At 42.4% G+C, this 111,091-nt stretch overlaps 5 protein-coding genes across 10 annotated transcripts; 4 read left to right on the plus strand and 1 right to left on the minus strand.

Moving 5' to 3' along the window:
- Positions 1 to 14,332: 14,332 nt before the first annotated feature.
- On the plus strand, positions 14,333 to 38,232 carry RAD54L (RAD54 like). Its single transcript, XM_061632867.1, has 18 exons — positions 14,333 to 14,778; positions 15,050 to 15,139; positions 19,497 to 19,616; positions 20,761 to 20,821; positions 22,183 to 22,318; positions 23,002 to 23,071; positions 24,020 to 24,308; positions 25,535 to 25,659; positions 27,309 to 27,459; positions 28,167 to 28,293; positions 28,803 to 28,877; positions 30,212 to 30,342; positions 32,477 to 32,587; positions 32,698 to 32,821; positions 33,056 to 33,134; positions 34,016 to 34,195; positions 35,057 to 35,220; positions 36,207 to 38,232. The coding sequence occupies exons 1-18, from the start codon at positions 14,776 to 14,778 to the stop codon at positions 36,406 to 36,408; spliced, it is 2,238 nt and encodes a 745-aa protein (XP_061488851.1). The 5' UTR covers positions 14,333 to 14,775; the 3' UTR covers positions 36,409 to 38,232.
- Positions 36,609 to 60,250, minus strand: LRRC41 (leucine rich repeat containing 41). Of its 4 annotated transcripts, none has more exons than XM_061632863.1 (10): positions 59,895 to 60,189; positions 59,593 to 59,679; positions 57,169 to 57,239; positions 54,546 to 55,731; positions 52,874 to 53,125; positions 51,601 to 51,765; positions 48,873 to 48,971; positions 48,242 to 48,364; positions 38,655 to 38,730; positions 36,609 to 37,573 (listed from the first exon to the last, which is right to left on the minus strand). In XM_061632863.1, the coding sequence occupies exons 1-10, from the start codon at positions 60,004 to 60,006 to the stop codon at positions 37,339 to 37,341; spliced, it is 2,406 nt and encodes an 801-aa protein (XP_061488847.1). In that variant the 5' UTR covers positions 60,007 to 60,189; the 3' UTR covers positions 36,609 to 37,338. The 4 variants fall into 4 exon arrangements, with proteins under 4 accessions (XP_061488847.1, XP_061488850.1, XP_061488848.1 ...); XM_061632866.1 differs by having other exon boundaries at positions 59,829 to 59,988; XM_061632865.1 differs by having other exon boundaries at positions 37,488 to 37,573; positions 48,145 to 48,364; positions 59,895 to 60,250.
- A 44-nt stretch (positions 60,251 to 60,294) lies between these two features.
- Positions 60,295 to 64,565, plus strand: LOC133387650 (cytochrome b-c1 complex subunit 6, mitochondrial). Its single transcript, XM_061632868.1, has 4 exons — positions 60,295 to 60,424; positions 62,046 to 62,072; positions 63,266 to 63,427; positions 64,328 to 64,565. The coding sequence occupies exons 1-4, from the start codon at positions 60,374 to 60,376 to the stop codon at positions 64,358 to 64,360; spliced, it is 273 nt and encodes a 90-aa protein (XP_061488852.1). The 5' UTR covers positions 60,295 to 60,373; the 3' UTR covers positions 64,361 to 64,565.
- A 6,821-nt stretch (positions 64,566 to 71,386) lies between these two features.
- Positions 71,387 to 79,750, plus strand: NSUN4 (NOP2/Sun RNA methyltransferase 4). 2 transcript variants are annotated; one of them, XM_061632871.1, is made up of 6 exons: positions 71,387 to 71,628; positions 73,487 to 73,890; positions 74,459 to 74,613; positions 76,718 to 76,872; positions 77,851 to 77,975; positions 78,977 to 79,750. In XM_061632871.1, the coding sequence occupies exons 1-6, from the start codon at positions 71,503 to 71,505 to the stop codon at positions 79,251 to 79,253; spliced, it is 1,242 nt and encodes a 413-aa protein (XP_061488855.1). In that variant the 5' UTR covers positions 71,387 to 71,502; the 3' UTR covers positions 79,254 to 79,750. The 2 variants fall into 2 exon arrangements, with proteins under 2 accessions (XP_061488855.1, XP_061488856.1); XM_061632872.1 differs by lacking the exon at positions 71,387 to 71,628 and adding an exon at positions 71,657 to 72,307.
- A 1,732-nt stretch (positions 79,751 to 81,482) lies between these two features.
- Positions 81,483 to 108,038, plus strand: LOC133387651 (fatty-acid amide hydrolase 1-like). 2 transcript variants are annotated; one of them, XM_061632869.1, is made up of 15 exons: positions 81,483 to 81,988; positions 86,824 to 86,937; positions 88,584 to 88,727; positions 89,908 to 90,041; positions 92,058 to 92,264; positions 93,392 to 93,432; positions 94,100 to 94,224; positions 95,409 to 95,534; positions 98,172 to 98,269; positions 99,492 to 99,591; positions 102,049 to 102,089; positions 104,095 to 104,134; positions 105,384 to 105,492; positions 107,556 to 107,701; positions 107,798 to 108,038. In XM_061632869.1, exons 1-15 carry the CDS (start codon positions 81,815 to 81,817, stop codon positions 107,924 to 107,926), a joined length of 1,728 nt encoding a protein of 575 aa, XP_061488853.1. In that variant the 5' UTR covers positions 81,483 to 81,814; the 3' UTR covers positions 107,927 to 108,038. The 2 variants fall into 2 exon arrangements, with proteins under 2 accessions (XP_061488853.1, XP_061488854.1); XM_061632870.1 differs by lacking the exon at positions 81,483 to 81,988 and adding an exon at positions 84,258 to 84,487.
- Positions 108,039 to 111,091: the final 3,053 nt, after the last annotated feature.

Consider the following 111,091-nt stretch of genomic DNA (forward strand, 5'->3'; position numbering starts at 1 on the left):
TGATTGTTAAAGCATGGGTCATAAAACTGGTGTCCATGGGCACCAGTGCACTCACCAGTACTTCCTGTGGTGCCCATGAAAGGTCTTAGTAAATATCCCCTCAAAAATCCACAATGCACAAGAGACAGTTTGCTCTTCCTGCTCAGTTCCTGTATGCACTAGTTCTGCCATTTCTGCATTGAGCAATGACTACATTTCACTGGATACCAGTACTGGAAACTTGACTGATTTCAACTCGACAGAGAAGAGATGTAAAGAGCTTCTCTCTGTGAGTGAGCACAGTGGTGAAAGATGTAGGTGCCTTTTTCCATTGATGGGGGAGCACATCCACCCCATTTTGTATTCCTGGTTCTTCTGTTCTTTTAAAGGTGGCAGCTATTTTGTGTTACTCCACATACCCAACAACTATCATGTTGTGACTAGTGCGCATATCACTTTCTCAAAACTCCAAATATGCCCATTGGCCAAAAAAGATTGGTGACCCCCTGAGTTATGCCAGACTAGGATGCCCAGATTCAAGTCCCCAGTTAGCCACAAAGCTCACTGGTGACCTTGGGCCAGTCACTATCTCTCAGCCATTCACAGGAATGTTGTGAGGATAAAAATTGGGCATAGATTGGTGTATGTGAGCCCTAGAGCTCCTTGCAGGAAAGGTGGGATAGATATATAATAAACATTTCATAAGTATGAACGACTGAGCCAGTGTGGTGTAGTGGTTAAGGTGTTGGACTACGACTTGGGAGACCAGGGTTCAAATCCCCACACAGCCATGAAGCTCACTGGATGACTTTGGGCCAGTCACTACGTCTCAGCCTCAGAGGAAGGCAATGGTAAACCCTCTCTGAATACTGCTTACCATGAAAACCCTATTCATAGGGTCGCCATAAGTCGGGATTGACTTGAAGGCAGTCCATAACATAAGTATGAATGAGGCCACTTTGGGATGAAGGCTGCAACCCTATGCCCATTTACTTGTGAGTAAGTTGATTGATTTCAAAAGGACTAACCTCTGAATAAACATGACTAAGATCAGGCTGAGTCATGGGCAGGTTTCTTTTCTTAAGTAAGCTTTTTGGTTTCTTTTAGGAGTCATCATGCCATAGGGCAATGAAAGAGTGGAATCACTTAAATATTAATATTAAATATCTTGGTGAGACCAGGCTGATCAGAAAGTTCCAATCCTCAGTTACGGTTCAAAAGTAGATCATTTGTTAAGAAAGGGACAAGATGCAAGAATATGCTGGTGTGCTATGTACAACCTACAGGTTATAAACTGAACACAGGCCCAGATTAGATCATCAACAGCCCAAGAATGTCCCCAACCTTGATGGACTTTGAATGGCAGATGACTCTGAGAAAAGTAGAGGATCCCCCCATCTAGTTTTAAGATTAACCCTCCCACACACACAACGAATATATTTTTAGCAGCAGCTAATGATTTATCTCTGCCTGCAAGTGGCTTTAGTGGAAGGGCATTTCAGGTGTCTCTGACAGTGATGAAAAGATATTGCCCATCTAACTGAAACTGGTGTAGGGGCATTGCACTTATACTCTTGCTACTTGCAAGGGGATTAGCTGGTAATTACTCCAATACCTGAATATATCCAAGCCTTACTTGTCCATGTCACAATTAGCCTTGATTTTGAAAAAGAGATCTTTGCAGAAGGCTGCTATCTGGATCAAATAACACTACATGAATCTGCTGAGTGTACCTTTAGTTTATCCTAACAAAATGGGGGCAGGATTGAGGTGTTGTAGTTTGCATGTGATGTGTTATTATAAGAAATATATTCAATACATTGTTGATTTATATATATAAGAGTTTTTCCATAGTTTTACTGGTTAGACCCATGATGATCCATAAAAAAACCCCAGTTGATTGTTTCCAATGGTGAATAGCCTGACTGCTGCCAAGGAAGTATCTGTTATAGGATGCGAGCAGAGTTCTACCGTTATTCCCAAATTCTATAGTTTAAAGAATAGCCCAGCTATATCAATGCAACACTGTCTAACAGATTTTTTATGCAATGCAAGAGCCATTTCCATTTCCCCCAAATGCCATCAGAGCAATGCTAAGACATTAACAGAGCATATTTGTGCTGCGTCAAATAGGAACCACTGGTGATGCAGTGCAAATGGCTGTTGTGCCACAGCTGGACTGAGTCCCAGTGCTGGCACAAGGGGATGAGGCAGTTTTCTCCTTCTGAAGGAAGAAAGGACTTTGGGGGATCTGATTGTTATCCAGTGCTCCAGTGTGGTAGAGGTTTTCCTAGATTTATTTAAACTTGTGCCTTTGTAGGATAAAAGCAGCAGCTAGAAAATTCCCTGCATCTAACATGCTAGGGATATATATGCATAGAATTTAGATAGGTATTGTACCATCCTGTATTGATTCCCCCATGTAGTCCACTCCATAGAGTGGGTGAATATCAAGATCAGGTGATAGCTCCTTGTTTCCACGTAGCATAGCATGTTTATATCGCTTACATTCTGACCACGTATTACAACACCTAACTGGAAGTACAATATATTCTCAAGTGGACATATGGGAACAGAGACAAATTCAAAGTTCTGCATGTAGAGAAAAAGAAAATCAAATGCACCGGTATAGGATGAGGGATATTTGGCAAAAGTCCATGTGAAAGGATCTCAGGACAGTAGTCAATCTCAAGCTGAGCACAAATTAACAGTGTGATGTGGCTGCAAAAAATGCTAGTGCAATTTTCTGCAGGACTAAAACTAATGGGTTCTTAAGTTACAGGAGAATAGATTTTGGCTGAACATTAGGATAATTGTTTTGACAGTAACAGCACTTTGACTAAAGGCGTGATGGGCTCTCCCTCACTTGGGACCTTAAATCAATGCGACAGGGATGATCTTGCTCTAGATTTCCTGCATTAAATAGGGGGTTGAACTAGATAGCCTACAAGGCCCCCTCCAATTCTCTGATTCTGTCTGTATCTGAGGACTGAACTCGTACTTGCCCTATCACTGAGCACATATTTTAATTCTGATGATATCATGTTGGTGTGTAAGAAGGAACTAAACCAATTCCTACTCCACACATTTCACTGACCTGTCTTCAGACTGAACAGCATAGAGAGAAATTACTTCTATGCCACAGGGAGATGAACTATTCATGCAATAATTATTCACACCAGGAAAAAAATAGCCAATTATCACCATAAATAACCACTTTCGGCCTACTGAGCCTGCAATAGAAATGGCTAGCAGTCATTAAATCTAGGAAGGAGTTCTAAAGTGGAACGGTGGAAACGGTAACTAAAAATTAAATAAAAGATGGAGGAGGTGAAATACTAGCTCAACTGAATTCTGAGATTAAACACCCTCTGACCAGAACTATCCCTCTTTCAAAGACACAGGGGTGAGGGGAGAGGAGACTGCAAGAACAGAAAGGTGAACAAGCTGTTAGGACTCACCTCACACCTGATCAATAAAAGCTGTGGCTGTTCCAGCCATTCTCTATTCTTTTAATAGGTAGCTAATGCTTCTTCCCCTTCAGTCTTTAGAGCTTATTGTTCCCCTTCAGTGTCTTTAAATAGGGATACAAAATAGGAAGGAGGCAGAGGGGACTCCATCAGGGCTGAGAGTCTGTCTCTAGGCTATGGTTTTGCCACTGGAGTACCTGGAAAGGTCCCAGGCATGGATCCCACAGCTCATGTCCTGTGGGAGGGATGGGAAAATCTGTGGCTCTCCAGATATTGTTTGTTGGACTGGCCTCCAATTCCCATTAGCCCCAGCCAGCATTGGAGATGTAATTCAGCAATATTTGGAGGGCCACAGGTTCCCCACCCCTGACCTATGGGCACTGTTTGTGGGATAAACCCATGGTGACAAGCTGCACCTGCTGAAATTCTCTCTTTTCTGCTACTATGAAAGGTGCAGGAGCCCTGTCCTCTTTTGCATCTGTCCACCATAGATAAACCAGGTGACTGGGCTGCACAAAGTCAATGACTGTTTCCCATTGTATTGTTCTTTCCTGCTATGCTTCCAGGCAACTTACAGCATTGCCTCCTCTATGCTTGCTGTTGTAGTTTCTATTCATTCTTGTCCATGGGTGCCTCCAGACTCAAGATTTTGCATGAGGATTTCAAGCTCATACTGGAACTTTAGGTTTGTGCAACAAATCCACTTTAAAAAAGAACTGGACTTTTTTACTCTTTGGACATTAATGGGAAAAAGCATTAAAAAGGGTTTGATGAACAACTGACTAAGGGAAAGACATATTTAGTAATAATCTCAGTTAACAAAGTATATGTGTTCCTGGACATTACTTCTTTAAGAGAAACTTTGCTACCAGAGGTGGGAATAACATGGAAAGAGTAGGGGTAGGTGCCTACACCACAAAAAAGAAGAGCAGTTCAACATATTTCAGCAAACTTTTTATTCAAAACTAGCAAAATGCATGTCTGAAATGAAACAGCCAGGTCATACATACAGACCACTTGAAGGTTTCTTCCAAAATGCATCCAAGGATGCCAGCCTTGCCTTTTTTCTTTTATCATGTTGTTATGTGCCTTCAAGTCGATTATGACTTATGGCGACCCTATGAATCAGTGACCTCTAAGAGCATCCGTCATTAACCAACCTGTTTAGATCTTGTAAGTTCAGGTCTGTGGCTTTCTTTATGGAATCAATCCATCTCTTGTTTGGCCTTCCGCTTTTTCTACTCCCTTCTGTTTTTCCCAGCATTATTGTCTTTTCCAGTGCATCATGTCTTCTCATGATGTGTCCAAAGTATGATAACCTCAGTTTCATTATTTTAGCTTCTAGTGATAGTTCTGGTTTAATTTGTTCTAACAACCAATTATTTGTCTTTTGGCGGTCCATGGTATGCACAAAGCTCTCCTCCAACACGACATTTCAAATGAGTTGATTTTTCTCTTATCCCCTTTTTTCACTGTCCAACTTTAAAGTTATATATAATAACTTTCACATCCATACATAGAGATCGGGAATACCATGGTCTGAATGATCCTGACTTTAGTGTTCAGTGATACATCTTTGCATTTGAGGACCTTTTCTAGTTCTCTCATAGCTGCCCTCCCCAGTCCTAGCCTTCTTCTGATTTCTTGACTATTGTCTCCATTTTGGTTAAAGACTGTGCCAAGGTACTGATAATCTTTGACAAGTTCAGTGTCCTCATTGTCAACTGTAAAGTTACATAAATCTTCTGTTGTCATTACTTCAGTCTTTTTGATGTTCAGCTGTAGTCCTGCTTTTGTGCTTTCCTCTTTGACTTTCATCAGCATTCTTTTCAAACCATTACTGGTTTCTGCTAGTAGTATGGTATCATCTGCATATCTTAAATTATTGATATTTCTCCCTCCAGTTTTCACACCTCCGTCATCTTGGTCCAATCCTGCTTTCTGTATGATATATTCTGCATATAGATGAAACAAATAGGGTGATAAAATACACACCCCTGTCTCATATTCTTTCCAATGGGGAAACAATCAGTTTCTCCATATTCTGTCCTTACAGTCCAGAATATAGGTTGCGCATCAGGACAATCAGATGCTGTGGCACCCCCATTTCTTTTAAAGCATTCCATAGTTTTTCATGCTCTACGCAATCATAGGCTTTGCTGAAATCTATAAAGCACAGGGTGATTTCATTTTGAAATTCCTTGGTTCGGTCCATTATCCATCGTATGATTGCAATATGATCTCTGATGCCCCTTCCCTTTCTAAATCCACCTTGGAAATCTGGCATTTCTTGCTTGGAAATCTTGCATATATGGTAAGAACCTTTGTTGTAGAATCTTGAGCATTACTTTACTTGCATGGGATACTGAGGCAATAGTTTGATAATTACTGCATTTCCTGAGATCCCCTTTGTTTGGAATTGGGATGTATATCAAACGCTTCCAGTCTGTGGTCCATTGTTTATTTTTCCATTTTTGTTGACAAATTTTTGTGTGATTTGTTTCTTCCGAGTATTTTAAGAACAGCTTTCACCTCACATTCTAAAATTTCTGGTTCTTCATCATACGGTTCCTCCATGAATGAATGTGTCATCCTAGCATCTCTTTTATAGAGTTCTTCAGTGTATTGCTTCCATCTTCCTTTTATTTTATCTTGGTCAGTCAGTGTGTTTCCCTGTTGATTATTCAACATCCCTACTCTTGGTTTAAATTTCCCTTTCATTTCTCTAATCTTTTGGAATAGGGCTCTTGTTCTACCCTTTTTGTTGTCCTCTTCTATTTCTATACAATAACTATTATAATAGTTCTCTTTGTCCCTACGTACTAGTTGCTTTATCATGTAGCATCTTGTTATAGCAATCTAAAGCTTTGAGCACAGTTCTTTTCTCCGTACACTTGAGCAGGTAGGCAAGGGGCAGCCACCACAACCTTGTGTTTGGTCTCTCTCTGTGTGTGTCATCTTCTTGTACACCTGAGCAGACACGTCTGCAGTAAACAATGCTTCCAGGGCACCCAAATCACTGTTTACTGCAGAGACTCCTGCACCAGTTTGCAAGGAGTCCCATTCCAGCCACATGTGAGAGAGCTGCCTGCAGCAGCTGCAATCCAGTAGACAAGGAGCCAGGCACATTATGACTGTTAGAGTGTGCACCCCCCTACCCAAAAAACACTTTGTTAAAAGGAGCTTTTTTCTTGGAGGATTTGTTAATAGAGGTATTACTGTAAACACCCTACAAACAAATCAGGCTGAATGTTCATTGTCATCTAATCTCCCACAAACAAACCAGAACAAGTGCTTAATAAAGACTGGATATAATCTAACCTCCATGTATGCCTTGTGCAAGCAAATCAGGATGAATATTCAATAAACAAGTCATCTGGATGACCCCTTGAGGCCTTGTCCCATGCAAAAATGCAAGTGTTGCTCAGACAGACCATAAACATCATGAGTGCTGTGTTCTGATCATTGCCTGTGTGGGACCACAGTAGAGCTCTTACTTGTTTTCTGGAGGGTCTGTGGGTTCCATGCAAGAGCTTCTTCCAGCTAACTGGGAGACAGAGTTGGCTACCTGTAGTAATTTGAATGGCAGCCTTTTCTTTCCTTTATAGCCCTTGCTTTTTTCCCTTATTTGTAGGCTGCTGTAAGCTGATTCTGACTTACCAGAAGGTGGGAGGTTTGTGTGTTTCCTGTTGTGATTTTTTTTATTTTGGTTTTAGTGTTTTTACTGTGAATTTAATTTTGTGTTTTATTATATATGTAAACCACCCAGAGAACTTGGTTTGACGGGAGTAACATCATCATTGCCGTCATCATGGTGCAGTGGGTAGAGCAGCATCAGATAAAATCATAGAATAATAGGGTTAGAAGGGGCCTATAAGTCCAACCTCCTGCTCAATGCAGGAATGCAACTTAAAGCATACCCAACAGGTGGTTGTCCAGCTGCCTCTTGAATACCTCCAGCGTTGGAGAGCCCACCACCTCCCTAGGTAACTGGTTCCATTGTCACACTGCTCTAACAGTTAAGAAGTTTTTGCTGATGTTCACCAAAATCTGACTTCCTGTAACTTGAGCCCATTATTCCATGTCCTGCACGCTGGGAAGATCGAGAAGAGATCCTGGCCCTCCTTTGTCTGACAACCTTTCAGGTACTTGAAGAGTATTTGTCAATGATAGAGGGAGAAAATAACTCCTCTGAGAGCACACATATGACCTTCAATGAACTTGCAGATGGGTGATAGTGTCCTTTTCTTGCTTGGGCACTATAGAGAAATGCAGATAAAGACACAAGAGCAACAGTAAAAAATAAAAGCATACCTCTTCAGAAAAGACACCTGTGAGTTCTTAACTGTCTAAACAGGGCCCCCAGTGGACACTGTCAGATATAATTATATAGAATTAATGAAATGTAACTGAGCTGCTGTCAGTATTAGGAATCAGGTATGTGCCACATCCGATGCTGAGGTAAAGCTCTTAAAACTACTTCTGTCTGGATGCCAGAGAATTTAATTGGTTACACATTCCATGCACTGTGACTTCCATCCCAGGTATTTTGAAACTAGAACAAAATGTCCTTTTGACATTAAAGATACTAATTTTTTAATCAAAAATTCACAATTCAGTGCTAAAAGAAATCAAATCTGGAAGTAGAAACCCAAAATTCCATAATAAACCTCATTATGCAAAAGAGGCACAGCCATAAACATGAATTTCATGGCATACTTTATGCTGATTTCAAAATTTTAGGGCTCCAGAGGCTGGAAAAACTAAATTTTTGGGGCAGTGGCCAGAGTACCTTAGGGAATTAACCTTGGACAGTGCAATCCAAATGATGGGGAGCCAGTGGAAGAGGGGCTGGCGGAGGAGAAGCCAGCGGATAGCTCTGTGGCATCTACTTCCTGTTCAGAAGCTGCCAGGCCAGCTGTGCTTCCGCTCCATTGGGAGCTGTGCACAGGAGCCAGCAGGGAAGAGCTGGCTCCCATGAACAGGCCTACTGAGGAGTAAGTGGTCCCCGTAGGCTGCCATGGGAATATTTTTACAGTGCCGGCCTATTGCTGGCGGAATTCTTGTAGGGATTGGGACCTGAGGGCATGCTCCAAGAAGGCCTTGGATGTTGCATAAGCCACTCCCCTATGGCTCATCCCCTGCCACGCCCCCGGAATGCCGTTTTCATCTCTCTGTCCACCGAGCTGGCTGTCCCCAGCGGACTCAGGTGGCACTGGCAGGGTCCCGGCGGTGCCACAGCTCAGCTAGTATGGGGGGCTTCTGTGGCAGAGCCCGGCAGTGCCAGGAGCCTGCCAGCTCAGCTGGGAGTCGGCCACACCCACCTCCCCCCAGCCCAGCACAAATAGGACTTGGCTTGAGCCCTTAGAGGAGCAGCTGGATCACAGCATTTGCGAATCTTGAGAGGAACTGAGGATGTATTGACTACTGACCGAGTAACATATTTTTGTGATTTCCACTGAAAGTATAGCCTATACTCTGCCTAGGTTCTTGACTGTTTAGTATAAGTCTGCTTGATCACACTAAGCATCCATCTAGTCCGGTGTCTTGTTTCCAACAGTAGTCAGCCAGATGCTCCTGGGAAGCCCACAAACAGGGAATGAAAGTGAGACATTCCCTGTTGTGTGTTCTTTAAAAGCTGGTATCCAGATGGACACCGACTCTGAACATAGAGGTTAAATTTAGCTATCATAATGGCTATTGATAGACCTATCCACCATGTCTAATCCCTTTAAAAAGTAATCTAACCAGCGGCTATAATTTTGTTGCAGGAAATTTGCAAATTAATTAGGCGTAGTGTTAAGATTTTTTCATGAATTTATTGTCAGTTACTTTCACTGGTAACCATAACTTCTAGTATCATCTTGGTAAATCATTTTGATTGCCCTTTGTCTGCACAGTTCCTGGTTCTACAATATCCTTTTTGATATGAGACAACCAGCCCAAATATCTGAGACAATGCCTTCTTCCATATTAACCTCCCTGTGTATTAAGATCGGTGAACTGGAGGTTTATGGAAGACCATTTCTCATGGTGGCTCTGAGTCTATGGAATGATCTCCTCACTGAGGCAAGTCTTGCCTCAACTCTGTATTCTTTCAAATACCAGGTAAAAACCCTCCTTTTGCCAAGCCTTTAGCAACTGATGGGTTAAGACATTTTTATGCTGATTTTAATTGTGTAATTTGAGAATTTTAAAGTTTTTATTATTTATTAGATTTTTATATTATCTTATTTTTTGTAAACCTTCCTGTGAACACTTCTGGTAAATAAATTTCTTCATAAACAAACTGTTCACAGGATTCCAAAGGTGGCTATATCACAGATTTATATAAAAACATTTACCTTCAACTACTTCCTAATAATCACCGGCATAGTCTTTGCATTTTTTATTGTTCCTGCCAACAGTGGGCTTATTCACATGGGAGTATAATTTCGTGCTAAAGATGTTGTTTTTACCTCCATTTTCTGTTTGCACTGTCCATAATAAGGATTTTATGCCAGCTGCAAACAGTGTTTTCTAGTCACACTTAAGGGGAAGCATCAATCACGCAGTTTCCTAAAGACCACACCCTCTAGTTTAATATTTCCACTCCCTCTGGTTACCTGGCAACCGATCATGCTCAGTTTGTTTTACCAGTAAGTTTCATTTTTAAAAAACAACAACCTGGAAGTGTGATTATTTGTATTTTCAGTGGTACAATACAGCTAAAATACAAATCTTTGAGCAGTGTTATGCTTTTGTGCAACAGGGGAAAAACAAAATAAAGGCAGCGTTTGTAGCAACATAAAAAAGCCTTGCAGAATGGGAGAAAGCAGCTGCAGTTTTTCTTCAGCCCACAGGAAATGAAATGAAAGAAGAGAGGAGGAGGGAGCGGGCATGGAGAGGAGAACGATTGACATACCCACCTAAAAGCATCAGAGCAAAGCCTCTACAAGCCCTAAAGATATGGAGTGAAGACTTTTTTCCTTCCCTTTTCAGATTATCAGAGGGTTAGTATGGTTAGTACGGATTTACAGGGGGAAAACTGTGTGATAGCTTCTGTTTGCCAGTAATGTCATGTGAACCATGCAAATTAAAGGGGGATGCAAGTAGCACCAGACACACAGTAAAACCCTGAAAGATGAGCCCTAAGTTGTTTTAATTAAACTAGCCACCACAACATCAAAATCTTTCCTTATTAGTTACTGCCAGTTCAGACCCCATTTGTGCATATGTGAAGACTTTCTTTTGCACAATGTGTAACACTTTGCATTTACTTGCAATGAGTCTTGCCAGCCATTTTGTTGCCAGTTCACACATCTCAGAGAGATCCTTCTGGAGTGCTTCATAGTTTTCACAGAACAGCAGCAAATTTAAATCAGGATCAGCTCCAACCATGTACTGTATAAAGTGTATGTGTGTGTGTGTGTGTGGGGGTAACAATCCATTTTAAAAAGAGCAAAAAGGGTACATGGGTGAGAGGTTCTAAACCCTTTCCCACTGCAACTTAAGATCTGTCCTGTTATCCCATGGCTATTAAGTTTACTCACAAGCCTTTGTGGAAGACCTTGTCAAAAGTTTTTTGGATAAACATTTATGTAACATCAATTGGACTATTTACATGTTTGTTGACTCTCTCAAGGAATTCTAAAAGGCTGATGAGGCAGGATTTGCTTTTACAGAAGCTATGTTGATTCTACCCCAGCAAGATTTGTTACTCACTTTGAAGCAGTGGTTTTATTTATTTATTTTATTTATTTATTAAATTTATTAGTCGCCCATCTGGCTGGTTGTCCAGCCACTCTGGGCGACGTACAAGATAAAAAAAAATACATTAAAACGTTAAAATTTAAAACCATAACAGTAAAAACCTAACCCACCCCAAAAGCCTGCCTGAAGAGCCAGGTCTTCAAGGCCCGGCGGAAGCTCATCATAGAAGGGGCATGGCGGAGATCATTTGCAAGAGAGTTCCACAGGGTGGGGGCCACTATTGAAAAAGCCCTCTCTCTAGTCCTCACCAGTCTAGCTGTTTTAACCGGTGGGATCGAGAGAAGGTCTTCTGAGGCTGATCTTGTTGAGCGGCATCCCTGACGATGCTGGAGGCGCTCCTTCAGATAGACTGGGCTAAAACCGTATAGGGTTTTAAAGGTCAAAACCAACACCTTGAATTGGGCCCGGTAAACAACCGGTAGCCAGTGCAACTTCTTCAGCACTGGAGTGATGTGATCTTGCCGGCGGCTGCCTTTAATCAGACGAGCTGCCGCATTCTGTACCAGTTGCAGCTTCCGGACCGTTTTCAAGGGTAACCCCACGTAGAGCGCATTACAGTAGTCTAGGTGAGAGGTGAACAGGGCATGTACCACCGGTGGGAGCAGATGGTTGGGAAGGTAGGGGCGCAGCCTCCGTATCAGATGGAGTTGATACAGCGCTGCCCGGCTCACAGCCGAGACTTGAGCCTCCATGGACAGCTGGGAGTCAAGAATGACCCCCAGGCTGCGGACCTGGTCTTTCAGGGGCAATCGTACCCCATTGAGCACCAGGTCCACATCCCCCAGTCTTCCCTTGTCTCCCACAAACAGTACCTCGGTTTTGTCAGGGTTCAGCTTCAGCTTATTCCTTCCCATCCAGCCACTCACCGACTCCAGGCACTTGGACAGGGTTTCTACAGCCAACCTCAGTGAAGATTTAAATGAGAGATAGAGCTGCGTGTCATCTGCATATTGATGACATTGCAGCCCAAATCTCCTGATGATTGCCCCCAGTGGCTTTATATAGATGTTGAACAGCATCGGGGAGAGGATGGAACCCTGTGGCACCCCACAAGTGAGAGGCCAAGGATCCGAGACCTCATCCTCCAATGCCACTTTTTGGTTCATTTCAGTGTTTGTTTATTTGTATCCCACTTTTCCCCTCCAACAGGAAGTCCAAAGTGAGTAAAAACATCATAGAAAAATTACAGTAATGTCAAAAGATAAACAGTATGAAGTATGAAGTTATCTAAGAATAAAAATACCAAACATGTAAGAGAATTGCAATTAAATGTCCAAAGGGAAAAGACAACTCAACAAATAAATAAGAACATAAGGAGAGCCTGCTGGATCAGACCCACCCAGTCTAGCATTGTGTTCTCACAGTGACAAATGAGATGCCTGTGGGAAACCTTCAAGCAAGACCTGAGCACAAGAGCACTCTCCCCACTTTGACAACTGCTATTCAGAAGCATACTGTCTCAGACCACGGAGGCAGAGCATAGCCTCCATGAAATTGACATATTCTCCCATCCTTCATGAATTTGTCTAATCCTCTTTTAAAGCCATCCAAGTTCGTGGTCATCACTGCCTCTTGTGGGAGTTAATTCCTATACACTGCGTGAAAAAGTACTTTCTTTTGGTTGTCCTGAATCTTCCAACATTCAGCTTCATTGGATGTTTATGAGTTCTAGTGTTAAGAAGAAGGGAGAAAAACTTTTATCTACTCTCTCCATGCCACCCATAATTTTATAAACTCCTATCAAGTTATCTCTTACTTGCCTTTCCTCGAAACTAAAAAGCTTCAAACTAAACCTTTCCTGATGGGGGAGTCACTCCATCCCCTTGATCATCTTGGTTGTACTTTTCTGAACCTTTTCCAACTCTACAATATCCTTTTTGAGGTGAGGCAACCAGAACTGTACAGAGTTATTCTATAACATAATATAACGTAAACCTGGGAATAATAAAACACAACACAAAGTTTAGCCAAAGATATACACTTTTACCTCTAGTTCACCAGCCAAAATAACAAACTATATGGACTTACCATTAAAAGGGACAAATCTATCCATGTTAGAGTATCATATTAGGACTGGAGAAAGACAGGTTCAAAAATCTGCACTTGGCCACAAAGCTCATTCGATGATCTTGGGCCAGAAAGGCTGCAATCCAAATCCCCGTTGTGCCAGCCTGGATGTGTGTGGTGCGTGTGTGTATTGGGCGGAGGTGTTCCTTCACCTAGCCCTGCTGGCCTCTGCCCAGAGTGATGCCAGCATCACTCCACTCACTGAACGTGCATGCAGATGGGCGAAAGTGCTGTCACTGTCAGCAGGATCCCTGTTAGCAGCAGCATTTAGAAAGTCCAAAATAGTGTTCTAGGAGTGGGAAGGAGCGGGATTGACTGGAATCCAAGCTAGCCCCACTTCCAGCACTCAGTGACATTGCAGTGCAGTGTGAACTCCTTCATACCATAAATTATTTCACAGATTTGTTGTGAGCATGAAACCAGGAAGGGTGGGGGAGCTTGTATGATGTATTGAGATTGTTGGGTAAAAGGTGGGATATAAACACAATAATAATCTTTAACAATGTTTCCTACCAATCTTATTGGGTCTACCTTCCACTCTTCTGGTAATCCAGCTATTTGTAAGCAAAGTTGTGGTCTATGTGTGACATCATTTTCCCAGCTGGCCACTTCCTTATTTATTATTTTTATTTATTACATTTTTATCCTGCCTTTCCTCCAGGTTCCTCAGACAGACTATTCTTTCCAATTGCACCCAGACAACAACCATATGAGAAAGGTTAGGCTAAGAGAGAAGAGGTGGTCAAGGACAGGTATAGCTCCAATGACTGAGTGGAGATCCGAACCTAAACTCTCCAGCCCCTTAACCTGGGACTCTAATATTGCCTTCGCCAGCGAGCCAATCGCACTACAACGCCCATCAGCTCCAGCGATGTTCATAACCTCTTCAGTGGCTAGTCAGAGGGTACTACTTCCTTCCCGGAGGCTCCGCCTTTCTTTCTTACCTCTCCTCTCTCGTTGGCGAGTCCCTTTCATCTCGACAGGAACCCAGAGCTGAGCGATGGCAGAATCCTCGGTCGGCGCGCGATTGACCGTGCCTCGGCTAAGGGGCGGGGCGAAGCTCTGGGAAATATCCGCGCGGGAAATAGAAAAGAGAGGAAAGAAAGGCGTCGCTGCTTCTTTCCCCGTTTTTCGCTGTGAGCGCGGTCATTGGCGCAGTCCCTCGACCTCCGCAGCCCCAGAGAGCTCGTGCAGCCTTTCCTCCAGCTGCCCCTCCCTTTTCTTTTCCTCAACTGCCCGAAAGATATCGCGAGGGCTCCTCCCTATAGGAAACCCCTTTCCCGCTTTATCACTCTCCAGTTTCAGCAGCAGCCACTTCTTCCTCCTACGCCGTTCCCCATCATCTGTTGCTTTCCACCCCTTTTTATCTATTTCATTTCCCCTCATAATCTCCTGCGGTCCGTAATCCTCTTCTCCTTCTCCCTCACCCTCCCGGGGTGGTTTATCTAAAATCCCGGGAGTGTCTCTGAACTTGTACGCAGATGGAAAATAACTCTCCTGAGGGGAAATGGTAAGCAGTAATAGGTGTGGAAGAATTCCCCATAACCATTGTAGAGATTATGATGATGACGACGACTGCCATTATAATATAGAAATAAAGAACTACATTGTTAATAGTGCAATAATAATATAGAAATAGAATCATAGGAACTTAAATGTACAGAAAATATTTCAAAATTAATAAAATCTATAGTTTATTGAAAATGCCAAGTTCCACATTGTCCTAGTCCTTAATCGGTAGCCCTGGTCCATTGCTCTTACTTTCCCTTCTCTTCTTGCAGAGGAAAAGCCTGGCTCCTAGCCAGCTGGCCAAGAGGAAGCCTAGAGGTGATGGCTCTGAGGAGGAGGAGGATGACTGGCATCCTGAAACTGTGAGCATCCTGCCAATCATTTATTTATTATTTAGTGCACATATATCCTATGCTTCTTGAATCATGAAACTTGCTGGCCAGACCCAGAACTGTTTAGGTTCAGTAATGGTGACTGCTTTGTGTGCCTTCAGACTGTGGCCTTTCCTTTCAATTCTGAATCAAATCTGTTAGCTTTACACATTTATTACTTATTTATTTATATTTATTTAAAAGCATTTCTGTATCACTTAATATTTCAAAAACCTTTAAATGGTGTACAGTCTAAAAAAGCAATATATCATTAAAACATAAAAACAAAAATACAACTTAAAACCCTTATCTGTTGATAAATGTATAAACCAGCTCCCTGGATGGTATGAGATGTGTATTGGGAATTGGAGTTACTGGTACATCCTCATGGTATTTGCTATCTTGCATTCACCAGGTCCAGTTGTTACAGATGCTGCATTTTATCTGGCAGTTGGTATACTGTCACCTGGGAGTATATCCCCTAACTGATCTATATCATGTAGAAAATCTTTATATTCTAATGAAATTCATGTTTTAAACAGCTTTAAACATGCAGCTCGATGCAGCTATATCCTGTGTATGTTTATTTGAAAGTTAAGTCTCATTCAACTGAATGGGCCTTATGTCCAAGCGAGTGTGCATATAATTGTAACCTTGGTCTCCCTCTTTTCTGAAAAAAAGATAAATAGTAAAAAGTTATAGGATCTATTGGGAACAAATTATTTCACGTTTGTATTCCTCCCTCCCTTCCTTGTGGCATATATGGTGTTATCCCATTTTATTTCTACAACAAACTGCTAAGGTTGGTAAAGAGTGAGAAACTTGCCCAAGGCGACTCCCTGCCTTCCGCCCTACCAGTCCCAGTGGGCACCAGCCACTACCCCTCAGGACTATCTACAACCAGACCTTGAAGCCCTTCCTCCTATCTCAAGGTATTCAGGGATTTCTTGTTTGTCCCCCTCCCCGGCCCCCATGAACAAGGATGACTGGAGGCAAGGTCTTCTCAGTTCATGTCTAACACTTGATTTGCTAAGTCTGAAGGATAGTGTTAGCCAGCACTACCTCATTATAAGTTCTCTAGTTGTAACAACAACCCTTCTGCTTCTCTGTCCAACTGTTCCCAGTCTTAGCAATGTTTCAAGCCTGATTTTAAAGCGATTTGGTGTGCATTACCAAGACCTGAGTGGGTGAGCTTGGAGGAATTGATCTGACCCAACTTTGCCCACCTGGATACTCAGTGCAACACCAGCACAGGCTACGGGGACGGGGGGGGGAGGAGTTGCTGGGGTCTACAGAACTTCCATCTCTGTCACCAGGAAATCACTCTGTCTTGGAGCTGGCTGTGAGGGCCTGCATCTGGTGTTGGGCCAAGGAGACAGTAAACTAGGGTTGCTGCTGGTGTATCGTCCACCCTGCTGCCCAGCAGCTTCTCTGACCTGGCTAGCAGAGGTCATCTCTGCTGCAGTGTTGGAGGAGCCCAGAACGATAGTGCTGGGTGATTTCAATGTCCATGCTGAGGCTGTCTCTAGTGTTCCAGCTCGGGACTTCATGGCCTCCATGACGACCATGGGGCTGTCTCAAGTTGTTACTGACCCAACACATAGGACAGGGCACACCCTCGACTTGGTTTTTGCTCCAGATGGAGGAAGGGGTGGTCTGAAGATGGGGGGGGGTGGATGTCACCCCATTGTCATGGTCAGATCACTTCCTGGTGAAGTTTAGACTTATGTCTCCGATCCTTCCCTGCAGGGGTGGTGGACAGATTAAGATGGTCCGCCCCCGGAGCCTAATGGAATCCACTGGATTCCTGAATGCCCTGGGGGAGTTCCCAGTAGATAGAACAGATGACCCTGTTGAAGCTCTTGTCATGCTGTAGAACAGTGAGGTGCGTCGGGCTCTTGACACGGTTGTCCCCGAGTGCCCTCTCCGGCATTGTGGAGCTTGGCCTGCACCTTGGTACACCAGTGAGCTAAGGGCAATGAAACAGGCTGGACGATGGCTAGAGTGCAAGTGGCGAAAGACGTGCTGTGAGGCTGATCGGGCACGAGTAAAATATCATAACTGTGCCTATTGTGTGGCGGTGAGGGCGGCGAAGAAGGCCCACTTCTCCGCCTCCATTACATCCTCAAGTAGCCATCCGGTGGAGCTTTACTGTATTGTCAGGTCTGTTGACATCAACCCCAGGAAATGGAGTTTTAGACCCTTCGGAGGCCCACTGTGAAGTTTGCAAGGCACTTTGAGGGTAAAGTTGCTCACCTCCGTAGCAGTCTTGATGCCCCATCCACATCTACTGTAGTCCCCAATGAGGTGTCCAGTGCAACGTGTGCTGCAACTTCTTGGGAACGGTTTCAGTTGATGTGGCCTGATGTCGTGGACAAGGTGCTTGCGATGATGTGGCCAGCAATGTGTCCTCTCAACCCTTGCCCTTTTTGGCTTATTAAAGCTTGCCGAGGGGGTATGACTGAGTGGATCCAGGGTGTGGGCAACACATCATTGCGGGAGGGAGTGGTTCCAGCTGCCTTGAAAGAGACGGTGATCCGACCACTCCTGAAAAAGCCCACCCTGGACCCATTGGTTTGTGACAACTACTGACCGGTTGCAAATACCCCCTTTTTAGGGAAGGTGATTGAGAGGGTTGTGGCACAGCAATTGCAAGTACTCTTGGATGAAACAGATTATCTTGACCCATCTGAGTCTGGGTTCAGGCCTGGTTATGGGACTGAATCGGCCTTGGTCGCCCTGATGGATGACCTTTATTGGGAGAAGGACAGGGAGAGTGTGACCCTGTTATTCTTACTTGATCTCTCAGCGGCTTTTGATACCATTCACCATGGTATCCTTCTGGGCTGACTTGGTGAGATGGGTATTGGAGACACTGTTTTACAGTGTTTCCAATCTTATCTCCAGGGTCGCTCTCAGAAAATAGCATTGGGTGATTGTCTTTCAGCCCCCTGGTAGTTGTGCTGTGGGTTGCCGCAGGGTACCATCTTGTCCCCCATGCTGTTTAACATCTATATGAAGCCCTTGGGAGCAGTCATCAGGAGCTTTGGGGCGAGGTGTCAGCAGTATGCTGACAATACCCAGCTCTATTTCTCTGTAATATCTGAATCAGGAGAGGCTGTTGCAAGCCCTGGACCGCTGCCTGGACTCGGTGGTGGGCTGGATGAGAGCCAATAAACTGAATCTGAATCCAAGCAAGACGGAGGCACTGTGGGTTGGTGGTTCCCGAGTTCGGATAACTGGTCAATTGCCTGCTTTGGATGGGGTTGTACTCCTTCTGAAAGAGCAGTCTGTAGTCTGGGGGTGCTCCTGGATCCATCTTTGTCGCTAGATGCCCAGGTGACTTCAGTGGCTAGGAGTGCCTTTTACCAGCTTCTGCTGGTAAGACAGCTGCGGCCGTTTCTGGACCGGGATAGCTGACCACTGTTGTCCACGCACTGGTAACCTCCAGGCTGGATTACTGTAATGCGGTCTATGTGGGGCTGCCCTTGAGGTTGGTCCTTAAGCTGCAGCTGGGGCAAAATGCAGCGGTGAGACTGCTCACTGGGGCAGGGTATCACCAACATGTCATCCCGCTGCTGAAAGAATTGCACTGGCTGCCCATTTGCTACCGGGCCAAGTTCAAGGTTCTAGTTTTGGTGTACAAAGCCCTATACAGCTTGAGACCAGGATACCTGAAAGACTGTCTTACCCTTTATATACCCAGTCAATCATGACAGTCTGCAGATGAGGGCCTCCTGCAGATATCTTATCAGGAGGTTTGTTCTGCACAATATGGGAAACAGACCTTAAGTGTGGTGGCACTTACCCTGTGGAATTCCCTTGTCTGCTATCTTTTTGGTGCCTTTTGAAGACTTTCCTCTTTCAACAAGCCTTTTAAGTTGAGACCTATCCCAGTCTGCGTCTGTGTTAGAATTGCTTGTTAATATGTTTTTTTAATGTTTTAACCTTTTAAAAGATATTTTTAAAGCTTTTTAAAAAAAATGTTTTTAATGTTCTTTTGTTTTAATGTATTTTAAGGCCCGCTTTTATGATGTTTTAAAGTGTTTTCAGCACTTCTGTTTGCCGCCCTGAGCTCCTGCTGGGAGGAAGAGCGAGATATAAATCAAATAATAAATAAATAAAAATAAATAAATATTGCTTATTAACCTTTGGTGCATGTTTTCATTTTTATTCTGTGTAGTTTAATAAGATGTGTGACACTGATGGTGCACATCACTTCTTTTTTTAGCAAAGTGCTTGGATGCACAAATAATCTGACTGGATGTTTTTAATCAGTATGATTGTAAGGTGTTGATATAGCTCTGGGTTCTCCAAATCCTCATGTGATATATCGAATCTTTTCTAGACTCGGAAGAGGCAGAAACATGGCAGCAAAGCCGATAACAGGGAGTGTTATATGTCGCCTTTCCGGAAGCCCTTGGCTCAGTTAACCAATCAACCTCATTGCCTTGATGGCAGCAAACATGCAAGTGATTTATTTATGTTTTCTTCAGTTTATGTTTTTACACAATTAACTTATTATTAAGGGTGGGAGACAATGCAGATTCTGCTATGGCTCTGATAATGTTTGCATCATAGATGAACTTGTACAACCTGAAACAGAGCATTTGTAAAGGCACAAATGCTATAAGCCGGAAGATCACAAACTCACTGATTTTCCCACAGTCTGGTATGAAAAGAGGATAGTGCTTTGCTTGTTCATAGCAGGTTATAGGAATCTGGTGTCTTTGGATCACGGTCACAGAGACACTGCTTTTGGATCAGCTTCTGTCTCAGATAGTATAGAAAGTGATACTTCATTTAAGTTCTGTTTGGAATATAACATAAGAGGCTGTTAAAGAACCCAAGCTGTTCATGGGCTCTTTATTTAGAAGACTTATAAACAGCTTGATCAAAAAACTCTTCAAGAGGTGTACAAATAAAATGATACAACACAATTTAAATCCACAAACCAGTTAAAAACAAATATACATAAAACCATCACAATGAAAACAAAGACTTTTAAAAACAAATATAGGTAAGTAAATTATATGTCTGAGTAGGCTTGCTGAAACAAAAAAGTTTTCAGTAGGCATCTAATACCATATGGCAAGCCCATGTGCCTATATGCTGTGTATTATGAAGAAAGAGTTGAGCTGATAGGAGTTTTTAAATCATTCAGTAATAGAAGGCATAAAGATGATGATGATAAATGCTTAATATTTAAAGTCTAAGTGTTGTGCAAAAATACATAAAGCAGAAAAACATAAAAAACAGATCTAATAATAACAGGGTCCAATCTTATGGGTTAGGGAAAGCCTGAGCAAAAAAGATTTATCTTTACAAGGCATCTGAAGCAAATGGTGGATGATGCTTCGTATATGGCCAAGGGAAGGGTATTCAGAAGGGTATTCAGGGTGCCGAGACAATAGTGGAAAATGCCCATCTTTGGGTCACTGCCCAAAATATGCTATACATAACATCTGTTAATTAACATTCAGCCCTAAATACATTTACTTGGAAGCAAGTCCCACCAATCTCTGCAACTTTTCTCTTATTGTTACTTGCTGATTAGCCTGAAGGATATTTTTAATGTTAAACTAATGAATATTTTATACTTTAAATTCCAGGAGGCTTTTATCCGCAGCATTTTGTCAAAACCTTTCAAAGTTCCTATTCCAAACTATACAGGTAAATCTAGGGGATTTTCCTCTTGGTGTTAAGCCTTATTTTGTCATTTGTTAGGCCTGAATATGCAAAATAATATTTTGTTAAAAAAAATGCTTGTATATAAAAATATTGCATTAATGAATATAGTGATTATTTAGGCTGCCCACCTATGCACAGTGACTTTAGAGTAAGCTGCACTGACAATAGTGAGGCTTACTTCCAAGTATACATGCATAGGATTGGTCTACAAGTCATTATAGCCTTACTGAACCCCAAATTTGAGTAGTACATTTGGCTGTCAGACTTCTTGTATTTTATGAAGTGCCACTAGCTTGCATAATGCACCTGCAGTTAACAGGAGGAGATACACATGAAGATATGCCCTGTTTGCTGATTAGTTGTATCTGGAACTTCATAGATTGAGCTGATGATATAAGCAGCAACTACCGGCCAAATATATGGGACCATATATAATAGTTTGATTCATCAACCTAAAACTTGCAAATAATTACTGTAGCTATAGCTTCAAGTATTGGTAGCTAAGGTCACCTTGATTTGTTTTTACTGGTACAATCTGGACTTTTAGCAATGGTAATAAATTTTGCTCAGGTTGGCTTTGGTGGTAGGGATCTTTTGTAGTTCAGAGGTTCTTTAATGAGAGAATAATTGCCTATTAGTCACAACTTCCAAAGGATGTGGAAAATATGGTTCACTGAAACAGTAATCTTTCCTAGGTGGATTTAGGTGGAGAATCTGTCAGTCAAAGGATTCTCAGTATTTTGGAGTTCCTACTACAATTTGTGTTTTATGTGTAGATGGTTTGGAATTTTGTGCCATAATCTGCATGTATAACTAAAGAGATCTCTTTTTCCAAAGCAATATTGCCTAGAGAACATGCACTAAAAGTTAATATTGCTTTGGGGAAATGTGGGCTGAGAATTCTGAAGATGTGCTTGTAGATAGGCCCCAAAGTGTGACTTGTCTTGTGTAGGCATGACATACCTAAACATACTGAAGAAGAGAGCAAGGAATACAGCTATTGACCTATGCAGTCAACTGTATCCGTGCCGTCTGTTGTGCAAAAGAATAGGCATGGCTATTAGCTATAGCCTGGCGTTGTTGCTGGCACTGCTACTGCCCGCCTATCTTTTTCCAGCTAGAGAATTGATGCCTTTTTATGGGACTGTCGCAGACAGATTTTTTTTTGTCTCATGCTACTCACTGCCCTCATGCATAGCCTCCTATGTAGCTTATATCTCACAGATAGCACTTCACAATTTTGGTTAACTTCCCAAAGCAAGTTGTCATTATAATACAGTATCTGACAGTCCTACAGTTACTGAATACAGCCAACTTACTGCTTTTTCTGTGTGATCTTTCAGGCTCCCTGGGCTTTAGAGCACTGGGTATCAAACGTGCAGGACTTAGGCATGCTCTCCATGACCCTTTTGAAGAAGGAGCTCTGGTGCTGTATGAACCTCCACCTCTGACTGCTCATGACCAGTTGAAAATAGACAAGTGAGTTGTTCACATCCAACCTCCCTTCTCCCTCTGTCCAGTAAGTTCTGTTCAGCCATTTCAGGTTGATTCTTGTATCTGTTTATATTTTGATTATTTACTATTATGGCTCTGGAGCAGACTTTTGATTTGAGCTTTGGATCTCAGAACTGACATGGAAATCTAGCATACAATTGGTATTTTGTCATGGAGCAATTAGGCTGATACATCTCCCATCATGGAGACTCAAGGGTGGACCACACACTTGAGACACACCTACACAGCTTTTTGTTTTATATAAGAAAGGGTTCAAGATTATTGAAACTGTTTCAGAAGGACATGGAGATACTAACTCTCAGAAGCAGCATCCCCTGTTCAGTAGGTTCCTTACCAGTATTTATCAAACAGAAACCACAGGGTGTTCATGCTGCTTATTCGTATTACTGAACTGTGTGTGCCCCATTAATAAGTTAACATTGTATGACTTCTGCTGAATGGAGCCAAAGCATCTTTGAATTTTGTTGTAGCTTTCACCTGGGCCAGTGCTCGGTGGGTTCTGACCCACCGTGTGGTAGGAGCCCCTATCTTGTGAAGCAGAGTGGTACATTAGCACTAGTAGTCCTTGTGTCCCCTGGGAATATTCCTCAGAACAGTACTTTGACCTTCATGCTTGCTCTGATCCATCCTTTGTTTCCTGTCTGAAGGGACAAAATCCCTGTCCATGTTGTGGTGGATCCTGTTCTCAGTCATGTTTTACGACCCCATCAGAGAGAGGTGAGTGCTGTGGGAAACCCAATACAGCTGTAATATTTCTGTGAACTTATCAGCTTGCCTCAAACTGCATCAGCCGGCTCCAATAATTTCATTCACCACGAAGAGTGGACCTCTTCCCTCTGGCAAGTGTGAAGAGCCTTCCCAAGCTTGAAGCTGCAGAGGTGGATGGGGATTGGTGAGTAGTTGCCTGATGATCCCTTTCCCAGCTCCATGATTGGGAGGATTGTTGGGTAGCTGTGTGGCCTGAGTGCCCAAAGCTCCTCCTGTATGTAGGACCAAACCTGCAAGTCCTGCCTCCACCCCCTTCTTTCCTGCTGTGAAGCAGGAGAGTGGGTGGGTGGGCTTTCTTTGCTGCTGCTGCTGTTGAGAGATGCTGGGAGTCACTATGCAGCAACAGCCAAGGAAACCCTCCCCCCATTCTCTGTCTGTCTATCTTTCCTGTAACTGGCATACTTCACATCACCCTTTAATGCAGGCAAAGCTGGCCTAGGGCTTCTCTGGCTGCTTCAAAGGCCAGCTAAAAAACAAATTCCTGCATAGGGACTATTTCTTGAGCTTCAGTAAATGACGCTATTGACTCTGGTTGGAACCTGCTCCATGATACATTTCTGAGCAAATCTTTCCATTTCTCCAGTTTCCCATGCATTGTTTCTCTCTTCTGTGGGGAAGGCAAGGTTACTCAGCAATGCTGTGATCAGTTATGAATACCCAGTTGTACACGTAGTTATGATTTGCACAGGTGCTTCTTTAGCATTAATGAACTTTTAAATGGACTACAAGTTCCATTAGTGATATTCTGTTGCCTAAATATTTAATTTTGGCTGTTTATGATTGTTCAGTGGTGTTGTAATTAACAAGATACTCGAGTTCCATGAGTCAGCTGGATAGCACAATATCACTTGATTTCCGCAAGTCTATTCTGATTTTTGGAAAATGCTTTTCGTGCAGGGAGTGAAGTTTCTGTGGGAGTGTGTGACAGGCTGTCGGATCCCTGGAAGTCATGGCTGCATCATGGCAGATGAGATGGGTCTGGGTAAGACCTTGCAGTGTATCACTCTGATGTGGACTCTCTTGCGCCAAAGTCAAGATTGCAAGCCTGAAATTGACAAGGCAATCGTGGTCTCGCCTTCCAGTCTCGTGAAAAACTGGTACAATGAAGTGGGTAAATGGCTTGGTGGAAGGATCCAGCCACTGGCTATTGATGGAGGCTCCAAGGACGAGATAGACAAAAAGCTAGGTATGAGGGCTATACAATATGTGCTGCCTTTTTTTTAGTTTTATTGGGAAGCAAGGACACTGCATAAGCTGAATTCCCACAAACTGAATTAAGACAATGATCTACATTCTTAGCAGATGCAGAGATGTAAAAAGCTGTGAAAAACTGTTTTTTCAGAAAAAATTGAAATTTTTTGAAAAATTGAAAAAATGCAGTATTAGCACTTTTTACAGGTTGAAAGTCACTTTGTTACTTCAGGAACGTAAAATTAATTATGTACAAGTTGGTCTGGCATAAAATTATCACATTTGGTATATTAAAAGTACATTTTATTCAAACAATTATTACAAATTGTACTTTTTTTAATTTTTACTTTTTTTTGGTAACAAATGTATCTACAAGCTCCTGAACTGTAAGGAACACCTGAACTGCAAAGAACCTCTCTCGTTTTGCCAGTTTGAGGAGCAGGCAAAAAACAATTTAAAAAAATCCAGAAGAAACCATCAACATTAATAACAAATTATGTCTCTGTTAGTCCTCCACAGTGTCAAGCAGACATAAAGCATCCATTCCCATAAAAAGCACTGACAAAAATGGGGGGACCAAGATTCAATGAAACATTTTATTCATCATGCTAAAATAAAACATTCCATAATCCATTTTTCTTCATTTTTTCCAATTTTTCAGAAAAAAAAGGCTTAGGGAAAAAATGTTTTTTTCCCTAATTTTTCTGAGTTTTTCCAGGGCCTTCACATCTCTAAGCAGACATAATTGAAAGATTTATGTTGAGGAAACGGATTGATGTTTTTACAGTTGTAAATAGGGGAAGAATTAGCAGAGCAAAGAACTGAGTGAGGAGACAGAGGTGGAAAGAGATCCTAGAAAGAAAACTTTGGTTGGTTGGACTTGAATGGCCTACGCTGTGTCTCAACTCAGCCATGGATTTGTTGAGTCTCTTTGGGTAGTTGAGATGAAAGAAACAATGGATTTTGATGCTTTGGATATATAAAGCACTATGCAGTAATATAGGAGAGCACAAAAAGTAAGGATAGAGATATAGTGGAGGGATGGTGGAAAGCTACCCTTGATGCATTCAATGAGGACACTATTCATTTGAATTCATTTCTAATGTTGGATGCACAGTTTTGCAAAACTGCTGATTATTAATGTTTACACTATCTCCACTCTGGCTTCCAAATACACTTCATTCAACTTTTCTTCTTTGCCACTTTTATTTTTCCTAATAGCTGGATTTATGAACCAGCGAGGTCTAAGAGTCCCAGCCCCAATCCTGATAATTTCTTACGAAACATTCCGCCTTCATGCTGAAGTTCTCCGGAAAGGGAGTGTTGGGTTGGTCATATGTGATGAGGTAGGTGAAAGGCAACTGATGATTTCATTAGCTAGAGTTGATTGCCCTTATAGTCAAACTTTGGCTGATGTCACTCAATTTCACTAATGAACAACATGATGCTTATGACAGCTGCCTCTCCTTCTGGCTTCCCATGTTTTATAAACATTGAGAGAGGAGAGTTCTCTCAGATGCTTGGGATCCTTTAAACCAGACATGCCAGGGATTTGAACCTGAGACCTTTTGCATGCAGTGCAAAGGAACATGCAGTATAAAACGAAAGGAAGATTCCTGCTAGATGAGACCAAAGATAATTCAGCATTTTTTACCTACATTGGCCAACCAGATGGATATAGGAAGCTCGCCGTTAGGACACGAGCACAATAGCAGTTTTGTTTACCACTGAGGTGTGGGTTCTTTCGTAGTAATAACTGACTGGGTCTTTAACTCAGATCTGAATATACATTCTTTTTTGTAAAAAGAAAACAGATTTAGCTTCAAAATCTATATACAATTGTTCCTTTTAAGGAGCCATGGAGAGGACCCAATTGCTATCTCTTTACTTCTGAGAGCAGAAATGGGAATCAAAGATTTTCTTCAAATTCCTTCTGCAATTTCCCTAAAGGAAGAAACATGTATCTTTCTAGAAGTATTATTTTGATCCAGTGCAATCCTTTCATTGCATGCTTGTTTTGTGGCTGTATGCTGCCTCTTGCAGTTTTATGTTGAAAACTTGTGGCATCCAGCGGTTTGAATGTGATATAATAGAGGTAATATTGAAGGTTTGGGGAGTGTATTTATAAAGTGCACCTAATAACTGCACTAGGAGCTGTTATTGAAGACCATGTATTGGATAACCAATCTCTTTAAGACAGGAGAATTTGTGTGTAACATAGATACATAATTGTTCCAACAGAGGTCATGTCATTTCAGAAATTAAAAACACAACAGTAGTCTTCTTCAGGTGTTTTATAATTAGTAGTTAACAGATGGGGGAGTGCAGTGGGGATGAGTGTGCTAGCTCTGCCCCTCCCCTCTGTCACTGTTACTGTTGCCTTCCAACTCATGGAAAATGAACTTTAGAAGGAGGGATTTGTTTTCACTCATGGAATGAAATATTTAGAATATACATTTTTAGAATGATAATTTTTGAGCGTTCAAAAACGTGCAAGGAGTCTTCATGAGTACAAAAGGCTTCCTGGTCCATCAGCTGGAAGGTGGTAGAATAGCAATTGCTGTGCGGGAGCTAACCATATTAGTCCCTACTTCCTCCCTCATGTGTTTACTTTTAAATTATGATACCTGAAGATTATTCTTTGTAATTAATGTGCCTATTTCAATATTTTATAAAGCGTTACCAATATCCCAGAGGATCTATATTAGATTTAGTTCTGTCCCATAATCTCGTATAATTAATTTTGTTCATCAGAATCCTTTACCACATCTCCTCTCATTCAGTACTGATGCTGTTGTTGCTTCCAGTAGTTAGTTGCTAGTACGTGTGCACCTATAGTAATATATTTTTTAATTTTGCAATGGTTAGGTTTAAACACATCCTCAGGTTTGTAAGATAAGTACACTATCCTGATACTGTGAAGGTAAATATATATCCTGTTACTCTGTCTGTCCAAGCACTTTGTGATTTTCTGTTCAATAATTTCATTTTTCAGGGTCACCGGCTGAAGAACTCAGACAATCAAACGTATCAAGCTCTCAATAGCTTGAACACGCAACGACGGGTGCTCATCTCAGGAACTCCCATTCAGAATGACCTCCTTGAATACTTCAGTCTAGTACATTTTGTCAACTCAGGCATCCTTGGTAGGACCATTTTTTTAAAAATAGCATAATCTAAAGTTGGCAGCACAGGTTTCTAAGTTTCCCACTATAATGGCTGGATGTAGGGAAGTATGGTTGTGGGCTACCTAAGTACATCAAATTGGCCTACACATGGTTTTATATATTGTTATGGTAAAACCTGGTCCTCGAAACAAGGTCAACTATTTCATTGGAAGACCAAGACTAATCAAAGTCTTGCTACTTTTGTTGTTCTCAAAAGGCGCAAATGACATCTTGAGAGCCCATTTTTGTTTCCTTTTGGGAGCAGAGTAAGTATTTCCAGCTATGTCATACACTGGCCTCACAAGGTTGGCCCAGGAGTATGCTTCCTCAGGCATCTATAAAGCGATCAAGGTTCTGTTAGTGCTTAAAAGCCTTTGTATAGATGGATCTCTAATTAAGTGAGAGCAGATGGAACTTGGAGGCAGGAGTGGTGGTGCTTCCAGGGCAGTATAAGCTTATTTCTAAAATTTCCAATGTCTTTATGAATTTTGAGGCCATGTCTCATCCAGCAAAAATCTATTGTCTAAACTTACTGGGCTTCAGAGATATTTCTGGGCATCAAAATCCTTGTTAGGAATGTAATGAAAAAATATTTGAAACACTTAATTTTATTCAAAGCTTTCAATAAAATGTTGAAAAAAGATGGGAGTATTACTCATCATCTAAATTTCCCTTTTTTTGGACAGGCACAGCTCAAGAGTTTAAAAAGCACTTTGAAATTCCCATCCTGAAAGGCAGGGATGCAGATGCAAGTGAAGCAGGAAGGCACAAGGGAGAGGAGAGACTTAAAGAGCTGATCAGCATTGTCAACAGGTGAAGTTCAGAATTTTTCCTTTTGTCCTAAGAAGACTATTTTCCTTGTTCCAGCTCCTCAGGTCATGCTTGGTTTAGATAGAACTAGTTTGACCCTAGAAACACTTCCCAATAGCCTCTGACAAAGCTTAGAAAGTGCAGTCCATTCATCTTGAAGTCATCACCCAACAATAATTTTGGGTCATATACAGTTAGTCCCCCTTTTCCTTTTCTTTGTAACACTATTTGTTGCTGGTTTGCTGCCTTTGCTGTCTCAAATGTTTTGACTGGTTCATTGAGAAAGTTGGTTTATACTAAAGTGGATATTTACCTATTGGCAGAACTCAGTCTTTTGTTCTTTGTGATCCTGCCTGAACAGGCAGTCTCTTAAGGTATAGTGCTGATCAAGGACTCTAGGGCTGTTATCTGAAAGATCTCACTGTTAACATCAGGAAGCAATTCTGCTGAAAGATGGTCATGAGCTTAGGTGTTCTTGCTAACAGCATTAACCTTATTTTGTTATTTTCTAGATGTCTTATAAGGAGGACTTCAGATATTCTCTCCAAATACCTTCCAGTAAAAATTGAGCAGGTGGTATGCTGCAGGTACAAGATGAAAGGACAATGTGTAAAATAAAGCACACACTTTTCATTTAACTGAGAACTTCAGTGGATTCACTATTGTCTTGCTAAGCAAGAGCCATTAGAAACTTTTTGATCTGTATTATACTTAGTGTAATGTTATCATGGCAAAATATTCCATTCTGTCCTTGATTAAGGACCAGTTAACTTCCATCTTAAATCCCACTGCATTATTTATCAGCTTAATAATTTCTGTGTAGTTATTGGAATTACTATATATTTTTAAAGTTGTGCATACTGTATTTTAATATGTAAGCATAGAGATCCTAGGCAATTGTCCGCTCAGTGTAAAGAAAGAAATTGAAGTATTGATACTGTATATGCAATATCCCTCCCTCCCCAAAAGGCAAAAAAGTCAGCATAATTAATTCAGTGATGAAGCTGGCCACAAATCTGTTATGAAAGAACCATACTACTCAAGATGTCGGAGAATAGTGCCTCTCTCATTCTGCTCAGTGATGACAATGCTTAACATTTGTTGCTTTTTATCTAAGCATATTGGTACCCTTTATAAAATGTTCTGCAATGAAGCCAAGAAAACAGATGCCTTTGTCTATCATGGTTTAGATGTCATTCAGTATTCTTTATGTGTTCACAGATTGCGGAACTCATTGGTAGCACATCAGACAGCTGTAATCTAAAATGAACTTGGACCTATAGTCTGTTTAATTGTTCTTCATTAAAAACCCCACATACCTCTACATCTTTTCCTTGCTCTCTATAGCCAGCAGTGGCTCAATCCCAGCTATCATTATCACGCTGGATGTATGCTCATTATCCACAAGGAAATGTGAGATCTGGGCCCAGGGAATTGACATCTACTGGAAGCAGCAGGAGCACAGGTTGGGTGATATCTCTGAGTTAGGAGTTAGACACTCCACAGTTTAACTGAGTTTCATTTGCTAAGTTGTAAAAGTAATACCTTTAAGGCAGTGAGTTGCAAGCAACAACTTAGCGAGTGGGGAGATGTGTAAACATAGGGGGCTTTCTCAGCAGCAATCAATTTAAATATTAATTTAAGAGACTGGGGAATAGATTTATTTTAAGACTAGGGCATTACCCAGATCTCCTACATTCCACAAGTTAATGAGAAATAAGCTCCTCTTGTACTCCTGAGTTTAGAACAGGAAGCTTGTTAGCTGAAGTAGGTTATATATCCTTTGGAACATTCTGAGCTGTCATGCATTATGTATTCGTTTGGGACCTAAACAATTCCATTATGAATATAAGGTAGGGTTTTTTTATCATGGTCATCTGCTCAGTGATCATAACATGATCAGTATCTTGTTTCACTTTAGGCTGACTCCCCTTCAGGCAGAGCTGTACAAACGCTTCCTGAAGCAAGCAAAGCCAGCTGAAGAACTAAAGGAGGGAAAGATTAGTGTTTCATCTCTTTCCTCAATCACATCACTGAAGAAACTCTGTAATCGTAAGCCATTCTGTCAGTTTGTTTATACTATGTTGTGTCTCAAGGACCCAGAACATGTAGTAGGGCTGTACAGTATTCCAAAGCAGTGACTGTGCTTGACAGTTGTTAAAAAAAAGTATCAAAAGTAAATTAGGGTTCACAATTTTGCCCCCAAATTCCAGGACATAGGTGTTTTTGATCTGAAGGATAGAGAAATAACAGGTTTATAGTTTCTGACTTTGTATTGGGGAAAGTGATGTTGCTGCACTATTATGCTTAGACCTTTGTGCAAGCATAACAGAAGCATGTTCTTGGAAAGGACTGGGAATATTTTTGTATACTGTCCTTGTCAGTCATTTAAGCTACAACCAAAGCTGCCTTCTTGGAACTCCCCAGTTTAAAAGCTAATCTGCTTTTGTTGCTTGACAAAGATAGAGTTTTACAGATTGGGGCATATGACATATTTCATGCCTTCCATTGCTTTTACTGGTTTTTCATAAGCCCTTGCATTTTGCTTCATGTTCTGGGGGGGACAGACAGACTTTTTCTACTTGAAGATTTTCTGTATTTAATGGGTGGGACTGTAGTGCCCCCTTCTGCACATGTGGTCTTTCCTAATGGTGTGTTTTCCTTGTTCTCTGAGGACAAGGTGTGCTTGGGCTGGTGCCTGGCCTTCTAGGCACTGAATACGGCTGTGGGAAACAGGCTTTTTGCTTATATTATATTGGCATAGTTACAGGGTAATATATGGCTTTTCATACCATCTTAGCTTTTGGACGGTTTTAGAAATATATTATGTTTTGAATCTTAAAAAAAAAATGTACTGCCTTCAAGTCGATTCCGACTTATGGCGACCCTATGAATAGGGTTTTCATGAGGCTGAGAGGCAGCGACTGGCCCAAGGTCACCCAGTGAGCTTCATGGCTATGTGGGGATTCGAACCCTGGTCTCCCAGGTCGAAGTCCAACACTTTAACCACTGCACCACACTGGCTCTTTTGAATCTTAGCGATTTCATAATTAATGCACTTTTCTATTGCATAATGTGACTATGAATTTAAAACCTTTAGGCATACTCATGCCTAAATGCTCTCTTGTGCTGTCTTTTAAATTGGGAATGCATAGTTTGGGTTTATATGAGAAATTAAGGCATCCTCAAATGCCAAGACAACTAGATAAGCTAGCAGTATTTGGGCCAGTATGGAACAGGGGGTACTGCTGGGTCTGGATGAATGAGAAGATACAGGTTCAAAACCCTGCTCGGCTATGGAACAGGCAAGTCTGTATTCAGAAGGGTATGAAAAGAATATAAAATTGTGTGATGATTTATTACCAGAGAAATGCTCTAAATCAAGGGTGGGAAACACGTGGTCATCCTACTGTGGTTGGACTTCTCTTGTAATCTCTAAGTGGCATGACTAATGATCAGGGATGATGGGAGTTGAGGACCACAGGTTCCCCATACCTGCTCTACAAAACAGTTAGTGATTTTATACTGTCAAATGTAAAATCATAGTTGTCAGACCATTGCATATTAAATACAGGACAAGAAGTTAAAGAGGAAAGCACAAAAGCAGGACTACAGCTGAACGTCAAGAAGACTAAAGTAATGACAACAGAAGAGTTATGTAACTTTAAAGTTGACAATGAGGACATTGAACTTGTTGAGGATTATCTGTACCTTGGCACAGTCATTAACCAAAATGGAGACAATAGTCAGGAATTCAGAAGAAGGCTAGGACAGGGGAGGGCTGCTATGAGAGAACTAGAAGAGGTCCTCAAATGCAAAGATGTATCACTGAACACTAAAGTCAGGATCATTCAGAACATGAAATTCCTGATTTTTATGTACGGATGTGAAAGACAGTGAAAAAAGTGGGTAAGAGAAAAATCAACTCATTTGAAATGTGGTGTTGGAGGATACCATGGACTGTGAAAAACACAAATAATTGGGTGTTAGAACAAATTATGAAATAATAATTTCATTTTTTGTTGAAAAAAAAAGAAAAAATTAAACCAGAACTATCACTAGAAGCTAAAATGATGACACTGTAAGGAAACAGTTTCCATCACACTAAGGCTGATCCTTCTGCCTTGTTAAATGGGAAGCTTGCTAACTCCAGTTCTGTGTAATGGCTCTTAATTTTTTTCTCTAGATCCTGCCCTGATCTATGAGAAGTGTGTGGAGGAGGAGGAAGGGTTTGCGGGTGCTCTGCAGTTGTTTCCTTCTGGCTATAGCACTAAGTCCTTAGAACCTCAGCTCTCAGGTAAATGTTCCTGCAAAAAGTATCTATATATTGGTGTGCAGATTACATTGGGAATTGATTTCTCAACATTGTATATAGTATTTGTACTTACTGTTGTTTTTTTCATTCAGGAAAGATGCTGGTTTTGGACTACATTCTGGCAGTTACGAGGAGCACCAGTAATGATAAAGTAGTCCTCGTCTCTAATTATACTCAGACACTGGACCTCTTTGAGAAACTCTGCAGAACTAGAAGGTATAATGACTTAGACATGAGTGAGGGAGAATCTAAGAGGAATTTTTCTTTTGGAGAGGAGAAACTCAATTGGTCTGACATCTCTGTAAAATGGTTCTAAAACTTTACTGAAAAAAACAAACCTGATAGTAAATTCACTTGTAGAACTATCTTATGTTTAAGAAGGTAAAACCACAGCTTATTTAAAAGCACATATTGGTATCATGCTCTTAATTTGTCCTGTTTCTCTGACAGGTACTTGTATGTCCGTCTGGATGGCACAATGTCCATTAAAAAGAGAGCAAAGATTGTGGAGCGTTTCAACAGCCTTTCTGTAAGTAAAGCTTCTAGGCCAGCGTTTCCCAACTAGTGGGCCACCAGATGTTGTTGGACCACAATTCCCATCTTTCCTGACCATTGGCAATGCTGGCTGAGGCTGATGGGAGTTGTGGTCCAACAACATCTGGTGGCCCACTAGTTGGGAAAGGCTGCAAGCTTCATCCTACAAACCAGGGCAGAAAAGGTTACAATGTAATATTACATTCAAAAAGTCTTTGGTCTCATGTATATTAACAATTTAGGCCAAAAGCTGTACCTCTGCTTGAAACAGATGTTGGCTAAAACACAGTATAATTGTAATGGGAAAGTATTTTCAGCATGAGTTTTCATGACTTGTACACAAATGGAGTTGTAACTTTAGTGGTGATATAGCTATATACTTTGGGGTATGATTGCTTCTTTGGTTAGTGATGTACTTTTCCCCTCCCCAAAAAAGTTGAGAACAATTTTTGTCTGGTCCTCTGGATTTAAGGAAACAAAGCATGATTAAAACAGAAAGAGAGGAAGGTTATCTGGAGATAGGAGGAATGCTGTGTATATAACTCTGTTTAGATTATCCCTCTAGTTTTCCATCAGTGGTAGTAAGCCTTCAGTCTTAATTATTAGCTTTCATGTATCACTGGCTGGAGCTTACACAGCCAAGTAGTATCAATCATCTTTGGCTACGTATACGTGGGAGTCCAGGTTTTAATTATCTTCACTACAATGTAGGAAGAGCCCAATGTGTTTAGATTGAAAGATTTATGCCTTATTGTGGAACATCTGTGTTTGTTCTGCATTTAAGATAAAAACATGGCAATTAATTTTAAGTGTTTCTGCATAAATGACCTATTGATTCAGCAGTGACACTTACTTTTAATTTCTCTGGTTCCCCAGAACCCTGAATTCATTTTCATGCTGAGTAGCAAAGCTGGTGGTTGTGGCTTAAATTTGATTGGAGCAAACAGACTTGTCATGTTTGACCCAGACTGGAATCCCGCCAATGATGAACAAGCCATGGCCCGTGTATGGAGAGATGGCCAGAAGAAAACTTGTTATATCTATCGACTGCTTTCGGTAAGACTTGAGCTGGATTCTGCAACCGTTTGCTACTGTCCACATCATAGAATATAGATGGTGAAGTCCAATTCTGTTGCAACAAATATCCAATTTCTGAGTACAAGGGCAGCTGATGTTGTAGTGAGTTAAAACCATTAGTGTTTCAGATTGGCAATGGTGGAGCCTGGTGTTTTTTTACCATTGTGTTGTGATAGTGGACATACACAGTACTGTAGAACTGGCTAAAACTTCATCAGGTCATAAACACAGGAAGTTCTCCAAGATGTAAATGTTATTGATTTACACCCCTTATTTGTGTTAGAGGTAGATCCAAGTGTGGGAAGGATCCCCCTCAGGATCAGTAGTTAGGACCAACATTTTGCTGCAGTTGCCTGAGAAGGAAGGGAAGCAACTAAATTCTCAACTGCTTGTGCATGATTTGTCCTGGCCCCCACCTTTCAACCAGGAGTTGAAGCATGTAGCACTTTATGGCAAGGGCTTAAAGTAGGTAAAAATACAGATTGAAACAGAATAAAAGTGGCCTAACTCTAGCTAATAAATAACACCCAATTTGACAGGTTAGCATTTTTTCCTCTACAGATGTAAAGTGTTTAGCCAAATTTCAGAGCCTTCTATTCCTTGCTTACAAGCTGAACAGGGCTATACTGAGTTGGTGTTTGGAGAGCAGATTTTAGGGAAGAGAACAAGGTGAGGAATGGTTGATGTTATCCTTCACTCTTGATCAAGATCTCAGTTACATGCATAAGGAGGCAATTGGAATATGGCAATCAGGTTCTGGCTAAAGAAGATGTACTGCTTCTAAGGATCTTCAGATCTTTCCAAAAGTTAAATGCCAGCCTTAATTTTGTCTCCTTTTAGACAGGGACAATTGAGGAAAAGATCTTCCAGCGGCAGACCCACAAGAAGGCTCTCAGCAGCTGTGTAGTAGATGAGGAACAGGATGTGGAAAGACACTTCTCTCTTGGGGACCTGAAGGAGCTTTTTACACTCAATGAGACCACCACAAGTGATACCCATGACAAGTAGGTATTGGAAAGGCCTGGGGTAACGGGTAGTTGCTTCACAGTATGTGCAGGGGTTGTGAGGCATAGGTGAAGAATGTATGTGTAGTTGGTTCTCTAAGAACAAGATGAGAAACTATACAAATGTTCCATCTGTACATGCAGCATGTCAGCCTACCCTGGTCCTACCTATGTACTAGGCTTAACATTTGGATATGGCCTAATATGTGTGGGCTAATCATCTTGTGACCTGCATACTTCAAGCCTTGCAATACACAAATGTGCCTGTGTCTGTTGGGACTCCACATGTGCAGCCGCCTATAGAAATGTCAAGTCCAAGATGTGAATCTCAGGCAGACATAGGCTAATGTGATCCATTATTCTGGCACCCATGCAGATTGAAAGTGTACATTCTTTGGTTTGTTTCAAATAGTTTTATTGGATTTTAATATTGTATGATTATATGCTTGTAATCTACCCATGGATGCTGTGGTAAAGGATGGGTAATAAAAATATTACACTGCCTTATATACAGTAGGGCCCCACTTTACGGCACTTCGCTTTACAGCGATTCGCTAATACAGCAGTCTCAATTAGACGCAATTAGACTAAAGTCCCACTCATACGGCGTTCCGCTTTTATGGTGGTTTTCGGGCATTGCGCACCATTCTATTCAATTAGTTTCGCTTTACAGCGGTTTTCGCTTTACAGTGGGGCGTCTGGAATGTATGAGTGGGGCCCTACTGTACCTGGAAAGATAGAAGAAATTGATGTTTTAATCTGAATTTCTAGTACAGATTCAGCTTTTGCTTACACAGACCTCTAATGGTATCATGTATGCATTTTCCTTGTTCATTTCACCTTGTAAAATAGAACATGCTTCCAATCTATATTATTTTTGGTTTGAATCTTTAAAATGGCAAGCACTTTAGCTCAGATATGAAAGCCTGGAGGTAAGTTATGTAGAGCTTCTGGTTGTTTTTAGCACAATGCACTCTTCATTGCAGGATCAAGTGTTGTCGCTGTGTGAATGGCCATCAAGTCAGACCGCCTCCAGAGGGCTCTGACTGCACTTCTGATTTATCCCAGTGGAACCATTGTGCTGAAAAACGTGGACTCCAGGACACAGTCCTCAAGGCAGCCTGGGATGCTGCTGTCACCTTTACCTTCCATCATCATTCTCATGAGGAACAACGGGGGATACTATGACCTTTGTTTGGACTGATCTTCTGAAACTCAAGCTATCTCTTAAGAAAGCAGATTTTTTATATTGATACATCTGTTGTCTTAATCTGCAACACTGAGGTAGCACTTTTTTCTTTAATGCATTGGAAGAATTATATTTCCTCTTTGGTGTTTGAAGACTACCTTTACAAAAACGGTGGGCCAAATCACTTGGTCAAATAGCATTGGACAAGCAGGTATTTAATAATTCTCTTACAAATATCAAGAATTATTTCTTAAGAACTTTTTGGCTTTTAACACTTGTCCTCTGATCAGTGCTAGAAAGCCCCTGGTATCATGAAGTCTGAGAAAACAAGAGGGCTTAGCGAAATACCCTCAAATCACTCATTTTGACAATGCCACTTTTGGAGGAATCTAGAAATGAGGCCTGAACAGATATTACTATCCCATATAATCATTTTGGAAATCTTGTTTTTTCCTAACGTATGAAGTCTATAAAACAGTGCATACTTAGGTATGACTGAAAGCTTTATGTTTCTGTAGAGGGAGAAACGTTCTAAATGCTAATAAAGTACTAGAAGTACCTGGGGGAAATTTAACTAGTAGTAACTAACAATGTAATCCTGTTCATGTCTACTCAGAAGTAAGTCCTACTGAATTCAAAAGGACCTTCATCGGACTGCAGCCTAAGGTACTCTTGCAACAACTACTTTCCTTTTTATAGTACCACCAATTTACTGCAACCATTACATTCCCCATAATAAGTCACTCTAGCTGTTTGAAAGTTCTGTTCTTACTATTTTCCCTAAAGTAATACTGACTATAAAAATATGCTTACTTACAAAAAAATAAGCCCAGCTCTAATTGCACCAGTCTAGGACAAAAGCAGGAAAGCTGAATCCTAGTAAATTAACTAGCCAGCTTTATTAGAAGATATTGTCCCATAAGTGCACATCACATCACACTGATATAGTCGGCAAAGGCCTGAGATGAGTCCCATGTGTCACTGACTACACTGCACATAGCTTTTAGCCGCCAAAGAGCCTCTTGAGCAGTTACAGTATCTTGGTCCAGCCAGTTCTGATACAGGCACAGCTTGATAAACTTGATTTGTTCTCCACGTTGGGCTATGTAATTCTCCAGCTTCTTGGCAAACTCCAGGAGTCCATCAGGTTTGATACAGTTGGAGCTGTAGGGGAAAAAAGTGGTTCTTCCCATCATAGTGACTATGCTTAGAAAGCACTTGGTTTCACATAACTATGTGCAATAGGAAAAGCAGACGTACGATATATAAGGACAGGAGTGGTCCTGCTCCTTAGACTGAGATGTAACTTGAGTGTTTGGAACATACAACACTAACAACTGTTAACTTACGCCTAAAGGCTTTAGTCAGACCAGCGAACAACATCAACAAAAGGAAGATAACTTTTAACTGTATGGCCAGGAGACCACAAAAGCCCAGTTTTCATGCTAGAAAGGAGAAGAGCTACTATTGTCTCTCCCAATTTCAGTAGTCTTTAAGCTTTGGCTTTGATAATAGGATTTAATCCATACCTTACATTTTATCTCAGATGTGCTTTTTTTTAGTTAAGTAAACAAAGGTTGTTATCTAACTTCTAAGCTCCCAAACAACACAAAATTGTGTAACTGGTGTACCAGAGGATAACTCCTGTTGTGCTTATTCTTTACAATAAAATTGTGTGCTTCTACGGCAGAGGTACCTGAAACCATGGATAATCTTCAAACTAGCAGAGAGTTTCTCAACATTTTTCTAGTATTGTGGGATCACTCTACTGGGGCAGTCAAATGTGCCTCACCCTTTTCAGGATGAAAAACACATGTAAGATCCATAAATTTTCAAAGAGGGGATTACCTAAGCACCTGTTTAAATCCTAAGAGTTTTTATGTTGATCCTCAAAGTGCTCTGTTCATAATATGAAAGCATTAAAATATATTTGAGGTTATATAATGACAAGTGTGGCATAATAAACTGTTTGCATTAAAAGACACAAAGCTACAGCCAGGTGCTAGAAGCCTACACACACTGGAAAGAGAGAAAGCCCCCCTGAGGTCAGAGGCCTTTATGTCTGACTAAAGTTGTGTAGGGTTGCACTTGAGGTCTACAATAATAGGGGGCAACAAAGGCACTAGCATCTGGTCTTTGAATCTAGGACACACTGGCTAGATTCAGATGACCTATTAGCACCTGGAGTTGGGTTTTCAATATGATTGCATAAGGAGGATCTCTATTCAAGGGAAATGAAACATACCTTACATCCAGATGACAGATGGATGAGGATGAATCTTCAGAAAAAATGTCTGCCAGGGCAACAAGCCTGTGATTTCCTAATTTGGGAGGGGAGAAGAGGAGAGAAATACAAGTTAAATACAAACTATGAGCAGATAAGCATGGATGAAATCAGGGACAGAATAACATTAAATGGAGGCAAACCTAGTGTGCAAATTTGCAAGATATCACCAAATAGGGAAAGCAGTTTGTGAAGATAAATGCTGGAGACTGGTTGCCCTGTAAGAAAAAATGTGCCTAATTTCCATTTCCATGTTATGTTCCATCTCCAACAGCAGGTGTTCCACTTACGCATTATAAAACAGTAGATATCCAAATGCTTATTTTCTTCTCTCTCTGTCCCTTCTTGTGTATTGTATCTATTAAACAGTAAGCCATTATGGAAGGAATCTAGAACCATAAAAAGAGTCCATCTTGTTCTCAGTTGCCTCAGGACAGCCCACAAGCAGAACCTCAATGCCAAGGTACACTCCCCACTTAGGATTCTCGGCAACTGGTATGCAGGGGTATACTGCTTCTGATGGTGAAAATAACCATTAAGAGTCTTACTCCTGAATTTGTCTAATATTTTAAAACCATCAAAGTTGGTAGCCATCACTACCTCTTGTGGGAGTGAATTCCATAGGTTAACTGCGCTGTGTGAAGAATACTTTCTTTTGTCTCTTCTGAATCTTCCTGTTTGTTCTCTTTATAAACTGCTTAGGCATATTTTCTAATTAATCGCTTAATAATGATTCAGGATTCCATCCAGATCCTGACCATAATTACCACATATCGGGCTAAAGATACTAAAATAGCATGTGCGTCAAGCAGAAGACAGGTGTGCTAGACAAGGTACCTGAATAACAAGTATATGCAGACATCTTCCCTTCTAGCTTCTCAGCAGATGGCAAATACTTTTTATTCTAAAAGGTGTTTAGGAAATAAGGTAATCAAGCTTTTTGTGACTTACTGCTGTGTTTATTTTCCATAGGAGGAATGCCATCATGTTGGATTATAGCTCGTGCTATCGTCAGAAGGCAAGAATGTTTCTGAAGTCAAGACTAGGGCGTCAAGCCCCTCCCACTCCCCAGTTCATTCTTGCCTTCGTCCGTGCAAGATCTTTAGCTAGTGACTAGATAAGTTTTTCTCTTTGTGTGATAGAGGTTGGAGTTTTGTGTACGTTCTTTCATCTCGTTCCTTCCCTCTGTCTCATCTCTTACCACGGTTTGTGTGTCAATTTCCTTGTCAATTTCTCGTTAACCCCCCTTGCCCAGGTGTGTGTTTTTTACTCCCAAGCTACAGAGACCGCGGCTGCGGTCTCTCTCCTCAGCGGGGCCAGGAGCTGCGGCGGCAGCCTCCGCCCCCCCCTTTTTTCTACCGATCCTCCTTTTGTGCCCTGACGATTAGGAGCCTGCGGCTGCGGCTTCTTTCGTACTTGATTTTCTCCGGTCCCTTTTGCTGTTTTCCCCTTTGTGCCCTGACGATCGGGAGCCTGCGGCTGCGGCTCCCTTCGTCGTTCATTTTTACGGGCGGCGCTTCATTCGCCCGTCAGGAGCCTGTGTCTGCGGCTCTTTGCCTTCCCCTTTTGGCGGCTCCTCTTGTTTGGTGCTTTGCTCCTAGCCTAGGCAGCCTCTTAGACCGCTGCTGCGGTTGGCCTGTTGGCCGATTTTTCTTTGACCTCGGGAGCTCGCAGGCTGTACTGCCTTCTTTCTGGCGTTTTTTCTAGCCTAATTCCACCAGCCGCGGTTACGTTTTTTCAGTCCCGCCGCCGTTTAACTACCATGGCGGCTCTCTCTCTTTTTACAGTTAAAATTCCTAACCACCATTGCTCATTGCGTTTTCCAATAGTTGTTGCTGGACAAAGTAAACGCCAGTAAACGCCATTCTTGTTCAGTTTTCCCGCTCTTTCTACGGGCGCCATTTTAATGGCCGTTTTTTCCCGTTCTCTCTGAGAGTCCATTAGCATTGCAAAGGGTTTTTTTTCCTCTCACGAGCTGGGATTAGCGCAATACAGTTTTCTGTCAGTTCCCTGTGTGTGATCAACTCCCTGTCTATGTGCTGCAGATAGGAAGTTCCTTTACTAAACCAGTCTCTACAACTGCCTCTGACTACTATTGAGTTACTGTGCTTATCTGCACCAGTATAAAGACTCTTTTTGCTGCAACACTGCTAATACTTCACTGACTGTGCACCAAAGCTTTTGATACTGTGCAAACCTGTGCAATATTACCTTGTACTTCAGTGTACATTCTGACCCATCGTGACAGTGTACCTACCATCAGCCAGTGCATTCTGCCCCAGTCGTGTGCCGTGTACTGTGCCTGTTCTAAGACTGTTCATAGTGTACATTCTGCCCCATCGTGGCAGTGTACTTTGCCATCTGCCAGTACAGTCTGCCCCAGTCGTGTGCCGTGTACTGCGCCTGTCCGGGTCTGTGCATTCTGCCCCAGTCGTGTGCTGTGTACAGCTACCCTTAATATCTATATGATGGCAGAAAAGCCAGAGACAACCCAAGCAACCAAGCCGAAACAACAGCTAGTGACAAGCCAGATGACCAAGCCTAAAACCCCTAAGGCGGTCAAACATAAGCACTCAAAAGCGGTTGCCAAAACCAAACATCTTAGCCACTGCACAATCAAGTGGCCCTGCTATGTCTCTGTTCCAGTTCCAGAGGAGTCCAATCATGCACAGTTAACTACTCTCTTTCATTCTCTGGCTGCTTCCTCTGATGAGGAGGACTTTCCTGGATTTCCTGTACAGCCAACGGTCAGCCAATCCGGAGCTTGCTCTTCTTCACTATCTGTGGGGCTGTCTGCAGTCCCGCCTATCCAAGAGCAACCATGTACATCTCCGGGACTACAGCTGTCCAACGACTTCATTACACAACTTCAGGGCATGCTGTCCTTTTTTGCTCAGAGGCAATCATCTTCACAAGTTCCCGCTACCCATCAACATAGAGGGGTACAACTTGTACACAGCGAGACAAACCCATCAGGTTCTCCAGACCCGTTTGACGTTGCCAGGGGCAGGTTCGTTGATGACGCCTCCTTTGATGAACAGTCCGCATTCGCGCTGCAAGACCAAGGAGATGAGTGGAGTGACCATTCGGAACCTGAACAGGATACTTCATATCGCCTCTTCGACGCTTCAGATTACCAGCCCCTGGTGTGCAGAGTTTTGAACACCCTTGGTCTTCAATTTACTCCAACTGCAGCTGCCACTCCCGCTTTAAAGGGAGCCAGGGTCTTGAAATCCCCCACGCCAGCAGAAAACTCTCCCTGTGCCAGACCCCATCGCTAAACTGGCCAAGGACGAATGGTCCCACCCCCTACAGGCACGCCAATTTAATAACATTGCGGACAGGCTTTATCCTTTGGCCCCGGACTTCTCTACCAGACTGGCTGTACCTAGCATTGACGAGCCTATCTCCAGTTTAGTTTTCAGGTCCCTCTTGCCACGGCAAGGGGACTCTCATCTAAAGGATGCCACTGAATGCAGACTGGACTTTGCTTTACACAAGACCCATGAGGCCATTGCCTTTTCTATGCGTGCATCCACGTCAGCCTCTATTTTCACCAGGGCAGCGATGATGTGGTTAGACGACCTCATCGAGGACCACAATCCGGATCCTGCCTCCCTGCGCAGATCGCTACTAAAATTGCGTAAAACAGCTGCTTTTGTGGCCGATGCCACCTTGGACGCGAATCAACTAGCAGCACGCGCCCTGGCGGCTCAGATCGTTGCCAGACGGACCCTCTGGCTTCATCACTGGCAGGCTGACTTTACTGCCAGAGTTAATCTTTCATGAGCACCTTATGCAGGCTCATTACTTTTTGGGGAGGAGGCATTAAGGGCAGTGCTTGTCGACCCTAAGGACACTCGGAAGCCTGTCTTGGCCACCGTCAAAAACGTCGAGCGTAGACCCTTTAGGCGTTTCGCTTCATATCGCACGTCTCAGCCCTTTCGGGGAACGCGGCCCTGGGGACGAGGCCGCGATTTCTCAGTATCTGATTTCCGCTCCACCAGAGGAGGCTGGAATAGACGTTTCCCCAGTAGAGGTCAGTACCAGGGCCGCAGAGGCTACTCAACGTCCTCATACAGGGGAGGGTCTCGCCAACGCAGACAATACTAATGCAATACCAGTTGGGGGCAGATTGCACCTATTTGCCGAACGTTGGCTACCCCTGACTCAGGTCCCATGGATCAGAGACCTTTTTCATTATGGATATGCAATTGAGTTTTGGGCAATACCTCCAAACAAGTTTCACCCCTCCCCTTGTCCCAGGGCACTAGACAGGCACTGCATCATGCAGACTGTGATACATCACCTTTTGGACATAGAGGCGATAGAGCCAGTCCCTGTGATGTTCCTGTATTAATGTATATATGGTAAGTGCTGTTTGTATAGGAGATACATGGTAAGTGGAATGAAAGAGGAGGGGGGAGTAAATGGGCAGTAGAATGCTGGATAATTGGCTGAGTGTTTAGAATGGCTGAGAGTATAAATGGAAGGATGACAGTTAAATCTGGGTGGACGTGAGTGGGTTGTTTTCGTGGGTTTTTGAGAGGAGATTGTGCGGAGAGTTGGTGGATGTGAGGAGAGTATGGAGTTCGGATTAATACTAAGACAAGTACCAGAAATAGATGAAACCATATGCTTATGTGCCTTTATAAAGTAATCTTGTTATCTCTGTTATTTAATAAAAACTATATTTGGTTTACCGAAGGCCTGATCCTTGGCTGGGGTTATACAGACCAGAAGGGAGGGCAAGGTGCTTACCAAGGCTGAAGGGAAACTGTAACAATTGGTGGCAGCGGTGAAGGGAAGAATATAACACCACAAGTATTCAGAGCAAACCAGGATCATATGCTTTATATATAAAGATCAAAGGGATTGGGGACAGCTTAAGCACTCAGTCACAGAGGTAACCTGATAGAGAGACTCAGGCAGAGTCTCTGGAAATACTGGTTATAGGACGTGACTCGTGGTGCTGCCTAGCAGGGGGATCTGTAGAGATCTGTGCTAGAGCGGGGACAGAAACCATAAAAAAGGACATTCCGGACTGGTGGAGTCCCTGGTGGTGCCTAGTGACAGGCAGTAACCACGAGCAGGTAGGAACCTGACAGGGAGAGCCAGGGAAGGGCGTCACAGTCCCCACTACAGAGAGGTCGGAAGGGGTGTATTCCCTCCTATTTGCTGTGCCTAAACGCGATCTCTCATGGAGGGCGGTTTTGAACCTCAAGTTCATTAACCATTTCGTAAAGTATCGCAGGTTCAAAATGGAATCCCTCCACTCCATTACAGACAGCCTGCAAGAAGGCGACTTCCTTGCCTCTATCGATCTAAAGGAAGCGTATCTCCATGTCCCTATTTGCATAGACCACAGAAAATTTCTTCGTTTTGCCTTTGGCTCCCAGCACTTCCAATACCGAGCAATGCCGTTCGGACTCTCGTCTGCCCCGAGAGTATTTACCAAAGTGCTACTTACCCTAGTGGCTTACCTCAGGCTTCAAGGTGTCCATATCTACCCTTATCTGGACGATCTTCTAATACGGGCAAGGTCTAGGGAGCTGACTCATCGTCATCTAACGCTCATGCTCCATGTCTTACAGGACCACGGCTGGCTTGTCAACTTCGACAAAAGCCATCTACAACCAACCCAACGCCTGCAGCATCTAGGGGCAATGTTAGACACACTGCAAGCGACTGTGTTCCTGTCCCCAGATCGCATCACCGCTATCACAGACATCACAAGGTCTCTGATGCACAAAACATCTGCAGACGTCATGCTTTTAGCCAGGGTTCTCGGAATGTTGGTGTCCACCATCCATATTGTGCCATGGGCGCGGGCACATACTCGCCAGCTACAGTGGGCCCTGTTGCCATTCCAACACGATATTGCCAACTCAAACCATCGAGTAATCCCCCTGAGTCCCACACTGCGCTTATCATTCCGCTGGTGGACAAGGGTACAACATCTCACCCAAGGCACTCTGTTCAGAGAACCCCACCGGACTGTCATCACCACTGATGCCAGTCTCCTTGGTTGGGGAGCCCATTGCAACTCCCAGTTCATCCAAGGAGTTTGGGACACAGCAGAGCAAGCTCAAAACATCAACTGGCTGGAGCTAAAGGCTGTCCACTTAGCTCTGCTTCATTTTCAGTCTCTCTTCCACTTGGACCATGTCCTCATTCGAACGGACAACACATGTGCCAAATCTCATTTAAACAGACAGGGAGGCACCAGGTCCAGACCTTTACAGAACCTAGCTTCCCTCATATTCGACTGGGCAGAACAGCATCTGCAATCCCTCAAAGCAGAACATCTCAGAGGGATTTGGAATGTCACGGCAGATTCGCTAAGCAGACAACAAGTCTTTCCGGGAGAATGGAAACTTCATCCGACTGTGTTCCACCTTCTCCAGCGTCGATTCGGCCCCTTCTCAGTCGACCTGTTTGCTTCCAGTCGCAATTGTCAACTACCCAGGTACTTTGCTCGATACCTGGACACGACAGCGGAAGCGGTGAATGCGCTGTCACTGCCGTGGCCAGAGGGACTACTATACGACTTCCCTCCAATACCCCTACTAGCCAAAACCTTGCGGAAGGCACGTCGCGAGAGGGCACAGCTGATACTGATAGCACCATTTTGGCCCCGTCGACCGTGGTTCTCGGATCTCCTTGCAATGTCGGTGATGGATCCCTGGCCACTTCCAGTCAGGCCAGATCTCTTATCACAAGGTCCAGTCTGTCATCAGGACCCCAAGTGGCTCAACCTAACAGCGTGGCTTTTGAACGGGGACATTTGAGATCGGCTGGCCTGTCAGACACTATTATAGACATTATTTTGGCCTCGAGAAGACCATCCACCACTCGTATATACCAACATACGTGGGTAGCGTTCTCTAGGTGGTGTCAGTCCCAGCACATTGATCCTTCCAAGGCTACAGTACTACAAGTGCTACAATATCTTCATAGGGGCCTCATGTTGGGACTTAGACCCAACACATTGCGTCGACATGCGTCCACTCTGTCGTCCATTCTTTCAGTATCTTCCACTGATAAACCTATTGCATCACATCCGTTTATCAAACGCTTCCTTAGAGGCACTGCTTTACGATCACCTGCTGTAGTTCACCGTTTTCCATCATGGAGTTTGTCAAAGGTTCTGCAGGCCTTACAACGTCCTCCGTTTGAGCCACTCAGGACTGTGCCTTTACGTATGTTGTCTTTCAAGGTCCTGTTCCTGATTGCGATTACATCGGCAAGAAGAGTCTCGGAACTGGGCACATTGTCTTCTGCTCGCCACCTCTGTGTCTTTCACAAGGATTCTGTTGTGTTGAAAACTGATCCTTCCTTCCGTCCCAAGGTCGATTCAGTTTTCTATTGCAACCAGGACATTGTTCTTCCTTCATTTTGTCCGAATCCTACACATCATTTAGAGAAGGCGTGGCATTCGTTGGATGTTCGGAGGGCTCTCAAGACCTACCTCTCCAGGACCCAGGATATACGACAGACTGAGTCTTTGTTTGTATCCTTTAATCCAAGGTCTATGGGGCATAAAGTAGCTAATTCCACCTTATCCCGTTGGTTGTGTGCATGTATTACCTTAGCCTATGAGTCCCTTAAGCTCCCAGTTCCGCCTAGTATCACAGCTCATTCCACTAGGTCAGCAGCCACTTCGGCTGCTTTTGCTACCAACGCTCCTGTTGCTGATATTTGTAGAGCTGCTGTTTGGTCTACTCCACACTCGTTTATAAGGCATTATAAAATAGATCGTTATGCCTCTGCCGATGCCTCCTTTGGCAGACAAGTGTTGCAACAGGTTCTTAATGTCGATTAGCATGTGGGTGGTCCCTCCCTGTTATGGGCTGCTTTGGTACATCCAACATGATGGCATTCCTCCTATGGAAAATGGACCATTGGTCTCACCTGAAGGGTGATTTTCATAGGAGGAATCCCATCATGACCCTCCCAGTTGGAGGATACCTAGATATTTTTGGGATGGTTTATATATTACAGTTACGTTATTATATTATATTATAGTATTATATTACATTTTCATTTACTAGTGAAGTCGAGACTTATTACTGTTTTCGCTACGTTAGAGTCATTTATTTTGAATATTACTATTATGTTATATTCTTGCTGGTAGGCCCGTTGGTTTTTTCTCCGGCAGGTTTAGATATATCTCTTAGACTCGCTGCGAATGAACTGGGGAGTGGGAGGGGCTTGACGCCCTAGTCTTGACTTCAGAAACATTCTTGCCTTCGGACGATAGGACGAGCTATAATCCAACATGATGGGATTCCTCCTATGAAAATCACCCTTCAGGTGAGACCAATGGTCCATTTTATATAGAGAGAGAGGTATATAGATAAATAGATATATACCTCTGTTTTGTTAATCACAATTACGTTCATATATTTTTAGGTGATACACAGATATTATAATCATTTGCTTTCTTAATATATATTTTTTTATAATTCACAAACCAACCAAAAACAAATTTTTGAAAAAGGAGTACAGAGATGATTTAGCTATATATTTTGTAAATAAGATTATTCAATTTAAATTATATTAAGCTGAAGAGCCATGAGTTAAGTGGCTGGTGGAAGTATTTATAATTTCCTTTTTATTTTAATACTTCAGTTTTTTTTAAAAAAATGTTACAAACTTTGCAATCTTGTGATAGAAAAGTAACCCCAAAATAGGTTAAATAAACAAAATAAAATAGCTTTATTTGCTTCCTTTTGTTTAACCCAGCAAGGGAAGGACCAAAGTGATAAATCAAGAACCACCCTAGGACTGGAGAAAAATTCTTCACCAGCCTCAAAGAGCCTGAGGCAGAGATCCCATATTGAATCTGGCAGGAGACCTAGCACAGCTCATAATTACAAGTGCCAAATGGTAAAACCATAGTAAAGTGGCAGCACTCAGGCCTGGTCTACACATGCAGCATAATGAGGCAGCATGAAGGACTGTATCACTTCAGGCAGCAAATGAGCTATATCATTTTTAATATTTCCCCATATCAACAAACAAAAAACCCTCCCTGCAAGTAAAACCCCAGCACAGCTGGCATAAAAGTTCTGACCCAACTTGATCTTTGTTGTGCTTGGCTTTGCACATAGTTTTTCTTCTTTAACACAGGGAAGCATTCAAATGGAGGCTCCCATCTACCACTACATTCTGCTGCATGTGTAGCCCAGGCTTACAGTAGCAGCTGATAGAAATGGGCGCTGAATGATGGCTTCTAAGATGAATGGCACCATTTCTGTCCTGGGTTATTCTGAAACAGACAATGAATTAAACACACAATATATAGAAGCTATATTGAAGAATTAAGCATTCAGGAGCAAAGACAGAAAGGGTAGACAGTTGGACAGGCAAATTGCTTTTCCTCTGGACAACCTTCACTAACTTACTGTGGCATTACACGGGTAATAGCTTTTCCTGAAGTCCTCACCTTGAAGGACAGGAGACAAGAACACCAATATTCTTGATAGTGTGAGGTCCCTCCCCACAAGATGGAGAAAGTATTCCAGGACAGTTGCTATACACACCCAGTCTATTTCCAGGGAGTCTGAGGCTCTTCAACGTTGAGTTTTTCTTCACAACATCTATTATTTCAGACAGGAGCTCAGCAGTACAATTTTCAAACAGACGACAAAATGAAAACGTGATTTCTGTTGCAAGATAAAAATGAAGATGTTCCTCCTTTCTATGGTTTGAAATTAGATTCTCTGAATTCATTGCCAAACAAAGTTAGCACCAAAAAGTGAAAGCACAGTGTTATCTCCTGAGGAGATTTAACTTAAAAATATAGTTACAATGGGTGGTATATGTAAGGACTCTTCCTTTTTCTCTGTCTAAGCCTTATGCCCTGTTTGAATTCCTCTCCTTCTGCATGGAGTAACTTTCCCCCTACAATGCACTATTACTGTTTTCTGGCCTACTCCTAAACCTCCATCAGGTAGAGCTTCAGCACTATATGGAGTTCAAAGCAAAGGGCTGCAAAGCAAAATGCAGATCTTTCCTCCACCAAATTATTAAAACGACATATCACAGTCTTTGAATTATGATGACCACAAAACTTACAGGCCTCTGCAGAAATATATATTTTAGACTACATGCAACAGTGGTCACAGATAAAAGCCATTACCAGGTTGGGACAGACAAGTGTATTTAATGTACCTTGAAGGATAGGGTCTTGTAACAGAAAGAGGACTTCTTTTGAGTGGCCAGAAAGATTGACATCATGAAAGCTTAACTTCTTTAGGCTTGGGCTGTACTCTGCAAGGCAAACAAAATCTTAGAACAAAAAACCCTGGAGCCTTTATGCTGCTTAAAGTTTTCCTGTTCAGAAACATGCATATTGTGCAGATTTATTTCAAAATGTCATTAAAAATGTTTTAGAGTTTAGTTCTGCCTGAAGTTCACACAACAATCTTGTACACCTAGCTGAGTGGGGGTAAATACGTTATTATCTCTGGCAAACTACTCACTTCTCTGCCACCATTGTGTCTACTCAGTATTGTCCAGCGATGCTTTTGTGGGTGGTCCAGGGTCTTGTGGGCTCTGGCCCTACACTGGATCCTGAGCCCTCAGTCACTCACTGTGACATGTTTGCAAGGTACTTTGCAGATAAAATAGCCTGCATTCAGACTGCCTTGGACTTCTCATTAACTACAGTTGTGCCAGATGTTCCCAAGGCTTCCAATGGTCATTTTTCTATGGATACTTTTCAGCTTATCTGAACTACGACAAATCGGAAGTCAATATTTTTATATATTTTTTCTTTTTTTATTGTATTATTGATTTGTGTTTTTTCTTTTTGTATTGTTTTGGTTTTGAAAATTTGAATAAAAATTAATTGAAAAAAAAATACTTTTCAGCTTATAAAGCCTGAGGATGTGGACAAGACTCTGGGAGATATGAGGGCCACTACTTGGTCTCTTGATCCTTGCTCATCCTGGTTAATTAAATCTGACAGAGGGGGAGTGGCTGGCTGGTTGGCATATTTAATTAATACCTCCCTAAGGGAAGGTTAAAGAGCCAGTGTGGTGTAGTGGTTAAGGTGTTGTACTACGACCTGGGAGACCAAGGTTCGAATCCCCACACAGCCATGAAGCTCACTGGGTGACCTTGGGCCAGTCACTGCCTTTCAGCCTCAGAGGAAGGCAATGGTAACTCCCCTCTGAATACTGCTTACTATGAAAACCCTATTCATAGGGTTGCCATAAGTCAGAATCGACTTGAAGGCAGTCTATTTCCATTCAAGGGAAGGTTTTATGCCAACACTGTTGAAGGGAAGGTTCTATTACAATGTTGTTACAGAAGCCTTCATTAGACCCTGCAGATCTTAACTTCCACCCAGTCTTTAATTTCCTCCTTTTGGTCAAGGTGATTGAGAAGGTAGTGGCTGCTCAGCTCCAAGCTTTCCTGGATGAATCTTATAGACCCTTGTCAATCAGGCTTAAGGCCTGGTCATGGGATAGAGACTGCCTTGGTCGCCCTGCTTGATGACCTATGCCGGGCATCAGACAGGGAGGGCATCCCTATTGGTGCTCAGTGGCTTTCAATACCATCGACCATGGTATTATTCTGGGCCGTCTAGCTGGGATGGGGTTGGGAGGCACCATTTTACAGTGCCCCAGTCTTAACTGACAGACAGGTCCCAGAAGGTTGTGCTGGGAGACTACTGCTTGACCCCCTGGCCACTGGCCTACACTTCCCACAGGGTTCCATCCTATCTCCCATGCTCTTTAACATCTATATGAAACCACAGGGAGAGGTCATTCGGATATCAATATGCTGATGACACACAACTATCTCTCCCTACTGCCAGATTGCAGGGAGGGAGTGCTCATCCAAAACTGGTGCCTGGAGATTGTAAAGGGCTGGATGTGGGCTAACAAACTGAAACTTAATCCAGACAAGACGGAAATGTTGCTTGTCAAGGGGGAAACTGCCAGGGATAGGGTTACAACCTGTTCTGGATGGGCTCACACTTCCCTGGAAGAAGCAGGTCCGCAGTTTGGGAGTATTCCTGGATCCTGCCCTGCTGCTTAAATATCAGGTGGCTGTGGTAGCCAGGAGTGCTTTTGGCCAACTCACACTGGTCTACCAACTGCACCCGTTCCTGGAAGCAGCTGACCTGGTGACAGTAGCACATGCATTGATGACATTTGAGGCTTGATTACTGTAACACACCCTATGTAGGGCTGCCTTTGAAAACTGTTTGAAATTGCAGTTGGTTCAAAATGTGGCAGCCAGAATGTTAACTGGATCGTGGAGCAGGGAGCATATCACCCCTGTGCTTTATTGACTCCACTGGCTTCCCATTTGTTTCCAGGCCCAATTCAAAGTGCTGATTCTGACATTGAAGCCCTAAAAAGCCTTGGACCAATGTACCTGAGGGACCGCTTATGCCCATATGTACTAGCCCGTGATTTAAGATTGGCTGCCCTGGTCTTTTCTGTGTGCTTGGAATGAAAAATGTCAGACTGGCAGGCACACAGGAGATAGCTTTTTCAGCTGTGGCCCCCAAGCTCTGGAATACCCTACCCCCAAAAGCCTGCTCTGCTCCCTCCCTGATGGTTTTCTGGAGACTTCTGAAAACCATCTTGTTCCAGAGAGCCTTTGGGAGGGACTGAAGGTAGAGCCTGACACTGATTTTATCCCCCCCTTTTTAAGTTTTTACTTCTTTAGTCCCTTTTAATATCACTCCCCTATATTTCCTAACTGTATTTTACATATTTTTATCTGTTTTAATGTTTTTGTGATTTTATTGTGTATGATTTTATTGTTAGCTGCCCTGAGTGCCCTATTGTAAGGTAGAAGAGCGGGACAGAAATATTTTAAATAAAAAAATAAAATATCCAGCTATGCAACAGACACATTTGCTTCCATCATATCATACCTTTGAGTGCATGCAGGAGAAGCCCAACCTCTTGGGGGCAGGAAACTGCAACGCTGTCTAGAGAGAGGCTCTGGAGAGATCTTGAGGCCTTTAACACAGGTATCAGGAGACTTGTTTGAAGAGGTTCTCTGGGGAATCTGATTTCAAGATGCTCCAGGTGGCTCTCTAAATGGGAGAGAGGAAAGAAAAACACATTATGGTTTCATTAAAGCAAGAAGTAATGAAATAAGTCACACAAGTGAGGGAAAGAGTGTGCACTCAAACTTGCTTATTCCTCATCCTCTACACTATTCGTTTGGACCAGGGATGGGGAACCTATGGCCCTCCAGATGATGTTGGACTACAACTCCAATTATCTCTGACCATTACCCATGCTGACTAGTGCTGATGGGAGGGAGTCCAACAATATCTAAAAAGCCAAAGGTTCTCCATCCCTGGTTTGAAGGATGGACTAAACTGAGCTAGGAACAGAGCTTGCCTACACATGATTCACAGATTGCTGTCCTGAAATAACAACCCATGTCTAAAACAAGAAACTCCAAGGTGTTTCAGTGTTATCCATCAGGGCTAACAAGTCTGCTCTTATTTGCATGATCTGTTCTAGAATAATGGCGTGGCTATTATTTCTACTTAGAGGCTCAATTCTAATGTAACTTTTGTGGTTTCGTGATGAGTAATGATATGAGCAAATGGACCATCAGCTAAGCGAAGCATTTAAACTGTGAAATAACCAGCTGTATGATATACATGTGGTTCCCAACTGGCAATGCAAACCCCTTTGTGCTAGGGTTGGGGGGGGATTAGATCGGGCAAAAGCATCCCTCAACCCAGCCTCAGTCAGCTGCCTGCAGATGACACAAACATCACTCCACTAGTGTGGAGCTCTCCCTTCCAGCCCCAGAATGTGCATATGGGCAGAATATTATCTGTAGGATCCCCATAGGTGGCAGCCAGCAGAAAGCCCAGAAATTGGGCTTTCCTGGGATAGGGCTGAGCCACTCTGGACCTGTTAGATTTCAAGCGAGCCCTGCTTCTGTTATGTGACTGCATCAAGGCTGTTTGCTGTGCTAGCTCCAGCCTGGTGCAATGATCTGCCTGCTCCTCTTTTCTGTCCCAGCTTCCTCTGTAAAGCCCCACCCAGAGTGGGATGGTAGCAGTAGGATTACTCTCTAGCATAGGAACATTTCCACATAATTGACACAATGATCTCACACATAAAAGAAAGAAAATTGCATATTTTATAATGTTTGGTTGGAAACGGTCAACGCTTTACCTGGAATTTCTTCTTCTAAGGATGATGAGTCCAAGCTCTTTTCTGGCCTGCCTCGCTCTGTTGAGGTTTTGAGATCAAAGCTGACCAAGAGGGTCTGAAGCAATGGAACAGCACTCAAAAAGGAGTGAACAAGATTCATGCAGGGGACATGTGAGAACATGTCACTGATGCGCACCACGCGGAGGCGGTAGTCATTGTGGTGGGACAGGGCCCGAAGCCCAGAGAGGATACTGAAGATGCCGGGTCCTAGGCCTGGAACCACATTTTACAAGGCAGAAATAAGACATTGAAAACACACAGGAAAATGATTACTTCACTTGAAACAGATGCACACCTTTTTATCTTGTACAAGCTTCCAACTGAAGCGCTGGAGAACTTCACACCTACTCTGAATTACAAAACTAGAACTCTTGTGATTATGAAGCTTGCTAAGGCCCTTCAGAGATTAAAAACACTAGCTGTGTCAACCAATGGTTAGGTGGGTAGCTTTGCAATTTCTGCTAATTAGTGCAACACCAGAGACCCTCAAAGCTTTGTCAAATACTGCTTGAATGTCCCTAAGCCATAAAATAGCCATTGTATCCCTTGTACACCTAGAGCACTAGTAAACAGTGCTGGGCAAGTGAACCTACTATCAAGCATGCTGTCCTAGTTCCTGTTTCAAGCATGTGATGTTCCCTATGACTGCCAACACCCCAGGCCTCCCTCCACCACCTCTTCTTATATGAGCAACATTGTACTTTATAAGCAACCACTGTTCTAGGTAATAAATCTGGGATTCAAATATGGAGTAACAAAGGATGTTCCCATAAACTTGCACTGAAAGAGTGTGCATACATGAAACTGGAGATGGAAAGAGATCTTAGGATTGCTTTCTGAAGCATAGAAAGCTGTCCTTAAACTGGTTTAGCGGTTATAAACTAGGACTTAATGAAATGAAATTCCTTTCTGCTCTCTCGCAAAAGTCCCTCCAATCAAATACCCCATCCTGAATAAAGCATGTTTTGCCAACCCAAAATCAGCAATGTTTGTAATATTTCCTTTAGAACAGGAATGGTTAACCAGCAGACTGTAGCCCATATAAGGCCTCCAAAAATGATTTTATGGTCCCCAAGACCCCCCTAAATTTGTCATTTTCAGAATTGTTTTATTTTTTTTAAAAAAGGGATTACTGACTCCTCTTGTGGTCCCTTGCTGTGATACCATTAAGCCAAAATATTTTTGTCCCCACCCATTTTCCATTTTGAAAAAAGTATTTATAAAAAAATAAAAATCTTTTTTTTTTAAAAAAAAACGCCTTTTTACTTACAGTTCCTATAGGTCTCCCACTGTGATATTGTTATGCTAAGTGGTTTCTTGTGGCCCCACAAAGCTTCCCCTGAATTTCTCCTTTTTAAAATTTAATAATGAAAAATAAAATGATAAAAATTATTTAGAACCGTGCAGAATACCTGATGGAAAAATCTTTTGGAAGGTAGCCTTGAGAACTGAAGTTCTCATTAAGTCCACTTTTATACTTGGCTTACAACCCACTTTGTCATGTGGCTCCCAGAGGGTTGATTATGGGTCAATGTGGCCCTTAACCCCCAAAAAGGTTAGCTGCCCCTGCTTTAAAAGATCAAAACAAACTGCTTAAAAATGCCTGGAAATAAATGTTTGGTTTCTCACTCACCATTCAAAGACAGAACAAGTTTTTCTAAAGACACCCAAGAGCTCAGCAGGTTCCCCAGCATCTGGCATGTATTCATGGTCAGAGAGATGGAGAACACTTCCAGTGTGGACACACTTCGAAAGTGGCCAGGTGTTTTCAGAAAAGTGGTCCCAACAGATTGGGTTCCCTCTGAGCAAACAATACCAGAACCACTGGCAGACTCTGGTGGGAAAAGGGAACTGCTAACATGATCCTTTTCCTCCTTGGCATTCCTTCTTTTGCTACGCAGTGGTTTCTCCTCCTTTTTCCTCGCAATTGCAAAAACAAAGTCATAAAGATCGTCCGACTCTGTAGTGGCTTTGCTGGTCCTCCAACGGCAGCTGCGCTTCTTTGCTGTTACAGCCTTGTCCCTCGTGTGTCGTTTTTCTGAAGCAGGGCTATCATGAACTGTTTTTGCTGGGATAAAGCTGGCAGGTCCCTCTTCAGCACTGTAATTCTCTGAACATGAACTGTGCTGCATTCTGTTTTGGCTACCCAACCTGCATCTGATCGGTACTTTAAGAGTCTTGCTGCTAGTTCTGGCCAACTCTACAGCATTTTCAAAGCCCAGAAGAGATTCTTGTGACACTGTGGGCAACAGTTTCTCATTCCTCAGATCACTATTGTTATGCCAGGCAGCTGCTGATCTATGAAACAGCTGCCTTGAACCCCAAGGGGGCTTATGCTCTTGGCTCTGGTCAACACATTTCTCTCTACAGAGATGGCAAAGGTTTTCTTGGTTCAGCAGTGATTTTCCAGGGTGCCAAACCCCAGCACTCATTTTGAGAATGAGGGCTAAAAGTGCTGGGTCAGGGTCAGGCCAAGAATACATAGAGAGGTGGTTCACAGCCCCATGATGAATTAGGCGATGAAGGAACAAACTCAACTGTTGCCTTGAAGAAAGACTGGAGGAGAGGAGGTGACGGAATGTCAAGGATCTGAGGGAGACAGCTAAGTTTTCCAGGACACCCTGATTGTGTTTGGCCATGAGCTCTGATATGCCCTCAAGCATGTTGTAGATGGAAAGCTGGGTAACATGCTGTGAAGTGTGTAGCAGGGGCAAAAAGCAAGGATCCCTTAGACGCTGGTGTGAAGACACGTCCAGGATTCCACGCAGCACATTTGAAAAGAAAGTTTCAAGAAACCTTTTTCTCCAACACTTGATGCTCTGCAATCAAATTGAACCAAACTACCATAAACACCTTGCGATTATCTGTGTGTACTCAGGAGGAACTCTAATTAGTTCCAATCAGACATACTCCCAAGTATGTATACACAGGAATCCAATCTAAACCAGGGACAAGGAACCTTTTCCAGCCCAAGCTCCATGTTCCATTGTAGGTGGTATTCCAGAGGGGCACATGTCAGTAGGAATATTTCAACCACAACAAGACAGATGAGCAGGGGAGGGTTGCTTGGAGCACCTGCCAGCAGCAGCACCCAACCTGCAGCTATCCTTGGTGGTCCTTCCTCAGGGGAAAGGCCAATAGGGCAAGATGTGTTAGATACGGCTACTATACATAAGGCGCTGGGGAGGGAAATGTCAGGAGGCTGCATGAAATTAAGCGTGTGTGTGTATGTGCACATCTGGCCTTGGGCCAGAGGTCCCCAGCCCCTGAGTTAAATAGTCTCAGTTTGTGGAAAACAGAATAAATGAGACGCTGGTCTACCTAGTTAGGTTAGTACTAAGGAATTTAAGATGAGGATTTTATAAAAACGTACAGTTTCTTTACTAAGATGATTACCAGCCTAGAGCCTTTGGTGACCTCTAAGATGAGCTGCAGGCAATTATTAAAAATTAATGTACAGTCTGGATTGTCAGGAGGTATCCTAATTGCAAAGAGTTTGATCTAATGGCACTCCATATTATTTACAGGGAAAAGGAAACACTATGAAAAGCATTTCTAAGTAAAAATAAAATAGAATCTAAGACCTAGTTCTCACTGAGGTAGTAAGCCTGTGCCTAGGCTATACCACTTCAGACTGGAAGTGGAGGCTCACATGAATGAATGCTCCTCCATACAAAATATCCTCACCCGCAGATAATTAGATGCCAGGGAGAAGAACTCGAGCCTCGGTTTTCCCCAGACGTGCTTGTTTCCAATGTGTAGGGATATTGTTTTCTCCAGATAAGCATTCCATCATGTGAGCCCCCACTTTCAGCTTATATATCAACAGGAACTCAGTGAGGGTTAAAGTCATAGAGATACTGATACATAGGCTTCTCAGGCTCAGTTTTAAATAACAGGTCCAGAAGCTAAACATCAGGAAGTTTTGGACTTTTGCTTGCAAGAAACAGTGTGTAAGGCTGTGGTTAACCAGAACAAAAACTTGCTAAATGTACTCTGACAACAAAATATTTGGAAAGTAATGGAGCATTATTGGCTCTGTAGAGAGGCAGACATCCTACACAGACTGCCTACAGGACACGTAATTGCCTGATACAGTTGTCCAACAGATAGATCTATATCTAGAATAAAGGTTGCCAGTGAAACTGGTCCAATTGGACCATCACAGTTAGCACAGATAGGCCGAAGTAACCATGAAGGTAGGAAGCATGGTCTCCTCAAGTATGTCAGTTTTGTGTTTTGTATTCTTAACCTACCTCTAATCTAGAAGGTCTTGTTTTCATGATGTCAAACCACAGCTTGCACCATATAGGTTGGGTTGAGAGTCCTGAGGAAATATATAATATACTTCTTAAAAATGACAATTAAAATGCACAGTTAGCTTTACCTATATGCATGCATACAGCTCTATTTGACATGTGATTTATAACCAGTTAAGGCTGCAGTTCTACACACACTTCTGGTTACTCATGCATGAGATCGTGCTGCAAACAGGTAACTGATAACAAAACTGAAGAATAGTAAAAGTTACAAATTCACTTTCAAAAGTCTGCTTCAAATTTAAACTGAACACTTAAGTTGGAAGTTTTTCTTTAACTACAGGAGTATCTGTTAGGTTATTCTATTCTTTACACAGGAATCTTATGCTGAAACGACGTGTAGTTACTCAAGTCAACCCAGTGAGTCCTCAGCCAAGATCACTGCAGGCCTCACATTAAACTGCATTAACCACTACTTAAGTGTACTGCCCGATTCATTAGGGAGTAAAATTTGAAAAGTATATTTTATTACATTCTAATTTGAAGAGCTTGATTTCTTCAGATGAGGTTACTAAATTTTAAGAGCGCTCAGAATCTAGCCTAATCTGCTAACATCTCCTATTGCAACAATTCCCAGAATCCAATTGAAATAAAGTTGGCAGCAGTGTGAAGCTATATTATTTACCTGCCCTCCTCCTATGGAGCTCAGGGTAACATTTTAGCCTGAGAAGATGGTGAGGCTGAGCAAGTGACTAGCCCACTGCCAGCCTGTGACCATAAATTTGGACATGGCTTTAGGGGAAGACAGCATATGAAGCTGTCTCACACACAGTCAGACCTTTTGTCCATCTAGTTCAGTATTGTCTATAAAATGACTGCCAGCAGCTCTCTAGATTTTTAGAGAGGAGTACATATCATACAGAAAGCGGGATTGGACCGAGATGAAGGAGGTGTGAAAATTGGAGGGAGAAATATCAATAATTTAAGATATGCAGTCACTACCATACTACTAGCAGAAACCAGTAATGATCTGAAACGAATGCTGATGAAAGTTAAAAGAGGAAAGCACAAAAGCAGGACTACAGCTGAAAGTCAAGAAGACTAAAGTAATGACAACAGAAGAGTTATGTAACTTTGAAGTTGACAACGAGGACATTGAACTTGTCAAAGATTATCAATACCTTGGGACAGTCATTAACCAAAATGGAGATGATAAGAAATCAGAAGAAGGCTAGGACTGAGGGCAGCTATGAGAGAATTAGAAAAGGTCCTCAAATGCAAAGACGCATCACTGAACACTAAAGTCAGGATCATTCAGACCATGGTATTTCCAATCTCTATGTATGGATGTGAAAGTTGGACAGTGAAAAAAGCGGATAAGAGAAAAATCAACTCATTTGAAATGCGGTGTTGGAGGAGAGCTTTGCGCATACCATGGAATGCGAGAAAGACAAATAATTGGGTGTTAGAACAAATTAAACCAGAACTATCATTAGAAGCTAAAATGATGAAGCTGAGGTTATCATACTTTGGACACATAATGAGAAGGCAGGATTCACTAGAAAAGACAATAATGCTGGGAAAAACAGAAGGGAGCAGAAAAAGAGGAAGACCAAACAAGAGATTGATTCCATAAAGGAAGCCACAGACCTGAACTTACAAGATCTGAACAGGGTGGTTTATAACAGATGCTATTGGAGGTCATTGATTCATAGGGTTGCCATAAGTCATGATCGACTTGAAGGAACATAATAACAACAAAAATTTTCTGACTCTATCTCAGGTTGCCAGGGATTGAATCTGGGACCTTCTGTGTGTACAGCATATAGGAAACCTAACACTTTAATCACTGTATCACTCCAGTTTCTAAAGTATTGTTTATTGTCCTGTGCTCAAAAGGTTCTAAACAAATTATTTGATATGTATAGTAGTTTTTATAAAAAGATTAATAATTGTGTCCTGAAATTCCTCTGCTCTTTTACAGAACTCAGTAACTATAATGGCTCAGGCTGCAAACCAAAGCACACTTGGGTTGCAGCCCTAACCTCACTTACTTGGAAGTAAGTGCCACTGAATGCAGTGGGACTTACTTCTGAGTAAACATGGTTAGGATTGTGCTATTACTTGGGAGTATACAACACTGAAATCAGTGGAGCAGACTTCAGAGTATACATATCAACACATTTCCATCTTGACAAGAATAGAAACCACTTAACCCATTTTGTTGACACCAGGAAAACTGACACTTGGGAATATGGAGAAAAAGGATCTGTCTTAATCACAAAATGAATTAACTAAACTATGATAAGTACTAAAGAAATAAAGTTTTGAAATGCTTGAGAAAGAAACTAGTCTTCTCAGGACAGCAGAAAACACTATTTGTTAGCAGGATTCTATCCCTCCCCCAGCAAAGTAACTGACCTTTTTTCACAGCCGTCTCCTCAATTCGTTCCAGGTAGTAGATGTTAAGCAGTGGTAATATTCCCTGAAGTACTGGACCTGGAAGTGCTTTTGTGAGGAGAAATCAACACAAAGCTGTATTTCAGTTACAGAAAGTAGCAGTTTTAGGTGAATTGATAACGCGGCCTATTTAGAGTGCCCCGATCCCTTAACGCACTATGGATTGATTCTCGCATTTCACCGCATAAATAGAGTACCTGTCCGAATTTGGGGGAGATGAGAGCTGAATCAGATCGCAGTTAGGTCCCTTTTCCCCTTCTTACCCCAAACCTCTTTCTCCACGTGTCTCATGGCGGAGCTGACCACTGCCCCGCTTAGCTCAAAAAGGCTGAGGGGAGTCCGGTCAGCGATCTTTTCCCCAGATTCGGTCTCCATACTGTTCAGGCGACTGGGCTACTCAGTGAGAACCCGGATGGATTACGCCATCTTGAGAAGGTCACTCATTGTTATGCAGACGTGTGATGCTACCATACTAAGCAGGTCGAGTATTCCCACTCTAGCGCCATTTTAGCGGAACTTGTAGCCATATTGGTAAGGTCGTGAATATCATGTGCGCATCCTAAACGCAGGCGTCATCTTGTATGTCGGAAAAAAGGAGCCATCTGAAGGAGGTCCGTCGGTACTTAGCGTCTTCTCGGAAACTGCGCTGTGGGTGAGTGGGCGGGATTTCCGTTGAGCTTGCGGATGACCCTTGGGCGTCCTTCTGAGGCAGCTAAGCGAGGGTTGAGAAAGCTTTGCGGAGATGGGGTGGCAGGATGAGAAAGCTTTGGAAGGCCGAAGCGGGGATCCTGAGGTGAGCGTCTTCCTTCACCGTAGTGGGAGTGGGGAAAGCAAGGCTGCTTATGCTTTAATCTCCGGAATTTTGTGTATTTTCCTTCTTCCCTTCTGCTGCTGGGCCTTCATCTACCTCCTGATTTTCTTTCTCGGTTCTCTGGTCTTTGCCTGGTCTCCCTCCTAATAGGACTGTGGTTGATCTGTTAATAGCTGAGGCTGTAATCCTATACACAACTATCTGGAAATAAATGCCACTGAACACATGGATTGCACTCTCAGTGGACCTTCCTTATACTGTCCATGGTCTGAGACCATCAGACATCAGCCAATAGGTAATATGCATCCATCGTGACCTGCTTCTAAGTTTTCTAGAACTGCCTGTGGCTGGAGCAGAGTTCTGTCTTCTTTATACTTATTGCTTTTATTGTGCCTGCTATCGACTCTCTCCTGCTTTCTCCTTGGCAGTCATAGGTTCATTTTTCTATAGGCTCTGTGTTGGTTATTCAGAAAAAAAAAAATCTGAAAATAGGTGACTCTCCAGCCTATTTTTTTCTCTCCCATCTTGCTTTTGTTTATTTAAAATATTTGTTATTCCCCGTTGCCAAAACAATCCCACAGTGGGATACAACTAAAATTCAACAGCAATAGATTTTTATAGAGGTCTTAACTTCCGTATTTATGTGCACATGCATTGTCTGCTGTCCAAATAACAGATCAGATTGCCCAGATGCAGCCTGCTTGTTTTTAATAAATGATCTCTGCCAGGGGTCTTGCAGTTTAATATCTGTGTTCCTTACAATATCTAGTATACTGTTACGGCTGCAAACATTAAGCATAATTTCATACAGCTGCTGTTCTTTTCAGGGTTGTTTCTGTTTATTCCTGGCTTTGGTATTGGTTTGTCCCATCTCCATTTGAATTTAAAGATACATATTCTGGTATGCTTGCTGGACCTGGCTATCCTTTATTTATCCTGTCCCATATTATGTTGCTTCATAGTGCTTTCAGTGTAATGCTACCTCAGACTCCCACATTTAGTTACTTTATGACTTGCAAACTTGTTCCATTTGCTTCTATCATATCTGTTCCAGTACTTCTCTAGCCATATCCAAGAGACTTTCCATAAGGCCTTCTTTGGCTTAGCCTGATTTTCATTTTGCTCCTGACACCCACCCTTAATAAAGGCTATCTCCAGTGCCTAAGGAGGTGGAGACTTTCCTGTGAGTTTAGTTCTGGTTTTAGCTAAACCTTATTTTTTCTCCAGCAATGAGGACTTTATTCCACAGTGATAAAGTGGCCCAGTATACCACTTGTCTCCAAGTACTTTCCCCCCAAAGATGTAGTGAATTTTCTTATTCTGTAACATAGTGAAAGGTTTCAAGTCCAGACTGTTAAAATGTGCATGTATATTGGTTCTGAAGATCAGCTTGAATGGACAATTTTGAATAAATATTTAGGAGTAACAAACTATTGTACTAAGCAAATGTAAATTATATGTGGCAAAAGAGAAGCTGTGTATTAGAGCAGAAATGCAAATAATTGAAACTGCAATTGGTTTTGATATGGGTAAGTATGCTCACATTATGTACATATTATGACACTTAATGAGCCCGTTCTTACTCTCTTGTCTTTTTATCCAGGAGGAGGAGGAAGAAGAAGAGCTTGTGGTATGTAAACTTAATTATAACAACAGTGGGGAAAGAGAAGTCGTTCACAGGTTTTCATAAGAGCAGCAGCCTTCTTAAAACTTATTCCACAAAATGTCCCATTTGTATTTAGAAAACCCGAATAAGATACAAAGGAGTGGGGGTGGGGAAATGAAGAATATTTTGTTTCAAAGCTGAAAGTTCATTAGCTAAGTTCTAATGCATAGCTTACCTTGCTGTAGAAAGGCTATTTGCATCACATTTTGCCATATAGAAAGTGCCATACAGATCCTGTCTGTTCTTGGGATCACAATGTAAATACTGCTGTAGTACTTATTGTGATAACTTGTATAGTTTGAATATTTCTGAAGTCTTGCAACAGCTTATTTATTACATGAACCCTTACTGACAAAGCAATAAAAATTAATTCTGCCAAACTTAGGTGTAGTTTTCTTTCCTTCCTAGCAGTGTGTAACCTTTTCCCTAGAGACTGATAAGTCAGGAACAAAATGGTGATAAATTTGTACATAAATTGCATGGGTCAAGTATGATGAAAGTCCTATGTCTTTTCTGTATTTATTTTGAGTCTTATTATTTAAACAATAATATATAAAAAGGTTCAAAACAAATATGAAAATGACAACACTTTTATCATACTTGAACAATGCAATTTGTTTTCCACATTCAATTTTTATATATTGCGAAGACACTGGTAATGTCTTGTAGTACTGTATCATAGACTTTTTCCCTTTGCAAAATATACTTCTAAACCACAGTATTTGAAACTTATTTTTGCAAGCAACTTCTTAAACATGAAATTCTTCTCCCATTCTAGAGCAAAGATAGGCACCATCTGGATTGCAATCTATAAGTAGGCTCTGCACCCTGATGAAGTTAGGCTTAGTTCACATACTCATATTTACAATCCTGAGGCTCTTGGTTTTAAATATTTTTCCAGGTCACCTGGCTGTGGCAGTAAGGTTGGAAGTGTGCAGGTATATTGTTTTGACAGCAACACATTGTTAATGCCCTGCATTGAAGAGCTCATTATTTTTATGCTTATCATTATCTATTCAGGTCTAGCTATAGAAGGCTTTTGTATTCTAGGTTGTTATGGTAAGATTGAACCTCTCTCTCAGTAATGACTCATCTGTATTAACAGTTTTTATTCCAGTTTTGCTTTTCCTATGTTTCCTATGTGGTTTTTCTTCCAGGATCCTTTAACTGCTATCAGAGAGCATTGTGAACAGATGGAAAAATGCGTGAAAGCTCGGGAACGTTTGCAGGAGTGTGATGCTCGAGTGTCATCCAGGTCCCATACAGAGGAGCAGTGTACAGAGGAGCTGTTTGACTTCTTGCATGCTAGAGACCATTGTGTAAGTTTGCCTCAGAGTGGCTTTTAAGTGTGAACACTGGTTTGTGGTTGAATACCTTATTTCACTAGTATTGAGCCATAGATACTCTGAGTGTCAATATAGACTAAATAATTGAATTGAAATACTACCTTGACATCTATCCTATGGATGTAGAATTGCTGTCTGTTTCATAAGGGAAAGTACATACTACTGGAATTTGTGCTTTATTAATAGTTTAGAAGTGTTGTGTAGTAACGACTCAAAGGCTTGTGAAAGAAGTATTGCAGATCGGCCTGTTGCGTATAAAGTATAGCTCTCCATAACCAACTTTCTAGATTGTAAGCAGGCAAGAATATATTGTGCAAGAATGCAGTTGGCTTCCAAAGGGGGCAAGATAGTAGCTCTCTTCAGGGGTTACACTGAATTAAGCATGTGATGAGTGTGCTAGCTTCGCCTTCCATCACCATTGGATCTCTTGCTATGAGTTGAGAGGGTGAACTTCTGATGTGGGGAGCCCCCTGTACTCTAATTTAGAATCCTGATTTTCTAAAATGCATGGAGGCTTTACAAATATAGGAGGCTCCCTGTTTCAGGACTCCACAAGTTGTTGGGAGATGGGAAATGTTAAGGGGCCAGAGCTAGTGCACACATCCCTGCTGCCTCCTTATGTATTTACATTACTCTTAAGTATAAAGCCTGAGGACGGCTATTAAATAAGTGTTTAGTATATGTTTATTTATTTATTTATTATACTTTTATACCGCCCCATAGCCGAAGCTCTCTGGGTGGTTTACAGTAACTAAAAACATATACAATTTAAAAATGCATCTTTTAAAAAACAATTTAAAACACAATAAAGAAGTTACTGTTGCTAAAGAAGCTCCTGTTCTTATTTAATTTTTTTATCTTTGGGTTTTTCAGGTGGCTCATAAACTCTTCTCCAAATTGAAATAAATGTTCATACAAGTGATGAAAACCTGAACTTGTTCCAATTGAGTAAATATGCTGCCCTGCATTGAGAATACATGGAACTAGCTCTCTGATAGTTCTGAGGAAATTTTGTAGTTGCCATCAGGAGACATCTGTGTTCTGTGGAAGATTTGCAGCTGCTAACAAAGTGTTTATGTAGATTCCAATATTAAACATATTTCCTGTCAAATGTGAAAATGTTTGCTTATTATGACAACAAAGAAGTATCTTAGCACGTTCTGAATTTGAACATTACCAAAATTCAGGCATTTTAGTAATGCATAGTATCAAATTTTCATTACACTGAAAACTATTTAATTGCATTTAGATCTTAATTTCCTGGGTTAAAAACCCAAACATTAAAAATGTAAAAATGAAACAAACAGTACTGATTAGACAGCAGCAACTAATATCTTTAACAGTAACTGTGAAACAAAAATAAAGAGGCAGTGGGAAAACATATTCTTCTATAAGTAGAAATATTTCTGCAACATTATATGTAGTCAAGATGCAGAAACTACAACAGCATTTTGGAAATGCTGCAACTGGTTAGGGAGGTTTTGTGTGGGGATAGTATGTGGCTTTAGGGCCCTGAACATCTGGCCCAGCATGTGCTCTTGCTGCCGCCTCTATTCCATGTCAATTATCTTCTCTGAATAATACATAACTTGCTTTTCCTGCTTTCTTTTTTTTTTTTACAATAATTTTTATTCAAATTTTCATAAAACATACAAAACAAAATCATAGAACATTCAAAGACAAAAAACAAAACAAAAATGATTAAACAAAAAAATAAAATGTTGACTTCCCATTTGTCGCAGATCAAATCAGTTATAGGTCTACAATATATAACAATCCTGTCTCTTAAATTATATTATAAAATCACTTTCCTCCAGTAGTTATCTTAATTAATCATCAAATCTCATAAACATTACTTTATTCTTTCCACAAAAAGTCAGAGAGGTTTCAATTCTTTAAGAAATATATCTATCAATTTTTCTCCTAATAAACATGTCGATTAATCCATCTCAATAATAATAATAATCTTATTGTCATAACAATAGTCCAAATAAACATATCGATTAATCCATCTCATCAAAATCTGTTAGGTCCAATAATTTCAATAGCCATTATTCCATTATCCATATTAATTCCATCTTCCATCTTCAATAGTCCTGTTAAGTCCAGTAATTTCAGTGTCCAATCTTCCATTATCAGTATTCCATAATAATCTTGCTGTCATAACCATAGTCATATAATAAGAGTCTGATGGGAATTTCCTCTATCCCAAATATTTTCTTGCCATCAATTCTGAATAAGTTGCTGAAATATTGTTGTAAAGTCATATCTCTGTTCTTCTTTTTTACAAAATGCACTGGCTCATCTCTTGAGAGTTTTTCCATTGTCACATGGCTGCAGTTAATTCCATAGATTTTCTCTATATCAAGCTCCATCACGTCATTCCAGTCCAGAAGATTATCCAAGCCATTGATAACTTTATCTCTAATATCTTCATTAATTTCTTCAGAGATAACGTTAAATTCCAAACAGTAGATTTTATTTCTAATATCCATAAACTCCAGATCTTTTTCCAATTCCACATTTGTTCCAATCTCCAGGGCTTGTATCTTCCCTTTATTTTTTCTTTTCTCATCTCTGATCTCATTCTCCTCTCTCACAGGATCCCCTATTTCTTTAAGCTCCTGCGTCATTTTGCTCAGTTCAATTTTCAGCTCCTTACTGCCCTGTCGCAGGGTTTGTTTCGTTATCTCAATCTCATCCATTATTTTCTGAAACATAATTACTTCCAGATTCTCAGCCACTTTCTTGATTGCCATTTTTAAAACCACGAAAACAAAACAAAACAAAAATAAAGAAGAACCACTTCTTATTTCAGCAACAATTGGGTTAATATTCCAGGCTTGATGACATCACAGTATAAACAGAGCAGCCTGCCTTATCTATGTTCAAGAATACAAAACAAATTTAGTTCCCAGCATCAAAACAGTTAGTGGCGTCGTGAAGAAGCAGATTCGTCAAAATAAAATAGACCAAAAAGAGAATAGTCCCAGACAATATAATGTTCCTCGGAATAGAAATCCCTCTTCTGTTTATATCTTTAGAATGCACTTCCAGGACAGCTTTTTGCAATAGAAACGGAGATAAGCTGTTAATTTCGTGAATAACAGAGAAGAGTTATAGCTCACCCAGAAGTTCTTTAAAGCTGATTCATTTGACAAATCTCTTTTTGCTGCAACAATTTAAACCAAGTAAAAAAAAGAATAGAAAGAAGGGTGCTTGCCTGTTAGTCCGTTTTCTCTTTGAAGAAAAGATAAACGTATCGCATTAATCAGATAGAGCTTGTTCGGAAGTCCGTCCGGCATTGCTGGCTGGACCTTTTCTCATAAATTAATGAAATCCAGTCCTCCCAACAAAAACAGGCTTTTGAGGTTGATCTCTACGTTTCTCCCTGCCCGGGAGAAATTTCATCAGTCAAAAAAAAAATGTTCTGACTGATTTATATCTGAATAAGCTTCTTTTGAGGCGGGAGCCCGTCTCAAAAGCAGGCACAAGCAAAGTCACCCTTCCCGGAAGTCGCTTTTCCTGCTTTCTTTAAAGGGGATGGAAATCCTAAAACTTGAAGAGATTATATAAATATATGTTTGCGCAACAACAGTATGCACAGAATTTCCATTAGTGAGGTAAATTGGGGTTTTTTTAAAAAAAATATTCTATCTACATTGTCACACATGCACCCTGGCGGCTTGTATGTACCCTCTCTCTCACTCACTCATGCGGTGCCTGTGTAGTGTGTATGTACCAGCTGTGTTACAGTATGTGTACAGCTGTGTAGCAGCTTTGTTAGCCTGTGCAGCTGGAAACATTCCTATCCAGATATCAATCCTGCATTGAGGGAGTCCTACTAGAAGGAAAAGAATTGCCACTGGCAGATCCAAGTGCAGAATCAGAGCTGCTAAGTTCCTGTACTCTATGGTAACCTAACTGCTCTGATAGCCATAGCACCAGGTTTGCAACATGTTTGGGCAAGCTTATTAAGGCCTTGTTAATTTGTTCTCTGATTGATACCATGAGCATCCCTTTCCCAATCTTAACAGAACTGCAATCTTTTGTGTGTCAGACGTTCTCTTGTGATCTGGACAGGTTTCATCCACATCTGAAGTGAAAGTGCCTGTGAAGAATCCTTTGCAGTCACCTCTGGAATGTGCTCTTATTTCAAGTGTGTGTGTGAAGGGAGGGAGGTTGATCAAGTAGGTTTAATAGCTGCCTGACTTGCAAACATCTCAACATAATAACAATGGGGAAAGCTTTACCTGCTAAGCTTTTGACAGACAAATGTTTAAAAGGACAGGTGTCCTAATTTAACGAAACAATATCCTATGGAAAGCCTCTAGGGTAAATTTATTTCATTTATATCCCACCTTTCCTCTAAGGAGCTCAAGGTGGCGCACAAACATAGTTCTCCCCCTCCTGATTTTATTCTCAAAACAACCCTGTGAGGCAGGTTAGGCTGAGAGACTGTGATTGGCCCAAGGTCACTCAGCAAGTTGGGATTTGAACCTTGGTCTCCCAGGTCTCAGTCTGACATAACCACTATACCACATGGACACCCCCCCCGATGTTTCGTGTGACTTGCCATTGAATGGCAGAGAAATTCTAGGACAGCCTCAATATTAGGTCCCTCCAGATTTTGGACAACAATTCCAGGCAGCTCTAGGGCATGCTTCACCAGAGTGGTGTGCAGAGTCTTTGCATATCAGGGAGTCGGCAAAAGCATGAGAGTCTGTTTTAAAGATCAGAAACAAAGGTTACTCTAGATATCAATTCTGTATAGTGGACATAGGCTATGTCTTACTGTCAGAGGATGCTCTTGACAAGGGTTTATTTTTTATTACATTTATACCCCTCCTTTCTTTTCATAATAGAAACCCAAGGCAGCTGACATGGTTCCCAGGTGGTCTCCCATCCAGGCACTGACCAGACCTGACCCTGCTTAGGTTCAGCAGCACGCTAGCCACATGTGCCTTCAGACTATAGCTAACCTTGTTTGGGCTGAGGGCTGCATCCACCCTTGGGCACATCCAGGGGATGTACATCAGTAGTGGGTGTGGCTACCCCACATTATCATGCACACCCTTTTCTTCAGCCTATTCAGGGAGGAGACGTTATGCATCCACCTCAGCACTGCATCTCCTTTAACTTTTTGTTGCTCTGCCACTGCCTCCAATATTGGTGGGATCTTTTTTGGGAGGTGGAGGGAATTTGACTGAGGGCTAGATCAGGCTCCTAATGGGGTTAGAAACCTGCTGTAAGAAAAACAGACCGCAGCTTTGAAAGTGAGGTGAGGCAATTCAAGAGTTTATGAATGAAGAATTAGTGGAAGGCCATTATTTCCTGCTGGGAAACAGTCCTGTGAGCTTTTTCCCCCTTGTCCTTTTCAGATTTACCTACCAACTTACTGTTTCTCATATATGTAGAAATGCATGATGTATAAATTATTCTGAAGTGTCCCATGTGCTACAAGTTACTGAGACTGAATCTGTCCAAATTTTGACAAAAATCTGTCAACAAATACAGAAAACTTAATGGCCCACAGATTGGAAGCGTTCAATACGCATCCCAATTCCAAAGAAAGGGGATCCCAGGGGATGCAGTAATTATTGAACTATTGCCTTAATATCCCATGCAAGTAAAGTAATGCTCAAGATGTGCTTTATAGGTTACAGCAAAGCCTTTGATTGTGTAGAATAGACCATGAAAAACTATGGAATGCTTTAAAAGAAATGGGGGTGCCACAGCATCTTATTGTCTTGATGCACAATCTATACTCTGGACAGGAGGCTGCTGTAAGGACAATATGGAGAAACTGATTGGTTCCCAATTGGAAATGGTGTAAGACGGGTGTATTTTATCACCCTATTTGTTTAATCTATATGCAGAACATATCATATGGAAAGTGGGATTGGACCAAGATGAAGGAGGTGTGAAAATTGGAGGGAGAAATGTCAATAATTTAAGGTATGCAGACGGTACCATACTACTAGCAGAAACCAGCAAATGATTTGAAATGAATGCTGATGAAAGTTAAAGAAAGCAGAAAAGCAGGGCTACAGCTGAACATCAAGAAGACTAAAGTAATGGCAACAGAAGATTTATGTAACTTTAAAGTTGACAATGAGGACATTGAACTTGTCAAGGATTATCAATACCTTGAAATGGAGACAATAGTGAAGAAATGGGAAGAAGGCTAGGACTGGGGAGGGCAGCTATGAGAGAACTAGAAAAGGTCCTCAGATGCAAAGATGTATCACTAAACGCTAAAGTCAGGATCATTCAGACCATGGTATTTCCGATCTCTGTATGGATGTGAAAAAAGCAGATAAGAGAAAAATCAACTCATTTGAAATGTGGTGTTGGAGGAGAGCTTTGCGTATACTGTACCATGGATTGTGAAAAGGACAAATAATTGGGTGTTAGAACAAATTAAACCAGAACTATCACTAGAAGCTAAAATAATGAAATTGAGGTTATCATACTTTGGACACATAATGAGAAGGCAGGATTTTCTAGAAAAGACAATAATGCTGGGAAAAACAGAAGGGAGTAGAAAAAGAGGAAGACCAAACCAGAGATGGATTGATTCCATAAAGGAAGCCACCGACCTGAACTTAAACATCTGAACGGGGTGGTTCATGACAAATGCCAACAAACTTTTTTCTCCAACACTTGATGCTCTGCAATCAAATTGAACCAAACTACCATAAATGCCTTGCAAAGCTCAGTCTTATCTGTGTGTACTCAGGAGGAATTCTAATTAGTTCCAATCAGACATACTTCCAAGTATGTATAGACAGGAATCCAATCTAAACCAGGGACAAGGAACCTTTTCCAGCCCAAGCTCCATGTTCCATTGTAGGTGGTATTCCAGAGGGGCACATGTCAGTAGGAATATTTCCACCACAACAAGACAGATGAGCAGGGGAGGGTTGCTTGGAGCACCTGCCAGCAGCAGCACCCAACCTGCAGCTATCCTTGGTGGTCCTTACTCAGGGGAAAGGCCAACAGGGCAAGATATGTTAGGTACGGCTACTACACATAAGGCGCTGGGGAGGGAAATGTCTGGAGGCTGCATGAAATTAAGCGTGTGTGTGTATGTGCACACCAACAAACATACACAAATATATCTTTGGAGATGGCAGGTGTTGCCACCACTCACCAAATGCTCAGAGGCACATGTTACCAAATTCTTCCAAGCTACACAGCAAGTGGATTGGACTGTGAAAGATCAACCCAAAGTGTGTTTGCATTCTGACAAATTTGTAGGGCAGTCCAATATCTCAGAGAGTTCAGGTCTCCTGCTGCCCTGGTGCATTCACTATAGCTGCCCAATTCCCCTGCTTTTAAAAGTTTGATAGAAATATCTGTGGGCTATAGCTACGTTCTTAAACCACAAGATTTTTTGCCTATTAGTGAATATGTATGGGATTTGCTGAGGGGCTGCCATTTAGGAGATACATTTTGAGTTGTAAAATTCTTAGGAGAATAGGGGCAATGGGACTTATCCTGAGGAATGAGAAAAGGAGGAGATACTTGTCTCATTAAAAATCTAGATCAAAATGACTGAATTGTAATTATTTTGATATCCTGTTGAAATCAATATAATATGCCCAATAGGTGTGCAGAGACCTGCAGTCTAAATTATGAAGTCTTTCCATTTATTTCTGAAAGGGTGCAGAGTCCCCATCCTTGTGCTAGGGACAGTAAGACATAGTAACCTGTGCCCAATATGATTTGCTTAGACGTGAAACCAGAACAGATGCGACAGGCAGGTCTTTCTGGCAAGAGCGAATTATCAGATGCCGTTCCACTGCTGTTAAGCAAGTAATAGAATCCAACCTAGGCTGCCCAGTTTGCATAATATGTAAATTAGGCCACGAAGGTATAGCAAGCCCATGTCCACCAACGGACTATATCAATCTCGCCCGCTCAGGCAGGCTTGCAGTTCTCTGCAGAGGAGAATGAAGCTGTACCGAGGCAGCCTTACGACGCCAGGGGGAGGAGCCTCTCGGCCCTGGCGTGCGTCGGCCTTTTCACGCTAGAGCCAAGCGATGGTGACTGCGCACGCTGCAAGCGGGAAGAAACTGTTTCTGCACCTACTCTGGAAAGAGGCAGTTTTGCCGAGCGGCCCCTTCTTTGCCTTCGTTCCGTGCCGGCATAAGCACAAGAAGAAATGGGTGAGAGGAGCCCGATTCACAGCTCTCCGCGCCGCCTTATTCCCCGTCCCATAAAGTTATAAGAACATACTGGGCCAGACCATTGGTCCATCTAGCTCAGTATTGTCTGCACTGACTGGCAGCGCTCTCCAGAGTTTCTGGCAGGACATGCAAAGTAGATGTTCTACCACTGATCTATGGCCCTTCCCCAAAGGATACCCAACGCCCTGCCTTTCTGCGGGTCCCCAGTAACTACAGCGCAGCCCTTCAGACAACGGCCTAATTTCTAACCCTTTCCCATCTACGTTGCAGGCTCTGCCTCCCGTGTTTTTATTTCCTCCTTCCCCGCACAGCCCCCGTACTTAGACCTGGCCAGCCGCTGTACAGATATCTATATTTCCCTCTTTGCCGTGGTCTTTGTTTATGTAAAATTAAAATACCGCTGAGTGATGTGTCTTCCGGGCCCTTTTCGGGAACACTTCTTAATAGGGGCCCATTTTCTTCAGGGCTGGGGAGCCTCCGGCTACGTAGATGATGTTTGACTCCAACTCCCATCGGCCCCAGCCCACGTGGCTAGTGGTCAGGGATTATCGGAATTGGAGTCCAACAATCTGGAGAGCCACAGGTTCCCCACCACTGGAGTAAACGATATTAATAGTTTCGTTTTGGCAGAAAGCGCCGTGGAACTAATAAAATTAAGGCCAGTTATTGTTGGGCAGCTGTGGAAATGTTAGGCACAAGGAATATATTTAAATTGGAAATAAGATGATGTGTCAGGCTGCAGTCCTATATTCACTTACTGTGAAACAAGCCTCACTGAGCACAATGGAACTTCTGAGTAGATATGCATAGGATTGTGCTGATAATAGTATTTTATTCTCTAAAGAATGCATTTCCCCCCCAATCCCATGCATGTTTGCTTGGAAGGAAGGCCCACAGAGTTCAGTAGTTTTCCAAGATAATTGTGCATAGAATTTCACGGTCTTGCAGTGCAATCCTATACATATCTACTCAAAAGTAAATCATATTGAATTCAATGTGCTTATTCCCAGATAAGTTGGTGTAGAATTGCAGCCTTAATTGATTTGACCTCTTTTGTTGAGAGTCCTATGGAACAGGAATATATGTCTTGGGGGAAAATACCACTGTGTTTTGCTGTAACCCATATGGAACCTACAGAACAGAAGAGCACATGGATATATATGTAAATACTCCTATGTCCTTAAGACAGATCAGGTTTTGGAAAGGCAGTTTGAAATTGATTGCAAACATTTTTGGTGTCTAAACAATAAGAACTCTGTTGATCTTATTTTTAGCCCTTTATTTTTAGTCCTATTGATATAAGGCAGAAAATATGGCATTTCACCTGAACAAATAACTTACTTTTGTATGGCTTACTTCAGCCACAGAATATGGGCCTTCTGGTTGTAGAATGCCAGGCTGCTTTGTCCCCCTTCTCACATTTTGTGTGTGTGTGTGTGTCCGTCCACAAGAAAGGAGCTGTTTCCCTCTGATGCCATCTCATGGCAGGGAGATTGTATGGATCTTTCCTATCTGGGTCCCTAAGGGTTAGGGTGCCATTTGGGTAAGAAACATAGTGAGGTTGGACTCAGGTTCTGCTTGCAGGCTTCCCATGGGCATCCGGTTGGCCACTGTGAGAACAAGGTGCTGGACTAGATGAGCCACTGGCCTGGTCCAGCAGGCTTTTCTTACGCTCTTACGTTATGTTCTTATGAGATTGGCTCCAGTCTTTGAAAATGTGCGTGTGTGTATATAAATATATATAAAGGGTGCCCATAGTCCCATAATAGACCAGTCCCAAATATGAAAATGTTGCTTCTTTATATCTTACATGCCTGATATATTAATATTTGTAAAGGCGACCACCACTCCTCGAATGCCTTCCACCAGGTTGGCTCTGCAAGTCTTCGACATGAACTATGGTGTGCAGTTTGGCAGCCTCTGGCCTTCAATCCGCATTGGTCTTCTCTCAGAGCAGAAATATGGAGCTCTTGTCAACAATTATTCTGATGCCCAGAAAGTCACCGAGCACCTGGAAGAAATGCATGCAGTGGATTTCATCTGGGAATCTCAAAATGTAGTACAGGACCCAGATTCTGTAGCTAAGCACGATGCCAGTAAGCCAAACTCATCCCCAGAAACCTGGACTAAACCCTCTGAGCCTCAAGCACGGCTTTTTCCTTCCTTTTGTACATCCATCAGTCCCAACATCAAGTGTTACACTTTTCCCAAAGGTGATATCAGCCTTTTTCATCCAGCCAGGTATGTAGCTGATTATTGGGTGTGTGCGTGGGTTGGGGTGCTCTTCAGCATCTGTCAGATGAAATTAAGTTCATTACTTGAAAATTTCTAAAATATCTGACTTCTGTCAACAGCAACAAATGAATATTTTGCCTCTCTTTCAGTTCCTAATGTGCTTAGTTTGCTTGAGAGTTGTTTTCACATAGTAAAACTGAGTGTGGAGATGAGGAGATGGAATAGGCAGAAGGGAAGCAGGATGGTGTCAAAGTCCCTGGTAGCCTCTTGTGCTCTTATTGTTGTTAGTGTGCTCAGAGCCCCAGCATACATGGCAACATTGGCACCAATGTCATATGTGGAGTCAAACATTGGTCCATTTATCTTAGTATTGTCTGTGCTAACTGGCAGCGGCCCTCCATCATTTGTCTTTCACAGCCCTATCTAGCACCTGGAAATATTTGCATGCAGAGTATATGCTCTACCACTGAGCTACAGCCTTTCCATACTGCCAGGACATTTTAAGTAAGAGATGCTGGGGCTCCCATTTCTTGTGCCCATCACACTAAGCTTTGTACGTTCCCTTCATTTGTAGACCAGACATTCTAGGAATTCTGGGCTACTATCTTCTGGATGCTGCATCAGTCTTGCCTGTCTTGGCTCTCAACGTGCAGCCTGATGACCTTGTCCTTGATCTTTGTGCAGCACCAGGTGGAAAGACATTGGCGCTTCTTCAGACGGGATGTTGTCGTAAGTAAAATTATTCTCCTGCCTTTACCTCTCTGTGTGCAGATGGTGCTCGCATGGTGTAGGCAGGATCAGTTAAACTGTTTCTATCTAGAATGTTTTGAAAGGATGACATCCACCGACCAATTGATCTATGGGATAGCTGTCTCCATGGTTGGTATATTCTATGTAAAGATTCTTCCCTTTCAGACATCGTAGGGGTTGTAGAACTGGGGACATGCTGCAAATTTCTAAGCATCTTAACTCCAAAGTGAGTACAAAGCCAACACACCCAGGAAGTATGTTTGGAGTTGCAGCCTGAAGGATACTAAAGGAGAAGATGCTGGTGTGTTGTGTCTTCCATGCCTTCGCTTTAGAGAAGAGCTGTAGTTCAGTGGTCAAGCACATGCTTTGCATGCAGAAAGTCACAGGTTCAGGCTCGAGCATCTCCAGGTAGGGCTGGGAAAGACTCCTTGTCTGAAACCCTGGAGAGTATATGTCAGCCACTGTACACATACTGCACTAGATGGACAAATGGTCTGACTTTGTATAAGGCACCTTCCTGTGTTCCTGCAGATCAATGGTGGAAAACCATTGCAGGCCTGCCAGACCTCCCCGTTTGGTCCACAAGGCTGTTTGGCATAACCACACTCACGTGTCCATCATCTGATGCCAGGGGTGGGACAGCTACAGCCATGAGGTCAGGTGATGGCCAGGTGGGTGGTCCTGTGTATCGGTCAATGTGGCCTGTGGAGACTTGGCCACTTCTGGATCTGGCCCCTCCCTGCTGCAGATGCAGTAGTCCTTAGCCCTTTGTCCCTTTTCCCACAAGGCAAGCCTGTGGGTCATGAGCTGCATGAAAGCAGGTCAAGGGTTGTATGCAACGCTGTGCATGTGGAGTGCCACTCATTCAGTGGGACTTCCCTTTCCTCTCTTCTCCGAGCACACCTTCAAAATCTGGTGTGGAGCAGATTTTGAGGGTTTGCAGGGAGCTGCAGGAGAGAGAAGGGGGGAGTTCCATTGCACAAGCGGAAGTCTGCTGCACTAGCAGAACAGCAGCACTGGATACAACCCCACGTTTCACTCCTTGTGGTTTCCTGGTTTTCCTGAGCTGGGAATGGAGATGCAGTAGAAGGGAGGGAAGGTGAAAGGCTTATGTTTCAACTGTCCACCACGCTGCTTGTTCCTGCTTGTAGTGCAGCGTAATGAATCTTATAGCTCATTCCTATGCATATTTACTTAAAAGTAAGCCGCATTGTGTTCAATGGGACTTAGCATCAGGTAATAACATATGGGAATGCAGTCTTGGAGATGTTGCCCAGATCAGGTTAGGGGAATTGCCATAGGATGTGGTATGGCTTATTTCCCAACCTATGGCCCTCCAGATATTGTTGGGCTTCAAATCCCATCAGCCCCAGCCAGCATGGCCAATGGTCAGGAATGATAAGAATTCTAGTCCAGCAATATCTGGGGATCCAAAAGTTGGCTGGCTTATTTCTTTGGGTCATATGGACCTATTTACTCTATCGGCATATATCCTGATGTGATGTATCTTGTTTGCTTCAGCTTGTGGCACGTTGTGATTTGGATTACACAGGTTACTCTTCAGAAGGCTGCCTTAGGGCAAGAAGTTGAACATCTTATCTGCCCTATTCCAATAGTATGTTAAGAACATCTTCACTCTCTACAGAGCAGGGGTCACTTACCTTCTTTTTGGCCTAAGGGTTCAAACTCCAGGGGCCACATGCCAGCGGTGTATGTGATCACCTCACATTCTTGTGCATGTGCATACACACACACACACACGACACATGCCCACCCCAGCACGATGCCTGTTTTGAAATACACACATATATGCCACCACTTCCAAAATTTGTGGGATCCTTGTTGCGGGGGTGGGAGGGGAAGAAAAATTGGTTTGGTGAGCCAGATCAGGAGTTAGCCACCTCTGCTGTAGAGGCTGTAATGATATAATAACGAGCTTGAAATAGGTTTGTGTATGCTTGTGAGAGAGTATGCATAGTGACATGTTTGTTATTTCTGAGTCACATGCAGATTTTGGCTTGTGATTTGAAGCCTCTGAGAATTTTTCTACCCTTGGTTTACACTGCTGTTCTTTTTTCATTAGGAAAGCTGGCAGCCAATGACCTCTCTGTTTCTCGCACTGGCCGGCTGCATCATGTGCTTCATAGCTATCTTCCAAAAGAGCTGTGCAATATAGTGCGGATTACATCATGGGATGGAAGGAAATGGGGTGACCTGGAGAAGAACACTTATGACAGGGTAAGTACTGCTGTGGGTAGTGCTTCTGAGAGTACTCCATTAGAAGAGTTACTGTCTGGTGGTTGCAGCTGCTGAACATACAGTCTTTTGCATTTTTTTCCTTGTTTTGTGCAGGACAGTGATATGCTCCTTTAGAACATATTTGCACCTTTAGTTTTTGTGGTGTGTGTGTGTGTGTGTGTGTGTGTGAGAGAGAGAGAGAGAGAGAGAGAGAGAGAGAGAGTGGGTGGGCGGGTGGGTGATACCAAACGAAATCATACTTAGAGCAGATCCGCTGAAATCAGTGGACTTGTCTATTGATTTCAGTGAATCTGCTCAGAGTATGACTTAGTTGGATATTATTCAGTGTATCTATAGCCAAGACCTGTGCTTGCTGTCCCATCTGAAAACTACTTTTCTGGTATTGTATGTAATTTTACTTCAAAGAGTCAGATTTCTATTTTAAACACCCAGGTATTTCAAAAATTGAATTCCCAAGTTCAGTTTCAGAAATCAGACTCCCCCATTCTCTACAATTGATAGTAATGCTTCTAGTTATAAGAATGTGTGGTTCTGAGATATTTTAAATGTCATATATTTTACTTATTTTTATATCCCACCTTTCCTCTAAGGAGTTCAGGGTGGCATACATGGTTTCTCCCCACCAGTGTATCCTCGCAACAGCCCGGTGAGGTAGAGTAGACTGTGAGATGGTGACTAGAGCCTTAAGGTAGCTTCATGGCTGAGTAGGAATTTGAACCCAGGTTTTTCTGGTTCTAGTCCAGTACTCTAACCACTATACCATACTGACTGTATATTATATGCAAGACTAAGAATAGTTGCAGTTATGAATTGCAGAAAATGGCCTCTAGCATATTATCCAGTAGTGCCTTCTTCGAGTGAGCCTGACCAAAATATGTGTGATTAGTGGGAGGGAATAAACAGGTAGAAGTCTTGTGAGCTTAATTTGGAGGAGCATTTGCTCTCTTTTCTGTACAGGTGCTTGTGGATGTACCATGCACAAATGATCGTCACTCAGTCATAGAAGAGGACAACAATATGTTCATGCGCATGAGAAAGGGGGAGCGTCAGATGTTGCCGATGCTCCAGCTGGAGTTACTTGTGTAAGTGATCATAACCTTATATAATATATGTTAGCTTTTGAGCTGTGCCAAGGTCTCACATTGTGGGCCAAATTAAATTATTCACAGCATTGCAAAGAAAAGTACAAAACGTGGTAGCCTACACAAGTGCCTATCTACCCTGCCGCATATAAATGTATTAGGCACTTGTGGCTTAAAAGACAGAGGATCCAACTTCTGTAATGCTTCTTTGTCTACTCTTCTTGAGGTGATATTTATTTGCCGTAAGTGGCTAGGCAAACGATTTCTTTAAAACCCTGGAATTCTAGCCAAATTGGGAACCTTACATTAATGTAACTATCCAGTAGTCTCCTGCTGTTAAGTTAGATTCTTCTTAAAAACTTCCAATCAGAGTATGATGACTTGTCCTCTAACAAAGAGTTGAAGTGGGGGGAAGAAGTGCTCTCAGCTTTCGGGAAATTCAGAATATTGGTAGCCTGTAAAAGAAGCAAAATGACAGTACTCTGTTTTGGCAAAGAGCAGATAAACAGAACAGAGGAGGGATTTCTGGTTCTCTGCATTCAACCTGTTCATTCTGTGCAGCCAAAGAGGCAGTGGACAGCGATTACAGGGTTAGAAGTAAAGGATCCCAGAGTACTGTCTAGTTTCAGGACTCCATGTGCTCTTTTGCACTGTTATGTGATGTATAACATACACAACACTGAACTTCAGCTTTAGGACCCCTGTACATTCCATTGATAAAAGATGTTAGGCAAACAGGTACCATGGACAGGGCTTTATAGAATGTTCTTCCCAGGAAGTATCTGCAGTCCCATCACTATTGGTTTCTGAGTTAAGTCATTTTTATTTCAGTCTCTTTTTATCAATTGCTGTGCCTTGCCGAAGTTTTACTGATCATTTTAAAGGGTGTAATGTGGATTTAATCTGATCAGTTGTTCAGTACACTGTTTTGCAAAGTCAACATGCCTTGAAAGGTGGTTTATAAATCTTTAAATAAGCACATTTTCCTTCTCCTCCTCCAGGGCTGGAATGCGTGCTGCCAAGCCTGGAGGAAATGTAGTGTACTCAACATGCTCCTTGTCTCAGCTCCAGAATGAGTATGTGGTTGAGAGAGCCATGGAGCTACTAGCAATCCAATATGACATCAATGTCCAGGTTGAAGATTTGAGCTACTTTCGGAAGTGCTTCCAGAACACATTTTCTTTCTATCCCGATTGCAGACTTGGGGAGCTCATCCTTCCCCATCTCACAGCTAACTTTGGACCCATGTATTTTTGCAAATTGCACAGATTGAATTAGAATGGGCATGGCATGACAGGAAGAGAGAGATGGGATCTTCCCAACTTCCCTTTGACACTTCTGTGTGTGTATTTTAAAGGATTTAATGCAATTTACAGAAAAACACCAGCATCTTGCATAATTAACCACATATCTGTGGGCCTTTACTACATGTTACTCACTGTCTAGTTGATACTGACAAATCCTTCACTCCACAGACAATACATGTCTATGTTACATGCCTCTAACGCAGTCTTGTTACATGCCTCTAATACAGGCATTGATCTAAATGTGTGGACATTGAAATGCCAGTATCGCATAGCCTGGAGTTAGTTCATGCTGCCCTTGTGAGCACTGCGTGGATTAGAGACGTGTAAAGATGATTTCTGCTATGTATATTATTGCATGCATGGGGAAGAGGTTTTCAGCAACACCGATGTGCTAAAAGTAGAATGTAAATAGGCCCTTGAAGAGTACGATACAAAAACCACTGAATAAAAATGTGAAAAAATGGTAAATTGTCTTGTCTGCTTACACTGTGTTACTGGCTTTTTTAAAACACCACTTCAAGATCTAAACTGAATTATTGTTTAGGACTAATCATATGGGTCAGAGATGGACTTAATGTCCCTATCACAAGTCCAGTTTTCAACAACAAACACAGAGCCTAGGCCTCTATAGCAGGAAAAAAGATGTCTTCTTGACTGGCTAGAAAATTTGCTTCCTGATGCTTTATTTCACTGCTGTGTAGAGAGTGCACTGTTGCCGTGAAAGCCTTTTTCCACTGAACAAGTACTACAATGTTTCATCTTTTCTGAGAATGTAAGAAAAATAATAAGCATTTATGCAGACTGGAAGTGCAACCAATATTAAGCATGCTATCCAGGCTTTTGTCACAAGGAATTGAGTATGTTGTGGAAGGTTGTCTGCCAAAGGCCCTCAGTAAATACGAAAAACACTTTACCATCACCTTCTGTATCCTCCTCCAGTTGTTCTCCCCCCGTGATTTCCACTGAATGAGGGAGAGGTTTGTCCCAACCCCTCCATCACATCCTCATGTTGACTATATTGTCTTCCATGTGGAACTTCCTGTAAGGCTGACCGAGAAGGTACAGGGAGGTTGCTGAAGGGGGTCTCCTTTTGACAACATATAACACCATTGCTGACAGAACTGCTCCAGCTGCCAATATGCCATCCAATCAAGTTTAAAGTCTTGCTTTTTGCAAAGAAAGCTCTGAACAAACTGGGACCAGGTTATCTTCAGGACTGCCTGACCTTACGTATCACTGCCCGGTTGCTGCGTTCCTCAGGAGAGAAACTCTTCATAAGACCATGTTCTCTTGGGGGCCACCTAAATCTGCAAAAAAAAAAAAAAAACACAGGGCTTTTAGTGTTATGTCACCTGCCCTTCAGAACGCACTCCCAGTAAATATCAGACAGGATGAGAAACCTGTTTTCTAATCAGTGCGGCCATCAGCCTGTTTTTGTTTTTTAGGGGTCACTGAGTTATAAAGGCACTTGAATTTTTCCATTCCTTATTATCAAAATGAGAGGATAAATGGGCCTATAATCTATAAACAGGGTCTTGGATGTTGGTTGCTAGACAATGGAAGCACAAATGTTCCCCAATGGAAGAGTGGCTATATACAGTTAGGAACATAACATTATTGTGGACATTTTGTAAAAAGCTTGAGATATAAAGGAATAAATCATAAAAGTACATTAAAAATTAATTGTAATACTGTGTAAGAAGTGGAAAAAATAACTAGATAATTTTTATATTATTTGGAAAGCATTTATTATGGAATTCAACCCATGTTGAACACTACAACCAGAAAATGCCAATCAGATGTTAGAATTGTGTAAAGATATTAATTATATACTTTCAAATTTAATGTGTGCTTGGTGCATACAGTTCTGTATCTTTTTGGCAAAACTTGGTGTGTATTTGGAAGCCAGGGGAGGTTATGTAGATTAGGCTATACACACTTGGGAATAAATCCCACTGAACTTCATAGGGCTTACTTCTAAGTAGACACATACATGATTGTGCTGTTAGCTGGAAAAAAAGTGGGGGAAATGTTGAGCAAACGAGTTATGCACAGCCTATGGAATGACCAGGTGAAAAAAAAGGGCTAAGAGCTCCTGAACCTTTAAAATAATGTCTGCAAGTCACGCCTGCTGAAATTTCGGTTTCTACACAACGTTTAAAGGTGCAGAACCTTGTCTGGTTTTTCATCTGGCTACTCGTGTCTCAGCCACTACGGTTCTCCATCCTTCAGTATATTACTGCCTGTAAACTTGATCTTTCATACACCACAAGTGGGCTTCTCTGCCTTCCGAAACAGCAGTTTCTCAATGAGAAAGTGTATCTCGGAAACCTGGGGTGGACTTCAACTCTACGGAGGGGGAAGGAGCTAAAACTGAATGAGTTTCCGGGGCGCTGTATTTTAAGAAATCTGTATGTAGGAATCCACGCCAGTGCAATGCGCTCCGCATCCTCTACAGGCCCACGCCTTTCTTCTCGATCAGCCTGCGAGGGTTAAGGTGGCTGCGATCGCTACGGGTGAACCTGCCGGGGGATGAACGTGAATGTCAGCCTCGTCTCCACACTCTTGTGCTGCTCGGCGGCGGCGATCCTCTTGTTGAAATGGCGGCGGCGGAGAAAAGTCCAGAGAAAAATAGAAGAGGCGAAACGGCGGCGAGAGCGCGCCCTGGAGCAAATGGAAAAGGTTGCCGGAAAGTTCAGAGAGCAGGTAGGTGGCGGCTGGCCGGTGGGAGATGGAAGTGGCTCTAAGTACTGTACTCCTGATTTCTGATGGTGTTAGGGAAAGTCGAAGTCACCAAGCCAAAATAATTGGGAATGCTGGACCACCAAAGCGGGAAGACCGACTAACAGGGCAGAGCCAGCATTAACTCTTCTAGGCGTGGGTGCCAACAGGATTTTCTAGGCTCGGTACATTGTATGTGGACTGGGCTCCCTGATGCACTCACAAAAGAAGATGCGTACTTGCATAACATTTGTGGACAGTTTAGCATACACAAATGTGTACCTTCTTCTGCAGGTGTGGGAAAGAAGTGCCCCAAAACAGAGTCACTTGCAAGTCATAAGATGTCTGAGGGATAGCATATCAACAGGGGAAGCTTTCCCCATAATTGTAGTTCCATACTAAAAAAGGCTTACTCTGTTTAATCTCTGCCTGCCACATAACTGTTAAAGGCGCAGGAGTCCTGTTCACCTCCACTGCCAGCCTTAATCCATGCAAAAACTCAAGTGCCATAAGCTGCAAATAAATTATATTACTTGTAGGTTCTTCCTCTGCTGGGTTAAGCTGGCACTATTGCACTTAGTGCAAGACCAGGTGTGGTATTTTAGATGGAGAGGGTCAGGAGTGATTCAAGACTTACAGCAATTCTGTTCATGTGTTCATGCTTGGATGCATTCAAGGATTAAAATAGTTAAAAAGCAAACAGTACATTCATTTGTGGTTATTAATATCTCATAATAACTGCAGCATCTTTTTCATCTTTGCACAAAAAGGATGGGAAATCTCCACTCAGTCATGAAGCTCACTTGATGCCCTTGAGTGAGTCACTGTGTCTAAGTCTAACCTACTGCACAGGGTTGTTGTGAGGACAAAATGGAAAAGGGGTGAACCATGTAAGCCACCTTAAGTTATTTGAATAACAACAGCAGCCTATTTGTTGTTTAGACCAGCAGCACTAACCCTGCCCACACCAGTTTCCCCACTCCGCTGCTGGATTTCCCTAGAAAAACAACACACCACGAGATTGGATAACAACACTCCATTTGTGAAGGACACAGTGAATGCTTCACTCCACTATTCCACTGCTGGATGCTGTGAAAACAACAGCAACAAAACATATAGGCAGTTTGATATATACTAAAAAACCAACATCTATAACTGTATAATTGGGCTCCTTTTAGGAGAAAGGATGGGATATAAATTTAATAAATAATTATAATTATAATAAAATTATAATAAATAAATAAATTATAATAAAATTAATAAATGGTAATATAGTATTTGCACAAGCAAAAAAGAGGTGATGGGATGCTAGAAATAAAAACACACACAAAGCCAGGAAAGCAGGCATCTTCCCCCATCCTCCATGCTTTCAGTGCTGTAAAAATCAGAAGTGGAATGTAGCAAAGAAGAATAAAAGCCAGCTTGCCAAGCTCGATTGATGTCCATATGTATGAACATGTGCAGTTTTACATTTTGGCCTTGGGCCAATCACCAACTCTCAGCCAAAATCTATCTAACGCAGCTACTGTGAAGATATAGGAGGTATAAAATGGCTGCAAATGGGGACTACGTGGTTGTATTATCAGCATCACAAGTTTGCTTCCTTTAACCAAAGTGGTTTAACCAAACCAAACCAAACTTTGTAGTATAAAGGAACATGTTTTCTCTCACACCCCCAAATTAGTATACCTTCGAGGCTTCAACCCATCTTAATCAGGGTTTGTAATATATGCGAACCTGCAACACTACAGGACTCATTACTATGTGATTGTTTGTCCATGTGATACATTTTATCTAGGGAAGACATCCAGATCTTTAAAAACAAGAATTGGGAAGCAGCTCTACAATTTAAGGTACCAAAGAGTGGGTACCCACTGGCCAAACACGTTGGAGAGAAACAATACAGACGGAATGATATACTATTTTGAGCCATTGAAAAAGTTAGTGGGGATCAACAGTTGCTAAATAAAAGGCAACTGTTCTGGATAATTTCTTTGAAAAGTCTGGCACCTAAAGGTCTTAAGAAGGAGTTAGACTTTTCTGGGCAAAAAAAAAGTAAAATCTGCTTTATTAAATCAGTATGAGTTTAGAAGTATTGGGGCAGGGATATAATGCATAGGTTTTTTTCCCAGTGCTTTAGTATCATCATCAAAAGATTTATACTGCAAGTTGCCACTTGCAAGTGGTAGCAGGATTACTCCATCAAGTGGTACAGTAGTCACACAGCTGCATTGCACACCATTTAATTTGCGCAGAAGTGTATTAAGCAGCATGGACCTTGCATTCTGAATGGGAGTATCTATTTGATATTTGAATTATTTGTGAATGCATTATAAAATAATTGGTTATTATATGGATCTCTTTGGTCCAGATTTTGTCAGAGTGAAGGAAGTGAATGGTGTTTATAGGTTCATATATATTACAAGGATGTATTATTTCATGCAGAGAGATATGGCAAGCATTTGCTTTAGGTATTGTTTTTTGGTGAGTTCTTTGGGGTTTTAAATATCTATTCATAGACACACAGCAAAGGCTATTAAAAAGATTTTAGGAATGGAGTTAGTATAAAGTTGTTTTGAAGTGATGGAAGTTCACTGTAAATATGTTATGTGTGAGTTTTATTGTGATTAAGTGCATTAGTATGTATCTTTTGTAAGTTAAATGTACAATTTTAAGTGGAGATGTTTTCATCTTGTTTTATCTGTGATAAAAATGTTGTCCTTAAACTATCATTAAGTTTTAATGATTAAGTTTGTTTTATCTTTAGCTTCTGACAAAGCAGGGTTCTCCAAAAAGCATTAAGCTTAATAAACAGCACATTATCAATAGCACCAGAGTGTGTGTCTCCTTCCCCCCTTATTTTGGTGCTTTCCCCCTTTTTTTGTTGTCCTGATTATTGTATGTTTAGGTGCAGAGCCAGTGCCAGAGGGCAGCCAGGTTGTGCCCTGGCTGAGGGCCCCTCAGGGTGGGAGGGTAGTTCTCCCATTCCGTGATCCACGGCAGTGTTGGGTCCTGCAACCCAACCCTGTCATGGATAGCGGAGAGAGAGCTCCAAGGCACTCCCCAATACAGACAGCGTGGGCTTCAATAAGCCCTCCCGCACACCCCACCTATCTCTCCCATCAGTGTGAATGCTGTGCGCACATGCCATCACTCATTATGGCTGTGGGGGCTTCTTGCGGGGCTGATGCCCCCGCCAGCATCTTGGTTTATGGTAGGCAAGCACACTATACGTGCACATCATTCACATGATACAAGAGATAGATGGGATGTACAGGTGGGTTTATTAGCCCCAAGCCTCCTGTATGGGCGGGTGTTGGGCTACAGCACCGTGGGCTAGGGTCAGGCTGGTGCCCAAGGGCCCAGTCATGCCTGGCACTGGCCCTGTTTAGATGCACAAGCTCCAACTATATTCAAGTAGGCTTACTTCCAAGTTGGTGTGTTCCTTCTCACCAGGAACCCTTCTCTGGCCCTTCCTCACAAGAAAGCCTAGGCTGCAGTTCTGTATCAGTTTACCTGGGAATAAAGAATAAACCCGATTAAACATAAAGAGACTTCTGTTCTGAGTAAATATGTATATCATTGTACTGTGAGGTAATTGTACAACAAATTCTTAATAAGTGCCTGGACTTTGGAGTTTGTACAGCAGAAGGCTTGCCTGGCTGAGCCTCTTTGCAAAGTGTTCTGTTTGCATTTGGCATTTTATGTGGGGCTGGGGGATTCTTTAATGCCTGCCCACATCTACTGTGTAGTACAATCTGAAGAAAATAACTTATAGGGAGTACTTGATCTCAAACAGAGCTTACAGGGGAACAGAAGCCACTAGTGAAAAAGAAAAGTACGGGGGGGTGAGAGCTGCTCTTTAGGAACCAAGGGATTTCTGGTGCCCAAACAACTGTCCCATCTCATTAGCTAAAAACACCAAAAGGTGGGGATTTGGAGCAGCGAGGCTAGGTCACTTCACAGAAAGAGGAGGGGCTCACCGTTTGATTTATAACTTTTTTCTAGAGCTCATACGAACTTCCTTTAAAAAGCAAAACTAAGAGTCTGGGGCCCCTGCTGGCTTTGGGCCCAGTACAGCTATACCCTTTTTGCCTGCCTCTCGACACCCCTGTTCCCAAAAGCTGAACTTCTGTTTCTAAAATGTAGTCCAAGCCTTGGGAGGGTTCCTTCTGTACCTCTAAGGCAGGGGTGGGAAGCCTCTGTCCCGGAGGGTAGAATGCACACACCCAGCCTCTCCTTTTGCCCTCAGATTACTTTCCAGCCACACCCCCTGTTTGGCTCTGCTTTGGTGCCCTCTTTGAGGGTTTTTGTCTGGCTGGAGTGTGTTCTTGGGTCACAACCACACCATACATCTAAATTGCATGGCATCCCCCAAATAATATCGGAAACTATAGTTTACCCGTCACAGAGCTCCAGTTCCTCGTACCCTTAATAAACTTCAGTTCCCAGGATTCTTTGGGGGAAGCAATGTGTGTTAAGTGTATCATGTAGATGTGAACTTGGACTCTGATCATTCCTTTTGCTTCCCTGGATGGAAGATATGGGTATGTGTAGACCAGCCAGTGAGTTCATGATCAAGCAGGAGTTTGAGCCAGTATCTTCAGATCAAGTCAAGTACTCTGTCCACTGGATCACATCAGTTTATGCAGTGAGATTACTTTATGCAAGGTCCCTCCTCCTATTACTATGTTGAAACATAAGCATTTGCTTTTGCATGGGTGGATTACAAAAGCAGCTAAAGTGAACCAGCAGTGAAGTATTACAAACAAACATGGACATGAAAGTCTTTTTAAAATTATTTTTAACTTCTACCTAAGAATCCAAGTCACCAACTAGAACACATCTTGTCGTTGGCTCTTCCTGAACTCTGTGGGAAGCTCCAAGATGACCTGCTTTCGCCTGAGAGTGTATTCTACACCTACGTGGACCGGGTGAGGAATGGCTTCTGTTTTAGCAAAATGGAAGGGAAGTGCTTGTGGGAAACGAGTCTGAGAGTGCTTGTGGGAAACGAGTGAGAAACATTGGTTTCTCTTGCTTTCCAACTTGACTTGAAAATAACTCTCATTGGAATGAGTGAAGAGGAGGATGACAAAGATGGTGAGAGGCCTGTAGATCAAGTCCTACAAGAAAGGTTGAAAGAGTTGAGTATATTTAGTCTGGAGGAGAGATGGTTGTGAAGTGATATGAAAGACTTCTTCAAATATTTAAAGGGGTGTTGCACAGATGGTGGAATAAATTTGATTGCTGCAGTGGGTAGAACCCAGACCAACAGGATCCAGTTACATGAAAGAGGATTTTGATTAAATGTTGGGGAGAACTTCCTGATGATATGAGCTATTAAACAGTCAAACAGACTGCCTTGGAAGGTGGTAGACTCTCCTTTATTAAAATGTTTTTTTTTTAGATGGATGGCCACCTATGTATCAGGGATGATGTAGCAACTGATTTCCTGTATTGGCAGGGGTTGGGCTAGATGACCTTCAAGGAACCTTTCAATTCTATGATTCTATGCTTTAGTAAGGTTTTACTTCTAATGTGAGGTAAGCCTGAATTAAGGAAGAAGAAAATATGCCTGTTTCATTTCCTGTTACCCATGAGTAGCTTCCATTCAGTTTATTTGCTTGACCCCTTAGCTAGAATAAGCTTGAAGAGGGAATTTATCCTCTTTCCCTCTGTTTTCTGATCTCTTTGAATAGTGTATATATCAATGGAACTATCTTGTTTTGCATGCTCAGAATACCACGAGCATCAATAATTCTAATGCTGGTAACTCCAGTCTATAGATATCAGAATAACTATCCTCAGATGTGGAACCAGCACAAAACGTTGTGCCACCTGAGAAGGGCAGACCTGCCCCGCACACACATACACTGCTGCCACCTCCCTCCCTGGCCAGCCTTTTGAAATTGTTTTGCTGCTACATTAGGGGCAACAGTGCTGGCAATCTCAGGCTTTCTGGGGCCATCTCATGTGACAATGCTAAGCTGTTGAGGAAGGGGTCCTTCCTCAGACCAAGGCATTGTGAGTGAGGTAGTCTTTAAGAGTTCCTATGCCACTGCTGTTTTGCTGTGATGCTGGCAAACACTGTGGAACTTTAAGTGGGATTTGCCATGTTGCAGCAAAGTGGTGGTGCGGTACGAACTCTCTGGGGCCAGCTCACCCATAATGCCTTGCTCTGAGGAAGGACCCCTTCTAAACAATGGGGTAGCTGTTCCAGAGAGTTGCAGAAGCCTCATCAGCAAGTTTTTAGCAGCAACAAATGCCACATCAGTAGAGGTGATGGTGGGCAGCAGCAGCTGGGTGCTCAGTCAACCAGGAAGATGGTAGTGATGGCAATGGGAGACCCTGCAGGCGGTGGCTGCTGAGGCACACAGTCGGCTATTTCTCCCAATCCACTATGTGAGCCATGTGGCTCACACAGCTCATGGTAGGACCAACCCTGCTTGGATAAAATTTGCACAGATAAAACAGTGTCTACATTTCTTCCCTGACAAAGGCAGGTTCCAAACTCAGCCATGTTTGATGGGTGGGGATACATGACTGGGTTGAGCTGATTGCTTTTTCCTCCTTTTCACAGGCTGTGAAAGTGACTAGAGATGTCAACTGTGTGACTGATTATCTGGAAGAGAGTGAATCCCAGCTTCTGCATGTGAAAAGTCAGGGGAAGAAGGGTTTGCTCTATGGAGTTCCCATCAGCATAAAGGACTCCATTGACTGCAAGGTACAGCTGGTCTTGGCCATGGACAGGAATGCTGAGCAGTTATGTGACAAACCAGATGTGAAACTGTATGCAAAATGATTCACATTCCTTCTGTTTATGGTAGGCATGGGGAACCTGTAGTGCTTCAGATGTTATAAGGCTCCAACCCCCATCATCCCTGACCACTGTCCATGCTGGCTGGGGCTGATGGGAGCAGGAGTGCAACAGCATCTGGATGGTTGCTGATTTTCTGTCCCACGTTTGTGAAATAAGGCAGCTGTCTGTCATATGCCTGAAGCCAATTTTGTCAAGAGCCTGTTTTATTTTAGCTATTAAATATTGAACAATACTCTGAAGTAAGTTTGTTTTGTTTTCCACGCTATTTTAAGAAAGTTTTGTAGGAGGTAAGGCATACACAACTTCTCAGGAAAAATTGCTGAGGAAAAACTGCTTTTATCTTGTGTGATCTGAGGGGAGGGCTGGGTGAGATTGGCATTGCGCCATGACATCACCCACTTCTGGGACAAGAAGGAATTAATTGACACGTGGTTTGGATCCCATTCCTTAGAGCTTGAGTGTTGTTGGGTGTGGTTCTGCTTCTCAGTTTAGAGTAGCTGACAATTATCTTTTCATTTTTACACAGTAGTTACATAGTGGAGCTTCCATAATTTGGAGTGGTGATCAGTCATGTGAATGGTTTCATATGTGCCGTGATGAAGCCCCTTCACATGCTGGAGATCCTTTTTCAAGGTGGATTGTAGTAGCAGTTATGTGCCTGGCAGTGATTTACTATTTTTGATTTGCTCCAGCATGGAACATTCTCCAGCTCATGGTGGAGCATTATCTTGTGCTTTGTTGTTTCATTAATAAAACCTGTCGCATACCACAATCTTTTGAAAAATATCTATGTAAACAGTGGCTTCAGCATATAGTAAAAGTGGCAGTGTGACTGACCTCTTAGTTTTCTGTGTATGTATTGTCATGAGCTTAGCCATGCCAGATACAACTAATATTCCCTTCCAACTTTCATGATGGAGAAAACTCTCCATAATTTTCAGGAATATTATTGGCCAATTCATTGTGTGTGTGTGTGTTGGGGGGCGTTGTGATGCGTTGTGACATGTACTGTGATCAGCATCACTGTGTGATTCTTGAAGTCTCTGGGGTGGAAATTGAATGTCTTTGTATTCTCTTTTTCCAGGGCTATGATTCCACGTTGGGTTTGGTGAAGCGTCTCAACCAGCCAGCAGCGGCAGACGCTGTTGTAGTTCAGGTGTTGAAACATCAAGGAGCGATTCCATTTGTGAAAACCAATGTTCCTCAGTCTCTGCTAAAGTAAATAGTGCATTTTTTCAGCTGTATTTGTTTTTGTACACTTACACAAAGAAAAACTCCCATGGAAGGAATTGAATACGTTTAGAGTAGAGATGTCTAAGAGGCGCTATGACAGCCAAATATTTGAAGTCTCCTAGATGGTGGAGCAAAATTTGTTCTCTGTTGTGCTATAGGGTAAGATTTGAGCCAGCAAGTTCAAATTACATGAAAGAAGATTTTGGTTAAACATTAGGGAGACCTTCCTGATGGTTCGAGCTGTTTTTTAGTGGCGGCCTGAGAAGGTGGTGGACTCTCCTTCCTTAGAGGTATTATTTTAAGCTTAGTCTGGGTGGTCACCTGTCAGGTATGCTGTGGCAATGAATCTCTTGCATTGGCAGGAGGTTGGGCTAGATTACTCTGATTCGTTAAACACGGTAGCTGTTTTCAGACACCACAAGACAGAGATAACTATGTGATGTCTGAAAGCACATGTTTATGAACAAAAGGAAGATGAAACAAATACTATATTGTCCACCCATGGAAGAAAAACACAAAAGATAAACTGCATACCTCAAAACTGGCCCCTGATCGGCTTCAAATGGGGCTTCTAGAACCAATTTTTGGTGTGGAAAAGCATTAAATTGTTGGGATTACAGTGGAGCAAGGCAAATGGCTTTGTTAGCTCTGGAAACATCTTGTTGCCTACTATCAACTAGTCTTTATTGCTTTGTTTTCACTTGAAATTGGCATTTGAATAGTTATAGAATAGCTGTTTCCAGCTTGTCAAGGGACAGATGGTTTCACCTGTCGAAAGACTTTCTGTCTCTCCTCCTCCGCCTTTTCCTGTTGTGCCCCTGGATACCTCCTATGTTGGAAAGCTGCCATTCTCAATCTGGCAACCATTCCCACCCCCATCTCTTAATTCAAGAAATATAATGGCTGATTTTTTTCCTTGTTGGTAAGAAGAGAGGCACTCTGCACATGCTCAGACTTTTTTAAAAAAATATTTCTTTATTTAATCAAAAACATAACCCAGTAGTATGTAGAAAATAAAGAGAAAAATCCAATTGAATGGAAATTGAAATTAAACACACACATACAAAAAGTATACAAATTTGGGCTGTTACATTCACAGTCCCTGAGAAGAAGATTACTAACATGTCCTTTTAAAATATTTGTTTTCTTTGTAACTATCAGGATGCTGTCCTTGGGGGATCTAATATTTTCACTTGAAGCGGGAGAGTTACTGAGAATTCCAAATAGTGGCATATTTCACTGGAGGCATTTGAACATTATTATTGTTTATATATAAAATACTTTTTTGCCATGTAGTTGAAAACAAATTTTTTTTTGTCCTCCACAATACCTTATTTTTTGCATTAATTTTTCAGCAATAGCTATGAATCAGATTTGACTGTATCATAAATCCTTATTTAACTCCTCTAAGTATTCCAGTTTTCTTACAGCAACCATCCTGGCAACTAACGATAAATGTAGAACCACTGCTTTATCTGATCTGCCTTCATTTGGCCCATCCCATATCTCCAGTAACGCTAGTGAAGGAATTAGTATCAGTTCTTGTTTTGTCATTAAATTAATTTCTAGGAACACCATCTCCCAACTTAGAAGCCGAAAGATATGATCTGCTGAGGTTCTTAATTGCCATGGTATGCTACCCCCCTTTTTTTCTTTCTCTTTCTACAACACCTAGAAAAAAGAAAGAACTTTGTTGCTGATTGTTTCATTTGGTGATGTTTTAAAAGTTTTATTCAGACTTGAGTGGTATTCAGTGCTAATTCTACTCAGAGTAGACACACTGGATAACAGACACAACTAACTTAGTTTCATTGATTTCAGTAGGTCTACTCTGAGTTCTGTGATTAAGGGGCAAGGTGAAAATCTCAAACCATTGCATCTGATTGCAACACGTAAGGGGTTGGGCAAAGGAGCCATAGCATGGATCCCTATCTCGGATTGGGGGCAGCAAAGTATGTTTGACTTAGCCATGGCTATTGACAGCCTTTTGTCTTTTTTCAGCTATGACTGCAGCAACCTTATCTTTGGCCAGACCGTTCATCCTCTGGATCACTCCAAAACTTCAGGTGGTTCTTCAGGAGGGGAATGTGCTCTTATTACAAGTGGAGGATCCATCCTGGGCCTTGGAACAGATGTAGGAGGCAGCATTCGTATCCCAGCTGCTTTCTGTGGAATTTGTGGGTTTAAAGCCACAGGCAACAGAATTAGGTACTGTACAAGTTAACAGACGGCATTCAGTTTAAGATATATAGACTTAAACCATTCTCAGGGGCTGGCATGGTGGGCCATGTCCATTGTATGTATGTAGGCAGAAGACTCCAAGGATGAGGCAATTGGTAAACCCCTGCAGCAAATGCAAACAAAATTGAGTTGTTGTGCAGGGAGCATGTTAGGCCGTTAAACTTTTACAGGTATGTACTTTTGAGACTTGGCTGGCAATCCTTTATCCACTTATCTAGGAATAAGCTTCAGTGAAGTTAACCAGATTTTTTTCTGATTAGACATGTACAGGATTGCACTGTCTGTCAGTCTCTCATCATCTCTCTGCACAGGCAAAAAGCCAGTTGTGTGCTCCCTATATTTATTTAAACCAGGGTTTGGGAACCTCTGGCCTGAAATGGTTCCCATTTTGGCCCATGAGGCTGTTTTCCCCAAACTATGGCTATATGTGACCTCAGATGTGGGGCAGGTAGAGATGTGGCTAGATTGGCTGCACAGCCAAATTCCACATGGAGCACTCAAGCATGCAGCCAGTCCCAGCAGAAAGCATCTTTGCCAGCACAATGCATGGTGCTTGGGAAGCACTTACAGGAATTTGCGCAGTGCTTTCCAAATACCCAACATCCAGCTGATTGTCGGGTGTTTGGGAAACACTACAGAAAGCTCTTTGCAAGCCCTCTACTTGGTGCTTTCCAAGCACCATGCATAGAGCTGACAAAGTCCCTTGTGCTGCAGTTCCTAAATGCCTGACAACCAGCTGTGTCATGGACTCCGACAGGTGGGTGGGAGAACCCACCTGTCAATCATTTGCTGTCATAATGATATCAGGTGATTGACAGGTGGTTGTCCTGCCCACTTGGCCCATGGTTGTGAAAGCAGATAAGGATTGGGGCCACTTGGCCAAAATGTTTCCCAACCCCTGTTTATATTTAACAATAAGCCAGACTTTTGTCTGTGACTTCCCCCCTCTTTGGTAGGAGAAAGCCTCAAAGGTGCTTGAAGAAGTATCTGTACTATGGCCTAGGAATAGGTTTCCAGTTAGAACACTGCAGAAATGTTGGGAACTGGGAAACCTGAAAGCTGTGCTAAACGTCTTTTTGGTGATCTTTTCACAGCAAAAAAGGAATTATACCAAGTATTCGTGGGCAGAAATCAGGTTGGTGATTATCATTTGATTGAATGGAGTTGGCTGTCAAAGTGGTGAATATGTGGCAATTTGGTGTTCTTATATCGTAGTGGGTCATCCCAACTTTGTACATGAAATAATTTTTAAAACCCACCTTAACATCCTTTCAAAAATAGCAAAACTTAAGTTCTGAAAACATATTATTGTTCTGGGTTTGTTATCTGAATATTTTGCTATTGTGTGGAAGTATAGCTCTGCAATCATGAGGTCTAGAATGGTTTTTAGATTTGAAATGGTTTTGGGTTGGTGGCAGATGTGGAAATTCTAACAAGAAAGGTGTCTGAGCTGAGGGGTGCATGTTGTCCACACCTTCCTGGAATAAACAGATAGCTTCTTCCATCATTCCCTTTCTACTGGTATTTAATTGTTTTCAGATATCCCATTTTTTAAAAACAGGCTTCAGATTTGAATTTAAGAGTACAGTATATAAAGCAGTTTTTAGGTAGCAGTGAAGTCTATCATTCAGGAGTGCGAGGGGGGAGAGGATGTGTCGGCTCTTCATGAACTTCTTCTTGCAGTAAAAAGTGCCTTAACTGTTGCTGTGGTACCTTTTACACTTTGTTCCCAGAAGTGTTTTCCAAGTCAGTCTTAACAACAAGATTGTCTTTCAGTCATTCTCTTTTGTTTTTGATTGCAGTTGCTGCAGGCGTAGGGCCAATGGCAAGGGATGTTGACAGCCTAGTTCTTTGCTTAAGAGCTCTCTTGTGCAGTGAGATGTCCCGGCTGGATCCCACAGTGCCTCCCCTTCCCTTCAATGAGCAGGTGAGAGGGCTGGTGCAGAGCATGGTCGAAGAAATGAAATTGCTCTCTCTTCCCTTTTTGGAGCTTGGCCATTTCCAGTGTTTGTTTTTTGTGTGGGTGTACAGATCCCCAAGAGTATAAAATGAAACATGATTCACAGCTAACACGACACACATTTATTTAGTTTCTGGAGCAGGGAGAAGTACGTGGAGGCCTGGTCCTTCCTTGTGCAATCTCACTAGCCCTACCCCCTGGCGTCTGTGTGTACAGAGCAAACATTAGCAGGGAGGGATTGTTCATGTGCACAGCTGGGCTCTTTCCCTGCAGACATTAATGCTGTACATGTGAACTGGGGGGGGGCAGGGCTAGTTGGCATGTCCCCACTCACATTTTGATAAGAATTGGGCTTAATAGGTCTGCAGCCCAAGAGGATTTGAGTAACCAGATTGGGGAACAAGAGTGCTTTCCTTGACTCCTGCACCCCAAAGCTTGACCACCTCAAACTAGAGGTTCTGGTGCCCATATCTACTGGGAATGTTATGTCCTCTGCCCTAGAAACCTTTCTTCCTCATCCCAGGTGTGCTGAGGGATTGGGAACATGCAATATGCAACAGGCTTTCTTCATGCTGTCGGAGGAGCTCTCGTATATTATTATTTCATGCCATACAAGTTTGGCTGCTTTCCCAGATGTGTGCAGTGCTGCAGTCCGTCCTAGTCCTTGGGTGTTTCCTGTTCCTGATGGATTAGTATACCTGGCTGCCTGAGCTGAGTGCAAGAGTACTATGGGTTGGAAGGTGTTAAGAATGAAAGAGAGAGTGAGTCCTGCTGGATCAGACAGAATCCTACCTCACCCATCATCCTGTTCCCCTCAGTGGCTGATCAGATGTCTTTGGAAAGCCCACGGGCAGGACGTGCGGGATAGGGTTCTGCTTTCATGAGCTAGTGCAGAAAGGTGTTGTTCAGGCACATTTCTGCTTTCACGAACTGCTAAAAAGAAATAGTGCTTATGGAGAAATTTGCTATTGCACAAAAGTAGTAATGTGGACGGTTTGGGAGAAAGAGGTGCTTAAGGTGCACAGTGAAGTCGCATTTTCAAGATTTTTTACTTCTTGGGGTGGTGATCTAGCGCTTCTGTCTTGATCCAGAATGATCCAATAACTGTCTTTTCCAAATTGTTCTCTTTCCTTCCTTTTTTATTGCTGTAGGTATACTCCAGTTGTCAGCCCCTCCGCATAGGTTACTATGCCACGGATTCCTACACTATGCCAAGCTCTTCTATGAGACGGGCCGTACTAGAAACCAAGCAGCTTCTGGAGGAGGCTGGCCACACAGTATGTACCCACCTTCATCCCTGCCTGTACTTCCATTGCTGCCCTGGCCAGAGAGAGACAGAGTGGCTCTGCCAGCAGTGGCCAAGGAATGGAAATGAGGGTTGGGCAGTGGTATTCTAATGAAGAAAGGACTTCCTAAATGTGATTCCTTTTTTTGTGATGCTTTACATCTAAAAGATTAGAACCCAGCATGACAAGCAATTGTGCCAAGTTAGGATAGGTTTGTGCCCTGATGCACTATGTTAAATTTAATGCCCCCTGTTTTTAACTTGTTGGTCCTAGACCCAAAAATGGAAAACACACAATGATGATTTGTGTCTGATGTTAGTTCCTGGCACTTGTAGGATATTTGGCAATACCAGGCTTGGGCTAATTTCTCAATGTATAACTTTTTGTCTTGCACTGAAAGGTGTGGCTAGCTTTCCCTGCATACCAATTGGCCCATCACTGGAAAATTTTATTGACCTTTAGCCTGTGGCTTGGCTTGCTTGCTTGAGCACCCTGGAGCATGCTGTAGCCTGGTTTGGCCATTCAACTTACCAATCAAGATGTGGCACTAGTTTTTTTTCCATAACTGAAAGCAAGCATGGGGGAGGCCGCTTATCACTGAGGGAGGGAGGGGAGGTGTAACCTTTTCCTCCCCTGCCGTGGTCTCAACAAAAATCTTTCTTGCTACTTTGAGCTCCCCCAAGCTCTAATTTGCTCCAAGGGGAGCTCTAATTCTGGGACTAGTAGCAGAAGAGGAGGTGGTGTTCAGACTGTTGTAGAAGAGGAAGGGGTTAAGCCTCCCCTCTGCCTTGAGGGAAAGTCCCCCTGCTCCCGTGTTTGCTACATTAAAACCATAATTCAGTTTCTGAGGTGGTATTTAGAGTCACAGGTAGTTTTGGTCCTGTTCCCAGGCACTGTATTTGGAAGAAAGATACATACTGTACATTGCAGGGGATTGCTACTGTTCTGCCACCTTGTGGTATGTGCGTTGAAAACATCAGTATACTTTATATCCTGTTTTCTTCTGTTACTGTGGCAACTAAGGTCCATGCAGTTTTTTTACGGCACTTTCACGTCTGACCTTCAGAAGCTTTAATTAAACTGATAAATTAATGACGCTTCTAGACTTCTAGCTATTTTGTTATGGTTTGAAGAGAATGCCTTGTGCAGCCTTCCCCCTAACTGGTGCCCTCCGGAAGGTTTGGACTGCAGCTCCCATCAGCCCCTGTGAACACCTGCTGTGGAGAGCACCAAAACATCCAGAGGGTATCAGGTTGTGGAAAGCTGGTTTAGGATATTGAGATATCCTCCATCATTGTTTCTTTTTGTAATTCAGCTCAGTTGATCCACGCTGGTATGTACATACATACAAAAAAGAAAAAAAGGGAAAATCCATAAGCATGCAAAATTAATTTTGGTGGCAAGCCCATACTGTACTAAATCTACTGTATTTACTAATGTATGCATCTCCTTGTTACTTGTGTGTCAAAGCAATTTACACATATGTACGCAGGTGCACTCATAAAACAGCTAAAAGTAGTTTAAAAAACAGTACAAAAACAACTGACGATAGCTGTTCATGTTGTATTGTTTTTCATCCAGCTGGTAAGGCTTGTCTAAACAAAAATGTCTTCAATTGTTTCGGGAAAGTACAGATAGTGGGTGCCTGTCATATTTCAATAGGAATACTGTTCCAAAAACAGGGGCAGCCACACTGAAAGCCCTGCTCTGAGTTACTGTGGAGTGGGCTTCTGATATTTTAGGAACTTGAAGGAGAAACTCTCCTGCAGAATGCACTGATCTACTGGATATATAAGGGATAAGATGGCCTCTCGAGTAACCTGGTCCTGAGCCCTATAGGATTTTATATATTAGTACCAAAACCTTGAACTTGGCCTGCCAGCAGAAGGGCAGCCAGTGCAAATCCTGCAAGCAAACGGTTATATGTTGGTATCAGTTTGCCCCCACAAGCAGACTGCGCTAGCTGCAGCCTTATGACCAACCTCAAGGTACCCCACATATAAATACTTTTCTGCCACAGAATGTGGGGAGAAATTTGAAAGCTTCTCTAATTTCTCCAAAATGCCAGATCCTGGTAAGTGCCAGGAATGGCTTTGATCCATTTTTTTTGACGGCTAGTGGCTCTGCCCCTGCTCGCTTCACTTGCCAACCCTGCCCCACTGGTTGCCAGTCCTCTACTCACCCCACAGGTTGCCAGCCAGCACAGCTACCTTTGCCCTGCTTGCTTGCTCACTCACCTGTACACCATTATGCTGGGCATCAGGCATGCTGTCACCACCAGGCGCCTTGGGTGCCTCACGTGCTGCTGCCACTGCCACCACCAGGTGCCTTGTGCCCAGCTGCTGCTGTCGCCATCGCCACCGCTGCCCTGCCTCTCAGCATCACACTACTCATGAACGCTTCAGTGCAGGTGTGCGCAAGGGTAACATGATGCTTAGAAAAATATAATATAGTAAGATTGTACCGACTCTAGAACCCTCCAGTAGTTTTCATTGGCAGGAAGGTCAGCTCTTTGTGTCTGTTTCATGCAAAACGCTTTACTCAAATGGGCGAGTGATTGTTTACGTGTCAGAATTTGTGTAGTATTACAGTGAACGTGATTCTCATTTCATTTTTCTTTTTCTTTAGCTGGTACCCTTTAAACCCTGTCGTGTAGACCATTTCATGTGTAACATTTGTCCCAAGGGACTGTGTAGTGATGGTTGTGCCACCTTTTTAGAAAGCTTGTAAGTATATTCCTGTATTTAAATTTTGGCATATGTATATGTGAAAGATAAAGATAAGCGCAGTGCTTTTTCATATATTTACAAAAGCCTTCTCCTTTCCATCACTGTCTGTGGGGGAAGAGACATAGCTCTGAGGGTTCTGATGCTGAAAGATCCCCTACCTCTGGCAGTCCTGAGCCTGTGAATGGACATATGTTTGGCAGCTAAACAGTGATTTCTGCTATACATGAAATGAAGTTGTATGAAACTTCTGCCCTTTGCTCAAAGTTATGATTGCTGTGGCTATGTCAGAGTCTGAAGCTCTTGTGGGCAAAAAAGAACCATAGGATGCAGCTCAGGTGGTCTGGGTGCTGTACAATTACTGTATTGGAAGGTATTTAAATTACTTTAATAGTAGCTCAAATAGGACGTATATACCACAAATTAAGAAAGGTATGAACAAGTGAATAGTGTCATGGAAACTATAAAAGGCAGGTAGCCTGCTTTCTGTTGTTTAGAAAAAAATGGAAGTCTTTCCCAAATGAAAGGAATGTGAACTCTGGAAATGCAGACTTAAGCTGACAATAAAGCAGGTGAATGGTGGTCTAATCAGCTCTTGCACATCCCACAGAGAATGCCTCCTACGCCAAACAGGGGAATGGAATGTTGATTTCTTACCATGAAGTTTCCTTCTTACGTGGCGTGTTAGGGCATTTGCTACTGTACCCTTATTGGCAAGGTGGCTGCTTTGATTTTTCAGATTGACTACTTGCCTGAGCATCACTTGCACCTCTCTTGACAAGGTCACTGCTCCATCCTTCCTTTTTGTTCTCTTATTCTGCTGTGTTCCTTGGTAATTTCTATGGATTCATAGTTCTTTCCATTACAGTCTGGGCCATGGAATGGAGCTGAAAGGGAGGCAGTGGCGCGAGAGCAAGCAGGAAAACAAACAGGATTTGCTTTGGGCAAATAGGGTTGTTGTATTTATTTTTTGTAGTGACCTTCCTCTCAAAGGAGCCCTGGCAGCAAAACAATATAATAAAAACAATTAAAAACATTAAGAATGTTTAAAAACAGTAGCATGTCCTATATATAGTGAATGTTTTTGCATGTCAAACAAAAATAACTTTCACAGTGATTGATGGCTGTCTGTGGGGCGGGAAGCATTGGAAGGCTGAAGGCTCAGGTAATATAAAATTCACAATGAACTTTGTGTAACCTGATTGTTTTGGTTGCCTTTCAGCAAAGGGGAGTCTGTGGATCCTAATATGAAGCAATCTGTGTTCCTAGCAAAATTGCCTAATTGGATACGAAGCCTCCTATCCTGGATCATCAAGCCAATGGTAAGGCCCTCTCTCTCCCCATTTTGTCTTGATATGCTGAAGAAAGCAGCCAGTGGCTATTTGTATTTTTTTTTTTGAAGGAATTTCTGGTCCTGGTAAACAGTTTAAAAGTATGGTCCATTTTAATTTTTAACAGATATCAATAGTTATAACCCAGTGCTACCTAATTATATAAAGCAATACTTCTTGAGGTCTGGGGGACATGAGCTATTTGATGTGGCCAAAGAAGCTTATACTAATATCTGCCCTTTTCTCAGTGAGTTCTCAGCTGAGACCTTGCTTCAGCATCACATTGCGCCTAAGAGACTTGAAGCCTTGCACATTCTTTTTCTAATCAAAGGTCTTTTTCTCTAAAGCAGCAACTCTATTATTGCATAATTTTGAGGCAGTAATACTGGATTCATGGATCCATTCAGTTACAGGAGCAGGTCTTTAACCCACAGCACAGACTCAGGCTAGGCTGTGAGGCCTTATCTAGGCTGTGAGTACTAATGTGATTTTAATGTATGTGGATTCCTGATAATCTTTTGCAAGGTCCTAAAACTTATGATTGTAGAGATGTATTTGAAAATATGCAGTCTGCTCCACTGTACACGGGAGGCACACACATCTTAATTCCCACCCAGTTATTTGTTCTTCCTTAACAGTTTCTAGTCACATTCCCCTATCCATATAGTCCTGCTGTTCCTCACTGCACCTTTCTTGGGTACCTTTCGCTAAAAGAAAATGCAATTTGGAAAAGGGATTCAAAAGCATTACTTACTCCCATCTCATATATATTTCATAATGCTTATTGCTCTGAAAAGTGAAATAGCGCTGAATCTTTAATGTAATACATCCCTCCAGAATTATGCCTGGAATAAGGATGGCTTAAACATAGTCCCAGTACTGTTAACAACTGTCAAAAACAGGTAGCAAATTCCTTCCTCTCTACCTTACGCAGTCATCCCTCTTGCCCACCTATTTTGATAAGTCAACTTTTCAGTTAATACAGACTGCCATTTCCTTGTCTCCCATCCCTTTTGTTGTACTAGCTGTTTGTTGTTTGTTTTCTCATGTTTTATTGAAACGATAAAAATATAAACAGCCCTGACCCTGGCTTAATTAATTAATTAATCTGAATCCTACATGTGTGGCAAATGGTATTGGGACTCCTGAACTCTTCTTTGCCATACAAATATCAGAACAGTATAAAACAATACATATGCAACCAAAGAAAGATAAAAAGGAGCATTATTCACATTGTTGCATATAAAGAATTCTTTTTTGTGTTAATTGCCCTTGTTTAATAATTGTTCTCTTTTCCACTTTGAGTTTTCCTGTATAGTCGTTTTGGAGTGATTCATGTACACACACACACACACACTCACTCACATAACCCCATGTACAATAAGACTTGACCAAGATGCTCAAAATCTTTCTACTACAGTTCTTAAATTCTTTCATTTTTCTTTTTTTAAATCAACTTCTTAAGTGTATAAATCAAAAACTTTGTAACAATTTAAATGCCTGTTACAATGTACTGACATATATACAATCAAAACATATATACATAAATAAAAAAGGAAGAAATAAAGTAAAATAAAGTTTTAAAATTATAATAATAATAAAAATAAGAAATCAATAAATAAAAAAGAGAAGGAGAAAAGAGTTACTGAGATTAACGTAAGCTTTAAAAAGCATAACATTTTATACACGGAACACCATAGGGATCTAGGAATTTCCTTTTTGTAGATGGTCAACTCTTAAGAGGTTCTACACATCATGGGTTGGAGGAATTCTTAATTGTATTGTTTTCCCCAGCTTTGGCATACTTCTATTTAAAATTAACATATTTTTGTAACTTTTTGAACAAATATATATACTAGGGGCTTTGCACATCAATCCCCCCCCCAGACACCCCAGACACCCCCAAGCACACACCAGGCAATTTCAAACACATACACAGGGACTGCCAGATGCACACACACACAAAGCCAGGGACCCCCCCCGCAACACAAACACACACAGAGGCAACTTCCAAAACGCCCCTCCCCCAATCCACAGGCAACTCCCAAAACGTCCCCTCAGGCACTTGCAGTCACTAAGCTTAGGCCGCCAAGTTTAAGCCTCCCACCTGGCCGGGCCACCACTGCCACTCTGCCTCAATCACTTACCCTGCTTCCCATGTTGGTGTCACTGCCACCCGCTCACTTCCCCTCGATGCCTGCTCACCACCGCAGGCATCCACGGGTCCCATCCCAACCCACTCAGCTGTTGGGTCAGCCATCTTTGTGTTTTGCTGCCCTGCTGCCACACCATGCCGCCGATGTCATGTTATGTGATGGCATGATGGCATGATAATGTAGCGTCTTACCTTTTTATTATTATTGTGTAGGGGTGTGTGTGCGTATATACATTTGCATCCAAAACCACATATGGAAACCTGTCATGTCTGTTCTTCCTTTGTTTCTTTAGAGTCTTCGTATGTCAACATTTATGAGAAACTTGAAAGAGAGGTAAGGCTTGATGGTGGGGATCTTTTTCTTCCCTGAATCTGTCCTGACCTTCACATCCCTCACCTGCTGTGCCAAGCAGGCCACTTGGTCTGCCACACAGCAGGTGACCAAAGAGGCAGGGGAGGGGACTGGGAGCAGATTGATGGGAGAAGCATTCACTGGTGGTGGTGGTTTTCTTGTGCTGCAGGAGATTTAAAGATAGATGCCCAGTACTGGGGAAAAGAGCTGCCCACTATTCCTCTTGTGCTAATGCTATTCTTTTCTGTCCTCAAAATACTAAAAACTGAGTAAGATCAAGGCATTCAGGCAGATGTGTCATGCAAGTCTTCATATGACTGTACTATCTTAGAAATGGTGGTGGGGTGGTATTTGCTTGTTTGAAAGGATGTCTGTATGAAAATCTCTCTGAAGGAGGAGACAGGGTGGGGGTAGTTGGGACTAGCTGGCCTTTCCCCTGATGTACTGTATAAGCTTTCTGTGTTCAGGGAGACTTTGATGTGAGCATGATTTTAAATAAAGTTCCTAACTGTTAGAGCAGTACAACAGTGGAACCAATTACCTAGGGAGTGGTGGGTTTTCCAACACTGGAGGCATTCAAGAAGCAACTGGACAGCCACTTGTTGAGTTTGCTTTAAGTTGGAGTCCTGCATTGAGCAGGGGGTTGGACATAGGCCCCTTCCAGCTCTACTATTCTGTGATACTCAGCAGTGATAGATTATGCCATGTGCCCGCCTGAATATCTGCATCTGCTCTAAGTCCCATCCATGAAGGTCTAGGTAATTGCCTGTGCTGGTAAATTTCAGCATAAAACAAAGCAGAATGAAGTTGACTTGTCATAGGATCCCCAATGAATACTGGTAAAAAGGTAAAGGTGTCGCCGCACTTGTAGTGTGAGTCGTTTCCGACTCTTAGGGTGACGTCTTGCGACGTTTACTAGGCAGACCATATATATGGGGTGGGATTGCCAGTTCCATCCCAGGCCTTTCTTTACCCCCCAGCATATGCCGGGTACTCATTTTACTGACCATGGATGGATGGATGGAAGGCTGAGTGGACCTCGACCCCTTTTACCGGAGATTCGACTTCCTCCTTTCATTGGAATCGAACTCCGGCCGTGAGCAGAGCTTTGGCTGCGTTACCGCCGCTTACCACTCTGCGCCACAGAGGATTTAATGAAAGTCTAAACACAGTGCAATTCTATACGTCTGTTGAAAAGTAAACCTCATTGAGTTCAATGGGACATAGTCCCAAGTATGTTATATAGGATTGCTAGATGCCAACAACTGTAACTTGCAGCTTGAATGACAAGGGCACCTGAAGCTTTATACATCTCGTTCCTTTTTATTTTCTGGAAACATGCAGTCTAAATTTAAAAATGCCCTTCATAATAGTATGCTAAGGGCATAATTAGATGTTATGTGTGGGGAAATGCAGTTCCTAATTCTGTGGGTTTTTTTTCCCTTGTGAGGCATTTTTTTGGGGGGGGGGCTTTCAGAGGAGAATTGGGGAGGGAAGGAAGAGGGTGTTCAACCTTTCCTTAACTTGCTGCTGTTTCTCCAGAAAAGCTTTAAACCTTGGTCACCAGAGGGGAGAAATAACCCTTCCCATGGTCATAAATCTGCCCATGCCACCATCAAACAAGGTTAAGTATCCATCCTTCCTGACAAATGCTCCCTTAGTCTCATATTTGTTACCTTGGCAAACTAAGTGTTATTGAGGTATTGGGTAGTTCTGCTGTTAGTGTAGACCAGGACCAGCCAGTGTAGTGAATTGCACCTCCATCTTCCCTGGCCATAGGCCACTCTCTCTGAGGCAGATGGGAGTTGCAGCCCACAACATCTGGAAGGTATAATCTTGCTGCCCCTGGTGCAGACTATGAGCAGGAAAGCTAAATTCACTAATTTGCCACCCTGGCCTCCTACTGGGAGGAAGGGCGGGATATACATCTAATAAATAATAAATAAATAAATTCTTATTAACCTTTACCTTCTTTTTGAACTTTCAGTTCTGTGAAAGAGCTTTGGGAACTGCACACTGAAATTGAGGTAAGTTTCTTTTTAGGTTTTTTTTAGACATCTTCCATGTTCTGTAAATGTTGAGTGAAGCTTGCAGGAAATGCTACAATAATTTTTGTCAATCTTGGGCCACGTATCTCCCAGGCTATGAGAGAGAACACAGTACCTGTTTTATTTAAAGTTGTGATATAAAAACCAGTCAAGCTCCTAGGCTTATCTACACAGCCTGCTGCAGATGTTTCCCCCCAGGTATACCCCTCAACGAGGTCCTGTTCTGACATGGCTTTTTACACAATTCTACTTCCATTTTGTGTATATTGAAAATCTGAAATCAATGTACAAAGACTCTTCTAACTGTCTGTCATGCAGGAATATCCAGGGATAATTGGAGGTTGCATTTGCAGTCTGTTGATCATGAACATTCCACTTAGCCTGTTTGCCATCTGAGTGGCTCTAGATCATCTCAGTTCGCCTAGAGCTTTAAAAGTTCTGAAGCTCTAAGAAAATACATACTTAGTCCCTGACATCTCCAGGTGGGACTGAGAGTAAAACACTTGTCTGAAGTCCCAGAGAGCCACCGCTGGTCAGTGCAGGCAAGATCAGCGGCTTGACTTGTTCTAAGGCAGCTTCCTATTCAGTATTCTTGCATCCAAAAGTGAACCCACGTGGAAAAGAGTGGGCTGCATATTCTGCTCCCATGGAGAAGAAATTGGGAAAAGGACCCATGGGGACTGACCCCAAGTGAAGGTACAGGCAGCTACTCTGCAGCTAGTAATTCTTGGCTGCTTCTCAAAGTTCTGAACGGTGTAGCTGAAAACATTCCAGGCTACAAGGGCATTAACAAAATGACTTGCTGATAACTACATACCAGAAATGGCTGGTATTCTAAGCAAACCACTCTTGCAACGCAATCTCTCCATGTGGCTGCAGCAGCAGTAGCATTGCAGAAGATGTGAGAAACATGCGACTTTATAGGGACTTAATTTATTTAATTATGGCATTTGTCTGTTGCTTTCCATCACAAGTGACCCCAAAGCGGTTGACTCATGCTTCAAACTCTGGGTGGCTCCTGTACTCTTTGTGCTGCCCTATTTCTGCTGCCTTGGAGACCATGCCATTATGCTCATGTCTAATTTGATGACTGGCTGCTCCCATTCACTTAATTGGAATTTGGTGTGGGGCCATATTTTGCTCTTCCAATTATGTTCCTGTTTGCTGCTAGTTGTGTGCCATTTCTCTTCCTGAACTGTGCATGTCCTTTCCTCTTCTCCCCTCTTAGGAATACAGCCAGGAATTCATTGCTGAATGGAAGAGACTAGATCTGGATGTGATGCTTTGTCCTGCACTGGGTCCTGCTTTTAAGATTGGCTTTCCTGGGAGATTGTCAGGTACTTGCATGTTACATGGGAAATAAAGTTTCCAGAATGCACTGGTATATATTGGAGTACTTTCATATATACTTCAGCTTGCATAGAATCCTGATGCTCTAAGCCAATAATAGCCAATCTCTGTGGTCTCAGGGCCTCTTTATTGTGTGCTAGGGACTGGATGTATATTTTGTTGCCAACTCAACCCCTTGATGAATCAGCTTAGAATTCCCACATAAAAACCTTAAAGCACTTGGGTGAAGTTATAATTTGGTGGCCATCTGGCATTCCTGTGCTTGGCAGATTCTACTGTTAAGTCCTTGGCTGACCATTTTGCTTTGCTTCTAACTGAATGCATGAGACAGAAGAATGCGATAAAGCAAGCTTATAGGAAATTCAGTGTCTCATCATTGCTTCTCCAAGTCGCTATCGGATAGGGAATTGCACACAAAACTACTGTATATGGAGAGCTGTGACTTTAAAGCAAATCTCTCTCTAGCTGTCTTCAGGCATCTTGCAGTAGTAAATATGCAAGGAAGGTGCTAATTCTGTCCCCCTCCATGAACTGGAGAGTGAGCTTCCAAAGCAAGGGAGCCTCCTGATTTTCCCAGGTTCTAAAACATGCAGGGAGCCTCCACAAGTGCAGGAGGCATCATGCTTCACAAGTTCACAATTGGAACAGCAACCGGGGTGGTGGTGATGGGTGTGGGGAAGCATAGCTAGCCTACTCATTGCTCCCCTCCCTTACCTGTTTATGGAACCCTAATTAGGATGCCTGAACAGGGTGTCTGGCAGCTTTGGAAATTGGTTCCTTGGCCTTCAGTCTCACTCGTAAACAGTTTTTTTTACCACTTATTGATTGAAGCAATTGTTTGTCTTGCCGTTAAGGTTGTCCAAGGCTCAGCTGGGCCCTGTGTTAGTGGCTGTTAATGTAGGGCCCAGAGAAGCAGTTAAAACCATCGGATCGCTGTTAGCATGCAGCTTCCTGAGCATGTTGCTGTGCCATTTCCTATGAGTACAGCTGCTTTTGCTCCATGCCATGTTGGAATAAATTTTTTACAATGCAATAAGCAGGGCTATGCCATGCTAGCTGTGCTAATAAGATTTAATGCAGCAGCATGCTTTAGGGTAGGGCTGGGGGACCTGTAAGCCTCCCAATGTTGTTGGACTACAGTTCCCATCATCCCTAACCATTGGCCATGCTGGCTGGGGCTGATGGAAGTTGGAATCCAGCAACATCTGGAGGGCCACACTTCCCCAGAACTGCCTTGAGAGAGATATTGTCAAAGCTGAGGGAATTTTTCCTCTACCACCTTTGGCTTTGAAGCTGTTTGTTTATTATTTATTTATTTTTGCATTTATATCCCACTTTTTCCTCCAAGGAGCCCAAGGTGGTGTACATGGTTCTCCCTTTCCTCATTTAACCCTACAGCAACCCTGTGAGGTAGGCTAGGCTGAGAGGTAGTGACTAGCCCAAAGTTACCCAGTCTGCTTCATGGCTGAATGGGGATTTGAACCCTGGTCTCCCAGGTCCTCATCCAACTCTGTAACCACTACACCACACTGTGGGAATCTATAGCATGTTTGAAAGCAAAAGTACTTGTGTGCTGGAGTCGTTGTGTAGACAAGAGTTTGCACTAACATCCCATGTTCCTATCAAAAGTCCACCTCGGTGACAGTTTATCTGTTGTGTGGTGATGCTGCTACTATAAATCACTTTTAGTCTGTAGTAAGTGCTCCTTGTGAGAGCCACAGCATTTGTCAAGGCCTCACCGTATGATCACTCTGATCCTGTGGGAAGTCTCCAGAAACATGTTACTGTGTCTTCTTGAGGGCCACTGGCATGGACACTTCCAGGTATGAAATGGCCCACATTTCATTGCTTGAGGCAAGTCTCCCATCTTTCCAGTCAGTCTTCTCAAAGGATTTGTAGCGGTGAATTATAAAGCACTCTCTGCGGTTGAAGTGCTGTATAAATAATAAGTAATCCTCATAAGCTGCCAGGAAGATTTAACTAGTCACCTTAGCTATACCCAACAGCATTAACCGTTTGTAATGTGGACTTTGTCCTTTTTTCTCTACAGCTGCAATCAGTTACACCATATTGTATAATTTCTTGGACTTCCCTGCTGGAGTGGTGCCTGTCACATCGGTGACAAAGGAGGATGAGGAGGACCAGAAGAGTCTCAGAGGGCACTATAATGATATGTGGGACAAGGTCTTTGTGAAGGTATGTCACCATGGTGTTTTGGGGAGCAGTTGCTTTGTGATGGGTATCAGGAGTTCTTGGCTACAAAAAACATCTTCCCATGTTCTGTCTCTGCAGGCAGTGGAAGGGGCTGTGGGGCTCCCCGTGGCTGTCCAGTGTGTAGCTTTGCCGTGGAAGGATGAGCTGTGCCTCCGGTTCATGAAGGAAGTGGAGAAACTGACCCGGAAGAAAGAAAACAAACACTGAATATGCTATTGCAGAAACTGCCACCATAGGAAGCTTCCACCTGGGTCTGGCAGGCCCAGAATAATCATGGACTGTCTGTACCTGTTTTGATTAAATAACAGAAGTGCTTTTGTGTCTGGTGGTAGTTATTTGTGGGCTTGCTGGGAAAATGGTAATATGGTTTATTTTATGTTAAAAATGCTTTTTATTTGCAGTAATAACAATATTACTTGGTTCACAATATAAAACCAAAACTGTCAGTGAAAGCATCACAATAACCAAGTCATCCAAGACCAGTACTAGTGGTTGGAGAAAGCCAAGATAAACGGGCTTATCTGTTGACAAAAGCACCACCAAATAGGTGCCTGCCTGATTTCAGTAGAGAGCACCTGCATATTGGGTGCCACAATGGAAAATGCCCTTCTCTGGACTCGCACCACTAATCTATAAAACTGTGTAAACTGTGGTACAGTAGGGAGGGGGCCATCCTTGAACCATAGTAGAGGTTGCATTGTACCTCTGAGAATGCTTCCATTTAAAGATTTCTTGCAATCCACACACCTGTTAGTAATGTAGAGAGATCCAAGCACAACCAAATGGTGAGGTAGGGAACTTTACAGACTGCTTCCTGGAGCCAGGGAAACTGAGGGATGGAAAATGAGTGAATGACAAGTCTCTGAGGACTTGGTTCACCCTGGAGGCTGTGTGCAACTTGGAACCCATTGTACATGTTATTGCGGTGTAATGTAAACAAGTGTAAAGTTAGGCATATTGGAGCAAAAACATCTTCATATCACATATAGGTTCATGGGGCCTGAACTGGCGATGACTGAGCAGGAAGGAGACCTTGGGGTCGTAGTGGATAGCTCAATCAAGACATCGACCAAGTGTGCAGCAGCTGTGAAAAAGGCAAATTCCATGCTAGGGATAATTAGGAAAGGTATTGAAAATAAGACTGCCAATATCAGAATGCCATTATATAAATCTATGGTGTGGCTGCATTTGGAATACTGTGTACAGTTCTGGTCACCTCACCTCAAAAAGCATATTGCAGAGCTGGCAAAGGCTCAGAAGAGGACAACCAAAATGATCAAGGGGATGGAGCCATTCCCCTATAAGGAAAGGTTGCAGCATTTGGAGCTTTTTAGTTTAGAGAAAAGGCGTGTCAGAGGTGACATGATAGAAGTGTATAAAATTAGGCGTGGCATGGAGAAAGAGGATATAGAAAGGTTTTTCTCCTTATAACACTAGAACTCATGGGCATCCAATGAAGCTGAATGTTGGAAGATTCAGAGCAGACAAAGGAAAGGACTTCTTTACACAATACATAGTTAAACAATGGAATTCACTCTCACAAGAGGCAGTGATGGCCACCAACTTGGATGGATTTAAAAGAGGATTAGACAAGTTTGTGGAGGAAAAGGCTATCAGTGGCTACTAACCATGATGGCTGTGCTCTGCTTTCAAAAGTGGAGGCAATATGCCTCCAAATACCAGCTACTGGAAACCACAGGAGGGAGAGTGCTGTTTGCACTCAGGTCCTGCTTGTGGGTTTTTCATGGATGTTGGCCACTGTGAGAACAGGATGCTGGACTAGATGGCCATTGGTCTGGTCCAGCAGGCTCTTCTTATGTTAAGTGCCATTTCATAGAAAATGTATAAGCTAAGATCATTCCCTAGCCTGCACTGAGCTGGGACAAGAGTGCATTAATAAATTATTCAGCAGCATGGGTTAATATTATGTATGTTACAAATGAGCTTACATTTGGAAATGAGTGACTGCTGCCCTTTGTTAAGGCAGACCCAAGTCTGGCCATCTCCCCAGTCAGTTTGTCTAGGCTCCTAAAGGTCACAGCAACAGACATAAGTGTGTTTGCTTTGTGTTATTACACAATGCTTATTGTTTTCCCCCCTCCTTGTAAAGATGGCTGTAATCTGTTTAAAAGCAACATGTGGTCTTTCAGTTTGTAAATATTTGGTTTTTTATATCTTGTTTTACAGAGCCAATGTGGTGTAGTGTTAAGGTGTTGGACTATGACCTGGGAGACCAGGGTTCGAATCCCCACACACCCATGAAGCTCACTGGGTGACCTTGGGCCAATCACTGCCTCTCAGCCTCAGAGGGAGGTAATGGCAACCCCCCTCTGAATATACTTACCATGACAACCCTATTCATAGGGTCGCCATAAGTCAGGACTGACTTGGAGGCAGTTCATTTCATTTTCAGCATTGTCAGCATTTTCATATAGTTTTAAGCCACTTCATATCTGAGTTACTTTGGAAAGGTTATTATGCCCACTGGTTTCAACCACAAAAAGGTTTCCTCTTCTGACAGACCTAGAGCAACTCCCTAAGCTCCCCACTATGAAACTTAGTGTATGCACTATCTAGCTGGTAAAAGTAAACACCAGTGTTGGTGCATGATCACTATTTTTTGTGGGACAGACTATATGGACTGGGTTAGTCCTCCAGATGTTGGAATGACTCCTATGGGCCCCAACCAATGTGGCCAGTGGTCAGGGATGATGGGAATGGTACTGGAGGGCATCAGGTTGGCTACCCCTGGTAAAGACTGTAATGTGGGACCTGGATGAAAGGAGGTGAAACCTAATTTCACCCCAGGCACTGGGATCATCATGAAAACCAAGTAAACGTAGCAACCATCCTTGTGCAGTACCATTTGTGAATGTACTTTCTTACTTTCTCCTGTATAAGTAAATGGCTATTTTTTTGCCTCCCCTAGCTACTTACCCAAATGTTTTCAAAATGTCCCTCTGTCTCAGAAGAGGTAGGTAGGGTGTGTGTGTGAGTGTGTGTGTGTGTGAGTGAGTGAGTGTGAGAGAGTGAGTGAGAGTGTGTGAGAGAGAGTGTGAGAGACAGTGAGAGAGAGAGTGAGACTAAAAAATTGCTGTTCTAGAAACCTGTCTAGAGCTGCTATAGGCACATACCACTTGCTGTGCATTTATTTGGAGCCAGACCATTATGTGTATGTGCGCTCATGCACATGGGGGTGGTTTAGCTTCCACTGTGAGGAGGAGCACTCTGCATGCTTTATCTACATGGACTACTATTCTCAGGCTGTCGTCATAATGACTATTTTGCTCCTAGAGCAAAAAAACAGCATTGGCATTATTGCTTGTTACAAACATTCCACTTAACATAAAGCAGACTGTTAGGAATTGTATG

The sequence above is a fragment of the Rhineura floridana genome, chromosome 6, assembly GCF_030035675.1.
Source record: "Rhineura floridana isolate rRhiFlo1 chromosome 6, rRhiFlo1.hap2, whole genome shotgun sequence".
Taxonomy (NCBI): Eukaryota; Metazoa; Chordata; class Lepidosauria; order Squamata; family Rhineuridae; genus Rhineura; species Rhineura floridana.

Coding starts and splice junctions, on each gene's coding strand:
- RAD54L (XM_061632867.1), top strand. Junction 20,822..22,182: donor TCCTATTCCAAACTATACAG/GTAAATCTAGGG, acceptor GTGATCTTTCAG/GCTCCCTGGGCTTTAGAGCA. Junction 33,135..34,015: donor AGCGTTTCAACAGCCTTTCT/GTAAGTAAAGCT, acceptor CTGGTTCCCCAG/AACCCTGAATTCATTTTCAT.
- LRRC41 (XM_061632863.1), bottom strand. CDS start 60,006: ATGGAGACCGAATCTGGGGAAAAGATCGCTGACCGGACTCCCCTCAGC. Junction 51,766..52,873: donor CTTAGAAGAAGAAATTCCAG/GTAAAGCGTTGA, acceptor TCTCCCATTTAG/AGAGCCACCTGGAGCATCTT. Junction 38,731..48,241: donor ACTCCCTGGAAATAGACTGG/GTGTGTATAGCA, acceptor CTCCCAAATTAG/GAAATCACAGGCTTGTTGCC.
- LOC133387650 (XM_061632868.1), top strand. CDS start 60,374: ATGGGGTGGCAGGATGAGAAAGCTTTGGAAGGCCGAAGCGGGGATCCT. Junction 60,425..62,045: donor GCCGAAGCGGGGATCCTGAG/GTGAGCGTCTTC, acceptor CTTTTTATCCAG/GAGGAGGAGGAAGAAGAAGA. Junction 63,428..64,327: donor TGCATGCTAGAGACCATTGT/GTAAGTTTGCCT, acceptor TGGGTTTTTCAG/GTGGCTCATAAACTCTTCTC.
- NSUN4 (XM_061632871.1), top strand. CDS start 71,503: ATGGTGACTGCGCACGCTGCAAGCGGGAAGAAACTGTTTCTGCACCTA. Junction 74,614..76,717: donor TCTTCAGACGGGATGTTGTC/GTAAGTAAAATT, acceptor TTTTTTCATTAG/GAAAGCTGGCAGCCAATGAC. Junction 77,976..78,976: donor CTCCAGCTGGAGTTACTTGT/GTAAGTGATCAT, acceptor CTCCTCCTCCAG/GGCTGGAATGCGTGCTGCCA.
- LOC133387651 (XM_061632869.1), top strand. CDS start 81,815: ATGAACGTGAATGTCAGCCTCGTCTCCACACTCTTGTGCTGCTCGGCG. Junction 90,042..92,057: donor GTTCCTCAGTCTCTGCTAAA/GTAAATAGTGCA, acceptor GTCTTTTTTCAG/CTATGACTGCAGCAACCTTA. Junction 94,225..95,408: donor CCCTTCCCTTCAATGAGCAG/GTGAGAGGGCTG, acceptor TTATTGCTGTAG/GTATACTCCAGTTGTCAGCC.